Genomic DNA, 144,179 nt, shown 5'->3' with positions numbered 1-144,179 from the left:
TCAGCTGAGGATGCGGATAAGAGGGGCGTGTGGTCAGCCCCCAGCTCTCCCGGTCGTTAAGATGGTTTTCTGTGACCAGAGCCGCTACTATTCGGTCGCGTAGCTCCTCAATTAGCATCACGAGGTTGACTGCACACCGAAAATTGGCAACAGCGCATGGCGGCCCGGATGGTCACCCATCCAAGTTCTGGCTACTCCCGACAGTGCTTAACTTCGGTAATCTGACGGGAACCGGTGTATCCAATGTGGCAAGGCCATTGCCCTATCTCTTGTACATCATCTCATCAGGGAGATCCTCACCTTCATGGAGAACTTCAATTTGCCCTTTTCACCTATTCACTCTCTCCTCTGCATCTAACAGTGGAATTCCAATTCTTTTCTTAATGCTACAATCTTGTTTTTAATTTCACCGAAGTTGTTCTGACTTTGCCAATGGCCTTGCCGCAGTGGTTACACTGGTTCCCGTCAGATCACCGAGGTTAAGCGCTGTCTGCCTGGGTTAACACTTGGATGGGTGACTATCAGGTATGCCGAGCGCTGTTGGCAAGTGGGATGCACTCGGCCCTTGTGAGGCAAACTGAGGAGCTACCTGAATGAGAATTGGAGGATCCGGTCTCGTTAACTGACGTACGGCCGGGAGAGCGATGTGCTGACCACATGCCCCTCCATATCCGCATCCAGTGACGCCTGTGGGCTGGGGATGACACGGCGGCCGGTCGGAACCGTTGGGCCTGCCAACTCAGACAGAGTTTAGTTAGTGTTTTGACTTTTCTGTATCCTGAGTCAGTCCGGTTTCTTCACATCTATCCTTGCAGCCATTTCACTATGGCTGATAGGCACTTCCTATTTATTTCAGTCTAAGCGGTTTATATTTGTGTATACCTGTCCTTCTTTCAACATTTTTGTGTTTCCATCTTCCGTCGAACATTTCATCTGTTACTCAAGGTTTCATCACAGTTGTCTTACTTGTACCTATGTTTGTCTGTCCAACATATTACCATTACAAGAGAAGTCAATTCCCATCTACTGAATGGCCTGCTGTGATATTCCTAATGTAGTAACCAAATCTTCAGCATACGTAAAATGCGTCTCATCATTCCTCAGTACTTCAGTATCCCATTTCCTAAAAAAACGATCATTACGAACGATTCACTTAAACTGGAGACTATTCCTCATAATTACTAAATTACGATCTGAGGCTATATCTGCTTATTGGTACGCCTTACAATCCGATATGTGATTTTGGAATCTCTGTCCAACCTGATGTAATCTTTCCGAGTCTTCCGGCCTTTTCCAAGCATACCTCCTGTTCTTCTGACTCTGGAGAAGAGTATTTCTATTAACATCTGAAATTTATTACGGAACTATTATAGTCTTTCTCCTTTCTCATGCCTACTACCTAGTCCGTATTCTCGGGTAACCCAGTTTTTTATCCCTTTCCTTAAAAGATTTTCATCTTCCTTTACATACTGAATTACCGTTACAGTACCATCATATAGGAGTACCGCCTCTATATCTTCATTTTCTGCGATTGTCGGCGATGGTTTGCTACCGAATCTGACTAGAAGAACCCTATCGGTGGTGCTGTCTTCCAAGCCGACAAGGTCCCATGTGCAGCCAGCTCGCATCGCCCAGGACTGGTTTTGTGAGTCTGTGAGCACGAAAATGGACTGTCGCATTCCTCTGGCCAGCATACTCACTAGATCTCAATACTGTTGAGCCTTTGTGGTGTACTTTGGAGAGAAGGGTGCGTGACCGCTGTCCACCTCCAACATCGTTACCTGACCTTGCTGCTATTGCACAGGAAGTCTGGTATAACACTCCTTTGAAATCCACAGAGGATCTGAATTTGCCCACACCAAGACGACTGAAAGCCGTTTTCAATGCCAGCTGTTTTCCTACACTGATTAGACGCTGTAATATGCTGCGTTTTCGCTGCTTCCGTATTTTGTCCGAACCTTGTACAAACCATGTACAAATTTGATGTAATATGAATGATGACTCAAAGCATTTAAATCGAAACAAGAACATGAGCGGAGTACTAAGCACACGCGTCGTGGACTTCTCTGCAGGTTTGAACTACCATCTAAATTATTTAATTTCGATCACCGTGATTAAATTTGCGGCCTAAGACCTTCTTTAAATACAGGACGAGAAGCGGCATGTGGGGAGGGTGAGAAGATAAAAGCCGAGAACGCTGTCCTGTGTGCTCTTCGTCGCACACCGTACAGAGGTTTGCGATGCGCAGACGTGGAGCAGAGTTGACAATGGCCGAGCTGGGGTGTCGGACGTGGCCGTAGGTTGCCGTGAAGGCTGATCATCCGCCCCAGCCAGGACGGCAGCGATACTCGCGGGAACGCGTTCCAGAAGAAACGGATGGGACGCCTCGCTCCGGCGCAGTTTCCTCCGCCGACGGTTACTGGGCCGGAGCCGCGTAGCCACCGCGTCCAACTCGGGGAGCACAGCGCCGCTCGTCCCAGGGGCGTGACGATAAACTTCCGGCCGCAGGCGCTGGCTGCCGTGTCGTGCACGTGGCGCGCCGCCAAACTAAGGGACACCCGGCTGCCCGGGTCCACTCCCCGAAAAGGGACTCGCAAGCTACGACGTTGTCTAGTGACGCAAGAAAGGGCCAGACAGTATGAGATTACAAGATACGTGGTGAGTACCTGCAATGCGCAAGAACAATTACTTAATCATAGGTAACACTAACAAGGGAAACTCCCGTAGCGGCCCCCTCAGATTTAGTGATAACATGGCCCAGTTGATGGCCCGTTAAAAACTGGACACAGATCAAGCATGAAAACAATAAGAAGGTGTACTGAATTGCGAAAAAAAGAAGCATAGTACAAACAGTGAACGGCCCGTGCTAAAGATGTGCAACATTATGCGAACTGCAAGATCAATGGCGTCGTGGCTGAGTGATAATCCCCTCGTGACCCCCACACTCTTTTTTCCTTTTTGGCAACATTATGAACGTTCCGTCTGCTCACTGACGTGTCTGGTCTACTTCTGTAGTGTTGGCAGTTGTCATACTATACATCGGTTACAGAATATGAGGCATGTCGTAAAAATATACAGGGTGAGTTACCTAACATTACCGATGGATATATTTCGTAAACCACATCAAATACTGACGAATCGATTCCACAGACCGAACGTGAGGAGAGGAGCTAGTGTAATTGGTTACTACAAACCATACAAAAATGCACGAAAGTATGTTTTTTAACACAAACCTACGTTTTTTTTAAATGGAACCCCGTTAGTTTTGTTAGCACATCTGAACATATAAACAAATACGTAATCAGTGCCGTTTGTTTTATTGTAAAATGTTAATTACATCCGGAGATATTGTAACCCAAACTTGACGCTTGTGTACCACTCCTCCGCTGTTCGATCGTATGTATCGGAGAGCACCGAATTACTTAGGGATCCAAAGGGAACGGTGATGGACCTTAGGTACAGAAGAGACTGGGACATCACATTACGTCCACATGTTAACACCTTTTTTATTTGTCTTTTTCACTGACGCACATGTACATTACCATGAGGGGTCAGGTACACGTACACACGTGGTTCCCGTTTTCAATTACGGAGTGGAATAGAGTGTGTCCCGACATGTCAGGCCAATAGATGTTCAATGTGGTGGCCATCATTTGCTGCACACAATTGCAATCTCTGGCGTAATGAATGTCGTACACGCCGCAGTACATCTGGTGTAATGTCGCCGCAGGCTGCCACTATACCTTGTTTCATATCCTCTGGGGTTGTATGCGCATCACGGTACACATTCCCCTTTAACGTACCCCACAGAAAGAAGTCCAGAGGTGTAAGATCAGGAGAACGGGCTGGCCAATTTATGCGTCCTCCACGTCCTATGAAACGCCCGTTGAACATCCTGTCAAGGGTCAGCCTAGTGTTAATTGCGGAATGTGCAGGTGCACCATCATGCTGATACCATATACGTCGACGCGTTTCCAGTGGGACATTTTCGAGCAACGTTGACAGATCATTCTGTAGAAACGTCATGTATGTTGCAGCTGTTTGGGCCCCTACAATGAAGTGAGGACCAATGAGGTGGTCGCCAATGATTCCGCACCATACATTTATAGTCCACGGTCGCTGTCGCTCTACCTGTCTGAGCCAGCGAGGATTGTCCACGGACCAGTAATGCATGTTCCGTAGACTCACTGCCCCGTAGTTTGTGAAACCCGCTTCATCGGTAAACAGGTAGAACTGCAACGCATTCTCTGTTAATGCCCATTGATAGAATTGCACTCGATGATTAAAGTCATCACCATGTAATTGCTAATGTAACGACACATGGAACGGGTGAAAGCAGTGACGATGCAGTATGCGCATGACACTACTTTGACTCAGTCCACCGGCTCTCGCAATGTCCCGTATACTCATGTATGGGTTCATGGCAACAGCAGCTAACACACCAACTGCACCCGCTTCTCCTGTAACGGTCCTGTTACGGACCCGTTTGTGTGCTACGACCATACCTGTTGCATACAGTTGGCGGTAGATGTTTTGTAATGTCCGGCACGTTGGATGCTCTCTGTCCGGGTACCGTTCTGCATACACCCTGCAGGCTTCAGCTGCATTTCGTCGACACTCGCCATAGATAAGTATCATCTCCGCCTTTTCAGAGTTCGAATACACCATGGCCACAGTTCCTACAACATTACACTATCACAGACGTCTGGTAACACGGTGTACTACAGTTGGTCTGCGTGAGGAGACGAATGCAGAATAACAATAGCAGCAAGCGCTACATGCGGACACTGCGACAGCTAGACCAAACCACAACAGTGCACTACAGCCACACTCGTAAACACGGTCGTCATCGTAAACATGTCCCTGCAGATGCTGCTCGCCGACCGTGGCCCGTGTTTGTTACAACACGCAACTGAACGTCGGAGGTTTCAAGCGTCAACTTTAGGTTACAATATCTCCGGATGTAATTAACATTTTACAACGCAACAAACGGCACTGATTACGTATTTGTTTATTTGCTCGGATGTGCTAGTAAAACAAACGTGGTTCCATTTAAAAAAACGTAGGTTGGTGTTAAAAAACATACTTCCGTGCATTTTTGTATGGTTTGTATTAAACAATTACACTAGCCCCTCTCCTCACGTTCGGTCTGTGGAATCGCTTCGTCAGTATTTGATGTGGTTTACGGAATATATCCAGCGGAAACGTTAGGTGACTCACCCTGTATTACCGTCGCAACTAAACGTGGTGAACAGTGACAGCAGGTGACATTCATAGACTTCTCACAGAAATGAAAACAACACACGAACGAGTGAGAACAACAAAGGAATTCAAGAGTCCAAACTGTCAAAACGGAACGGAAGAGTCATAATATGTGATACTTGTGTTTACATGGAGGACCCTTTCTGACACCTCGCCATTACAAACGGATGTTACGCCACGACACGAACACAAATTTGAATATACATCGCACTGACACGTCAATGACGGAACGGACAGTTCATAATTTTGGGGAAAAAAATGTTATGGACCACGAGGGAGAATTGAACACGGATCTCTCTCTTCGCAGTCCAACACAGTGACCACAACCACGACCCCCTGTCTATCAAATTTGGCCTGGTTTTGCACATTTTGAGCTTGGGCCGTTCACCGTTTCTATTTCGTTTCTTTTTTCACAGTGCAATACAGCTTCTTCCTGTCTTCATGCTTGAACCGTGTTCAGCTTTTGACGGGATATCCACTGGGCCACCTTACCATTAAATTGGGAGGTTGCGATGAAGAGTTTCTCTTGTAATATGAGATATGAAATGGGAAGAAAACGTAAAATCTGTTGCAGCGACGCCAGTGGAGGGCTTATGGTGCTGATCCCCTGAAAATATCAGCGGTGGTGGGTGGAAGTGAAAAAAAAAGGCTCTGAGCGCTACAGGACTTAATTTCTGAGGTCATCAGTCGTGTAGAACTTAGAACTACTTAAACCTAACGAACCTAAGGACATCACACACATCCATGGCCGAGGCAGGATTCGAACCTGCGACCGTAGCGGTCGCGCGATGGCCGGCGAGTGGAAGTGACCAACAGCCGTAGCCGCCGATCGCTGCTGCCTGTGTATTTTGATGAAACTGCTCATCCGAGGAGCCAATATTAGCTTGTGTTAAAGAAACATGCACACGAGTTCGCAAATGAATTATAATACCAGTCCAGCTTTTCTGCTGAGAAACAAAAAGTAGGAAGGGAATATTACAGTTATGATAACAAGCTCTACCTCCAGCCGCTTCCAAACTATTCCTACTCTTCTCCTTTGGTTGCGTTCTCTCTAGTAACACGGGCAGCCCATTCAAGGACACAATTTTCTTCTTCTGCCAGTAACTCTTCTTCCTTCTTCTTGCCTCCAGCTCCTCTTCAAATATCCTCTTCTTTCATTTGCTCCATTGGTCACCGTCTATCCTTTTCCTATACCATTGTCTCGGTCTCTGGTCGATGTGTACTTGCTTTTCCAGTTTTCCTTCCCTTCCACCTCAAGTCCAGTTCCGACCAAACCTTCTTGAGTATAACACCCACTTGGTACTTGTCTTCTCTCTTGTTCTAGCCCTTGTTTCTCCAAATTATCCTTTGAAAGTATATTTATAATATAATTGCATTCACTATCGGCGAAACCTTACGTCATCATTAAAGCAGAAATAACATACTACGCACACAGTATTTACCACACCCTGAGGTCACAACGTCGCTCTCAGACTGTTCATTCATCGGTAGAGAGGAAGCAGTTGCGAGTGCGAATTGATAGCACCACGACCATCGCCTACCGAGCAGTACGAACGACAACTGGTCCGTTGCTTCGTTTACAGCTGTAGAATAAACTGTCGCCTGTCAATGCCAGCTACTATCATGGAGATTTATAGCGAAATAGTACCTTTAAATTTATCTCAATGTTTCCTGGAAAGGAAATTACATATCAGACGCTGGTTCCATGAATTGTTTAGCACTGTTCCTGTGGTATCGCCGGCCGGAGTGGCCGTGCGGTTCTAGGCGCTACAGTCTGCAGCCGAGCGACCGCTACGGTCGCAGGTTCGAATCCTACCTCGGGCATGGATGTGTGTGATGTCCTTAGGTTAGTTAGGTTTAACTAGTTCTATGTTCTAGGTGACTGATGACCTCAGAAGTTAAGTCGCATAGTGCTCAGAGCCATGTGAACCATTTTTTGAACCTGTGGTATCGATAGCTACGATCCCACGACGTAGGTGCAACTTCTTAAGTTGGCACTACGACAGACACCGACGACAGCGCCCTCTAGCCGTGCTGTGGAGGTCTACGAGCTCCGCTGTAGATTCTGCCCACTTCATCAAGAGCAGACGGCCGGGACACTTGTAACCATTTATTAACTTGTTTTTGCCTGTAGTAAACATCTGTAAGTGGAAACGCAGTACCGACAAGTTTTACCTCACCTGCTCCTACTCGCTTCCTTCATTCGGCCAACCTCGCAGTTTCCAGGAGCAGACCCACGCGCCGCCTTCCAGGCGGGATACAAAAGTTCCAGGGTTCGAAGTTACTATGAAGTAGGCATGAAAGCAGACATCGATCAAATGAATTGTCGTAATAAGCAGGTATAGCCTTTTTTCAACTGGATGGGGGGAGGGTCAGCTGTATTCTTGCTGGTTTGAAGCGGCCCGCTACTATTTGCCCACCTGCATCAATCTCTCGATCTCAGAAGGGCGCTTACACACTCGTTTCGAATATCTATTTGCACTTTGAATCTCCGCCTTCCTCTACAATTTCTGCCATTTACTACTCGTTCTAGTATCATGGAAGTTTTTCTCTGGCACCTTAATACAATTCCTATCACCCTTTCCCTTTTTTATTTAGTGCTTTACACAAATTCCTTTCCTTCCCAACCTGTAGAGAGCCCATACAAACGCATAACAGAGATGTACAGGGAAATTCCTGACTTAGGCCAAATTTACTTGTTGCACAAAAGAAAGTAATTAGATTTATCTGTGCGGTTCAGATGCCAACCTCTTGTAGGCAACTCTTTAAGCAGCTGGGAATATTAACCAGGGCCTCACAGTGCGTTTATTCATTTATAGACTTAGCTAACAACAATCCATCTTAGTTTGAGAAAACTATAGATATTTACAAGTACTACACTAGCCGGAAAAATGGCTCTGAGCATATGGGACTTAACATCTATGGTCATCAGTCCCCTAGAACTTAGAACTACTTAAACCTAACTAAACTAAGGACATGACACAATACCCAGTCATCACTAAACGGAAAAATGATCTGCATAACCACTTCATGAATCCAACATTGGCATAGAGAGAGGTAAAATAAGCAGCTATAAAAATGTCACTTAGCCATTGAAATAAAATGTCCGACATACAGCGGAACTGTTTCCAAAATATACCAGAGGGCCTCTAATAGTAAGGTAAACTTTATTCTGCCAGGCCAAGTGAGTTCCAGATACATGACAGTTTTTCAGCATAGTCAACAATTATCAACAACTGTAAACAACGGGTGCAACGTATTGCCAATAATTCTAGGAATAGAAATCCGCCCGTTGGACACAGAGACACTCTAGAACTGTTGTGTGAATGTTCTCGCCGTTGGGAAATCTCTCTGCGCCAGATTTTCTCTCATTTTTCTCGTGATCATAGCGATGATGGTTACCAGAGCTAATAACTCCGTCAACAAGAATAGGAGAGTATTTATGCTACAAAAAGCAGATAAGCAGTCGTTAGCATCACACTTTGACAATGAATGGACATCATTTAGCTCCAATATGCCGGACTTAGAGGAAGCAGGGGCAAAGTTTAAACTAACTGAAAAACGCGCTCTCGAGACGTATGTGCCGAGTAAGTGGATTGTGGATGTAAAGGACCCTCCATCATTTAATAATTAAACCCGGTAAATGCTGAGGAAACAGAGATCGTTACACTCCCTGTTCAAAAAGAAACGCAAATGTCGGCAAGCAAAAGTTAGTAGAAATACGTGCGTCCGTAAGAAAATCTAGGTGTGAGGCATACAGGAACTGCGAGGAAATTCTGACCATGTGTAAAATCACTAAGCGAGTCGAAAGTTTCTACCCAGCCACTCGTCAACAGTCTGGGGTGGCAACAGAGGGTAGCAAAAGGAAAGCTGAGTTTTTAAACCTCATGTTCAAGAAATCATTCGCGCAGATGGATCCTACCAACACACTGTCTGTCCTTGGACTGCCGTACAGGCTCTCGCAGGGAGGATATAGAAATAGGCATCCGTGCTGTAGAGAAGCGACTGAAAGAGCTGAAAACAAATAAGTTGCGAGGTCCATTTCACAGAGAGTACTCTAATGCAGGGCCAACGGCCTTGCCGCAGTGGTAACACCGGTTCCCGACAGATGACCGAAGTTAAGCCTGTCGGGCTGAGCTAGCACTTGGATGGATCTGCCGAACGCCTCTGGCAATCAGGGTGCACTCAGCCCTTGTGAGACAGCCTGAGGAGTTGTTTGATTGAGAAGTAGCGGCTGCGGTCTCATAAACTGACAAACGGCCGGTAGCGTGGTGTGCTCACCACATGCCCCTCCATATCCGCATTCGGGGCCGCAGCCTATGGGCTGAGGATGACACGGCGGCTGGTCCCTACCGTTGCGCCTGCCAAGACCTGTCCGGGCGGAGTTTAGTTTTTTGGCAGTGGGTCCTTACTTAGCTTGCATTTACCGTCAATCTCTCACTCAGCGAAAAGTCTGAAGCGAATGGAAAAAGCATAAGTAGCTCCTGTATAGAACAAAGGTAAAGTAAAGGACATGCATAATTAGAAACCTATATCCTTAACATAGGTTTGCTGCAGAATGCTTTACCACCTTCTGAGTTCTAACATAATAAATTTCATTGAGACAAAAAAGGTTCTGTCTGTAAACCAGCGCGAAATTAGAAAACATCGCTTGAGTGAAACTCAGCTTGCCCTTTTGTCATATGAACTGCTACAGACAGTGGATGCAGGGTAAAAGGCGGTTTCGTACTTCTAGATTTCTGGAAAGTATTTTTCGCGATGACCCACTGCCGGCTGTTCAGAAACGACCGAGCATATCGTTTAGGTTTTCAGATATATATGTTTAACTTTGAAATACGTTTCTAATAGCCACACCGTTTCACTCCCACACTACGATACACCTGCTATCCGTACGGTAGCAGACCAGCGTCTGTGTATAACTGGAATATGTAGTCTCTTCTAACAATACGGCACTGTTGTTGGCCTTACTTTGATACGACATGTGTAACTTAGAGTCCATACTTGTGTCGAAGAAGTTTCCCCTAAACAACTCGTAAACCAAAGAGGAATTTGCAATAGAAATGCACACACCAAAAAAAGTTTTACATCACCCAGATCCCAGATCTCCTGAAGATAGACGTTGATTTTGGATATTGTATCACAGACACAGTTCCTTTGAGTGTTATTAAACCCTACCAAACATGTAAACAACCATGCATGAGCAGCGCCTATTAGACGGAGGGGGTCCGACAGCCGATCAGTTCCAGTCATTCCACCAGGAAGGAGGTACACGGTTCGTGTTATCTGTAGTTCAACCATACTTAATCGGTCAGTACCGTTGTTTGATCGCGTCCGCATTGTTACTTTGTGCAAGGAAGGGTTCTCAACAAAGGAAGTGTCCAGGCGTCTCGGAGTGAACCAAAGTGATGTTGTTCGGACATGGAGGTACAGATAGACAGCAACTTTCGACGAAATGCCTCGCTCAGGCCACCCAAGGGCTACTACTGCAGTGGATGACCGCTACCTACTGATTATGGCTCAGAGGAACCCTGACAGCCACGCCACCATGTTGAAACAAAATAGGCTGCACGATGAACAACTTCACTCCCGACGTCCATGGGTAGGTCATCTTGGCAAACACGACACCATGCAGCGCGATACAGATGGGCCCAACAACATGCCGAATGGACCACTCAGGATTGGCATCACGTTCTCTTCACCGATGAGTGTCGTATATGCCTTGAACCAGACAATCGTCGGAGACGTGTTTGAAGGCAACCCGGTCAGGCTGAACGCCTTAGATACATTGTCCAGCGAGTTCAGCAATGTGGAGGTTCTCTGCTGCTTTGGGGTGGCATTATGTGGGGCCGACGTACGCCGCTGGTGGTCATGGAAGGAGCCATAACGGCTTTACGATACGTGAATGCCATCCTACGACCAATAGTGCAACCATATCGACAGCATATTGGCGAGGCATTCATCTTCATGGACGACAATTCGCGCCCCCGTCGTGCACATCTTGTGAATGACTTCCTTCAGAATAACGACATGGCTCAACTAGAGTGGCCAGCATGTTCTCCAGACATGAACCCTATCGAACATGCCTGGGAAACATGGAAAAAGCATGCATCAATGCAAGAGGTATTAAAGGTACCGGTGATGGTGCAACATGCAACGTGTGGTGATCATGAGAAATAAAAAGGGCGGAAATGATGTTTATGTCGATCTCTATTCGGTACAGGTTCTGGAACTGTTGGAACCGAGGGATGCAAAACATCTTTTGATGTGTGTTTATGTAGGTGACTACTTGACTTCGTTTTACTTGGGACAATTTAGAGAGCTCACCCATAAAGGAGTCGGCGTATAGCACTCTAGCCCGATTCATTCTTGAGCATAGTTTCTTGAGTATTATGTTTTGATCAACATGCGAGTATTACGAATTCTTTACAGACGAATGGAAAAACTGGTAGAAGCCGACCTCGGGGAAGATCAGTTTGGATTCCGTAGAAATACTGTAACACGTGAGGCAATACTGACCCTACGACTTATCTTAGAAGCTATATTAAGGAAATGCAAACCTACGTTTCTAACATTTGTAGACTTAGAGAAAGCTTTTGACAACGTTGACTGGCATACTCTCTTTCAAATTCTGAAGGTGGCAGGGGTAAAATACAGGGAGCGAAAGGCTATTTACAAATTGTACAGAAACCAGATGGCAGTTATAATAGTCGAGGGATACGAAAGGGAAGCTTACATCTTAGCGTTCAGAGTCATAGGGTCGACCGAAATGGTTCAAGTGTGCACTTCACATCAGAGACAGCTATACAAGTATCTGTGTGTGCGGTGCACGTAAGAGGTTTTTAGATTAGGTGACTGTATATCCAATCCAGATAACGATAACTGCAAGAAACCCACAGTTATCAGTGTAAGATCCATATAAATGCCTCCTACATGTGGGAGTATTAAAATACTAGTGGTTAACTATCAAAGCATTCGTAACAAAGTGACAGATTTTGAAGGGTTCCTAAAAAGTCCCAATGGTTGGCAAAAAATTATAACAGGGTCCTTCTATCTACCACCAGACTCATCTCTTGATGTAACCGAACACTTTGCAGAAAACCTCAGTTCGCTTGTATATAGGTTCATTAATCATACTGTAATCATTGCAGGAGACGTTAATTATCCTACAATTACTTAGGATAGTTCATGTTTTGTTAGTGGTGAACATCACAAGCCATCCGGTGAAAGGTTACTACACGTCTTCCCTGAAAACTAACTGCAACAGATAGCTCAAAACCCCACTCATGATGGAAATATATTAGCTCTAATGACAGCCAACAGACGTGACGTCTTTGAAGAAGTCCACTCAGAAACTGCTCTCAGTGAATCTGAGCCATATCTACCGACAATGAATACCTAAGGCCAAAGGGAAACTAAAACAAGCAGAAAAAGTTAAATGTGTAGCAAACTAGACAGAAAAGCAGTAGTATCGTATCTCATTGCGGAACTGGAAACTTTTAGCTTAGGATAGGAGAATGTACAGTAACAAAGCCTGCAATTAAAAAAAAAAGTAGTTCACTATGCACTGGATAGATATTTACTCAGTAGGATAGTTCATGTTGGGAAAGATCCTCCATGGTGCGCTTTCATCGTAAAGAAACAGAACCTCTTGCATAATACATACAAAACAAAGCTTAGTGTTACAGATAGAGAGATGCTGATTGAAAGGCGTTTGGCAATCAAGAGAGCAATACGTAAAACCTTCATTGACTACCGTAGAATAATACTGTTGAAAGATCTTACACAAAACCCAAAGAAATTTCTACCTATGTAAAGGCTGTTAGCGACATCCAAGTTTGCGTTCAGTCAGTCGTGTACAAGACAGGATCTGAAAGTAAGAGTAGAAAACGAAGAGCAGAAATGTTTAACTCTGTTTTCAGATATTCCCCATCCTTGAAAAGATGAATGAAATTTATATTAGTGTCACAGGCATTCAGGTGAAATCGTTGAAACTGAGCGAAGCCTCAGTGAGCGATTCCCTGTCAGATGCTACATCCGTTGTCGGCTTCCTTAATCTATCGCGGATCCTCTGACAAAAGCCGTGTGCAGTAGCTGAAATAACAGGTCACACCTGTCTACAAGAAGGACAGCGGAAGTGACCCACAAGTCCAGTATCCTTGACATCCATTTGTTGTAGAATCTTAGAGCATATGCTGAGCTCCAATATAATGAGGTATCTCGAATAGAAACATCTCCTCCAAGCCAACCAGCACAAATTTCGAAAACACAGAGCTTGTGAAGTTCAACTCGCACTTCCCTCTCATGATATCATGACAGCCATGGATCAAGGCAGTCAGGTAGACGCAGTATTTCTCGATATCCGATTAGTATTTGATTAATTACCTACTCTTATCAAAAGTACGATGGTATGGGGTATCAGACGAAATTTGTGATTGGTTCGAGGATTTCTCAGTAGGAAGAACACACCGTGTTATCTTGGCGGACAGATGTAGAGGCAACTTTGTGTTTATACCATGGACGTGTGTTGTGTCCCATGTTGTTCATGTTGTTTACTAATTATCTTGCGGACAATATTAATAGTAATCAAAGACTTTCCGCAAACGATGTAGTTATCTACAACAAAGTACAGCCTAAAGGAAGATGTGTAAATACTCTAGCAGACTTTGATAAGTTTTCAAAATGGTGCAGAGATTGGCAGATTGCATTACATTTTCAGAAATGTAAAATTGTTCACTCTACAAAGCTAAAAAGCATAGTAATCTGTGAATATGGTATCAGTGACTCATTGACTGAGTCTGTAAACTAATCAAATACCTGGGTATAACACATAGTAGGGACATAAAATGAATTGATAAATAGGCTCAGTCATTGGTAAAACAGGTAGCTGACTTAGGTTTATTGGTAGATTGAAAATACCTCTTTAATTATTTTTTTTAAACACTGACCTACAGAATTTTCCCTGACAAAGACAACTCAAACTTTACTTTCTCATTTATTACCCACATTATACAAGCCCAACGCATTCTGAGTGCTATACATTGACAACTTGACTTTCAATAATTAACACAAAGGAATGGCCGTGAATTGCAAGAAATTCTAACAATACTACAAATTCAAAAAATATGAAATTAAATAAATATGAAACTACCTCCATCTCTGTTAATTGCCTCAACTCGTTTCAATCACCAATCTCGATAGTGCAAACCCCATTCTTTTTCATAAGTTACTTACCTCACAGAAAATATTTATAAGAGGAACTACAGTAATTACAGCAAATAGCAACAACAACCACCTAAATAAAAAGATTCTAACTACTGTAGACTCTAACTATTAGGAGGCACATGGTTAGAAAGATTTTGCTGAAGAGCAAACAATTCATTTAGAAAATTTTACCTTATTCATGTGACACCCAGTTCCAAAAATTATATAGTTTTCAATATTTCCACTACCCAAACATTATCAACCGTGCATCTATCCTCATACATTTCCTTGGGTATTTTCTTACAATCACATCATTTTCTCTCTTTACAATGCATGTCCTACCGACACAGAGTCTCCAGTAAGAATATCATGTCCATACACTTCCCTATTCATTCGCTAACTGCTAGTCCGTCTAACCACAGAATCTCTTGCCGAGTGCGCTGAGCGCTGTCAGCGATATTAATACAGTCTATAGCGCTGCCAACATACAAACAGGCTACTTACAAGATTACTACACCAATGCAGTCAGTCTACAAAGGAGATCCCTTATGAGCCACTAGTACCACCCATCCTAAAATACTGCTCAAGTGTTTGGTACCCATACCAAGCAGGGCTAACAGGCGATGTTAAACGTATACAGAGAATGGTCACTGGTTTGTTTCGCCTAAGGGACAGTGTTACAAGAGATGGTGAAACAACTTAATTGGCAGACTTTTGGAGATAGATGGAAACTCCCCCGATGAATTCTATTAACAAAATTTCAAGAACCCTCTTTAAATGATTACTCTAGGAATATACTGCAGCCCTATATATTTCGCTTGGCTCTCATAGGGATCACGAAGACAAGATTAGATTAATTACAGCACGCATAGAGGTATTTAAACAATCATATTTTCTATGCTCCATACGTGAACGGAACGGGGGAAAGCTCTGACTGGTACAGTGAGACGTACCCCCTGCCATGCACTTCACAGTGGTTCACTAGTTATAGACGTAGATATAGATGTACATGTACGTGGATACCAAAGAGCTTGCAAGATGAGGTATTTATTTCAGTGCAAGGAGATTCCTCCAACTTAAATTTGGGCACCCACGTTTTTGCTATTATGGATGTGTTTGAAAACTTTTACGAACTGACTTCCCCTCCTTTAGAATGGTATGCTTTGATGAAAACTAGTAATGTAAGACTGCAATCATTATGGATATAGAACAACTATTATTTGTTGAGCGTGGTGTCGAAGATGATATTCTTAATTGTTCGCATATAAATGCTGTTGCAAACAATACTTTCACGGCTGATTATAATGAAAATACGACGAATACTATAGCATATACCTCAATTTTAATAGTTTATACAGCTGGGTAATGATACAATAGTTATCACATTTAATTATGCTTCACTGTTTGTGGACATTTTTGATGTAATCAGCATACCAGATGATTCGGACCTAAGGTAGTTTTTTAAAAATATATCTTGAGTGTTAAGAAAATTTCTATTAACTTCGCTCTGTTCTACCTCTGTGCCCTGAGAAAACGATCCTAACACCGAGCAAAAACAAGCGAGAGGTTCGAAAGACGTAGATTTTCACATTTCTCGATAAAAAATTACTTGTTCACTCCCAACATTTAAAACTGTACCTGAGAAATAATCTTATTCCAACCAAAATTCGTCAGATGTAATCATTCTATCAAAATCCCTGGATAGCAATATTAATTCTGAAAAACGTATGAATGCAAAAAAGTATCTGAAAAGAATTTTACAAATTAATGAATAACAGTGCTTCTGGCAAAACTATGGAGAATTTGTGAAAAATGAGTTATACGATTCTAGCAACAAATCTGAAAGGTAGATACGCAGCAGTTGCTCTAATTGCACGATCGAATTTCAGGCGCCGTGTCGTATTTAACCCTGTGGTGTGCTGTGTCCATTGCAGCTGACAGCCTTTAATGGTCACTCCTTTGGCGTTTTCCACCAGTCATGAGGCTGCTAATGCAAGCAGTCCACTGCAGTGGGTACACCCCGCTAGTGCTGCCCTGTATGCATTAGCAGCCTCACGACTTGTGGAAAACGCCAAAGGAGTGACCATGGAAAACTATGCACAACAGAGAAAATGGCTCACCTTGCACCACGGGGTTAAAGAAAATTGGGTTGTTGTTTAATTTGGTAGACAACGTTGTGTCTGACAAACATATTTGTAGGAATGTTTGTTTTAAATATTTCTAAGCCTCTGCCCCTTGTAGGCATGGATACATTTAGAAGAAAATTGAGGCAAGAAATGTTGAAAAGTGAACACAGTTAGGGACAGCTTAAAATTTATTATACAACCGCTTCAGATATTAAAGATGTTATTAAAACTAATTCATACAGCTCGAAATTTACCTCGGACGTCAATGCCGGATGCTTTTAACAGTTTCCACAACGAAACCCTGTCTAGAAATCTGGCAGAAATTTCAAAGAGATTCTGATCATATTTAAAATACACTGGCGGCAAGACGCAGTCAGTATCTTCACTGTCCGATGGTAATTTCACTAATGACACTGCTACTAAAGTATAGTTACGAAACACGGTTTTCCGAAACACCTTCACCAAAGATGACGAAGTAAATATTCCAGAATTCGAAACTAGAACGATTGCCAACATTAGTAACTTAGAAGCAGGTATCTTCAGTGTAGCGAATCAGCTTAAATTACTTAATAAAGGCAAGGCCTCCGGCCCAGATTGCATAGCAATCAAATTTATTGCAGAATATGCTCATACAATAATTCCATACTTAACAACCATATACAACCGCTCAGTTTTCGAATGATATGTACCTAAAGACTGGAAAATTGCGCGAGTCACACCAATAGCCACGAAATGAAGTACACTGAATTACAGACTCATATCACTAATTTCGATTTGCAAAAGAATTTTGCAACATATACTGTGTTCTAACATTCTGAATTACCCCGAGGAAAATGGTTTATTGAAAAATACCAAGTATGTAGAAAATTCATTCATGTGAAACACAAGTAGCTCTTTATTCTCACGAAGTAATGAGTGATATCGTCAAGAGATGTCAAATTAATCCCATATTTTTAGATTTCCGGAAGGCTTTTGACACAGTTCCTCACAAGCGTCTTCTAATCAAATTGGGTGCCTGCGGAGAATCGCCTCAGTTGTGCGACTAGATCAATATAGGTGCTATCGTCAAGAGATGTCAAATTAATCCCATATTTTTAGATTTCCAGAAGGCTTTCGACATAGTTCCTCACAAGCGTCTGTAACAACAACGACTCTGTACTATTGTACATACAAGTAATTCTTTTCATCTGACTTATGTGATTGATGTTCTGATTTCATTTCTTTTTGTTTCATGCCATTATATCGAGAAAACTGTAAATAAGTTCCAATGTAAATAGTAATGTTTATATCAAATGTCAAGTAATATTGTAATAGACTGAAATGTAACAACTGTTGAAAATGTTGTAAGATGTTTAAAATTGTAACTGTGTCTGGTCCATACGTAGGCAATGTGTTAGGATATGTAGCATGCAAAACCTCGAGTGACTACCCGGTCTGTCAGGGAGCGGTAAAAAGTGGATGGCAGGCGAGTGCACTGCACGGCACAAGGGGCACAGTAGTAGTTGGAGTTTGGCACTGGTTTGAGCAACAGCTTCTAGAGCTAGGAGGCTCTCCTGGAAGACATAGCTTCACTGAGCCTCGGGTATGCCGTTCCAACGCCCACATAGCATGGCAAAATTCCATAGGCACTAAATGGAAAGGTATTGCGACGCTAAGAAGAATTAAAGTGCCTATACGTCAAGAGCCATAGCTGTGGTTGTATGTGTGCTCTGTGCTCGCCATCTCGACGCCCGCCAACCGCTGCATCGATACTAGCAGGTTGAAACTTTTAGTACTGTATTCGTATTCGTATGGATCAGATAGTGAACTGTGATTGTTCGGTGCAGTAATAGCCTAAATTTTACCAGAACTTTTCCATCATTTAATTATCCTCACAACTAACCTAGACAGGGTCCTTTCCAAACGTTGTGCAATCCGAGTGTCGCGAGATGAAAATTAAAAATTGTGTTAATAATAGTTATTTGCAGAACTAGCTATATTAGAATGGTGTTTAAAGAAATGTTTTGTTAATGAACTTAATGAACCAGTAAAGGATTAATGAAGATCTAACAAAGTCGAATGCTAACTTTAGTATTGATATAGTAATGAAGTTTAGTATTTAGAGACAGATTTAAAGGCATCTAAATGAGCAGTAAATAAGATAAAAAGAGTAGTAACTTATATACTGGAAATCTGGAATGAATTATATATTCAGTAATCATTCTTTTTTTAAATACAGCAATCATAAAAGTTTCTGGGTCCCCCTCCCCCTCATTAATTTGAATTCTGAAGTGTTCTAAATTGATTTGACCACCACAAGTTACAGTCAATATAAAAGTCAAAATTTATCAGTGTTTTATCTTTATCAAAATTGACATTTTGTGTGTGGCATGAAAATACAATTTCTAGGGTAACCTATGTCCGATTTTAATCAGAGTATAAATCAGTATAAAGTATCAGTATAAAGTATCAGTATCAGTATAAACAGTATAAAGTTGTGTAGTAAACATTGTAGTGTAGTGTTATGTATTCATGATATTCCATATCAGTACAGAACGTGAAACTATCAGTTCAATAGATTTTCTGGTTCTAAAATTCTACTATATTATGCAGTGTTACAACTTGTTGTTTCGCATGAATATATACCAACTTGCACGGGGAAGCAACTCAGTTATTGCCTAATTAGGCTTGCGACCGCATTATTGTCACATTGGTAGCATCTTCTGGTTTGCTTTTGATCCCTCCTGACGTGTGACTGCATTTCGAATTTGCTTGACGTATCACTGTTATTACAGAGTGGATGTAAGGCTGATTTGCCAACATTCAGGTACACGCGGTCGATATCTATGCGAAAATCCTTTCTCATAAGGTGAATCCCGCTCACTTACCACAGCACAGACTTTAACAAGTACTGGGTCAGGGATTACACGTCTTCTAATCAAATTGGGTGCCTGCGGAGCATCGCCTCAGTTGTGCGACTAAATTCGTAATTTACTGTCAGAAAGATCACAGTTCGTAGTAACTGACGAGAAGTCATCAAGTGAAACAAAAGTAATATCTGGCTTTCCATGAGGAAGTGTTATAGGCCCTATGCTGTTCCTGATCAACGTAAACGGCCTAGGAGACAATCTGAACAGTCCTCTTAGACTGTTTGCAGACGAGGCTTTCATTTTCCTGCTCGTAAAGACATCACATTATCAAAACCATATCTATGGCGGGAAAATCGCCAATTGAGTCTAAATAATGAAATGAGTGAAGTCATCCAGATAAGTACTAAAAGAAAACCACTAAATTTCAGTTATACGATAAATCACACAAATCTAAAGGCTGTAAATTCAGCTAAATACTTAGGGATTACAGTTACAAAGAATTTAAATTGGAACGATCACATAGATTATGTTGCGGGTAAAGCAAACCAAAGAACACGCTTGTCCTCACTTTTCTGCACAATTGTTGCTCGGTGTGGGATCCGCATCACATAGGACTGACGCAGGATATTGAAAAAGTTCATAGAAGCGCAGCTCGTTTGTACTCGTATTATGGGGAAATCGAGAAAAGGGTACTACGAGCAAGATACTTGAACTGGGATGGTAATCATTAAAAACAAAGGCGTTTTTCGTTGCACTAGGATTTTCTTGTTGTATTTCAGTTACCAACTTTATCATCCGATTTGCGAAAATATTATGATGACGGCCACCTACGTTGGGAGAAATGGTGATCAATATAAAATATGACCTCCCTAGGGAGCACCGCCTTAAAAAAGCATTGTCCGTGCAGGCGCGCAGATCTGCATGCTCCGATGAACCTGGGGGACATGTTGGTGGTAGGGTAGTTGCTGGCAGTGTCTCCCTTGCGAACAGTTACCGGCTGAGGAGGCAGACGAAGTGTGTCCTGAACGACCCGTCATTTCCTTTCCTTTACTTTTACTTTCTTGCCTTGCCTCGCTTTTCTTTTCCTTTCCTTTCCCTATCCACAAGAGCCGATGGGTGAACTAAGTAACTTAGTTAATCCTTTCCAATCTTCACATCAAACGGTGGGAAGAATTTTGAGCTGTGGTGAAGAAAACCCTGATGACAAATCCTGTGTCTCTAGATTGGGGGTTGGGGGTTGTACGATGGGCAAACCACCTACCCATAGAAAAAGAGAGCCGGGTAAAATAACCAGTAACAAGTCTCGGTTTTTTGACTGTTTTAATCAAATTGGACAACGGAAATGAAAATGGACTTGGCATTTTGGCATCTGTAGTGTACAGGACATCCGTAATAAACAATGAGAAGTTCTAATGGATTTAAGACTACTCAACACTGATGTAGTTGCACTTTCCGAAATAAAAAAGAAAGGCACTGATTGTGAATATCTGTCTGAGTTCTCACAGTATTTTAGTGAAGTGGACAAAAGCAGCAAGCCAAGAGCAGGAGTGTCCATCATTCTAAACAAACGGTGATCAAAATATGTAACCTCGCGGGAAGCAGTTAATGAAGGGCTGGTAAATCTCAGTCTTAGAGCTGTAGCCATGAATATAGTGGTTGTGAGAATGTATGTCCCTAGTCAAGACTCGCTGTTGAGAGTAACAGAAGAGATTGAACAGACGCTGATAGAGACTATAGAAGCCGTTCCAAATGGCCTTAACTGATACGGGCAGCAGATTTTAATAGCAGAATGGGGAAAAGAGGAATAGCAAGGCTATTGGGATGTGTGTTAAGAATGAGAATGGGGAAAGTTTCGTGGATTTTTTTGAGCAGTGCGAATTACAATTACAAGCAGAAAATACATTCTTTACTCACAAGAATGTTTATGAATGGTATAACCACAACAAGAGGGTTGACGTCAGTTATTGATTATCTAATCTTGAGGCAAAGAACATTTTATAAATTCAAGGTATCGGAGGTAAGAGAGGGGCAGGTTGTGGAAGTGGCCATCATTTGATGGACTGCACACTTCATCTTCCCTATTCGGCTGGTCCCGGCGGAGGTTCGTGTCTTCCCTCAGGCATAGGTGTGTGTGTTTGTCCTTAGGATAATTTAGGCTAATTGGTGTGTAAGCTTAGGGACTGATGACCTTAGCAGTTAAGTCCCATAAGATTTCACACACATTTGGATATTTTTTCTTCCCTATTATTTCTGGAGTAGTGGAGAACAGAATAGGACGCAACGATGTGACAATTTTGAGATCATAAGGTACAACATGGACAGTTTAAGGGAAGATAGTAATATGTACTTACACCAATATCGACTGGCAAGCTAACTGTTGATTGAAGATTGAAGAGAGAGAAGAAGAGAAGTGGAATATGAACATATAAAGGAGGTCATAGGCGCATCAGCGAAAGAAGACCTTGGAGAATATGAGAAGAAGTGGAACCAGTTTGGTGGGATGCAGAACTATCAGAGATGAGTGAAAGGAAAAGAGGAGCTTTTTTTTGGCATTCCTGAGCATGAATGTCAGTCAAAGGAAGAATATGAAGAGGGGATGATAGGTGGGACTCGAAGGCTAAGGCGTGGAGACAAATCAAGTCAATGCGAGTGTCAACTAGTGACAAATTACATAATAGTAACATAAAACATGGTCAATGCTCAACATATTTCAAAGATTTCTTCTAGAAAATCACCTGAATTTTTATGTAGTTGTGAAGTGAGTATGCAACAGGAGAAGTTATGGCGTTTATATATAAAAGTTCTTCAACAGGTTGTGAAACGCTGAAAGATGAAGAAAGCATCAGGATGTAGATCAATCAGTTCAGAGCTTCTGACATATGGTCCACCGAAATTGTTGGAGATGCTAAGGAGAATGTTTGAAAGAGTATTAAATGGAGAAATGTTCCATCGGAATGGGAAACATGTTGTATAACACCGGTGGAAAATGACCCAAATAATTACAGGGGACTGTTAGTGATCCCTTTCGTTGGAAGACTGTACTCGAAGGTACTGAAAGATCAGGTAGGGAACAAAACAACTCACGAGCAGCGAGAAGAGCAAGCAGGAAGATCGGTAATGGACAACATCTCCGAAATGAAACTAATGTGTGAAAACGCACAGAGGTTGGACTGGAGACACATGTTACACTGATTGACCTACAGAGAGCATATCATAATGTACCTATCAACAAACATTGGGAAAAGTTGAAAGAGACAGAGTTAGATCAAAGATTGCTAAATGTTGTTTTGAAATTACATGAAAATAACACAGGCAGAGTAAGAATTGGGGATAGTTGGACAGAAGAATTCAAGGCGAATAAGGGTCTGCGGCAGGGATGTGGGCTGTCACCGACCCTCTTTAAGCTGAATCTAGGAGCAATCCTGCAGATTTGGAATAGAAACTGCAAGGTTATGGGATTGACAGTAGAGGACAGCAAGATATTTTTCCTGTATTCTGCAGATAACCAGATTGTACTAGCAGAGTATGAAGGCGATCTGAGCTGTATGATAAGAAAATTTAATGAATAATGCAATATCGCTGGGATGAAAATGAATATGAAGAAGTATGACTAATTGATTGTTGGAAAGGAAAAAATAAATAATGTGGAAGTAGATGGAGAAGTAATTACACATGTGGAAAAGGCAAACTGTCTTGGAGTATTATTTCATAAACAGTACATAGGCAATGATTAAATTACAAGTAAGACGAGCTGTAACAAAGGCAATGAATTCTATTCTGTGGAAGAAAAGGATAAGAAGAACGACTGAGAAGTGACTGTATAAGGCTATAGTACAGAGTATATTTTTGTATAGAACATAAGCCTGAGACGTTAGCAAAAGAAATAAGAATACACTGCTTGCTGCTGAGATGGATTACTTATAACGAAACTCAAGCTATACTAGGATGAATAGGATAAGAAATGAAGTAATCCAACTAAGGATTAAATGGATAGGGATATTCGTGACGACATCGAACAAAAGCAGCTAATGTACGTTGGCCATGCGAATAGGATGAATGAAGACAGGATACAAAGGGATGCCATCCCATCGGAAGAAAAGGTGTCACCCACGATTCAACTGGCAAAATGGTAGGGAGGAGGGAGGAGGCAATGGAAGCAAGGAATATGAAGGAGTGTGAACGTCGAGGAAAGACAAGACAGAAGAAGATGGCGTCTGGGAGGGGGGAGCGGGACAGAAAGCTGTATATAATCCGCAAGAAAAAGAAGACAAAGTAAGAGAAATCAGTGGTTGCACAGAAAGATATAAGTGCTCGTTTTTCTCGCCCGCCATTCGAGAGTTAAGCGGTAGAAAATTAGTTTGAAAGTGATTAGGTGAGCCCTCTGCCAGACATTAATTGTGAAATGAGAGTAATCAAGTAGGTGTAGATGTAGGTGATTTGACACTTTGGGCTACTCCGATAATAACTTTTATAACATCCTACACGACAATAACGAAACAATTAGTTTATTGAATGATGACAAGGGAAATTATTACAAAATTTGTAGGACTGAGGGCAGAACTGAATAACAACGTTTATAGCGTGGAGTGAGAGGTGTGAAACACTAATCAGCAAAGGAATTACTCATTGATGGTTACCGAGAATGTGTAGTAAATAACGTTGATAAATTAATCGTTCAGTATATAATATGATCCACGTTACGTGGAGATTCCACTATGAGGCAATCTAAATTTTCAATATTAGCAAAAGTCGATAAACGCTTGATAATCATTCAAAAATTGAGCACTATAGTGTGACTTCATTTATAAGAAGGCGGAGTGTGAGGGATCTATGGGATCTATGATAGGCATACACTCCTGGAAATTGAAATAAGAACACCGTGAATTCATTGTCCCAGGAAGGGGAAACTTTATTGACACATTCCTGGGGTCAGATACATCACATGATCACACTGACAGAACCACAGCCACATAGACACAGGCAACAGAGCATGCACAATGTCGGCACTAGTACAGTGTATATCCACCTTTCGCAGCAATGCAGGCTGCTATTCTCCCATGGAGACGATCGTAGAGATGCTGGATGTAGTCCTGTGGAACGGCTTGCCATGCCATTTCCACCTGGCGCCTCAGTTGGACCAGCGTTCGTGCTGGACGTGCAGACCGCATGAGACGACGCTTCATCCAGTCCCAAACATGCTCAATGGGGGACAGATCCGGAGATCTTGCTGGCCAGGGTAGTTGACTTACACCTTCTAGAGCACGTTGGGTGGCACGGGATACATGAGGACGTGCATTGTACAGTTGGAACAGCAAGTTCCCTTGCCGGTCTAGGAATGGTAGAATGATGGGTTCGATGATGGTTTGTATGTACCGTGCACTATTCAGTGTCCCCTCAACGATCACCAGAGGTGTACGGCCAGTGTAGGAGACCGCTCCCCACACCATGATGCCAGGTGTTGGCCCTGTGTGCCTCGGTCGTATGCAGTCCTGATTGTGGCGCTCACCTGCACGGCGCCAAACACACATACGACCATCATTGGCAACAAGGCAGAAGTGACTCTCATCGCTGAAAACAACACGTCTCCATTCGTCCCTCCATTCACGCCTGTCGCGACACCACTGGAGGCGGGCTGCAAGATGTTGGGGCGTGAGCGGAAGACGGCCTAACGGTGTGCGAGACCGTAGCCCAGCTTCATGGAGACGGTTGTGAATGGTCCTCGCCGATACCCCATGAGCAACAGTTTCCCTAATTTGCTGGGAAGTGGCGGTGCGGTCCCCTACGGCACTGCGTAGGATCCTACGGTCTTGGCGTGCATCTGTGCATCGCTGCGGTCCGGTCCCAGGTCGACGGGCACGTGCACCTTCCGCCGACCACTGGCGACAACATCGATGTACTGTGGAGACCTCACGCCCCACGTGTTGAGCAATTCGGCGGTACGTCCACCCGGCCTCCCGCATGCCCACTATACGCCCTCGCTCAAAGTCCGTCAACTGCACATACGGTTCACGTCCACACTGTCGCGGCATGCTACCAGTGTTAAAGACTGCGATGGAGCTCCGTATGCCACGGCAAACTGGCTGAAACTGACGGCGGCGGTGCACAAATGCTGCGCAGCTAGCGCCATTCGACGGCCAACACCGCGGTTCCTGGCGTGTCCACTGTGCCGTGCGTGTAATCATTGCTTGTACAGCCCTCTCGCAGTGTCCGGAGCAAGTATGGTGGGTCTGACACACCGGTGTCAATGTGTTCTTTTTTCCATTTCCAGGAGTGTATTTTGCTCGAACAGGTCGAGGATAGGCAAAGAATCGATACTCAAGCGCTGAGTGCGATCATCGAGTGATACTGTTGTAAGAGTCTGCAGCATTTTACTAATTCATTTATTTATTTTTGTGCGAGATGAAGTCGCTTAGAAAGATAGAAAGATTGCGGTCATTTTCTGAAAAAGTTTTCTTAAACACTTAAACATTTTTTATTAGATCACAAGTAGCATTTCATGATTTGGTGTTTAGCAATTCACATTTGTTGGCGCGTTTCTAGATTAACTCACCTTTGCATTCGTGTAACCACTGGCAGCACCCGTAGGGTCGGGGAACATGTCACACATTCAAGAGTGGAGTGCAAACTGGGTCCAATAAGTACACAGATGCCTTTTAAAACATTATTACACTACTGGCCATTAAGATTGCTACACCAAGAACAAATGCAGATGATAAACAAATATTCATTGGACAATTATACTAGAACTGACATATGATTGTATTTTCACGCATTTGGGAGCATAGATCCTGAGAAATCACTACCCAGAACAACCACCTCTGGCCGTTTCAACGGCCTTGATATGCATGGGCATTGAGTCAGAGTTTGGATGGCGTGCACAAGTACACCTGCCCATGCAGCTTCACCACAATACCACAGTTAATCAAGAGTAGTGACTGGCGTATTGTGACGAGCCAGTTGCTCGGCCACCACTCACCAGAAGTTTTCAGTTGGTGAGAGATCTGGAGAATGTGCTGGCCAGGGCAGCAGTCGAACATATAGTGTATCCAGAAAGGCCCGGACAGGACCTGTAACATGCAGTCATGCATTATCCTGCTGAAATGTAGGGTTTCGCAGGGATCGAATGAAGGGTAGAGCCACGGGTCATAACACATCTGAAATGTAACGTCCACTGTTCAAAGTTCCGTCAATGCGAACAATAGGTGACCGAGAGACGTGTAACCAATGACACCCCATACCATGACGCCAGGTGATACGCCAGTATGGCGATGACGAATACAGGCTTCCAATGTACGTTCACCGCGATGTCGTCAAACACGGATATGACAATCATGATGCTGTAAACAGAACCTGGATTCATCCGAATAAATGACGTTTTGCCATTCGTGCACCCAGGTTCGTCGTTGAGTACACCATCGCAGACGCTCCTGTCTGTGATGCAGCGTCAAGGGTAACCGCAGCCATGGTCTCTCAGCTGATGGTCCATGCTGCTGCAAACGTCGTCGAACTGTTCGTGCAGATGGTTGTTGTCTTGCAAACGTCTCCATCTGTTGACTCAGGGATCGAGACGTGGCTGCACGATCCGTTACAGCCATGCGGATAAGATACCTGTCATCTCGACTGCTAGTGATACGAGGCCGTTGGGATCCAGCACGACGTTCCCTATTACCCTCCTGAACCCACACATTTTATATGCTGCTAACAGTCATTGGATCTCGACCAACGCGAGCAGCACTGTCGAGATACGACAAACCGCATTCGCGATAGGCTACAAACAGACCTTTATCAAAGTCGGAAACGTGATGGCACGCATTTCTCCTCCTTACACGAGGTATCACAACAACGTTTCACCAGGCAACGCCGGTCAACTGCTGTTTGTGTATGAGAAATCGGTGGGAAACTTTCCCCACGTAAGCACGTTGTAGGTGTCGCCACCGGTGCCAACCTTGTGCGAAAACCTAATCATTTGCAAATCACAGCGTCTTCGTCCTGTCGGTTTAATTTTGGGTCTGTAGCACATCATGTGCGTGGTGTAGCAATTTTAATGGCCAGTAGTGTAATTACCCAAGTAATTAAATAAAAATTTAACACTGAAAAATTAAAGCATTCCTTTGAACCATCAATCAGATATTTAGCACTACAATTAGTGTCCACGTTCACAATACATTACTTCAGTTAATTTTATAATCTTCTCAGGTCAACTAGGTCCACCGTCATACTACAGTCAATGCAAGTGGACGCCATTGTTGTATACAATGCAAAAGTCCACCGACGCTGCCGGTACCAAGCCGAGACGAAATAAAAATGATACCACAACAGGGTGATATGAACGGGAAAATACCCGGTGGTTATAATTAAACTTTCCGTATTTAACAAGTTATAACACGAAAACTAACGACCATACGAGTACCAAACTTGGTAGCATTAATGTGCAGAGTATGGGGGCCATGAGTTTCATGCGTAACAGCGCCACCGTCAACTATGGCCACCATGTGCCGTGATTAGTCATCATGATTGATAGTCTCACATACCTGACCAATAGCAGTGCACTTGTTGACGTGTCACCATGAGCTTGAACAAAAGAATCAGGGCATTATTGATGAAGATCTGTTATGAAAACAACAGTAATGCTGCAGCTGCACTTCGACTATATCGCTGGTTGAAAGGAATACGGATGTTCCTGTTTCCCGACTTGTTGTACGGGGCACCATAATGTGGTTAGAATTAAGTGGAGAACACGGCGTCGCTTCGGGAAGAGGTCGACGGCCGTTTACACCACGGGTGGTTGATGAAATCGCCGTTGCTAGGCAGACAATGCTGCGCGCAATTCCCGATCGTCAGGCAGAGCGCGTTCTGTGTCACAAAGTCACAACAGTTGAACGTCCCGTGATCCGCTGTACGGAAGGTGCTTCGAACCATTCTCAGATGGTATCCGTACAAGATCCATAACATACAGTAGCTTGCACTACAGGATGCACAACGACGTGTATACTTAGCTGTCCACTCTCTTGCAAGTATTGAAGTTGCCAAGGTTCTTGGCGCTTCAGTTAGGAACCACGCGGCTGCTACGATGACAGTTTCGAGTCCTGCCTCGGGCATGGATGTGTGTGATGTCTTTAGGTTAGTTAGGTTTAAGTAGTTCTAATTCTAGGGGACTGAGGACCTCAGAAGTTAAGTCCTATAGTGCTTAGATTCATTTGAATTATTTTTATTAAGTTGACGTTGGCTGGTCCTGAACCATCCTATGGATGGGCAAAAAACCGTATTGTGTGGCTTCACGTCTACGTTCATCAATGGTCGATTCTTTACTCAACAGGTTGGCGTTAAAGGAGCAAAGACGTCCAGTGTAACTGGCCAGAGTTACTGCGACGTGCTTCGCCAGCATGTCATACCATCCCTACGGGAAAGAGACGCATTGAACTCAACACATTTCATTCAAGATGGGGCCCCATTGCACAACGCTCGTGAAGTTCACCTGCTACTGAGAAACACATTTGGGAACGATCGAGTTATCAGCTGATCGTCTCCGCATGCTTGGCTGGCACGATCACCTGATCTCACTCCCTGTTATTTCTGGTTATGGGGATAACTGAAACACAGGGTTTTACCAAAGGAACGTTCACGCATGTGCTGATCTGAAGCGTAGGATATCATGAGAGGTAGCCAGCATACCGACGGACATGCTTCGTTCTGCTGTGCGGAATGCAATCCTGTGCTTTCACACTCTTCTGAACATTGATGGGGACCATATTGAGCCCCTTTTGTAGCAGTAATGGTACTGGTATGGAATGGTATGATGTACCGTATCAGTACATTAAAAGTAATTCAATGAATTGATTCTGCATTATTTCTCTTCACTGTGTCCTTGATATTAATGCTACCAAGTTTGGTACTCGTACGGTAGTTACTTCCCGTGTTATAACCTGTTGAACAGGGAAAGTTTAATTATAACCACCTGGTATATTAAAACCTGACTACAGAAATATTCCATAACAACTCCCTTTGTTAGCAGTTTCAGCACTTTCCCCTTTAAAACTCGTACTTCGCCGTTCAAGATTCTCCGTTTTAGAATAAATGTATAACTGTGTACTTCGGCCACTAAGCCAGGTACCAATGAATTAACCAATAATCTATAACCTAAGCTATACTAACAGTTACAACAATCATCAGATAACACAATTGTAAGGAGAAGTGGCAACGCTAGATTTCGGCTTCTAGGCACAGTTCTCAGTAGCCACTTTCAGCACGGTTGCAAACAGTTTGACAAAAGAACCAGCAAAGTATAAGGTGAACCCATTCAGATATGCTCGCACACTGACTGTGTGCGAGCTTATCTGCATACAAGTGTTTCCACGTGCACACCTACAAGCCGGCAACGCGGCACCAAGAACCACAGCAACAGAACGTGCTAGGCCCAAAAAAATCAGCGTAGCACAAGAACGTACAGGGATTGAAGGACCTACAACAACTCTGACGCACTTCATTTATGTCACCTAGCGCTCATTACAAATTTCGTGCGGCGGCTTTGCATCGATTAGTATATACAGATTGTCTAACAGGACCTGAACTTAGCTTTGTGTTTCGCCTTACAGCAGGTCTTATCATGGAGGAAGTCTCGTCAGAGAGGTCCATCGCATGAGCGTTTAGGGAAGCGATTCCAGTGGTGGTTTCCCGTTGCCTTCAACTGATGATGATGATAATGAGAACAACACAACATCCAGTCCCTGAGCGGAGAAAATCCCGGCCCAGCCGGGAATCGAACCCGGGCCCTTGGCGTGACAGAGCTGGCCCTGAGAAGATACGATAGACGGTAATAATGTTCAACGACGACCTCACATTTATCGTTTCCACTGCGTGTGCAGCCAAACACCTCAGTTATGCAGTATCGGAGCTTTAAACCATTAACATCAGTATATTCATCGGCCAAACAACATCGGATTTCAGCAGTAAATTTCTTGCAATACATGGGACGCACCGCCCGTCACCTAACTGCTTGCGGTACCCTTTTAACAGCCGTTCAGCGTATCACACCAATCGCTGCTGCTCATAGCGCATGCGTTTCTGATAGCTCGCTTCAACTGACTCTCTGCCCGTCCTTCTCTCCAAGCGCCACCGCCTCCCGACCACTTGTGTGGCGTCAGATCACACACACCCCGAATGTGTGCCAATGCTCAAAACTCAAGCAAAGATGTACCAACTGTGGGGCACAGCCGGGAGAGTAGTAAACCTTATTGATTTAGTTATTTCTTCTGATGAGCAGCATTTATTAATCGTGCTTTAAGCTTTGATTTATCCTCTATCAATAATGGGAATTTTATAAAAAGAATTATTAGGCCTATAGTCATTAAGAATGCTTGCGAATAAAGCAACATCTCTAAATTTTTTCAGGCGGACTGTGCTGTTAAAGCTTGTAAAGCACTTCAGAAACGTAGACATAGAGCATTTTCGAGTTTTACTGTAAGGTTTTCATATGTTTTCTCTCATTGTAAATAATTAACCTTAACTGTAATGGAACAAAGATGCATGAACGGGCCGCAAGTGTAGTGGATAAGATCCTTGACTCTGTGTTTATTGTAATCTGTGGAGTGCTTGATCGCCAGTCAGCTGTGCAGCGCTGGGCACTCTTAATAGAGGCATAGTAATGAGCAGTTGAGTTTAGCGAAGGAGATCTGATAGTCGTGAATCTGGAAAACATTATCTGAAATAATTTTTAAGGAAATACTCTTCATTAGTGTAAGTGGTGCAATGCTTAAATTCCAACACTATTCCCATTCTAGCCAGAGGATTAATGATATGAGGCATTAAAAAATCTATGATGGTTATCACTGATGTAACATTGACCTATAAAGTACAGAATTCGGCAAATAGTGTGTGCCCCCTCCCTGCGCAAAGACAATTTTTGCATATAAAACACAAACCACAGTATTTAGTCGTATATTTTGTAACTTGGGGTCATAACACTTAGAATGTTATTCATAATTCTACCTTATTGTATTCACTTGCTAGTAATTTTTTCTTTCATGATCCCTTTCTCCTTGCCTTTACCACAGCTAAGAGAAGCCGAATGATTTTTTATGGGGGGGGGGGAGGAGGGGAGGGGCGGAGGCAGGGGGTAATGAAAGGTTTTCACATGCTTTCTGCCACAGTAAAAAATTCACCTTTACTGTATTGCAACAAAGATGCATGAGCACGCTGCACGAGCAGTGGATAACATGCTTCACTCTGTATTTAATGTAATCTGTGGTGCGCTTGATCGCCAGGGGTTGTGCAGGTCTGGGGCATTCTTACAAGAGGCATAGTAACAAGCAGTCGAATTTTAGAGACGGAGATCTGATAGTTGTCAATCTAGGAAAAATTAACTGCAATACTTTATTATGGAGATGAAAACTTGTTCATGAAGATGTTTCATTGAATGTTTTGATAGATAAGATTTTTTGAACAATATTTCAAGGTAAGCCATGCTCGGTGCAAGAATGAAACGTTTGTTTGTCAGAACAACTGAAGACAGTCTTTGTACCTTAGATAACTGTTAACATTAACATTCATGTGACGTCTTTGTTCTTTGTTTTCATTATGTTGCGCATAAAGCTGTTGGTTGAATTGAGTGTAACTTTTGCGATGAGAAAATTTCGTAAGTCGCACAGTTTTTTTTTTTTTTTTCAATGATCAGAGTTTAATTTTTCATGGACGAATTTCTTTAAAATAAAACTCTCTTCCATCATTCTTAGTAAATATCACAATATTTTGTTATGTGTGTGTGTTATACTTTACGCCACATGCAGTCACGGATTGTTTCTGACAAGCAAAGAAAAATTTAGAGTAGACTGTTTTCCTTTTGCTGATTTCAATTTGCTTTCGAGAATATCAGTACACCAGACACAAAATATCATGCTGAGCAATAAGTAAGTTACATTTCTTTGAAGGGAGATCTCACTTCGCATTTTTGTGAACAAGTAGTACGTCATGTTAAACTACACTCCTGGAAATGGAAAAAAGAACACATTGACACCGGTGTGTCAGACCCACCATACTTGCTCCGGACACTGTGAGAGGGCTGTACAAGCAATGATCACACGCACGGCACAGCGGACACACCAGGAACCGCGGTGTTGGCCGTCGAATGGCGCTAGCTGCGCAGCATTTGTGCACCGCCGCCGTCAGTGTCAGCCAGTTTGCCGTGGCATACGGAGCTCCATCGCAGTCTTTAACACTGGTAGCATGTCGCGACAGCGTGGACGTGAACCGTATGTGCAGTTGACGGACTTTGAGCGAGGGCGTATAGTGGGCATGCGGGAGGCTGGGTGGACGTACCGCCGAATTGCTCAACATGTGGGGCGTGAGGTCCCCACAGTACATCGATGTTGTCGCCAGTGGTCGGCGGAAGGTGTACGTGCCCGTCGACCTGGGACCGGACCGCAGCGACGCACGGATGCACGCCAAGACCGTAGGATCCTACGCAGTGCCGTAGGGGACCGCACCGCCACTTCCCAGCAAATTAGGGACACTGTTGCTCCTGGGGTATCGGCGAGGACCATTCGGAACCGTCTCCATGAAGCTGGGCTACGGTCCCACACACCATTAGGCCGTCTTCCGCTCACGCCCCAACATCGTGCAGCCCGCCTCCAGTGGTGTCGCGACAGGCGTGAATGGAGGGACGAATGGAGACGTGTCGTCTTCAGCGATGAGAGTCGCTTCTGCCTTGATGCCAGTGATGGTCGTATGCGTGTTTGGCGTCGTGCAGGTGAGCGCCACAATCAGGACTGCATACGACCGAGGCACACAGGGCCAACACCCGGCATCATGGTGTGGGGAGCGATCTCCTACACTGGCCGTACACCTCTGGTGATCGTCGAGGGGACACTGAATAGTGCACGGTACATCCAAACCGTCATCGAACCCATCGTTCTACCATTCCTAGACCGGAAAGGGAACTTGCTGTTCCAACAGGACAATGCACGTCCTCATGTATCCCGTGCCACCCAACGTGCTGTAGAAGGTGTAAGTCAACTACCCTGGCCAGCAAGATCTCCGGATCTGTCCCCCATTGAGCATGTTTGGGACTGGATGAAGCGTCGTCTCACGCGGTCTGCACGTCCAGCACGAACGCTGGTCCAACTGAGGCGCCAGGTGGAAATGGCATGGCAAGCCGTTCCACAGGACTACATCCAGCATCTCTACGATTGTCTCCATGGGAGAATAGCAGCCTGCATTGCTGCGAAAGATGGATATACACTGTACTATTGCCGACATTGTGCATGCTCTGTTGCCTGTGTCTATGTGCCTGTGGTTCTGTCAGTGTGATCATGTGATGTATCTGACCCCAGGAATGTGTCAATAAAGTTTCCCCTTCCTGGGACAATGAATTCACGGTGTTCTTATTTCAATTTCCAGGATTGTAGATAGGCAGAACAATTTAGAGTGAACAGTGATGGTAATATTAAACAGTTATTTTCTTCCATGTTGAGTAGTATTTTATTTCTTGGACATTTCATGCCAGACATTATACTTCATGTTACTTAACTTTCATGATGTGCTTCGGTATCGAGTTTTAGTGAACACTTTTCACTGATGACATAATTCCTTTATTTCGGAATTCAGTAGATTCATTTTCATTGTTTCATATTCAGCGTTAGATTAACGTTTAAGTTTTGTTTCACGACAATTTTCACTTGCGCAACACAGGGCCAGTTTTGTAAACGATATCTTACGCACGCATCACAGGAGGAGAAAGATTTTGAAAAAAGAATATTCAGTATTTCACGTATAGATAAATTACAAAGAATGCTTACACTGCGTATTCTTTTTAAGCAGCTGCCAAAATTCTTAATGAAAAGTAATGTGAAAATATCATTCTCGTAACTAGGGCAGGAGAAAGCTACTTTTTGCTTCAATTTCTGATCATGAATGCGTTTCTAAAACCATAGACTTTTTAAAAATCATATAACATTTGTGATGTCGCCTTAAGAAATATAGAGATACATCTAACTTTTTACTTGAATCTGCATTTAGTAAAGGAAGACTTCGGTTATGAATCCAAAGATGCTAAACCGCCGTTCTCAAGTTAACCTACATAAGCCAAATTTTCCAACTAAGCCAATTGTCTGTGGGTGTCAAATTCCAAATTATAAGACTGATTACTAGAGAAATTTTTGTTCCTCAAGCTGCACTTCTTGCACCCTTAGATACCACAAATTCAATCACTAACGTTCCTGTTACAGTACGGAAAACTTAGTAAGGGTGAGACTTTCGGTCCGTTTGAGTTATATGCCTTCAATAACTTTTAACTATTTCACTTTTAATGATGGAATATGCCATCAACAGTATAGTTTGGTCTTAAGAAGCAGTATTTCAGGTACTCTTGCAGATATTTTTCTTAACGATCTCGAGAACATTTTTTTAAATTTTCATACTGATATAACAAGTAACACTTTACCCTATCCCAGGTACGTAAGCGATATTTTGGAAGCTTTATCGGGGTATTGAAGAAGATATTAAGAACTTCGCGTTTTCTCTCAGTCGTGTGCACGATAAAATCTAATTTAAGGTGGAAATGGAAAAATGTTTTGATTTTGAAGAAAACTAGGGAAGGGTAAAGTATGATGCAAGTATGAATATTGACATTCGTAGTAAACCAACTAGTAATGCTTTGTTATCGATATGGATTCGTGTCTCCCCTTCGTTCAATTGACTCGCTGAAATGCAGATTCGCGGAGACGCTGTCGACAAAGAGGTCGACATTATAGTTCAGACTGGACAACATAATGGTTACACTGAAAAATCCATCCATACAATGGACTGCAAAATTTAAAAGTGGCAGCAGCAAAACACCCTATCTGGGGGTGAAAAGATTAAACACGTTTCGCTGTCTTATTTTGGTCACAACTGAGACAGAATAGGTTACGTCTTCAAGAAGGCTAATGTGTTTTACAGTTGTGTCATTGCCTTGACTACAAACCAGATAAATTTTAAAAAACTGGGATATAAAATTTTATTGTGTCTCGTACAGTAGTTTCTACTCAGAGCAAACTGCAACGGATTTTGCGACTAGATTTAGGGAACATAATTAGGAAAATAGTAGTACTCTTGGCTGTCACATAAAAAAATAAAGGCCACACTTTGCCTCCTATAAAAGCGGGCCAGAAAACACTACATACTGAATTTAGCGGACGCTCTACGTGCTGGAAATTTGAGTTCATAGTACTTCTAAAGCTTGTATAGTGATTAGTGAACATACTGGTTCCACTCGCCAACAGTTTATTAGTATTTTCGTTATCTTGTTGATGGCATAGCCTTTGTCTATTCAGAATGATGCGATGACTCGATACGCGTTTCAATTGTTCAGTTCACTTATGCGTTTGGTTATGTTTTTAAGGGTTCGCTTGCCCTCTTAATTTGCAGATTGTGATTTCCTTATCCGTGGCATGTCATCAGCCCTTCTTATCGTCTGAATCTTCCTTTTGTATTCTCCGCGTCTCTCACAATTATTAAAACAAAATAAAGTTTTAAAAGTAAGGTTGTAATAAATGGTATACTGCGCTAAAGACATATGCTACATACCGTTTTTTAATATGTTTATCACTATACTGGCTCACGTTGTATGTAGTTCTGTACAGTCAATGAAAATGGTATTGTTCCATTTCGTATTTTTTCGTTTACCTTATGTCTGTATGACGTCCACTCATTTTAGCTGCAATCTTTTTGTATTTTTTCCATTGTCCATTTATACAGTACTTTGCTTTTAACACTCCCAATGTGGCGCTAATGACTTTTAAAGAGGACTGTTATTCATATACACTACTGGCCATTAAAATTGCTACACCACGAAGATGTGCTACAGACGTGAAATTTAACCGACAGGAAGAAGATGATGTAATATGCAAACGATGAGCATTCCAAACAATTCACACAAGGTTGGCGCGGTGGCAACACCTACAACGTGCTGACATGAGGAACGTTTCCAACCGATTTCTCATACACAAACAGCAGTTGACCGGCGTTGCCTGGTGAAACGTTGTTGTGGTGCCTCGTGTAATGAGGAGAAATGCGCACCATCACGTTTCCGAATTTGATAAAGGTCGGAATGTAGCCTATAGCGATTGCGTTTATCGTGTCGCGACATTGCTGCTCGCGTTGGTCGAGCTCCAATGACTGTTAGCAGAATATGGGATCGGTGGGTTCCGGAGGGTAATACGGAACGCCATGCTGGATCCCAACGGCCTCGTATTACTTGCAGTCCATATGATAGGCATCTTACCCGCATGGCTGTAACGGATCGTGCAGCCACGTCTCGATCCCTGAGTCAACAAATGGAGACGTTTGCAAGACAACAACCACCTGCACGAACAGTTCGACGACGTTTGCAGCAGCATGGCCTATCAGCTTGGAGACCATGGCTGCGGTTACCCTTGACGCTGCATCACAGACAGGAGCGCCTGCGATGTGTACTCAACGACGAACCTGGGTGCACGAATGGCAAAACGTCATTTTTTCGGATGAATCCAGGTTCTGTTTACAGCATCATGATGGTCGCATCCCTGTTTGGCGACATCGCGGTGAACGCACATTGGAAGCGTGTATTCGTCATCGCCCGGCGTCACGGTATGGGGTGCCATTGGTTACACGTGTCGGTCACCTCTTGTTCGCACTGACGGCACTTTGAACAGTGGACGTTACATTTCAAATGTGTTACCACTCGTAGCTCTACCCTTCATTCGATCCCTGCGAAACCCTATATTGGAGCAGGATAATGCTCGACCGCATGTTGCAGGTGCTATACGGGCTTTTCTGGATACAGAAAATGTTCGACTGCTGCCCTGGCCAGCACATTCTCCACATCTCTCGCCAATAGAAAGCGTCTGGTCAATGTTGGCCTAACAAATGGAGCGTCACAGTACGTCGGTCACTACTCTTGATGAACTGTGGTATCGTGTTGAAGCTGCATGGCCAGCTGTACCTGTACACGCCATCCAAGCTCTGTTTGACTCAATGCGCAGGCGTATCAAGGCCGTTGTTACGGCCAGAGGTGGTCGTTCTGGGTATTGATTTCTCAGGTTCTATGCACCCAAATTGCGTGAAAATGTAATAACATGTCATGTCTAGTATAATATATTTGTCCAATGAATACCCGTTTATCATCTGAATTTCTTCTTGGTGTAGCAATTTTAATGGTCGGTAGTGTATATGACATTTTCAACATTATTTTGTGCACCATTACACTTCGTATATCTTTAACCATTATTCTTTTACGTCTAGTTTTAATTATTAGTACACTTCTGTCTTTCGTACCCCCATTTGTCACTCCTAGCGCCGCTTCGCTCATGTGCTCAAGCTATCTGGAGGTCATTTCTGTTAAATTACTTACGTGAAATGCGCTTCACGCTCGGTTGCACTCTACAGCAGTTAACTGACACTTCACAGCGTACTGAGTACGAAGCATTCCATGTCTCTCTTATTTACGTTTATAGGTTTAAAAAAATTTGATATTCGTGATTCAGAAAATCTTTGTTACTCTGTTCACTTATAACTTAAGTAACATTTTGACAGATGTTCTGATGAAGAGTTAATCTCAAACTGCTTGAATAAATGTAAATTACTGAAGACAAAATGATTAACTTTTTTAGCGACCGAATCATCGTCACCACAGTTCATAAACAATATTGTGAGTCCATAGTAGTTGGTGGAATGCCATAGCCGGAGGAGAAAAAGCGTAGCGGCTGAGTGTGTATCTCCATTCGCACCCTGGGAACGTAAGAAATATACCAGATGATGACGAACTGTTTTTACCGGGGAGTGATTATAAATACAGAGTACCGATATTACGCGTTATAGTCTACGGCGCCTGTCAAGAGATAACAGTGACGATAACGTATTATCACAAAAGGGTATTAAGACATTTCAATGCATTTTGACCTGTGTTGTTATTAAACGTGAATATAAATGTATGACAACGGTAGTGACCGTCTCCATCTGTATGTAGCGAAAATATGTAACTTTATAACTGCCTAGGCTTCCACGGCCAGTCAATTCAAATAAAAGTTTTCATACTCAGAAAACAGTACCGCGTCATAATATAAAAGGCTGTACTGGAGAAATCAACGTTACAGTGAGAATTACAGTGGCCTTTTTCTCGGTCTACCGATCAGTAGACCAGAAGTAGGACACTGTAACTGTGGCCGAAACGTTGTTTTATCCAGTATAGTTTTTCATATTGTGGCGCGGTACAACATTCAGAAAATTTGTATAACTTTACGTTGCGCGAACATTTTACAACCTTGATTAATTCAAAACCTCTATTCTTCGAAGTTATCGAGCAGCCATAATCCGATTGAAGCAATTCCCTTAGCAGTCAAAACCGATTATCGCTTATCCGTTAGGTCACGATCACTTAAAACAGAGCTTAGGCTTCTAACTTCTTCGACCGCTAGCGCTACCAAAATTTAATTGGGGGTGTCTGCAGAGCTAGTCAGCAGTTGTGTGAGCAAGAGATGGCGATTTAAAATGGATTTTGTAGTAAAATATTGGATGTAGATGAAAATGAAATTTTAATTAATATAATGTACTGGAAATGTAGCTAACCTAATTGTTGTAGACGAAGAAAAGCTCTATCCTGACACTGAAATTGTTGCCTATATATTGTATATACAGGAAATACTTATGGTAGCAGTAATTTAAATTGTAACCTAGATATTACGGACTGAAATGTAGACTGCCAGTGGCAATAAAACCGTTTCTGAAGAAGTGAAATTTGTTAACATCGAGTATAGATTTCAGTCTCAGAAAGTCTTTCTCAAAGCATTTGTCTTAAGCGTAGCCATGTATGGATGTGAAACATGTACGATGAACGGTTACGCTAAGAACAGAATAGAAGCTTTTGAAATGTGGCGCTACAGAGGAATATTGAAGATAGATGAGTAGACCTTGTAACTAGTGAGGAGATACTGAATAGAATCTGGGAGAAAAAAATCTGTGGCACAACTTAACTAGACCGGTGTGTCAGACCAACCATACTTGCTGCGGACACAGCGAGAGGGCTGTACAAGCAATGATCACACGCACGGCACAGCGGACACACCAGGAACCGCGGTGTTGGCCGTCGAATGGCGCTAGCTGCGTAGCATTTGTGCACCGCCGCCGTCAGTGTCAGCCAGTTTGCCGTGGCATACGGAGCTCCATCGCAGTCTTTAACACTGGTAGCATGCCGCGACAGCGTGGACGTGAACCGTATGTGCAGTTGACGGACTTTAAGCGAGGGCGTATAGTGGGCATGCGGGAGGCCGGGTGGCCGTACCGCCGAATTGCTCAACACGTGGGGCGTGAGGTCTCCACAGTACATCGATGTTGTCGCCAGTGGTCGGCGGAAGGTGCACGTGCCCGTCGACCTGGGACCGGACCGCAGCGACGCACGGATGCACGCCAAGACCGTAGGATCCTACGCAGTGCCGTAGGGGACCGCACCGCCACTTCCCAGCAAATTAGGGACACTGTTTCTCCTGGGGTATCGGCGATGACCATTCGCAACCGTCTCCATGAAGCTGGGCTACGGTCCCGCACACCGTTAGGCCGTCTTCCGCTCACGCCCCAACAGCGATGAGAGTCGCTTCTGCCTTGGTGCCAATGATGGTCGTATGCGTGTTTGGCGCCGTGCAGGTGATCGCCACAATCAGGACTGCATACGACCGAGGCACACAGGGCCAACACCTGGCATCATGGTGTGGGGAGCGATCTCCTACACTGGCCGTACACCTCTGGTGATCGTCGAGGGGACACTGGATAGTGCACGGTACATCCAAACTGTCATCGAACCCATCGTTCTACCATTCCTAGACCGGCAAGGAAACTTGCTGTTCCAACAGGACAATGCACGTCCGCATGTATCCCGTGCCACCCAACGTGCTCTAGAAAGTGTAAGTCAACTACCCTGGCCAGCAAGATCTCCGGATCTGTCCCCCATTGAGCATGTTTGGGACTGGATGAAGCGTCGTCTCACGCGGTCTGCACGTCCAGCACGAACGCTGGTCCAAATGAGGCGCCAGGTGTAAATGGCATGGCAAGCTGTTCCACAGGACTACATCCACCATCTCTACGATCGTCTCCATGGGAGAATAGCAGCCTGCATTGCTGCGAAAGGTGGATATACACTGTACAAGTGCCGACATTGTGCATGCTCTGTTGCCTGTGTCTATGTGCCTGTGCTTCTGTCAGTGTGATCATGTGACGTATCTGACCCCAGGAATGTGTCAATAATGTTTCCCCTTCCTGGTACAATGAATTCACGGTGTTCCTATTTCAATTTCCAGGAGTGTATATAAAGGGTTTGCTAGTTTAGTATTGAACGGAAGTGTGGGGGATAAAAGTCATAGATGGAGACTAAGAGATGAGTAATGTAAGCAGATTCAGATGGATGTAAGTTGCAATAGTTACTCGGAGATGAAGAGGCTTGCTAAGGATAGAGCAGCATGGAGAGCTGCATGAAATCCGTCTTAGGACTGAAGACCACTACGAAAACAACAACATATTATAGACATCTTATGATAAGAAAACGTAACACGTTGTTTGTGTATGTAGTAGGGATACAGTTCATGTATTATGAAAATTGATTGAAAAACACCTAAATAGCTATGTGTTTCTTGTGATCTATATCAGTCATGTGTGACTCTTTAAGCTTTCCCGTCGGATGTGTTGTAAATAGTCTTCACGGGTTTGCCGCCGGACCACGTTGTGCATGTGCTGTGATTTGCCATATTCAAACTCCTTCTGCCGAAAATCGCAGAGCGGCTCTTCCACACTTCATAAATCATATGATGTCCTGTATACAGGCAGTGTTCCGCAATTGCCGACTTTCTCAGTTGACGAAGGCGTTATGATGCTGATGTTCATCGCAGGGTTCTTGTACTGTACGGCATGTCTGGCCTATATACCCTGTCCCACACTGACAAGGAATCTTGTACACACCACACTTCCTCAGTCCAAGGTCATCCTTAACCGAACCCAACAGTTTTATATCAATCATACCTGTTAGCATTTGAGTGCCAAACAGAATATTCCATATTCTTCATGTTGGTGTGCTTTTGGCTAGATTACATTACGCGATAGCTTTCAGAGATTGCATGCGTAAGGATTTGGTAGTATGGTTGTAGCAGAAAAGTAAGACGGCGTGCTGAAAAGTAAGGACTCCGAATTTTTTAATGTACAAACTCTTAAGACTTCTGAAAAACATAAACATTATTTACATTCTACGTCTGTATTCTTAATCCCTACATATTTATTTCTCAACATAGTTTTTGTGGTTGGCAGGAGAGCCAACACCGTGTTACTAGAGGAGGCCGAAAGGCACGCGATTTAGCTCAAGCAGGATGGCGTGAGGTCTGGAACAGGACAAGGAAATTAGAATTTAGAAACGGACGTAGCTGGTGGAATACTTAACTTTAATCCATTAATGATAAACGTCGGTTTTGACGGTACATAGTTCACAAGGTCAATAGTAACTGATAATGGCGCCTTGCTAGGTCGTAGCAAATAACGTAGCGCCGGCCGCGGTGGTCTCGCGGTTCTAGGCGCGCAGTCCTGAACCGTGCGACTGCTACGGTCGCAGGTTCTAATCCTGCCTCGGGCACGGATGTGTGTGATGTCCTTAGGTTAGTTAGGTTTATGTAGTTCTAAGTTCTAGGGGACTGATGACCACAGCAGTTGAGTCCCATAGTGCTCAGAGCGATTTGAACCATTTTTGAAATAACGTAGCTGAAGGCTATGCTAACTATCGTCTCGGCAAATAAGAGCGTATTTAGTCAGTGAACCATCGCTAGCAAAGTCGGCTGTACAAGTGGGGCGAGTGCTAGGAAGTCTCTCTAGACCTGCCCTGTGGCGGCGCTCGTTCTGCAATCACTGATAGTGGCGACACGCGGGTCCGACGTATACTAACGGCCGATTTAAAGGCTACCACCTAGAAAGTGTGGTGTCTGGCAGTGACACCACATTCCTCCCCCGCAAATCGGCGTAAGGTTGTGGCATAAGGCTTCCGCCCGCCGTGGGGAGGACCCCATGTTGACGTATGCGAAGAGGTGGGGAGCCTAACAACAGGCGAGGCTGTGCCACCCGCACATTGCCATTCGGACCGCGGGGAGCTAGGAAACGCCTGAAAACCTACACCAGGGTGCACGCCTACATGCAATGTATGCGCCCGTAGAGAGACAGGAGGGGCCGAAGGGTCGACCTCCATCGGGCCGGGGCACCCGACGGACGAAGACGACATATGGTCCGGAGCGGCCAAGAGTTCCATGTCGGAGGACAGCTGGTCACGTTAAGCAATCGGCGGCGCGTGACCCAGGGGGGCGCCCGGCGGTTGCAGCGACGCGTCCACTGAGGGCGTCGCCGGCGGGAGAACAGGCGGCGGCGGCGGTGGCGGCGACGCGTCGCCATGGGGCAAAATGGAAGGCAGCGTCGGTAACACCTGGGGCTGAGGCGAGCCAGTAGATGGGTCCCCGGGGCGCTGACCGGACGGCACCGTCGCTGAAAGCAGACGGCGAACGGCAGATCCCGTGCGACAACAGAGGCACAGCTGGTTGAGATGCCGACGCACCTCACCAGAGGCCCCCAAAACCAGATACATAGCGCGTCCGAGGCAGCGAAGAATGCGCCCTTCGAGCCAATGCCGTGAACCTCGATAGTGGCTATAGTAGACAACGTCGCCTGGAGCAAAAGCAGGTGTCTGCCGCTGCACAGGAACCTGATGCAGTGGATGTATCAAAGACATCAAGGTTCGATGATGACGACCTTGGAGCAACTCAGCCGGCGAGCGACCATCTCGGGGCTGGGAGCGATACGAGGACAAAAAGAACAATAACTTCAACATCTGTGACTTGACAGTCCTGACCAATCGTTCAGCGGCACCGTTTGACTGTGGCGAAAGCGGCACGGACGTCAGATGTTGAATACCATTGGCCTTGCAGAATGACTGAAATTCTGCGGACATGAATTGTAGGCCATTGTTGGAAACAATAGTCTTTGGAAGACCTTCAATGCAAAAGAAAGCGGATAACGCTTGGATGGTGGCAGATGACGTCGTGGAAGACATCCGGACAACAAAAGGAAAATTATTGAATGAATCTACCACAACCAACCATCGAGCATTCCAGAATGGACCAGCAAAATTGATGTGTAAGCGTTGCCAAGGGAAGTGGCTTTTGGCCATGCAAAGAATTTCCGCGGTGGTGCTGAGTGTTGTTCGGCACACACCATGCAAGAAGAGCACATATTTGTAATCGCGACATCGATTCCGAACCAAGTACAGTGCTGACGAGCAAGTAGTTTCGTTCTCACTATACCCCAATGTCCTTGGTGGAGAAGCTGTAAGACAGAGAACTGTAACGAACGTAATACCACGACCCTGGGCTGATCATTATCAGAACGCAACAGCAAAACACCACGTCGTACAAAAAGTCTCTCCTTGTGAGCAAAAAATTGGCGATCCGTGACTTTGACAAGGGTCATTGCGTAGCAACAAAACGCAGAGCAAGGACAGGGTCGGCAGCTGTGACTGTAGCTACACGACGAAAATCAATCGGAAATGATTCGACCACGTCATCGGTTTCCGCATCAATGAACATGCAAGCAAGTTCGGAGGAATCGAATGCCCTATCCTCAGCAACAGGCAAGCGGGACAACGCATCGGCGTTTCCGTGCTTAGCAGTGGACCGATACAAGATATCGTAGCGGTACTGCGAGAGGAAAATAGACCAGCGAATGAATTTCTGCGCTGTACTTGGAGGTACAGGCTTGGTTGGATGAAAAAGCGATATCAAAGGTTTGTGGTCTCTGATTATGGTAAAGTGACGACCATACAAGAAATCATGAAACTTTGTAACGCCAAATACGAGAGCCAATGCTTCTTTCTCGATGTGTGAATAATTTCTTTGAGCAGACGAGAGCAATTTGGATGCAAAGGCAATAGGGTGATCGTGCGATCCATCTTTGTGCGCAAGCACAGCACCGATCCCGAAATCCGATGCATCCACCATCGACAAGAGGGGCTTCGGGGGATCGAATGGCGTAAGGCAAGTATTGGGAAGCAACGCCGATTTCAACCGGCGAAAGGCGCGGTCGCTTTCCGTCTCCCAGACGAACGGAACACCCTTACGGCGTAAGCGATGAAGCGGAGCTGAAATGGAAGACGGATGCGGCACATAGCGGTGGTAGTAATTTATTTTGCCCAGCACACTCTGTAGCTGCTTCAAATTCTGAAGCGAACGCAAGTCTTGTATGGCACGAAGGTGCGTGGGACTGGGATGTATACCTTGGGCATTGAGTACATGTCCCAAGTATGGCAAATCACGAGCAAAAAACACACTTTTGTCCTTCTGCGGCCGTGCGGTTCTAGGCGCTACAGTCTGGAGCCGAGCGACCGTTACGGTCGCGGGTTCGAATCCTGCCTCGGCCATGGATGTGTATGATGTCCTTAGGTTAGTTAGGTTTAATTAGTTCTAAGTTCTATTCGACTGATGACCTCAGAAGTTAAGTCGCATAGTGCTCAGAGCCATATTTTTTTGTCCTTCTGCAAGCGAAGACCATTTTGTCGCAAGACCTGAAATAATGTTCTGAGATTGGTCATATGTTCTTCTTCCGTCTTTCCAGAGATCACAATATCGTCAAGATAATTTGCTGCAGTAGGGACCGACGCACAAACAGTTTGTAGATATTTGCTGAAACAATGCAGGGGCGGATGCACACCCGAATGGCAGTCGTTTGAATCCATACAAACCAAGATGCGTGTTAACCACCAAAACGAGCTGGGATTCTTCGTCCACCGGTACTTGCAAGTACGCATCTGCTACGTCCAACTTCGAAAAATATTTACCCGGGCACTGTTTGTCAAAAAGTTATTCCGGGCAGGGTAAAGGAAAAGTTGCAATCACTAGTTGTGGATCACTGTTGCCTTGAAATCCACACAAAGTCTCAATTTTCCGGAAGGTTTTGGCAAAATTACTAAGGCTGATGCCCAGAGAGAAGCCTGCACACGTTCTATTACACCTTGTGATTCCAAATCGTGTAATGTTTTGGCGACCTTATTAGGCAATGCGTGGGGAACATTCCGCGCTCTGAAAAATTTCTGTTGCGCGTTCACTTTCAGTTCCAAATGTGCTTTATAGTTCTTAGCGCAACCTAGGCCCGGTGCAAAAATGTCTGCAAATTCTTCACATAGACGAGAAACACTGTCTGAAGGCACCGTCTTGTTCACTGATAGGACCTGATTTACTATAGACAAGTTAAACAACTGAAATAAATCGAAACCAAACAAGTTCACTGCAGAAGAAGAATGAAGGACGTAAAATGACACAAGTTTTGGTTGTCCTTTGCATGTTGCAAGAAGGCTGCACTGTCCTAACACAGGGATCTCTTGACCGGAATAGCTAGTTAACATTTGCGGCACGCAACGGAGGTGTGCCCAGCAGTTTGTACGTGTCTTGATTGAGCAGTGAAACTGCAGCTCCGGTATCGAGCTGGAATGGTATCACTTTGCCGTTAATGTCCAAGTCTACAAAAAGTTTATTGTCCTGCTGACGACAAGAGCGACTGTCTCGTGCAACGTGAACTGACACTGGTACATAGTCACTTGGGACGTGACGGGTGTTCCGGCGATGTCGACGCACACTATTTTTGGGACGAACACAGTCGCTGTTAGAGAGAGTGGCACTGCGCGGAGTGGAATGAACTACATGAATTTCCATGGGCGAAGTTTCGCGAGCCTGAGTATCCTTGGTTCGATTCCGATTCCGGCGCGAAGCAAAGGGCCTGGAACGGTTTTGAGCTTCCGATCTGAGCTTTTTCTGGCAAACACTCTGAACATGTCCTTTTTTATTACAATAAAAGCAAATAACTTGGCGTGACGGGCAATTCTCACGCGAATGTTTAGTAGCATACCGCGGGCATGATTTGATCACTGCATTTGCTTGCCGGCGGGGCACACGTGGCTGATAACCTGGCGGCAGCGGCGCGGCCGGGCGCGAGGGCTGTTTACTGCTCCGTGCAGTTCGCCCGGCGGGCGGTTAACCTGACACACTGCTGGCGAAGTTTCAAATGATTCCTGAGCAAAGTCAGGTGTGTCCTGCCGATCCAATATGTCCATCACTTGTTGAAGGGAGGGATTTACTAGTTTCAAAATATGTTCCCTTACACGAACATCAGAAACGTTCTGTGCAATTGCGTCACGTACCATAGTATCTGAATAAGGGGGTCCACATTGCCACTCAAAAGCACAATCCCTAGTAAGGCCTTGCAAGGTTGCAACCCACTCCCGATTAGTCTGACCTGCCGTACGTTTTGTACGAAAGAAGGTATACCTTTTCGCAACTTCATTGTCTGATTCTTTGAAATATGCATCTAATGCATGAATGGGTGGAGGGCATGGCAGAATCGAGAGGAGCATGGGGCAGGGGAAGGTGGAATGGAAAAGGAGGTTCAAGGCAAAATTTTATCCAGAACAGACATTGCACTCCTGTTGTCCTTGGTCACTAATGGTTTCATTTAATTCCCATGTCAGATTCTTTTTATCTGTGTTTAAGTGCCCGAGAAATTTGTAGGCAAAGCCCTATCTGCCGCACATACCACTTTATAATTGACTTATGAACGTACTTATCGACTTCTCATAATTCTTTCTCACAACTACTGTGGCAAGGTTAAATTTCTTGTTGCAGGCCTCCCTCATTGCATCCTCATGCTTCTATAGCCATTGTAAATGCTCAATTCTTTTCTATTCAATTGCTTTTTCTGTATACTCTACATACTGTACATCTTATAATTTTCATCCTCTCACTTGATTTGCAGCTTTTACAGTATAGTCCTGAACCTTCTATCATTCAGCTTGATTCTTCTGTCTAGAAGATAGTCCTTCTTTGATGTATATTGTAAAACATCTTCCGGCAGTAGACCTACTTCGCACATTTAGATCTGCACTGTGTTTTATAAATTTCTCTGTTTAGTTCACAATCTAAACTCAGTTGCTAAAATATATTCCTTTAAGATTACAATACATTCTCAACAGCGACAGTTATACCCCAGTCGTGCATGAATATTGGTGAATATCACTTTTTAGATAACCAAATTGTCGCAGCCGTTGACAGCCTGACTTCAAACGACGCTCTCCCAACTTATCCACTAATTCCGATGTTTGAAACGTGCCACCTCAAATGATACTCTCCGTAATTTTGAACTCATTCATGTAACACTGATAACGTAAGGTACGAATGCAATAATGAAGTGACAGCATCATCTATCACCTGTGCGATCTCCCTTTTCCCCCGTCTCTCTCCTTCCACGGAAAAATTCCGCATTCAGAGTTTTAGTAACATACGTTTTTTTACGGTATAGTGTGTAGAATTTTACTACGCAAATTTTAAATCTGTTGAACAGTCGATGGTAGGTAACCTTCCTCTGGTAAGTGATCGGTGTTGTATTTATGTGGAGTACCACGCTTTAGTGCAAACGTTTTAATGTATTAAATACTGTGAACGTCATAGCGCTTCGTACGGTACTTCTTAAAGTGTTTTTGGTGACAAAGCGACCTTCATCACTGAACCTCATTCCTCTTGCTGAATGCTCAGTGCAATGACACTGGATATGCGGCACGCGGTTGGTGGCAGCACGTTCTGATCGTAATTTTCTAGCGGGGATCGTCGCCCTAGGACCCGTGGGAGTTATCGGCCCCCGCGGCCGCTACCCAAGGCGCCCCTCTAATGACTATAAAGTCCCTCCAAAGCCCGCAAGTCAAGATTAAAAAAAGAAACTCTCCAGGCTAATGTCTAGAAATTACACTTTACAAGCCTTTAAATTTGCCAACTTTTAATTCTTTTCGTGAGCCCGGTTCACAATCTGGGCTTATATTCGAGAGCTCGTGTAATATAATGGACAATACGGGTACGTCCGAACGCGATATAAAGTTTGCGAAATTATGAGGATCACTAGCGCCACACGGGCAATAGCTTTTGTGTTGCTCCGTCCAGAGTCACGGGCAGGAAAAGTGAAGTAATTTTCCGTCAGCGGCCGCGGTGCATTTTTCATAATTTTGTTGGAAAGAGCTTGCGAGAGAAAGAGAAAAGAAATTTAGTTCAGAAAACAAGATCCGTGGATGTTGAATAAGCAGAATTTTTTACGCGCAATTATTTCTTTGCAGTGTTCAAAGAAATGGAAGAAAAGGAAGCACCTTTACGGTTCAGCAGAAAAAGAATTGCTTCCGTAAATCAAGCACCAAGGAAGTTTTGCATCGCGCGAGGAAAATTCTTTTGTGGAAATGGCACCAATATTTTTCTCAGAGTTCAACACACTCATTTGTTCTGTGGAACGTTTAAGTGCATTTTCATATTTTTCATCCTTATAAAATCGTTTGATAGTTTAAGATTTCATAACGTTAAGGATTACCTTAGAAGAGTATCAACCATTAAAATGGGAGAAAAACATAGAATCAGCTTTACTATTAATATACCGAGCAAGGTAGTGCATTGGTATAGTCCTCAAGAGCACAGCCACGTATCAAACCAGTCACCAATTTCCTAGCTGTCGCAAATGGAAATTTGGACTGATTTCGGCTGGTGACAAGTGATCTAATAAAATAATATTATGACGACGTGGTAATAAAGTTGATCCATTTGAATGAAGCACATGCAACATGGCTACCTTCAGACCCCATAAAATAGGTTTTCACTTTACTTACAGCTCTGCGCAACATTTAGCAACCTAACAAAAAGAAAATACCTTTAATATCAGAGCCATCTCTATTCCAATTGAATAAATCTTCATCTTGAACTCACTTTACCGTCGTCTTTGAGTTATATCTATTTCGTCAAAAAGGGCTTCCAGGAACAAGACAGTTAACATTTTCCCATTTAACCCTTCAGTTGTATTTATATAAATTTGTCACACTTCCCTAATTAAACCTACCATAGCCATTTAGATACACTGAGTGAATCCGATCTCAGAAGGTGCTTCAGAGATATTTTCCGAGTATTGTGCTATAAGGGATTCCTGTTTCCCAGTGATTCGTTACAGAATAATTGCATCTCGTTTGGATTTTTACCTCTGTGTATTTTTGTATCTGTACTGAACATAAATTATCTCAACAGTATAAGTATAGATGGTATCCACTGTGGTTCTTATTTGAACACAAATGTATGCGTTGCACGGCTATTGAGAACAGTTACGCCCACATTACTACTTGCTCTTAATCTTGCATTGAGCACTGCTTGGTTCTGTCCTTTCTCTTGACAGTGGTAGTTCCATGAGAACACACGGCACAATGGATGTTATTAATTATGAAAAATTGATCACTGGATGCAATGAAAGAGCGGAAGAATGACCCAAAATTGAACTGCTTCCCTAGCTACGGCAAACACGTCACAGTACTTTTGCATATGAAGGCTGTTTTATTGTACGCTTCGGTGACTGCATGTTCGATGCTGTGAAGCTATTTTCACAGAAATAAAGGTAATTGTGGTAAAAAATCGAAAGAATCATACCTATTATCTTTCAACGAGTCATCTGAGAGCACGGGTCCCTCATACCCAAATATTGATAAACTTAGCGTGTACGAACTAAGAAAACTGTCTGAACTTCGGATTCATTAAGTACATGTACCAAGTTGTCGTTAGCAAACCTGTACGAGACATCAGTATCTACCTTGTACATCCGAAATGCGAAAGAAAAAAGTTCTGAAATCAAGAAAGTTAGTGATCCCTAATGTCAGTTATCGATTTTACTTGCGTCTGTTAACTTTGTTCACGTAAAACACAAAATAAATCTCCGATAAATTTACTACAATCAGTTACATTACATCAACACGTGACTGTACAGATTTTTTTCAGTCGTACATATTCCTGATTCCTTTTTTAGTATTACAACATAGTAGAAATCCTAGCACAATTAACAATGTTCATCAATTAAACAGATTTTATAGATTTGTAATTAAGAAATACACACTGTCTTTCAGAAACTATTTTCTGCTTTTAAACAGTTTGCGTTTAAATAACTAGATACTTAGATATATTCGCGCAATATTATAAAAAACCGTGTCAGTAAAGGTAAATTAAATGACACGGAGAATATCCTTTAACACCCGCCAGTCTTTCGGATTTAATTTTAGAATGGAATATTCCAGAATTTGAAACACGAACATCTGCTAGCATGAGTTTCTTAGATGTAGATACCTTAGGGGTTGCGAAGCAACTCAAATCGCTTGACACGGGCAAGTCTTCAGGTCCAGATTGTATACCGATTACGTTCCTTTCAGATTTCGCTGATACTATAGCTCCCTACTTAGCACTCATATACAACCGCTCGCTCACCGATAGATCTGTACCTACAGATTGGAAAATTGCGCAGGTCGCACCAGTGTTCAAGAAGGGTAGTAGGAGTAATCCATTTAACTACAGACCTATATCATTGACGTCGGTTTGCAGTAGGGTTTTGGAGCATATACTCTATTCAAACATTATGAATCACCTCGAAGGGAACGATCTATTGACACGTAATCAGCATGGCTTCAGAAAACATCGCTCTTGTGCAACGCAGCTAGTTCTTTATTCGCACGAAGTAATGACCGCTATCGACAGGGGATCTCAAGTTGATTCCGTATTTCTAGATTTCCGGAAAGCTTTTGACACCGTTCCTCATAAGCGACTTCTAATCAAGCTGCGGAGCTATGGGGTATCGTCTCAGTTGTGCGACTGGATTCGTGATTTCCTGTCAGGAAGGTCGCAGTTCGTAGTAATAGACGGAAAATCATCGAGTAAAACTGAAGTGATATCAGGTGTTCCCCAGGGAAGAAGCGTCCTGGGACCTCTACTGTTCCTGATCTATATAAATCACCTGGGTGACAATCTGAGCAGTTCTCTTAGACTGTTCGCAGATGATGCTGTAATTTACCGTCTAGTAAGGTCATCCGAAGACCAGTATCAGTTGCAAAGCGATTTAGAAAAGATTGCTGTATGGTGTGTCAGGTGGCAGTTGACGCTAAATAACGAAAAGTGTGAGATGATCCACATGAGTTCCAAAAGAAATCCGTTGGAATTCGATTACTCGATAAATAGTACAATTCTCAAGGCTGTCAATTCAACTAAGTACCTGGGTGTTAAAATTACGAACAACTTCAGTTGGAAGGACCACATAGATAATATTGTCGGGAAGGCGAGCCAAAGGTTGCGTTTCATTGGCAGGAGACTTAGAAGATGCAACAAGTCCACTAAAGAGACAGCTTACACTACACTCGTTCGTCCTCTGTTAGAATATTACTGCGCAGTGTGGGATCCTTACCAGGTGGGATTGACGGAGGACATCTAAAGGGTGCAAAAAAGGGCAGCTCGTTTCGAATTATCACGTTATAGGGGAGAGAGTGTGGCAGATATGATACACGAGTTGGGATCGAAGTCATTAAAGCATAGACGTTTTTCGTCGCGGCGAGACCTTTTTACGAAATTTCAGTCACCAACTTTCTATTCCGAATGCGAAAATATTTTGTTGAGCCCAACCTACATAGGTAGGAATGATCATCAAAATAAAATAAGAGAAATCAGAGCTCGAACAGAAAGGTTTAGGTGTTCGTTTTTCCCGCTCGCCGTTCGGGAGTGGAATAGTAGAGAGATAGTATGATTGTGGTTCGATGAACCCTCTGCCAAGCACTTAAATGTGAATTGCAGAGTCGTCATGTAGATGTAGATGTAGATGAATGTGTCAGATAAAATGTATGTTTATTAACAAGTCCTCTTTGAAACCACCGCAAATTCCCAACTAATTTTTAGACCACGTATTAATAGATGCTTATCATTCCATCAGTTGCACTTAGTTTCTCTTCCACATTTCGACCACTTGGCAGATGAGAATACTGGCTGAATATTTTAGCAATGATTCTCTTCCATACAGTTTTGCTTTTCCTCTGGAAATTTCTTCGAATTAAATTGTATTATCCCATATTTAACAACAAGCACGCCTTCTTCCTCCTCCTTTGGTATTAAATTATCTCAGCATTTGATTATTCGTATGTATTTATTATTTCACTGTTTCGTTTTCCTCGTGATATAAATGTGGAAATTTCTGTTCTGTACAGTGGCAGCTAAGATCTTATCTTATACATTCAGTACAGAACACGGGGTTCTATTGTACCCAAGCAAACTGATTATAGAGCGATTACCGAACTGTGAAACTGACGATCTCTGCAACTGACTCAAATTTTCTCTTAACGCGGCATCAACTTTTATTAGAGATTCAGCCAGCTCGATGCGAGTTACATCAGTCTACTTACGAATAGTGGTGACGAAATTTAAGTAGCATAGAGATAATAATGAGTACCAATGAAACCTGTATATTCACTTGAATTGCGGCCTTCTGATCTTGTTTCAAGAACGATTCATATGGTCCATATTCTTGCAAGAATACCTTTTCTTGGTTTTGTTTTTCTTTACTCAGACACATACTATCACAGTTTTAGACTCATCATTGGCAGTTTACTTGCATCTTCTTGGATCATATTTTTCAGTTGAAGTTTCAGGCTACTGATTTCACTCGCACTCACATACATATGTCATGCTGTTGTAGCTGTTGTATACGGACTCCGAGACTTGCTTCGACGACTTCTTTTGTATAATCTGCTGGCGGTAGGGCTAAGTCTAGCACATGCCTACAGTGTGGAAAGTACGCCCCATTTAGTGCAAAATGTGGAGAATTCGATAGCCAGGAGCATTAAATATGAAACGTTATCGAAGGAGGCATAAATAGACGATCACTTATGATGACAAAAATATGACAAAACTTGTTTCTTGTAAGACTCTCCGTATTTACGAAATGGTTGAGGCTTTCGTGTCCAGTTGTCGACGTATTCAATGTTGTTTTCTGTCCCACGATCTTCGACCGACGTTTGATGAATGTTTGTTAAGCTTGCGTCGTCGACGTTCCTGAGACAGAAAACAGTGGACAGTCGATCAACGCATGCGCTGTTAGTCATTATTTTCTTGAAGCAGAGGAAGATATCCACGATAGTTGTACCACCTCAGAAAAGTCAGTATTTTTCAGTGTATTGGTGCAGTAACACTCGGCGCAGTATAAGCAGTTCTGACCAAGGTACTGGAAGAAAGTGTAAAGTGTTACGGTAATACAAGACCTCGAGAAAATGTTAGAACATGTGGATCTACGTATATATACAAACGGGCCGTATCCCAGAAATGGGACATTGTCCTACGTAGCAGATATAGCACAGATTATAATATCAGGACATCATTCAGAGACCACGATTGTGGTGGCAGAAACAAACATAACCGTCAAAGAGACAGTAAATATGCGGTGAACACGCGATGGCGATATAAAGAAAGAATAACACGGGAAAATTAAAGAAAACCAGGTTACTTTTCTGTCCGTTCAGGAGACACAGACAGGGAAATTTAATTAGCTGGTCATTATCCATTCTGCTTAGGCAACCTTTACTGATTAATTAGTTGTTTTTTGCTTGAGTGTAATTTCTTTTCATATACAGGGTGTCCCTCCCAAGAGTCGTCAAGCGCGTTTTCTCTTTTGTTTCGGTAGATATTTGTAATTTAGTTTTTGCAGTGTGTCCCTGAAGTCAGCCGAAATGAATACAGCTCATCACGTCTCTCAAACGACGCCTGCTGTCAGTGGCAAGAATCGGCTCGTTTCCCATTACGAACAAAATTGTTTTTTAAGCGGAATTTTATTACGCTACGCTAACGTGGGACTGCTCTCTTGAATAGGCACGTAAAATTCGTCTTTAAAAATCATTTTCTTTGTAACAGGAAACAAACTGACACTTACCGTCGAAATTGTATGAAAGATGTGAGGGGTTGTCGACACGAACTCCATTATTCAGAAAATTACAGTTTTCTGAAAACGAGAAAAACTACATACCTTTGTCCCATAAGTGGCTAGTTTACTTTCGTTTCGTTTAAACACTCTGTAGGCATCAGATATATTACAGAAATAATTGACAGGTACCAAACTGTATTCTCTGGGTGTGGAGAAGGAAAATAGATTGAAGAAGTGAAGTTTTTGCGAAACTGAATAGAAACGCATGTAATAAAATAGTCATATTACAGATATTATAATCAGGCTGAAGTAATATCTTACAATTTTTATTAGTGAAACGATAAAGAGGATGAAAAATGTGATACACGGCATACAATGAGATCTCAAAACATTAATCTTCATATCCGTCATTATTTTCAACATCGTCTGTTTCACTGTCACGACTGGACTGTAGGTGAATCAGCTGATGCAGCTGTGCAAATAGTCTTGAGTAGCACACTTTGCCTGCAGAATTTTCTAGGTATTCGGCAAGATTTAATACGGTCTTAGCCTTCAGATATTTCATTCCAGGAGGGGATGTAAAAGTTCCTGGTAAGTTGGCTGTGTCGGGGGTTTTGAACTTCGGAACTGTGGTGATGTGACGGCTGCAAGTACCGTGGTACGCCTGTCACAAACATACAGCTTTATTTCTGAATTCCAACTGCATAGACCGAACAATACAAAGCCTGAATGCTGGCCTTGGGGTTTGTAAAAACAAACTGACCGTTGGTTTTTTTTAAATCCTTGAAATCATGGGGGCTGAATATCTCTAAAACAAAAGGTGATGGACGTATCCGAAACTTCAGAATCCTTTCACTCCAGTTTTCGGTAAATTTCGGCCATGGTAGCCTTTCCACGTTAAGCACAATTAAATGAAAAGTCCTGGCCGTTTGGTAGGTATCTGTGACAACGAACAGGAAAACCACGGCTTTACTTTTCTTCTGCCTAGACAAATTTCACTTACTAAAGACAGCTTATGCGTTAACTCTGTGAGATGCTGTTTAAAAAAGGTAGCAGCATTGGCATAATCTCGTTGGGACCCTTCTTTCCCTCATTTTCCAAATATACATTTTGACCTTTCCTACTCTCAAATCGTGCATCCAGAGACATGATACCACAACTGAGGCTTTTAGTACACACTGCCCTGTGGTAAATGAGGAAGAGATAAATTCTGCATAAAATTAAACGAGATGCAGTTAACTTTCCCCTGTCTGGCTTTCAGAATGAACTCTGCTTCTTCAGCCAAGAACGCCTCCACTTTTGTGAGGTGAACGGCTAGCAGTAACTTAGAAGCTTTGCGGTCCGTATCTTCTTTAGCTGTATGTGTTTTTCACTGAATCGAATAGTGTTCTTCGTAAGTGTCAGATCTGGGTTGTCCGAAATGGATGTTGATGGTTTTGGAAATTTACCAGTAAAGTTTGTAGGGCACATTTATTAGGTAAGCGTTCATGAAATCGCCATGCCTGTCTTTGATAGTGAGGTCTTCTGGAAAACAACACCTACTGGGATCATCTATGGGAGAGTAATGGGATTTTTGGGTAGGCAATGACTTGATACGGGCCTCAATAAACTCTACAAACTGTTCTAGGGCTTGGCTTGGTCCTTTGGAACGCTTACCACGATTGTATGTTCGAGAGCTCCCACAGTGAACCAAGATATTTTGCAGTCTTCTTTGTCTGTAGCATCTAACTTCAACCAAAATTTAAACAAGGTATCTTCTCCTGTTACTCACACTCTGTAGATGAATGTTACAGTCTGAGTATTCCAATTGTCTTCATCAACCGTTCGTGATAGAAAGTTAGTGATAGCATACATGCGTATCAAATCACTGAGATGAACATCATGACCGTCGTTCGACATCATTTTGTTTAAGTCTGCAATGATCTCTGGCTCGGCTTCTTCTCCTACTTTATCAAAATAGCACAGCCTCGAACACCTAGCCAAAGACGGACTGAAAAAAAAAGGCTCTGAGCACTATGGGACTTAACACCTTAGGTCATCAGTCTCCTAGAACTTAGAACTACTTAAACCTAACTAAACTAAGGACATCACACACATCCATGCCCGAGGCAGGATTCGAACCCGCGACCGTAGCAGTCCCGCGGTTCCGGACTGCAGCCCTAGAATCGCACGGCCACTGCGGCCGGCACGGACTGAAAAAACTGTTTATGTTTCAAAGACAAATTGATTAGGGACTGCATTTTTCTTAAATGTGAGAGGTATACCACAACCAAAAAAAGTAATAGGAAGTAATAATGAGAACGATTATAATTAAAGTAGCCATTTGTGCTGGCTTTACCAATACAGTAATAGTTATTTTGCCATATTATGGCTATTTTCTAAACAAATCCAATATGGATGTGAAGCAAATAAAAGTAGGAGGCATATAAACATCAAAAATACATTTTGTTTTGCAAATTTACTTTTGAAGTATAAACAAAATAAGTTCATTTTACGCCATTCATTCTGTTAAATACAAAAGAAAGATAAGGACAAACAGACAAAAAACTGGCGTCTGAGCTATGTACTTGTTTTAGATTTTTTAAAATGGCACCTGTGACAATGAATGCGATACCAGTGACTAATGGCTGGACTATAAGTATATAATGCTACGAACCTCCAGGTTCCTCCATTCATCCGAGATGGTACCAGTTTCCCGACTGGATTAACATGTTCATCACCACTCACTTTAGCGTCACGAATATTCTTCTTCTTTTACGTCTTTCTTGTTCTCTTTAGCGGGCATTCTGGGCTATTTGGGTCCAAAACTTTGAGAACAGGGGGATAGCCTAGAAGAACGTGGGTAGTTGTAAACAAAGTGTTCAAATGGCTCTAAGCACTATGGGACTTATCATCTGAGGTCATCAGTCCCTTAGACTTAGAACTACTTAAACGTAACTAACTTAAGGACATCACACACAGCCATACCCGAGACAGGGTTCGAACCTGTGACCGTAGCAGCAGCGCGGTTCCGGACTGAAGCGCCTAGAACCGCGGCTGACAAAGTGTAGTGTATCAGTGGTTTATCTGGAGTTGAGCAGAACGCCAGAGCGGCTAGTGCCTGAAGTACCACTGACTTGTGGTGTTCTTGCTAGCGACAGTCCAGAGTTGTGGGCTTTTCGCAGAATCTGCATGTTTTTAGGGGTTTGTATAGTAAGACATGACGTGTTCTTGATAGAATCGGTTGTGTTGTCACTTTCGTAGTGCTGAACACTACTTTTTTTCCTCATATGTCGTGCAGTAATAGTTTGGATTGACTGCAGCAGTGACAAATGCAAAAAGGAAATTGCAAACATTTGCCTGATATTGATGGGAGCGACACCCGGTCTATTGACCAGTTTTTGTTAACACAGATGTGATTAATTTATGATTCTGTTTTGTCAGGTGAAAGTTTTCTACATCTACATCTACATGACTACTCTGCAATTCACATTTAAGTGCTTGGCAGAGGGTTCATCGAACCACAATCATACTGTCTCTCTACTATTCCACTCCCTAACAGCGCGCGGGAAAAACGAACACCTAAACCTTTCTGTTCGAGCTCTAATTTCTCTTATTTTATTTTGATGATCATGCCTACCTATGTAGGTTGGGTTCAACAAAATATTTTCGCATTCGCAAGAGAAAGTTGGTGACTGAAATTTCGTAATGCTGTAATGACTTCCGTCCCAATTCGCGTATCATATCTGCCACACTCTCTCCCCTATTACGTGATTATACAAAACGAGCTGCCCTTTTTTGCACCCTTTCGATGTCCTCTGTCAATCCCACCTGGTAAGGATCTCACTCCGCACAGCAATATTCTAACAGAGGACGAACGAGTGTAGTGTAAGCTGTCTTTTTAGTGGACTTGTTGCATCTTCTAAGTGTCCTGCCAATGAAACGGAACCGTTGGCTCGCCTTCCCCACAATATTATCTATGTGGTCCTTCAATCTGAAGTTGTTCGTAATTTTAACACCCAGGTACTTAGTTGAATGGACAGCCTTGAGAATTGTACTATTTATCGTGTAATCCAATTTCAACGGATTTCTTTTGGAACTCATGTGGATCATTTCACACTTTTCGTTATTTAGCGTCAACTGCCACCTGACACACCATACAGCAATCTTTTCTAAATCGCTTTGCAACTGATACTGGTCTTCTGATGACCTTACTAGACGGTAAATTACAGCATCATTTGCCAACAACCTAAGAGAACTGCTCAGATTGTCACCCAGGTCATTTATATAGATCAGGAACAGCAGAGGTCCCAGGACGCTTCCCTGGCGAACACCTGATACCAATTCAGTTTTACTCGATGATTTGCACTCTATTACTACGAACTGCGACCTTCCCGACAGGAAATCACGAATCCAGTCGCACAACTGAGACGATACCCCTTAGGCCCGCAGCTTGATTAGAAGTCGCTTGTGAGGAACAGTGTCAAAAGCTTTCCGGAAATCTAGAAATACGGAATCAACTTGAGATCCCCTGTCGATAGCGGCCATTACTTCGTGCGAATAAAGTGCTAGCTGCGTTGCACAAGAGCGATGTTTTCTGAAACCATGCTGATTACGTATCAATAGGTCGTTTCCTTCGAGGTAATTCATAATTTTTGAATACAGTATTTGCTCCAAAACCCTACTGCAAACCGACGTCAATGATATATGTCTGTAGTTAGATGGATTACTCCTACTACCCTTCTTAAACACTGGTGCGACCTGCGCAATTTTCCAGTCTGTAGGTACAGATCTATCGGTGAGCGAGCGGTTGTATATGAGTGCTAAGTAGGGAGCTATTGTATCAGCGTAATCTGAAAGGAACCTAATCGGTATACAATCTGGACCTGAAGACTTGCCCTTATCAAGCGATTAGAGTAGCTTCGCAACCCCTAAGGTATCTACTTCTAAGAAACTCATGCTAGCAGCTGTTCGCGTTTCAAATTCTGGAATATTCCTTTCGTCTTCCTTGGTGAAGGAATTTCGGAAAACTGCGTTCAATAATTCCTCTTTAGCGGCACAGTCGTCGGTAACAATACCATCGGCACTGCGCAGCGAAGGTATTGACTGCGTTTTGTCGGTTGTGTACTTTACATACGACCAAAATTTCTTCGGATTTTCTACCAAATTTCGAGACAATGTTTCGTTGTGGAACCTATTAAAGGCATCTCGCATTGAAGTCCGTGCCAAATTTCGCGCATCTGTAAATTTTAGCCAATCTTCGGGATTTCGCGTTCTTCTGAACTTCGCTTGCTTTCTCCGTTGCTTCTGCAACAGCGTTCGGATCTGTTTTGTGTACCACGGGAGATCCGTTCCATCTCTTACCAATTTATAAGGTAAGAATCTCTGAATTGCTGTTGCTAGTATATCTTTGAATTTGAGCCACATCTCGTCTACATTTGCATAGTCAGTTCGGAAGGAATGGAGATTGTCTCTTAGGAAGGCTTCTAGTGACACTTTATCCGCTTTTTTAAATAAAATTATTTTGTGTTTGTTTCTGGTGGATTTGGAACAAACGGTATTGAGCCTAGCTACAACGACCTTGTGATCACTAATCCCTGTATCAGTCATGATGCTCTCTATCAGCTCTGGATTGTTTGTGGCTAAGAGGTCAAGTATGTTTTGGCAACCATTTACAATTCGCGTAGGTTCGTGGACTAACTGCTCGAAATAATTTTCGGAGAAAAAAAGTTACAATTATGGAAATTTAATAATGTAATAAGTACTGTAAATTAATTTTTACGTGTATGTCCTATTGTGATGAAATGTAGTCTGTGTGGTAAAACGAAAGAAAGAGACAGTTAAGAATAAAGGGCAATCTGGAACGAAAGTACTCTATAAAAATCTGTAAGGAAGGACGGGTAATATAAAATTTGTACATAAGCGAAGAGGGAATAAAAAGAAGTGTAGTCTTTCGCCCCCTACTGTTCAGGCTATACATCGAAGAAGTAATGATGAAAATAAAAGGAAGATTCATGAGAGAAATTAAATTTCTAGGTGAAAGGATATCAATGATAACATTCGTTGATGATATTGCTGTCGTCAATGAAAGTGAAGAAGAATTGCAAGACCTGCTGAATGGAATGAATAGCCTAATGAATACCGAATAAGGACAGAGAGTAAATCAGAAAAAAGACGAACGAACTGTGAAGGAGCAGAAATGCTAACTTCGAGAAACTCATCAGGACTGGTGGTCACGAAGTAGATGAAGTTAAGGAATTCCGCTACCTAGGAATCAAAACAACCCATAACGGACGGAGCAAGGAGAACATCAGAGCAGACTAGCACCGGTAAAAAAAACGCGTACCTAGCCACGGGAAAACTAATAGAACATAGGCCTTGATTTGAGGAAGAAATTTCTGAGCATGTACGTTTGAAACACAGCATTGTACGGTAGTGAAACAAGAACTGCAGGGAAGCCGAAACAGAAGAGAATAGAAGATTTGAGATATGATGCTAAAGACGAATGTTGAGAATTAGGTAGACTGATAAGGTAAGGAATGAGGAGATTCAGCGCAGAATCGAAGAGGAAAGGAATGTATGGATAACAATGACAAGAAGAAGGAGCAGGATCATAGGACACCGTTAAGAAATTAGGGAGTAACTTTCATGGTACTAGAGGGAGCTGTACAGAATAAGAATGTGTAGAGAAAGACAGATGTTGGAATACGTCCGGCAAACAAATGAGGATGTATGTTGCAACTGCTACCCTGAAATGAAGAAGAATTCGTGGCGGGCCGATTGAAATCAGTCATAAGCCTGATCACTCAAACAAACAAAAAAGTGCATTTACGTGAAATTCTAAAAGCATGACAGCTGATGGGCATTTAGCTTGTAGCAAGCCGTACGAGTGGGGGAAGTGTGAAGAAATTGTTACTATGAAACATCAGTAATAGTGTCATGGAAAGAACATTGTGTCTAATGAGAAGCGTAGTCAAAAGAACAAAACATTAAGTGCACGTAAGTGTTTTAAGACATAAATAAAGCTGTTGTCTGTAAGGACATAGCAAGAACGTTCAGTGAAGCGAATTTATCTACAAAATCGTAAGATTTAATACAGGGCTGAGAAGGTAGAGCAAAAGGGAATTAATAATTTTCTATATTTTATTATATCCACGCCCAGAAAAGTCGAAAACAGCGGCATTACTTGGTCGACACGACAGACACATACTCTTAGCAATGAGACTTTTGGCATAGCAGAGAAACTGATGAAAGATGCTTTCATGATTCTCTGTAAAAGAAAGAGAGATTCGAGTTTAGTGTTCCTTCGCTACACAACTTGGCCTTTATATGACGTCTGCTTATCCCCGTACATCAAATATCAACAATATCATGGATATTATGCATGAGAACTCCAAACTCAGTGACCGTATGCAAAGTGAAAGGTCTATAACGAACTTAAAAATAGTGTCCATATTTCAAATGCTTCGGAATAACAGCGAGAGAAAGTTACTTAGACGCTATCATCTCTGCTTGGAACAATCTTCTCACGTACAACATACACAGTGCGAACTGGGTACTTTTAAAGGCGAAGTTTTAAAGACAGAATTCGAGGTTCGATCATTGCAACGAAGCATATTTGATATTGATGTCGATGTTATAGAGTTGGCGCGAGCACTGCAAACGGCTCAAGAAAAAATGATTCTAAATTTGTTAGTAAGTTAAAAAGGAGCTAAAATTCGCTAACGTCACACCATAAAGTCGCTAAGATACAAAGCTATACAAGACAGAATATTCTACTTGAGGTCTACAGCTGAAATACAGCGACAGAAGGTTGAATCTCTGTCGAACAGAAAACAGCAATATAAGCAGGAGTAGAAAAGTGGGTGGAATACGTTAGAGACAAAGTCACCAGACGCTACAACGATGGAAGGCACAGAATATCACCAGCTTCATTGCACAGTGGGAGCAATTCAGTAGAGCAGTAACATGTGCCTTCTGGAATCCGGACGAGCATCTATCAGCATGCTACAGGCCCAAAAGGTAGTATATAGACTCTTTTTCCCTTAACGTGGGCCGTCCGGAGTGGCTGAGCGGTTCCAGGTGCTACAGTCTGGAACCGCGCGACCGCTACGGTCGCAGGTTCGAATCCTGCCTCGGGCTTGGATGTGTGTCATGTACTTAGGTTAGTTAGGTTTAAGTAGTTCTAAGTTCTAGGGGACTGACGTCAGAAGTTAAGTCCCATAGTGCTCACAGCCATTTTTGAACCTTGACGTGGAATAACTTTTCTTCTGTCTTTAATTTTCACTCTCACTCGTTTTCTCTATCTATTTGACTTTCTTTCATCAAACATTATAATTCTGAGATACTCTAATACACTACAGTTCATCTATAAAGACAAATATGTAAATGTTCGATTGTTTAAAACCGTATATCTCCGAAAGGTTGTTCCCGATTGCTTTGAAATTTTGACACAATGTTGCGATCGAATACGAGCGTGCTTGTACATACCTACTGGAGCTTCACATTGTATATAAATATAAATAAATAAACTTCGTGTGCCTAGGGTCTCCCATCGGGTAGACCGTTCGCCGGGTGCAAGTCTTTCGATCTGACGCCACGTTGGCGACTCGAGCGTCGATGGGGATGAAATGATGATGAATGGCACAACACAACACCCAGTCCCTGAGAGGGGAATATCTCCGACCCAGCTGGGAATCGAACCCTGGCCCTTAGGATTACAGTCTGTCGTGCTGACCACTCAGCTACCGGGGGCGCACTATATAAATATACATACACACAGGGTGTAAGGAGTATAGCTGCAGACGCCGAGCCGAGCGGACGCACCAACAGCTGTAGCAGCAGAACAATTGTCTAACACAGTAATTTAGTTGTTTTTTCTCCTTTTTTCACGTGCATTTGCAAATAAGTGAACTATACCTGTGTATTTTGCTGTGTAAGCCAGTGGTTAGGAAATCACTCTAAGGTTTGTTTTTGCGTAAATCTCGGTCCATATCTCTGCGTAAGGCGGCTACCTAGTGTAATTTCCCCGCCGCTAGAAGCTCCACGCCCCGGCACTAAGTTTAAATCTCGTGCTGGAACATAGCATATAGATTAGGTCATTGTATTCTACACTCATGCTCATAAATTAAGGATAATGCTGACACGTGGTGAAACAACGCTTTGGTGGGCGGTTTGCGGGTTTAAATCACCTCGGGGTATGAGCATGCAGTGCATTTGATCTGAGGTCGTCGCACGGTGGCGCTGGCAGCAGTCCACATAGGCACAGGTGTGTTGGTGCGTGTCACAGTAAAGTGCATCGAGTAAGTATTCAGACTTTTTCAGACGTGCTCATGGTGACTGTGTGTTGAAAACAGCTCAAAGAACACAAATTGATGACGTTGTGAAGAGTAAAATACTAAGGCGACTGGAGGCTGGTCAAACACAGCAGGTCGTAGCACGGGCCCTCCGTGTGCTAGAAAGTGTGATCTCAAGATTATGGCAGCGATTCCAGCAGGCAGGAAACGTATCCAGGTGTTACAGTACGGAACGTCCACAGTATACAACAACACAAGAAGACTGATATCTCACCATCAGTGTCCGCAGACGGCCACGGACTACTGCAGGTAGCCTTGCTCGGGACCTTAACGCATCCACTGGAACAGTAGTCTCCAGAAACACAGTCTACAGACACGGTTTATTCGCCCGGAGACCTACTAGGTGCATTCCACTGACCCCTTGTCACAGGAGAGACTACAAAGCCTGGTGTCAAGAACACGGTACATGATCATTGGAACAGTGGACCCAGGTTATGTTCATGGTCAAGTCCAAGTATAATCTGCCGCGCGGGACTAGACGAGCGGTCTAAGGCGCTGTAGTCATGGACTGTGCGGCTGGTCTCACCGGAGGTTCGAGTCCTCCCTCGGACATGGGTGTGTGTGTGTTTGTTCTTAGGATAATTTAGGTTAAGTAGTGTGTAAGCTCAGGCACTGATGACCTTAGCAGTTAAGTCCCATAAGATTTCACACACAGTTTCAAGTATAATCTGAACAGCGATTCTCGCCGGGTTTTCATCTGGCGTGAACTAGGAACCAGATACCACCCCTTAATGTCCTTGAAATGGACTTGTATGGAGGTCGTGGTTTGACGGTGTGGGGTGGGATTATGATTTGTGCACGAACACCCCTGTATGTTTTTGACTGAGGAACTGTAACAGGACATGTGTATCGGGATGACACTTTGCACCAATATGTCCGCGGTGCCAGGGGTGCAGTGGGTCCCACCTTCCTCCTGAAGGATCGTAACGCACGGCCCCACCGAGCTTCCATCACTTCAGGAGCTCCGACTGGCACTGGTGCAAGAATGGGAGGCTATATCCCAGCAGCTGCTCGCCCATCTGATCCAGAGTATGCCAACCCGTTGTGCGGCCTGTGTACGTGTGCAAAGTGATCAGATCCCATATTGAAGTCGGGGTACATGGGTTTTCTAGCACATGTGTTTCGGGACGGTTTTCTCAACTTATGGCCAATGCCCTGGACTTACAGAGTCGTGTCGTGTGTATTCCCTGTGTGCCTATGCTATTAGAGCCAGTTTTTTTAGTGCCACGTTGTTCTGCACCACATTATGCAATTATCCCTAATTTATGAGCATGAGTGCAGTTTCCGTACTTACCTCGTGCAGCAGCTTTTGGGTGAGCAGGTAATCGTAGATACATCCACTTCAGTAGAGAAATTTGTCTCTGTTTAAGATTTTAGTGTTTCTTTATTCTCCTCGTTATATTTTGCCTATATTCCAAATCACCATCAGCTATATGAGATGTTGTATCTATTTTTTACTCACTGCCATATGGTTAGAGCCGCTGCTTGTTGCGAGCGGATACAAGGAGAGTTGGCTGCTGTCCGTAAACGGCTGGAAGTTGCGTTGCATACCGTCGAGGTGCTTCTAGCTAATGCTCAAAGTTGCGGTGACATCGGGGCGCTGCCGACGTAACCTGTGACACCATTGGTGCTTTTGGAATCCCCTGGTGACCCGGTTGGCGCTGTATCTTCTGATCCGCAACATCTGAACGGTCCGTCTTCTTTCCAGACTGGGTGACAGAGAGTGGTGGGTTCGAGAGTCACTGGGTGGAAGGTGAAAGAGGGAGCAGCTCGCGCGGCTGGCTCCCTACGTACAGTTACGAGGTGGTACCCAGTGTTGATAATAACTCTGATCCAGAGTGGGATGGTCTCCTGTTCGGTCAGCGGCCCATTTTCCAGTCCGGTCCGGACAAGTGCAGAGGATGGGTATGATTGTAATTGGGAGCTCCAGTGTTAGGCGTGTCATGGAGCCCCGATGTCGCCGCAACATTGAGAATTAGCTAGAAGCATCTAGATGGTATGCAACGCAACTTCCAGCCGTTTACGGACAGCAGCCAACTCTCCTTGTATCCGCTCGCAACAAGCAGAGGCCCTAACCATATGGCAATGTGTAATAAATAGATACAACATCTCATATAGCTGATGCTGATTTGGAATATAGGCAAAATACACTCCTGGAAATTGAAATAAGAACACCGTGAATTCATTGTCCCAGGAAGGGGAAACTTTATTGACACATTCCTGGGATCAGATACATCACATCATTACACTGACAGAACCACAGGCACATACACACAGGCAACAGAGCATGCACAATGTCGGCACTAGTACAGTGTATATCCACCTTTCGCAGCAATGCAGGCTGCTATTCTCCCATGGAGACGATCGTAGAGATGCTGGATGCAGTCCTGTGGAACAGCTTGCCATGCCATTTCCACCTGGCGCCTCCTTTGGACCAGCGTTCGTGCTGGACGTGCAGACCGCGTGAGACGACGCTTCATCCAGTCCCAAACATGCTCAATGGGGGACAGATCCGGAGATCTTGCTGGCCAGGGTAGTTGACTTACACCTTCTAGAGCACGTTGGGTGGCACGGGATACATGCGGACGTGCATTGTCCTGTTGGAACAGCAAGTTCCCTTGCCGGTCTAGGAATGGTAGAACGATGGGTTCGATGACGGTTTGGATGTACCGTGCACTATTCAGTGTCCCCTTGACGAACACTAGAGGTGTACGGCCAGTGTAGGAGATCGCTCCCCACACCATGATGCCGGGTGTTGGCCCTGTGTGCCTCGGTCGTATGCAGTCCTGATTGTGGCGCTCACCTGCACGGCGCCAAACACGCATACGACCATCATTGGCACCAAGGCAGAAGCGACTCTCATCGCTGAAGACGACACGTCTCCATTCGTCCCTCCATTCACGCCTGTCGCGACACCACTGGAGGCAGGCTGCACGATGTTGGGGCGTGAGCGGAAGACGGCCTAACGGTGTGCGGGACCATAGCCCAGCTTCATGGAGACGGTTGCGAATGGTCCTCGCCGATACCCCAGGAGCAACAGTGTCCCTAATTTGCTGGGAAGTGGCGGTGCGGTCCCCTACGGCACTGCGTAGGATCCTATGGTCTTGGCGTGCATCCGTGCGTCGCTGCGATCCGGTCCCAGGTCGACGGGCACGTGCACCTTCCGCCGACCACTGGCGACAACATCGATGTACTGTGGAGACCTCACGCCCCACGTGTTGAGCAGTTCGGCGGTACGTCCACCCGGCCTCCCGCATGCCCACTATACGCCCTCGCTCGAAGTCCGTCAACTGCACACACGGTTCATGTCCACGCTGTCGTGGCATGCTACCAGTGTTAAATACTGCGATGGAGCTCCGTATGCCACGGCAAACTGGCTGACACTGACGGCGGCGGTGCACAAATGCTGCGCAGCTAGCGCCATTCGCCGGCAACACCGCGGTTCCTGGTGTGTCCGTTGTGCCGTGCGTGTGATCATTGCTTGTACAGCCCTCTCGCAGTGTCCGGAGCAAGTATGGTGGGTCTGACACACCGGTGTCAATGTGTTCTTTTTTCCATTTCCAGGAGTGTATAACGAGGAGAATAAAAAGAACACTAAAATCTTAAACAGAAACAAATTTCTCTACTGAAGTGGATGTATCTACGATAACCTGCTCACCAAAAAGCTGCTGCACGAGGTAAGTAAGGAAACTGCACTCGTACTCATAAATTAAGGATAATTGAAGAATGTGGTGCAGAACAACGTGCCACTAACAAAACTAGCATAGGCACACAGGGAATGCACTCGGTATGTTTGCCGGGGGGGGGGGGGGGGGGGGGGGGTTCGTCCGTGATGTGGAAGAGACCCTGCCGGCGGCTATCGAGCGCACTGGGTGCAACCAGCCGTATATAGAGAGAGGCACTTTTCGGCACGAATGGTTCCTGCCACTTGGGATCTCAGTGCATTCTCGGTCCCTTTCAGCGGCTGGTTGATTTGATGAAGGCAACTAGTATCGCAAACAGGGTGTAGGCTAAGTTGTCTATTTGTAGCATCGTACCCAGGGTTGATCGCGGTCCTCTGGTTTGGAGCATACCATTAGGTACACGCCGTTTAGTATTTCACTGTCATTAAGGTCGATAAGTGAGGAGGAGGTTACAAATGGAAGGTCTACACGAGAGGCTCAAACGACTCTGCGATGGTATCGGATGCAATTTTCTAGACCACCGCTATCGGTTGCAGAATTGTAGGGTTTCCCTTAATAGGTCAGGCGTACACTACACGCGGGAAGCCGCTACTAGGGCAAAATAATATATGTGGCGCGCACATGGGCCTCTTTTATATTAGAGAAATCCTCCCTTGGGATCAAAGAGGACTTGCCTGATAAATTAATTACAATGTCCTCTTCGCAGATCAGAGGTAGAAAAGGTTAATATGATTTTAGTAAACTGCAGGAGCATCCAAGGAAATGTCCCAGAATTAGTATCGCTTACTGAAGGTTATGATACACAGACAGTATTAAAGACAGAAATTTGGTTCAAACCGGACGTTAATTACAACGAAATCCTAAGTTCAGATTGGAAAATTTATTTTAAAGACAGGTTAGTCGCTATTGGTGGCGGCCTTTTTATTGCAGTAAAAATTCGATAAAATCTAGCGATGTTATCACGGGTTCCGATTGTGAGTTTATCTGGGTGAAATTAAGTATCAAGGACCGGTCAAAAATGGTAATCGGGTGCTACTATAGACCGCCTGGTTCAGGAGCTCTAGTGGTAGAGCGCATCATACAGAACTTGTATAATATCGTTAGTAATTTTCCTTATCATGCCGTTGTAGCACGGCACCAATGATGTGTGCCGCTATGGATCGGAGGAAATCCTCTCTGGCTCCCGGAGGCTGTCTGATTTGGTGAAGACTGCCAGTCTCGCTAGCGGGATGACATCAGAGCTCACCATCTGCAGCATCGTCGACAGGACTGACTGCGGACCTTTGGTACAGAGCCGAGTGGAGGGTCTGAATCAGAGGCTGAGACGGTTCTGCGACCGTGTGAGCTGCACATTCCTCGACTTGCGCCATAGGGTGGTGGGGTTTTGGGTTCCGCTGGATAGCTCAGGAGCCCACTAGACGCAGCAATCGGCTACACGGGTATCAGGGGTTGTGTGGCGTGGACTGGGCAGTTATTTAGGTTAGACGGCCTCGGGCAAGTACAGAAAGGGCAACAGTCTCAAAGGGTGCGAGGCAAAATCAGGACATGCGGGGACCAAGCAGCAATCGGTATTGTAATTGTAAACTGCCGAAGGTGCATTGGTAAAGTACCGGAACTTCAAGCGCTGATATAAAGCACTAAAGCTGAAATCGTTATAGGTACGGAAAGCTGGCTGAAGCCAGAGATAAATTCTGCTGAAATTTTTACAAAGGCACAGATGGTGTTTAGAAAGAATAGATTGCATGCAACCGGTGTTGGCGTGTTTGTCGCTGTTAGTAGTAGTTTATCCTGTAGTGAAGTAGAAGTAGATAGTTCCTGTGAATTATTATGGGTGGGGGTTACACTCAACAACCGAGCTAGGTTAATAATGGGCTCCTTTTACCGACCTCCCGGCTCAGCAGCATTAGTGGCAGAACAACTGAGAGAAAATCTGGAATACATTTCACATAAATTTTCTCAGCATGTTATAGTCTTAGGTGGGGATTTCAATTCACCAGATATAGACTGGGACACTCAGATGTTTAGGACGGGTGGTACGGACAGAGCACCGAGTGACAGTATAACGAGTACACTATCCGAAAATTACTTCGAGCAATTAAACAGAGCCGTCCACGGTGGCCGAGCGGTTCTAGGCGCTACAGTCTGCAACAGCGCTACCGCTCCGGTTGCAGGTTCGAATCCTGCCTCGGGGCATGGATGTGTGTGATGTCCTTACGTTAGATAGGTTTAAGTTGTTCTAAGTTATAGGGGACTAATGACCTTAGAAGTTACGTCCCATAGTGCTCAGAGCCATTTGAATTAAACAGAGAACCGACTCTTGGAGATAACATCTTGGACCTGCTGATAACAAACAGACCTGAACTTTTTGACTCTCTATGCGCAGAATAGGGAATCAGTGATATAAGGCCGTTGCAGCATCCCTGAATATGGAAGTAAATAGGAATATAAAAAAAAGGGAGGAAGGTTTATCTGTTCAGCAAGAGTAATACAAGGCAGATTTCAGACTACCTAACAGATCAAAAGGACATTTCTGTTCCGACACTTACAATGTTGATTATTTATTGGAAAAGTCCAAGGCAATCGTAAAATGCGTTTTAGACAGGTCCGTGCCGAGTAAAATTGTGAGGGACGGTTAAATCCCCACCGTGGTTCAACAACAAAGTTAGGAAACTACTGCGAAAACAAAGAGAGGTTCACTGCAAGTTTAAACGCAGCCAAAACCTTTCAGACAAACAGAAGCTAAACGATGTCAAAGGAGGGCTATGCGTGAAGCGTTCAGTGAATTCTATGTACCGACTTGACAGAAAATCCTAGGAAGTTCTGGTATTACGTTAAATCAGTAAGTGGCTCGAAAAAGCATATCCAGACACTCCGGGATGATGATGGCATTGAAACAGAGGGTGACACGCGTAAAGCTGAAATACTAAACACCTTTTACCAAAGCTGTTCCACAGAGGAAGATCGCACTGGACTTCCTTCTCTAAATCCTCGCACAAACGAAAAGTGGCTGACATCGAAATAAGTGTCCAAGTAATCGAAAAGCAACTGGAATCACTCAACAGAGGTAAGTCCACTGGACCTGACGGGATACCAGTTCGATCCTACACAGAGTACGCGAAAGAACTTGCCCCCCTTCTAACAGCCGTGTACCGCAAGTCTCTAGAGGAACGGAAGGTTCCAAATGATTGGAAAAGAGCACAGGTAGCCCCACTCTTCAAGAATTGTCGTCGAGCAGATGCGTAAAACTATAGACCGATATCTCTGACGTCGATCTGTTGTAGAATTTTAGAACATGTTTTTTGCTCGAGTATCATGTCGTTTTTGGAAACCCAGAATCTACTCTGTAGGAATCAACATGGATTCCGGAAACAGCGATCGTGTGAGACCCAACTCGCTTTATTTGTTCACTAGAACCAATAAATATTAGATACAGGCTCCCAGGTAGATGCTATTTTCCTTGACTTCCGGAAGGCGTTCGATACAGTTACGCACTGTCGCCTGATAAACAAAGTAAGAGCCTACGGAATATCAGACCAGCTGTGTGGCTGCACTGAAGAGTTTTTAGCAAACAGAACACAGCATGTTGTTCTCAATGGAGAGACGTCTACAGACGTTAAAGTAACCTCTGGCGTGCCATAGGGGAGTGTTACGGGACCATTGCTTTTCACAATAAAAATGACATAGTAGATAGTGTCGGAAGTTCCAGGTGGCTTCACGCAGCTGATGCTGTAGTATACAGAGAAGTTGCAGCATTAGAAAATTGCAGCGAAATGCAGGAAGATCTGCGGCGGATAGGCACTTGGTGCAGGGAGTGGCAACTGACCCTTAGCATAGAGAAATGTAATGTATTCCGAATACATAGAAAGAAGGATTCTTTATTGTATGATAGCGGAACAAACACTGGTAGCAGTTACTTCTGTAAAATATCTGGAAGTATGCGTGCGGAACGTTTTGAGGTGGAATGATCATATAAAATTAATTGTTGGTAAGGCGGATACCAGGTTGAGATTCATTGGGAAAGTCCTTAGAAAATGTAGTCCATCAACAAAGGAGGTGGCTTACAAAACACTCGTTCGACCTATACTTGAGTATTGCTCATCAGTGTGGGATCCGTACCAGATCGGGTTGACGGAGGAGATAGAGAAGATCCAAAGAAGAGCGGCGCGTTTCGTCACAGGGTCATTTGGTAAGCGTGATGGCGTTACGGAAATGTTTAAGTGGCAGACTCTGCAAGAGAGGCGCTCTGCATCGCGGTGTAGCTTGCTGTCCAGGTTTCGAGAGGGTGCGTTTCTGGATGAGGTATCGAATCTATTGCTTCCCCTACTTATACCTCCCGAGGTGATCACGAATTTAAAATTAGAGAGATTCGAGCGCTCACGGAGTCTTTCCGGTAGTCGTTCTTCCCGCGAACCATATCCGACTGGACCAGGAAATATAAGTAATGACAGTGGCACGTAGGAGTATAAATGTAGATGTAGATGTAGATAGAACTTCAACTTCCCAGGTATAGATTTAGTGTCATGCAATGAAAAACTGGTCTCTATGACAGGGATTAATGTGACATTGTTCAGGATGTCTTGTGCAACAATAACTGTGAGCACATAGTTTGAGAACCAATTCGTGAGGGTAACGTCTTAGACCTCCTGGCAACAAACAGACGTGAACTTATCGAATCAGTTAACTAGGAGGAAGCTATCAGTGATAATAAGGCTGTGATAGGGTCTATGATAACCGGTCTTACAAAGAATGTTGAGAAAGAGAGGAAGATATTTTTGCTTAGCAAAAGTGACAGGATACAAATTTTAGAGTATCTGAGCAGTCAGTATCAAATATTCTGTTATGAAGACGAAGACGTGGAGAACAAATGGAAAAAATTTAAAGTCATCGTGTACATATGTTCCAAGTAAGGCCTTAGGAAATGGAAAAGATCCACCACGGTTTAATAGCCATGTTAGAAAACTGCTACTTCATCTCAGATTCAAGAGAAGTACAAAACCTAGCTGACAAACAAAATCTGAACGAAGCGACAATGCGCTTATGGAGAGCAATGAGAGACGAAGTAAAACTTTTTCAGTCGAGCTGAGTAAAACCCCCAAGAAGTTTTGGTCGTATGGAAACTCAGCAAATGGGTCAAAATCATCTATTCATTCACTCAGAGATCACACTGCCATCAAAATGGAAGGTAACAGAGAGAAGGCAGGAATATGAATTCGGTCTTCCGAAATTGTTTCACCGCGAAAACTCGTAAAAGTGTCCCTCTTTTCAACCGTTGTGGAATTTCGCAATGGCAGATATTGAGATAATCGATCGTGGAATAAAAAAAATAACTACAATCGCTTAATAGTGGGAAGGCGTCAGGGCTTGATGTATGAAGACTGTATAAAGATTATGCGAAAGAACTTACTCCCTTTCTAACAGTAATTTATCACAGATAAATTGAGCAACGTGGGATACATACCGACTGGAAGAAAGCACAAGTCATTTGCGAATCCGTCAACGAAATTAAAACTTTATAGAGCAACGGTACAACCTTCCCTGCTGTACGGCTCGACGTCTTGGGGAACAACATGTGACTCCAATATATGCAGTTGGCAACCACTACAAAATAGGTGTTTGAAGTGGAGCCTAGACGCCCAAAGGTGAGCCAGGACGAGAGAAATACACGAGCTGACTGGTGAAAAATTCGTCACTGAGAAGATAAAAGACCAGGCAACTCGTCTTTCTCACAAATTAGGAGAGTATCGGGGAAATGTCGGCCAACTTGCGAATGTATGCCAAAGGCGATCACTCTTTGGACACAACATGACAAAAAAATTATCTTTCGCGTTTTGAAGAAGATTTGTAAGACAGATGCACACAATTATAGACTTATATCGTTGACGTCAATCTGCTGTCGAATTATGAAAGATGTTTTACGTTCAAAAATTATGACGTTTTTGGAGAATGAAAATCTGCTCTATAAAAATCAACATGCATTCCGCAAACAGAGATCCTGTGAAACTCAGCTCTCTCTGTTCCTCCATGAGATCCACAGCGCCACAGACGACAACTTGGCGCTCAAGCTGATGCCCTGTTCCTTGATTTCAGGAAGGCATTTGACACCGTCACGCATTGCCGTTTAGTGAAAATAATACGAGCTTATCCAGTATCGGAGCGGGTTTGCGACTGGAGTCAAGATTTCCTTACAGATAGAGCTCAACATGCCGCACTTAACGGGACAAAATCGACAGATGTAAAGGTTGTTTCCGGAGCACCCCAAGGAACTGTGATAGGACCATTATTTAAAATACACATAAACGATCTGGTAGATAGCGTCACATACTCTTTAAGGCTCTTTGAAGATTGTGCCGTTGTCTGTAACACAGTAGCAAAGCCAGAAGGTGGCAGTGATTTGCAGAATGACTTCCAGAGATCTGATGATTAGTGCCGGCTCTGACAGATGACCCTGAACTTAAACAAATGTAACATATTGCGCATGCATAGGAAAAGAAATCCACAACTGTACAACTCCACTACAGATGGGAAATCAATAGAAACAGTATCTACCGTAAAATAATCTAGGACCAATTATCCAGAGCGACATTAAGTGAAAGGACCACATAAGGGGAATAGTGGAAAAGCAGATGCCAGATTCACAGGAAGATTCGTAAGGAAATGCAACTCGTCCACAAAAGGAAGTGGCATAGAAGACGCCTGAATATTGTTTATCTGTCTGGGATCCCTATCTGGTAGGACTGATAGAAGAGATAGAGAAGACCCAATGAAGAGCGGTGCGTTTCGTCAGGGGATCGTTTAGTCGGCTCGAGAGCATTATGGAGATGCTCAAAAAACTCCATTGGCAGACATTACAAGAGAGGCGTCGTGCATCACGGAGAGATTTATTCCTGAAATTTGGAGAGCACTTTCCGGAAAGAGTCGGACAACATATTACTTCTCCCCACATACGTCTCGCGTAATGACCGCCAGGAGAAAATTCGAGATACTAGAGCCAATACAGAGGCTTACCGACAATCATTCATCTCACGCGCCATTAGCTAGTGGAACGGGGTTGGAGAGCTTAGCTAGTGGTACAAAAGTACGCTCCGCGACACGCCATTAGGTGGCTTGCGGCGTGTTACGTAGATGTAGATTATTATATGTGGTACCATAACATGTACACACATCAGCGTGTTGGTGGTTTTTTCTCTGCGTCGAACAGTCTTCCAACATACACGTCACTAACTTCACGACCTCATGTTTTCAGCACGTTCGTAACTACACCACTAAGTGCAGTACGCCTGTCAGTGTAGACTAACCGTTTTACTTCCAAGTGTACGTATTACAACGCCTGACTGATACCCAGTGGGAAACAACCATTAATGTCTTATTCTCACCACATATACTTGGAGACATTCTTTTTGTGTCATCAGTCTTCTGACTCGTTCGATGTGGTCCGCCACGAGTTCCTCTCCTGTGCCAACCTTCTTTCATCACAGAGCAGCCTACGATCTCAATTATTTGCTGGATGTATTCCAATCTTCCTCTACAGGTTTTACCCTGTAACAGCCACCCTCTATTACCATGGAAGTTGCTTCTTGATGTCTTAACAGATGTCCTCTCCCCTGTTCCTTCTTATTTTCACTGCTTTCTATAAATAACTTCCTTCGCCGATTCTCTGTAGAAACTCTTCATTCCGTATCTTATTGGTCCACCTAATTTTCAACATTCTTTTGCAGCACCACAGCTCAAATGCTTCGGTTCTCTTCGGTTTCGGTTTTATCACAGTTCGTATTCCTCTACGATACAATACTGTGCTCCAATCGAACAGTAGCAGAAATTTCTTCCTCAAATCAAGGCCTCTGTTTGATAGTACTTGACTTCTCTTGGTCAGGAATGCCCTTCTTGCCAGTGCTAGTCTGCTTTTTACGTCTTCCTTGCTCTGTCCATCACGAATTTTTTCGCTGCCCAGGGAGAAGGATTCCTTAACTTCGTCTACTTCATGATCCCCAATTCTGATGCTAAGTTCCTCTCTGTTATAATTTCTGCTAACCCTCATTACTTTCCTCTTTCTTCGATCTACTCTCAGCCCATATTTGGTACTCACTAGACTGTTCGTTCCACTCACCAAATCCTGTAATTTTTCTTCACTTGCACTGAGGAGTCTTCTCATTGATATCCTTTCACCTTGTATTCTGATCCCATTCCTAAAAGTCTTTTATAGCTGTCACGTCTTATTTGATGTACAGATTGCGCAGTAGTGGCGAAAGACTACATCCCTGTTTACAACCTTTTAAATCAGATCATTTCGTTCTTAGTCTTCCAGTGTCTTAGTTCTTTCACACATTGTACGTTACCTGTCTTTCCTAATAGCTTACCCCCATTTTTCTCAAAATTCCAAACATCTGTGCCCGCATCTCGTGGTCGTGCGGTAGCGTTCTCGCTTCCCGCGCCCGGGTTCCCGGGTTCGATTCCCGGCGGGGTCAGGAATTTTCTCTGCCTAGTGATGGCTGGGTGTTGTGTGTTGTCCTTAGGTTAGTTAGGTTTAAGTAGTTCTAAGTTCTAGGGGACTGATGACCATAGATGTTAAGACCCATAGTGCTCAGAGCCATTTGAACCATTTTGAACCAAACATCTGCCACCATTTTACACTGTCGAACTCATTTTACAGGTTGACAAACCCAATGAACGTGCTGTGATTTTTCTTCAATATTGCTTCCATTACCAACCGCAACGTCAGAACTACCTCTCTGGTGCCTTTACCTTTCCTTAAGCCGAATCGATAGTCTTCTAACAGAACATCTATTTTCTTTTCGATGCTTTTGTATATTGTTCTTGTCAGCATGTTATCTACATTAGCGGTTACGCTAATTGTGTGATAATTCTCGCACTTTTCGGGTCTTCTTATCTTCGGAATTGCGTAGATGATGTTTTCTCGATAGTCGGATGCTGTATCGACAGTCTCATACGTTCTACACACAAACGTGAATAGACGTTTTGTTGCCATTTCCACCAATCATTATGGAAGTTCCGATGGAACGTTATCTATCCCTTTGCTTTATTTGATCTTGAATCGCCCAAACATCTAATACCGAATACCTTATCTTCTGTATCTCGAGGCACTAAACAACATAAAAACTTACCACTCCGATCAGCAAATGACGTAAATACTAATATGATGTTGTTCAGTTCCTCAACCTCGGTCACCAGTAGAAATATCTTCCCTTATACGCTTTACTCCCTTTATAAATGTTATACATCATAAATAAAATGGAGTATGTATAGTCCATGTATTAATACACGATGTGGCACTTCCATAGGGGTATGCGCCTGTATGCGAATGCTACTTTGTATCAAAATTTCAAAGGAACCAGTGAAGAACTTATAATGCGCTGATGTGGAACTTCCTGGCAGATTAAAACTATGTGCCGGACCGAGACTCGAACTCGAGGTCTTTGCCTTCCGTGGGCAACTGCTCTACCGACTGAGCCACCCAGTCACGACTCATACCAAGTCCTCACAGCTTTAATTCCACCGGTACCTCGTCTCCTACTCTCCAAATTTCACAGAAGCTATCCTGCGGAAAGGCCAAGGCAAAGGTCCCGAGTTCGAGTCTCGGTCCGGCACACAGTTTTAATTTGCCAGGAAGTTTCAGATGTTCGTTTGTTCAAAATATTAAAACTCCTAAAGTTCTTCGCCGATTGGTTCGAAATTTTGACTCAGTGTTACAGGCGAGTATGTGCGCTTTTTCTAATATACGTAAATAAAAATGTAATACATAAAGGTAAACGCTTTTGCCAAAGATCCCAAAAAGCTCTTGACCGATTTACTTCAGATTTTCACAGAGTACCAGAATGCACATTCGGATGGACATATTCTATATTTTCATATATCTGGTAAATAAACCTATATGTAATATGTACTCTGTAACAAATAGTTTCAAAAAGTACTCGTCGATTTTCTTCAAATTTTTGCTTGTTACTACAATAAAGGTGTGGACAAATACGCGTTATATATAAACTACTGGAAATGGAAAAAAGAACACATTGACACCGGTGTGTCAGACCCACCATACTTGCTCCGGACACTGCGAGAGGGCTGTACAAGCAGTGATCACACGCACGGCACAGCGGACACACCAGGAACCGCAGTGTTGGCCGTCGAATTGCACTAGCTGCGCAGCATTTGTGCACCGCCGCCGTCAGTGTCAGCCAGTTTGCCGTGGCATACGGAGCTCCATCGCAGTCTTTAACACTGGTAGCATGCCGCGACAGCGTGGACGTGAACCGTATGTGCAGTTGACGGACTTTGAGCGAGGGCGTATAGTGGGCATGCGGGAGGCCGGGTGGACGTACCGCCGAATTGCTCAATACGTGGGGCGTGAGGTCTCCACGGTACATCGATGTTGTCGCCAGTGGTCGGCGGAAGGTGCACGTGCCCGTCGACCTGGGACCGGACCGCAGCGACGCACGGATGCACGCCAAGACCGTAGGATCCTACGCAGTGCCGTAGGGGACCGCACCGCCACTTCCCAGCAAATTAGGGACACTGTTGCTCCTGGGGTATCGGCGAGGACCATTCGGAACCGTCTCCATGAAGCTGGGCTACGGTCCCGCACACCGTTAGGCCGTCTTCCGCTCACGCCCCAACATCGTGCAACCCGCCTCCAGTGGTGTCGCGACAGGCGTGAATGGAGGGACGAATGGAGACGTGTCGTCTTCAGCGATGAGAGTCGCTTCTGCCTTGGTGCCAATGATGGTAGTATGCGTGTTTGGCGCCATGCAGGTGAGCGCCACAATCAGGACTGCATACGACCGAGGCACACAGGGCCAACACCCGGCATCATGGTGTGGGGAACGATCTCCTACACTGGCCGTACACCTCTGGTGATCGTCGAGGGGACACTGAATAGTGCACGGTACATCCAAACCGTCATCGAACCCATCGTTCTACCATTCCTAGACCGGCAAGGGAACTTGCTGTTCCAACAGGACAATGCACGTCCGCATGTATCCCGTGCCACCCAACGTGCTCTAGAAGGTGTAACTCAACTACCCTGGCCAGCATGATCTCCGGATCTGTCCCCCATTGAGCATGTTTGGGACTGGATGAAGCGTCGTCTCACGCGGTCTGCACGTCCAGCACAAACGCTGGTCCAACTGAGGCGCCAGGTGGAAATGGCATGGCAAGCCGTTCCACAGGACTACATCCAGCATCACTACGATCGTCTCCATGGGAGAATAGCAGCCTGCATTGCTGCGAAAGGTGGATATACACTGTACTAGTGCCGACATTGTGCATGCTCTGTTGCCTGTGTCTATGTGCCTGTGGTTCTGTCAGTGTTATCATGTGATGTATCTGACCCCAGGAATGTGTCAATAAAGTTTCCCCTTCCTGGGACAATGAATTCACGGTGTTCTTATTTCAATTTCCAGGAGTGTATTTAAGGTATTTCATTTGTAAATAGAGACATAAAACATATAATAGTGAAACGTTATTAACAAGCATGAAAGTTTTCTTTATGACTTATTTACTTATGGTTAGCATACAACTGAGATGTAGTCGATTTACTTTAAGGCTTAGAATCACTGTATGTTGTGCTTCAACTACGTTACTCTACTCAAATTACTTACTTCACTTAATCCCAAGCACAACGAAATTGCTAAATCTGAAGAGAAAATACATAAATAGCAACACAGAATTGCTCAGGAAAGGACCACAGAAATAAACACTCTCTCGGTGGTGTGAGGTGCTTAAACAGACCACACAGAGAAAACGAACTTTGAATTCAAAAATTTATTATATAAACCACTTAAAAAACTGATTAAATATGGAAACTCATGAAATTAAATCATTACCACTCTGCAGTCAACCATATGGAAGCAACCAGCTATAGGCCCTTACTGAACGTCAACACTGACCACTTCAGATAAGCTTCATACAACATGGAATTCTCAGACACACATAAAGTAAAACAATTACCACTCACGAAATATTTCAATAAACTGGTGAGTTCATATAAAACACCCTTTAAAAGAAACTAACGAAAGGATAAATAATTAACATCACTTACCTGTGATAAAACTCATAGACTACCCAAACATGCAGAGCGAAAATTTTAAATAGCTGAAAAAACTGTTAGCCGCTCTGTTCTCAAAAAAATGTACGAATAGGTACACTTGTGAATTCAATGAGCCAGAATACGATTTAAATTAATAACAGACATACAAAGCTGCTCGCAGATTTTCACTGTTACTTTGCGATTTCAAGAGAAACAATAGAATTTTTGAAAACCAGCAAAACACAGCGGCGTAACAGTACACGCAAGCCGATTCCTAACAGCTCAGTACATTTAAAGCTTAAAAATACTGAAGGCATAACGGAAAAGCACCACTTTCAACCGGTTGTCTCACATCAAAGGCTGGTCCATGCTCACTGTTTTCAAAACAAAACGCTGTACCCTCCGCAAATAAATCTCATGGGCTAGTTATCCGTCCATTGTGAGTGCTCGATACCAGTGCAGACGGGATTTAGCAGACGCTCCATTTATTCAAAATCAATCCACCAAACTCCTTTTACTTAGTACAGTGAACCCCACCACACAGTTCCGCTATTCCGGCCGGCCCACCTGAAGTTCAATGTGGCAAAGGATACATAGCATAATGCGCCACAGTACAGACCCCACACCACAACGGGCTTGGTATGACATTATCAACCCATAACAAAATCATTCAAAATTGTCTAACACTTCAACTAAGGCACAAGGCTGAGTACGTTGGCAGACTGTGTTTGAGGCAGTCTACGTACCATTTTTAACTGTCAATGGCACAGCTTGGACGCCTCTTAGGGGCAGCGATACCATCCATACATAAGGTGGAAGCAAATTTGTGAGATCGACTGCGGACCAGCTCAACAACTAGGAAATCAGAATTTGCAATAACAGTAAAAAAGGCTCTAGGTCAGAGAGATAGGTGAATAGGTGCTAGACAGAGGGGTGGGAGGAAACTGACGTAGTGTAACGGGACATCCTCTTCTAATTTTGTACAGGTCAGTATTATCTCAGTTGCCTTTCTGAAAATTTTCATATAATTTTATACATAGTATGTTATATTTCAAGCTATAATCTACAAAAATGAATTACTTTGTAAAACATTTTAGTCTCGGTGTTATAATCGATAGTTATTAGTTCTGAATGTACAGTTAAAATTATTTTTTTAGAAACATTTGAAATTACGAAACATTAGCACCCTTAAAATTTCTGTTATTAATCACGCAATACTGTGATGGTCACTATTTTTATTTCGGGATTCATTTATGGAATAATAATCGAAAGTAATACTGTAACAGAAACCAGTAGAAATTCATTTGTTAAGAAAAATTATTAACCCTTTGGAATATGGTTATTTCCGCCGAGTGTGAGAGTCACAAGCAAGCCACTGATGTGAACGGACGTATGTTTGTATTTCCTGCGAACAATTTGTTTGCGTCTTTGTTAATGTGAAAAATCAAAAGACTATATGACATACTAAAATGTGAGAAAATATATTAACGTAAAAATAGAAATTCTGAATCAACAATCGTCAAATTTATTTAGATCAATTCAACCGTGAGGACATAAAATGTGACATTTTAAGCTTCAAGCATCAGACCCCTAGGCAAGAAGAACCGGAGACAGCTCTAAGTGAACTAGAAAGTTTATCGTAATAGTGATAAAAGACTAATGTGGACAATAGATGGAATTAGGAAGGAGGGGGAGTTTACAAGAGGAAGTGGAAAGCACAGAATAAAAAGAGAGAGGAGGCAGGAAAAGACAGAGAGGATGGCGGAGAAGATGACAAAGAAAAGGGGGAGGAGATCATGGACAGAGAGAAGGAGCGAGAGTTGGAGAAAGAGGGAAAGGAGGAGATGGATAAAGAGAGGGGGAGGAGGTGATGGACACATAGAGGGGGAGACAGGGGAGCAGGAGGCAGTGAAGAGAGAGGGGAAGTGAAAGATGGACAGAGAGAAGGGGAGCAGTTGATGGTCAGAGAAAGAGGGAAAGACGAGGAGGTGGACAAAGATGGGAGAGGAGGAGATGAACATGGATAAGGAGGAGGAGAATATTATGATGTACATCCCATTCCCATACGTATAGAGATACGCGCTTTTGGGAGATTTAGTCCACCATTAGTTACACAAACCCCTGGTGAGTAGAGAAAATGTTAATGGACTAGCTGAATTAAGCTACAGGGTGATTTTTTCCACCGTGTAAAAACTAGGGATTGATCAATGAGACGATACGGAACACAAAAGGTCTAATGAACTTATTCCGGAAAAGCATGGTTTCCATGCTACAGACTATTTATTCATATACTGTTACAGAGACTACGGTCTAACATGCGCCGTACCATGCAGCCACAGTTATAGTACATGTTGAAAATTGTTTCCATGTCCCTCAACGCATGCCTGTACGCGCCGCTTCAGGTTCTGTCTTACACGTTCACATTGACAGGCTGCATCCGTACAGAGCCAAAGGCAGCATGAATACACTGCTCCAGTGTCTCCACATATGGAATGGGCTCTAATTAGGCGACACTTCTGAGATGTCCCCACAACCAGAAATCGCACGGGTTGAGATCCGGTGAAGGAGCAGGCCATGCAACCGGAGCCCCTCGTCCTATCCATCGACCAGAGAAGACACGACTGAGATGCGTCCTGACGTTTACGACACCGTGGGCTGGACCACCCTTATGTAACAGCCATGAGCCCTTCAAATCATCAATGGCATTTCTTCTAGCCGGGGAGGCAAAGTCGCCCGCAAGACATCTACATCTACATCTACATCTACATGACTACTCTGCAATTCACATTTAAGTGCTTGGCAGAGGGTTCATCGCACCACAATCATACTATCTCTCTACTATTCCACTCCCGAACAGCGAGCGGGAAAAACGAACACTAAACCTTTCTGTTCGAGCTCTGATTTCTCTTATTTTATTTTGATGATCATTCCTACCTATGTAGGTTGGGCTCAACAAAATATTTTCGCATTCGGAAGAGAAAGTTGGTGACTGCAATTTCGTAAAAAGGTCTCGCCGCGACGAAAAACTGCTGTAATGACTTCCATCCCAACTCGTGTATCATATCTGCCACACTCTCTCCCCTATAACGTGATAATACAAAACGAGCGGCCCTTTTTTGCACCCTTTCGATGTCCTCCGTCAATCCCACCTGGTAAGAATCCCACACCGCGCAGCAATATTCTAACAGAGGACGAACGAGTGTAGTGTAAGCTGTCTCTTTAGTGGACTTGTTGCATCTTCTAAGTGTCCTGCCAATAAAACGAAACCTTTGGCTCGCCTTCCCGACAATATTATCTATGTGGTCCTTCCAACTGAAGTTGTTCGTAATTTTAACACCCAGGTACTTAGTTGAATGGACAGCCTTGAGAATTGTACTATTTATCGAGTAATCGAATTCCTACGGAATTCTTTTGGAACTCATGTGGATCATCTCACACTTTTCGTTATTTAGCGTCAACTGCCACCTGACACACCATACAGCAATCTTTTCTAAATCGCTTTGCAACTGATACTGGTCTTCGGATGACCTTACTAGACGGTAAATTACAGCATCATCTGCGAACAGTCTAAGAGAACTGCTCAGATTGTCACCCAGGTCATTTATATAGATCAGGAACAGTAGAGGTCCCAGGACGCTTCCCTGGGGAACACCTGATATCACTTCAGTTTTACTCGATGATTTGCCGTCTATTACTACGAACTGCGACCTTCCTGACAGGAAATCACGAATCCAGTCGCACAACTGAGACGATACCCCATAGCTCCGCAGCTTGGTTAGAAGTCGCTTATGAGGAACGGTGTCAAAAGCTTTACGGAAATCTAGAAATACGGAATCAACTTGAGATCCCCTGTCGATAGCGGCCATTACTTCATGCGAATAAAGAGATAGCTGCGTTGCACAAGAGCGATGTTTTCTGAAGCCATGCTGATTACGTGTCAATAGATCGTTCCCTTCGAGGTGATTCATAATGTTTGAATACAGTATATTCTCCAAAACCCTACTGCAAACCGACGTCATTGATATAGGTCTGTAGTTAAATGGATTACTCCTACTACCCTTCTTGAACACTGGTGCGACCTGCGCAATTTTCCAATCTGTAGGTACAGATCTATCGGTGAGCGAGCGGTTGTATATGAGTGCTAAGTAGGGAGCTATAGTATCAGCGTAATCTGAAAGGAACCTAATCGGTATACAATCTGGACCTGAAGACTTGCCCGTATCAAGCGATTTGAGTTGCTTCGCAACCCCTAAGGTACCTACTTCTAAGAAACTCATGCTAGCAGATGTTCGTGTTTCAAATTCTGGAATATTCCATTCGTCTTCTCTGGTGAAGGAATTTCGGAAAACTGCGTTCAATAACTCCGCTTTAGCGGCACAGTCGTCGATAACAGTACCATCGGCACTGCGCAGCGAAGGTATTGACTGCGTCTTGCCGCTTGTGTACTTTACATACGACCAGAATTTCTTCGGATTTTCTACCAAATTTCGAGACAATGTTTCGTTGTGGAACCTATTAAAGGCATCTCGCATCGAAGCACGTGCCAAATTTCGCGCGTCTGTAAATTTTAGCCCATCTTCGTGATTTCGCGTTCTTCTGAACTTCGCATGCTTTTTCAGTTGCCTCTGCAACAGCGTTCGGACCTTTTTTGTGTACCACGGGGGATCCGTTCCATCTCTTACCAATTTATGAGGTATGAATATCTCAATTGCTGTTGCTACTATATCTTTGAATTTGAGCCACATCTCGTCTACATTCGCATAGTCAGTTAGGAAGGAATGGAAGTTGTCTTTTAGGAAGGCTTCTAGTGACACTTTATCCGCTTTTTTAAATAAAATTATTTTGCGTTTGTTTCTGATGGATTTGGAAGAAATGGTATTGAGCCTAGGTACAATGACCTTGTGATCACTAATCCCTGTATCAGTCATGATGCTCTCTATCAGCTCTGGATTGTTTGTGGCTAAGAGGTCAAGTGTGTTTTCGCAATCATTTACGCCGATAGTTAAGAGCCTGTTAGGCGACGCGAAATGAAAACTGGTCCCAAAATACGGTCGCCAATTATCACGGCTCACACATTCAGGCTGCACCGATGCTGGTGATTCGCAGTCACCATACCATGAGTTTCTGCAAATTATCCGACAGATGACTGTACGAAAGCTGAAGATAGTAATCTGCGTAAAGATGGCCATTGAATAAATAGTTTTTATTACGGAAATCGTGCACTTCCGGGCATAAGTTCATTAGACCTTTTTTGTTCCGTGCCCTCACATCGATCAATCCCTACGATTTGTACACGGTTGAAAAAATATCCTTGTATACACAGTCGTGCTAACAATTCATCGTTGCCCAGAGCGCATTGTTGTAATGGTATCCTGTGGATACCTATTATGACTTCCTGCCCCAGAATTTACCTTTTCCGCCGGCCACTGTGGCCGAGCGGTTCTACGATCTTCAGTCCGGAACCGCGCTGCTGCTACGGTGACAGGTTCGAATCCTGCCTCGGTCGTCGATGTGCGTGATGTCCTTAGGTTAGGTAGATTTAAGTAGTTCTAAGTCTAGGGGACTGATGACCTGAGATGTTAAGTCGCACAGTGCTCAGAACCATTACCTCTGCCACAGAAAAACACCCTTCAGATACCTACTGAGGTCTACGCGCAAGAATAACGCTAGCTAGGGATGGCAATTCCCAGTAAGTAACCGTGCACTCACACCATTATAGATAATCAATGAAAAATATAGTAAACCCATTAAAAATAATGAAATAAAGGTTTCATACTACTGACATCAAACAATGAGTGAGAAACTCTGCATGTAACAAACATCACAAACAATCATTCGCAAAAAATGATTGCAAACGTATCCCCTTACTTCCCATGAATGGAAAATTCGGAAATGAGCGTATGATATAGTTGATCGGGAGGCCCCATGCGGGGAAGTTGGGCCACCAAGTTCAAGTCCTGTTTCAATCGACGCCACATTGGGCGACTTGCGCGCCGGTGGTGAGGATGAAATGATGTGGACAACACAACACTCAGTCCGCGAGAAAATCTCCATCCCGGCTGGGAATCGAATCCTGGCCCGCTTGCCTAGGAGGCGCGCACGTTACCACCCAGCTAAGCAGTCAGACCCATGGATGGAAGTTTTGGATAACACAGTCTGACTGTAAATAGCATTCAGAAGATGCCTGTGATGGTGAATCAACAAAATGGTCTGGTAATAGCCGTCATTTCAACTTACAACTGGTGGAAATAAGTTCTCCACAGACAATGAACTAACACTCGACTTTCCGTATCTCCAAATGGCCATTCTTGAAAGACGCAGCGGTCTGCCGTAAACGGTGCTGCGGCAAACACCTGTTGTTTATCTGTCTGCACAGCGCCGGCGGCTACCCTTGCTCGATGTGCCCCTGCCTCTATCTGTGTGTCCTGCTTGGACAGGTATCTGCAGCCCTCGGTGTCCCGCGCACGTCCTGCATCTGCCTCTGCAAACCGTTTCTCTAGCGCACGTCTCCATCAGGAAGACTCCAAATAGGCTCCCAGCAAATCAGAGTGACCCCGTGCTTTTTCAGCGCCAGTTGAATCATCTTGTAACAACTCGTCTATGCAACGGTCAGCCAAACAGACCTTTTCAGCCAGAAACAAGAGACCTCTGTGATCGCTTCTGACGTCATCAACCGCACAGCCAATCAAACTGAGTTTCAATGTTATCAGAGAGAAACTCTTCAGAAAATCTGGGGCCGCTCTGTCGTGGGAGACAGCGCTCCGCCCTCAACGCTGTGGCGTTTTCTCCCCGGTCAACGCTCTGCACCGCCTCACAGAAAAATAAGCAGTGCCGCCTCTGAAGTGACGAATACACGCTTCCAGAGGCTCGCCACCTCTGAAAAGTGCGTCACCAGTCTGTTATGCAAGAGGCGAGCCTGCTGTGCAGCATTACCTCCGTAAATGAAATTCTCCGAAAAGCCTCCTGTCCCTGTGCCTTTGTGACGGGTCGCCGCCCGCTAGTGAACTTAAAGCCAGCCTCAACTCAGAGCAGGCAGAAATTATACCTGGCCAGAAATTTAACTCGTGCAGATATACAGCTTAATGTTCACTAACCACAGTCAACGTGTTACCAAAATGCATTATTATTATTATCCTTCTGTGAGGACATATCGACTGGTTAATAACTGCAAAGAAAAAATAGCGCAAATAAAGTCTGGGAAGTGAAATGGAGGTTGTTGGAAAGAACAGGTACCTTTCACTTTCTCTTTTCGTTATTTTTCGTTTGAGATATCTGAATGGTGCGAAAAATGGCAGTTGACCCTAAATAACGAAAAGTATGAGGTCAGCCACATGAGTGCTAAACTTCGCTTACACGATAAATCAGTCTAATGTAAAAGCCGCAAATTCAACTAAATACCTAGGTATTACAATTACGAACAATTTAAACTTTAAGGAACACATAGAAAATGTTGTGGGTAAGGCTAACCACAGACTGCGTTTTACTGGCAGGACACTTAGAAAATGCATCAGATCTACTAAGGAGACTACATACACCAGGCTTGTCCGTCCTCTTTTAGAATACTGCTGCGCTGTGTGGGATGCTTACCAGATAGGACTGACGGAGTACATCGAAAAATTTTAAAGATCGGCAGCACGTTCTGTATTAACGCGAAATATGGGAGAAAGTGTCATAGAAATGATACAGGATTTGGGCTGGACATCATTAAAACAAAAGCGTTTTTCCTTGCGGAGGAATCTTCTCACGAAATTCCAATCACCAACTTTCTCCTCCAAATGCGAAAATATTTTGTTGAGACCGACCTACATAGGGAGAAACTATCACCACGATAAAATAAGGGAAGTCGGAGCTCGTACGGAAAGATATAGGTTTTCATTCTTACCTGGCGCTATACGAGCTTGGAATAATAGAGAATTATGAAGGTGGTTCGTTGGACCCTCTGCGAGGCACTTGAATGTGATTTGCAGAGTATCCATGTAGATGTACAAGAGCGGATTAAGATGAAAATACTCTTAATGACGTGCGTTTTGGTGCATAGTTTGTTGGCATGACGTTTCGGGAAAGGAGTGCCATCCATATCAGTGCATTAGCCAGTCAACATTAACGTCACATAGGCTATAGTTCTAACTTCACGTCACGTGACTAGGTGGCCTCCACGTGAATTAGGCCCGCGGTTCAGCAAAGGTTAAGCACTCCTGATTTACGCTAGAAGAACAACTGACACTAATTCTAATGAGACCGATGACCTATCTGTTTGATCTGTTCCACCAAATCTACCAATCAATCAACTAATTCTATCTGGTGGAAAGGTTGAATTAGACCATCCTTCGCTTATGTTCGTTCTTTTCGCGCGCTGTACGAGATTGGAATAACAGAGAATTGTGAAGGTGATTCGATGAACCCACTTCCAGGCACTTAAATGTGATTTACAGAGTATCCATGTAGATGTGGATGTAGAACCAGGCAGACCCACAGCAAATTGCGACCCTAGACAACTAGCATGGTAATATATTAAGTGCTACTCCAATATATAAAATGTTACGTGCAACAACTGGTTAGCTTTAGAATCTACAGTTTTGGCTATTGAAGTTGCAGCTCCCATATTATAACAAATAACGTGTACGTCTGCAGTACAGCAGGAAGAACACATCATTAAATCTGTGCTACCTCAGGCAGAAATGATGGCTCTGTCCCCATTTGGGATCGAGACTAAATGACCTTGGATAAGAGATATAAGCATGTTATTCCACGCTGCTTCGTTGGTCCATTAACTCAGTTCTTTTTATTATTATTATTACAGAGGAGAGCTTACCCACTGACCGAACACGCTGAGCTACCGTGCCGGCCACTCAGCTAAGCGGGCGGATTGCTTCGACTATATGCAGCAATCATAAAATGTAGTCTGTATCGAGGTAGGTCAGGAGATACGGAGAACATGCAGTTTTGCTTTACTTTCTCGAAAGGTAAATCATTCAGAACTCGATGATAAGAGACAGTCATCATTCTTAACCGATCAGAAATATAACGGTTGCTATTCAAATAACCACTCATGAGAACGAAGCGTACACTGAAGCGCCAAAGAAACTGGTATAGGCCTCCATATTAGAATACAGAGATAGGTGAACAGGTAGAATGCGGCGCTGCAGCCGCAACGCCTATATAAGACAACAAGTGTCTGGTGCATTTGATACGTCGGTTACTGCTGCTACAATGGCAAGTTATCAAGATTTAAGAGACTTTCAGCGTGGCGTTATAGTCGGCGCACGAGCGATGGGACACAGCATCTCCGAGGTTGCGATGGAGTGGGGATTTTCACATACGACCATTTCACGATTGTGCCGTCAATATCAGGAATCCGGTAAAACGTGAAATCTCCGACATCGTTGTGGCCGGTAAAGATCCTGCAAAATCTGAACAAATGACTACTGAAGAGAATCGTTTAACGTGACAGAAGTGCAGCCCTTCCACAAACTGCTGCAGATTTCAATGCAGTGCAATCAACAAGTTTTAGCGTGCAAACCATTCAACGAAATATCATCGATATGGGATTCGGAGCCGAAGGCTCACTCGTGTACCCGTGATGACTGCACGACAAAAATTTTTAGGTCTCGCCAGGGCCCGTCAATACCGACATTGAACTGTTGACTGGAAATACATTGCCTCGTCGGACGACTCTCGTCTGAAATTGTATTGAGTGGCTGGACGTGGATGTGTATGGAGAAAACTTCATTAATTCATGGACCCTGAATATCAACAGGGGATTGCTCAAGCTGGTGGAGGTTCTGTAATGGTGAGGGACGTATGCAGTTGGAGTGATGTGGGACCTCTGATACGACTACATACGACACTGACAGGTGACACGTACGTAAGCATACTGTCTGATCACCTGCATCCATTCATGTCCATTGTGCATCCGGACGGACTTGGGCAATTCCGGCATGACGCCACACACGCCCAAAATTGCTACAGAGTGGCTCCAGAAACATCTTCTGAGTTTAAACACTTCTGCTGGCACCAAACTCCCAAGACTAGAACATTACTCACCATATCTGGAGTGTAACGTGTTGTCCAGAAGAGATCTCCACCCTTTCGCACTCTTACAAATTTACTGACAGCCTTGCAGGATTCAGCCTGTCAATTCCCTCCCGCACTACATCAGACATTAGGTGAATGAATGCCCCTGTGACGATAGCAAAAGCAATCGTTTCCCTCGTTTGTTTCTCGCCAGTACATCCATCGTGATACTCTGCGAAGAACCTGGACTCACCTGAAAAGATGACGTGATGCCTCTCCTGTGACCAGTGTTAACACTGTCGGCGCGCGTCTCTTTGCGTCCATGGTGACCAAGATATTATCACACAGTACGAGTGGATACTTGCCTCAATGCGAACAAGTCCTTCCCCAACAGAAGGTACCCAAGTGGATGTACAACCGTGTACGTCAGAGCGTACAACACATTTGCCTTCTTGAGAGGTAGTCGATAGGCGCTACTCAGATCTTTCATGACGTTGAATGTGAAGCTCCTAAACCCATCTATTCCACATTCGTTTATCATTTGTGTAATCCCGGCAAACGAGTGTAGCAATGCTGCGACATGACAAATCTGTCTCGATAGGGTATGATCCTCAATCACTTGAATTCCCACATGTGCTGCCAGACCCTGTTATTTCTTATATGAGGCATAACACCATTTTCTCATAATCAGAGACGACTTAATCTTGCTCATGTTCACCACTACACAGACACTAATGTTAATGATTACTGATTAATGAAAAGTACCTCAGCCGTATTATTGTACATTTATTGTCTTATGGCCGGTTTCGTTCGTCGTAGTTCCTCAACATGACCAATGTTCTTTCCTGTCTAAGTGACCAGGCAAAAGGAGCAGCCCTTGCAGATCAACGGACAAGACATTGGCTGGCATCCTGAAAATGTTCAGCCAATGAAACCGGTCGTAATACAATAAATAAATAATAACACAGTTGAGGTGTTTTTATTAATCATTAAAACCATCATTTCAATAGGTTATGTGAGTGAATATAAACATAACATATATGGTTACTTCGTGCAATTGCACTGAAATGCAAACATCTAGGATATGTGATTCTAGTGTGGCGTTTTTTGCATGCTGCCGTCATGGCGTTGCAATTTTAATGACCAGCAGTGTATTCTGGAGCTACTGGTAGAACACCGATACAAATAATCACAATACAAAGTAGGACAATTGCTTTTTATTTCACGAGGAGAACACGGGCAGTATCAAACGCGATTTCCCAGAAACTTTGATCGGTGGAAAAGGGGTCAAAAAAAGCGAACACGTGTCTCTGCTTGTCAGTAGATACCACACCCTTTCTGAGAAAACGACGATCAGTGATTTTGATGTTATTTAGAAGCCTTTTAGTGCACGGTGTTAGCATCTGGAAAGGTAGCGAAGTGAGTACCGTCCCAATCTGTCAGTTTTGCGCCCCATGTTTGAAACCCGATTATTGTTTTTATTTGTTTTATTTCATTCTTTTCATTTATGTATCCACGTCCATAGACGGTTACTACACGAATGTTACGGGATACAAGGGCGTTATATTAACTGAAAAATTACAACTGGGTTCTACAGTAAGTGTCATTCATTTGTTATACAATATGTGTGTATGGTGTTTTCAAGGATTACAATCTTTTATATTCTGAAACTCTTGTATTTCAATCTCATATGAATTCTTACATTGTTTCTTGTATGTTATTTTTATCTTTACTCTTCACGAAGATTTGGTGCATTCCCTTAGACGAAACCGATAATAGAAAGATTCAAGGCATAGGAATTCTGAACACCATGAGTATCGTGTCAAGGCAGGTTTGCCACTGTGACATTCCTTCGTATGGATCTCACTCGGGAAAGAAATCCATTAATATTTCTGATTATTTGACACGTTGCTAATAGCTTCGTGATAATCCTTGCATAATGGATCATTTATCGAAATCTGGCGCTTGCAATTGATTATGAATCATGATACGCGACGTGAATTTCACCGTAAACAATTCCAAACAATTTACTCATTAATTTATGATACGTGTTCCTGTTTCTTAATATAATTAGTAGACGATTGAGAACAACATTATTTCAACGCACAGTGGAAAATATTCCTGTAGTAATCTTCTAAGGATACGGGTAGATAAATGAAAAACAAAAATAAAAATAATAGTCGGATTTCGAACACGGGACACGAAACTGAAAGACCGCTACGCTAATCACTGTTCACCATTTCAAGTGAACTTACGTCGCGCTAAAAGGCATATAAAGTACGTAAAAAACTTTGACCCTCGTTTTCTTAGAAAGGATTGAGTGTCTACGGATAAGCCAGAACACGTATTCTTTTAATTTGAAATTCTTCCACTCAGCAAAGTTTCTGGCCAATCGGGTACTGACAGTTAGCGTGTTCTCCTTCTCAGTTTACTGAAATGAGTGCAAGAAATTCGCAAAATTCGAAAATTACATGAAAACGAAAGAAATTAACTTACATCGTCGATTCGTAATATTCTTCGAAATGATGCCCATAGTGTGTATAACAAAAGTCGAGTCTTTGCAGACAGTATTTCTGAAGATAGTTCATTACTCAAAAGAAACTATAGTTCCAAAGGCCTTGTCAAGTCTCAAACATCTATATATGTAACAGATAAATATGCAGACTGGAAGTGAAGAACGAAAATTTGTAACATGGCGAGGATTCGAACCTGAGTCTCCTGCTTACTAGGCAGATGCGCCAACCACTTTTTTTCTTAAATCTCATTTTGTTCGTTTTAGTTCGTAGCATCTGCTTGGGGCGGACATCACAAAACACCCGTTTCAGTCCGTCGTTGATCCATTAATTCAGTTATTTTATTAGAGAGGGTAGCTAACCCTCTTTTTCTTCTTCTTCTTCTTCTTCTTCTTCTTCTCCCAAGAACGCTTGCAACTTCTGTTAAGTATAAGAGACGGGAAAAGTTTTTGCTCAGTTGTCTCTCACTGCAGCTTGATGAGGTTAGTGATACAGTTATGAGAGTCTCGCTGCTTATTCTGCGGCTGTTGGCAATAATTGTCAATCAACTGTCTTCATCATCATCAATGACCACTAAATCCTGGAGGTACCACTGAGGGAGGTGGAGTAGTGATAATACATTGGTATGGATTTGGACGTATTTTCGTCCAGCCATCCAAATTTACGTTTTATGTAATTTCTCTAAATCGTTTTAAAAAAACGTCGTAATGGTTGCTTTGAGGGTGACCGGCCGATTTCCATCCTCATTCGTCCAAAATTCAAGCTTGAACTCCAAAACAAAAAAACAAAAAAATGCTTAAAATGGCTCTGGGCACTATGGGACTTAACATCTGAACTAGAACTTAAAACTATTTAAACCTAACTAACTTAAAGACATAAAACACATCCATGCCCGAGGCAGGATTCGAACCTGCGACCGTAGCGGTCGTGCGGTTACAGACTGAAGCGCCTAGAACCACTCGGCCACACCGGTCGGCTTGCACTCCAATTACCTCGTCGTTGACAGGCTGGTAAACCATAACCTTCTGTATTTCCTTCCGTCCTTCCTGGAGGTAGCTCATATGCACCTTATTATCTCAATCATCTGCCCAACGAACACTTTTTTTGCTGTTGCTTCTCCTCTTCCATCTACAAAGCCATAGGTGGTACTGTTTTAATCAAGAGATGTTCTTTTATTCGAAAGGCCCTCGTCCTGCTTCTATAGTATGTCCTTTGTTTTCAGCGATACGCGTTTCGATTGACAGATTTTATGACAGAGTATAGTGGCGCCACGGACACAAGTGTTCCAGAGCAGTTGAGTACACGTTGTTGAACAAGGAGCTCCGCAGCACACGAACACTACATGTTATCATGCTAGCCCAACAACATCGACCAAACTTACCAGAGTGAGTAAGGATCATGGAGACTGGGCCGTAGTTCAACGGAAATGCATCATTTGCTCGGAGGAATCACGTTTCTTGATATACCACGTAGTTGGCCGTGTTCTGGTATGCCTTCGCATTTGGGCTGAAGAAAACTCTCATCCTACACATACCCGAGGAATACAGATCGTGTACGGAAACAGTATCGATGGGTTTTGGTCCTCCCACATCGATTTATGCTATCTGTTGCTTTTTTTTCTTCTGTGCCAACCTCTTCAATCTCAGACTAGCACTAGCACCCTTCGACCTCAGTTATTTGTTAGAAGTATTCCTCTGCAGATTTTACACCTTAGAGCTCCGTGTAATACCATAGACCTCATTTTCTTGAGTATTTCTTCCATTAACAAGGGCTACGTCTGGACTGCCTCTTTGGTGCCAAACTGATCGTCATCTAACAGCTCCAAAATTTTCTGATTCATTCCTCTGCATATTATCATTGTCATCATTAGGGTGAACGAGTTTTTAATCTTGATGTGGTATAGATCTCGCACTTATCTGCCCAGCTATCTCCTCAACAGTGTGAATGATACATTTCTGAATGTCTGATAGTCTCATAGATTCTACAAACCAACTTGACCGTAATTTGGTTCTCACTTCTCCAATAATTATAGAAATTCTTAATGAATGTTATCCATTGCTCATGCACTATTTCATCGCAAGTCTTTCAAAGGTCTATTAAAATGTGTCTCTAATACCGGATCCCCTTCGTGTTCTATATCGACCCACATTTCGTTTCCTGTGTTGTCGTCAGACAAGTGTTCCACCTCATACGAACATTCGACGTAATCTACCCACCTACCTGATCTCTCATATACATATAAGGGTGGAATTACCATTGTGCTTTTAGTGTTAACGGCCTTGCTTTTAATTTCACCGAAGGTTGCTTTCGACTATTCCAACTTCTGCATTTCAGAGAAGCACCTACACCCTACATCCTCAATTATTTGCTGTTGTTTTCCAGACTCTGTCTTTCTCCATTGTTTTACCCTCTACTAGTACCGTGGATGTTATTCCCTGATGCCTTAACGCACTTCGTATCATACTGTCCCATTGTTTGTAATGTTTGTTATATGTTTCGCCCTTCGCCGATTCTGCAGAGAATCTTCTCGTTTCTCGTCTTTCCAGTCCATCTGATTTTCAACATTCTTCTGTAGCACCGCATCTCAAACACTTTGATCCTCTTCTTTTCTGGTTTTCCCGCTGTGCATGAGCACTACCATACAATGTTGTGCACCAAGCGTACATTCTCCGATTGCCTTCTTAAAACTAAGGCCTATGTTTATATCAGTGTACGTCTCTTGGCCAGGAATGCTTTTTTCCCTGTGCTAGACTCATTTTTATGTCTCCTCCTTGCTTCGTCCGTCAGGGGCTATATTGCTTCGTAGGTAGCAGAAGATCTTAACTTCGCCTGCTTCATGACCACCAATTTGATGTTACATTTTTCGTTATAAGTCCTACTTTCTGCTACTTCTCATTACTTTCGTCTTTCTTATATTTATTATTGGTTCATATTCTGTACACGTTAGACTCTTCATTCCATTCAAAAGATACTGTAATTCTTTCACAGATGACAGCGATGTTACCAGTGAATACTATTATCGATATCCTTTCGCGCTGAATTTTAACATAACTTTTGAACCTTTCTTTTATTTCTGGCCGGCCGCTGTGGCCGAGCGGATCTAGACGCTTCAGTCCGGAACCGCGCGACCGCTACGGCCGCAGGTCCGAACCCTGCCTCGGGCATGGATATGTGTGATGTCCTTAGGTTAGTTAGGTTTAAGTAGCTCTAAGTTCTAGGGGACAGATGACCTCGGATGTTAGGTCCCATATAGCTCAGAGCCATTTCAACCATTTCTTTTTATTTCTCTCACTGCATATTCGATGTCTAGATTGAACATTAGAGGTGAAAGACTGTATCGCTGTCTCGCATACTTTCAGTCACGGCACTTTCGTTCTATGTCTTCCAATGTTATTGTTCCTTTTTGGCCCCTCTACATACTGTATATCACTCGTTTTCTCCAGTAGGTTACTAAAATTTTTCTCAGAATTTCAAACATACTGCACCACTTCACACTGCCTAACCCTTTTCCTAGATCGACAAAACCTACGAGTGTATCTTGATTTATCTTCAGCCTTGCTTCCATTATCAAGTGCAAAATCAGAACTGCCTGTCTGGTTCCTTTACGGTTCCTAAATCCAAAGTGACGGTTATGTAACAGATCTTCAGTTTTCCTTCCCATTCTTCTATACATTATTCTTGTTAAGTTTGTTGTCCCGTACTTTTTGCACCTATCTGCTCTTGCTATCTTCTGAATTGTGTGAATAATATACATCCGGAAGTCTGGTACGTCTCCAGTCACACAGATTTGACACACCACTTTGAATAGTCGTTTTGTTGCCAGCTAGCCCAATGATTTTAGAAATCCTCATTGAATGTTATATGTCCCTTCTGCTTTACTTGATCTAAAGTCTTCCAGAGCTCCTTTAAATCCTGAATGTAATACTGGATTCTAATGTCTTCCTTATTCGACTCCTGTTTCTCCTTATATCAAGTCATCAGACAAGTAGTACCCTCATATTGGCCTTCAGTGTACTCTTTCCATTTATCCGCTCTCTCCTCTGCATTTAATGTTACGGCTGAGAAGGTTGTTTTGCCTTTCCTATGCGCCGAGTCAGTCTTTCCGAAGATTTTTCGATTTATTCACACTTCTCCTGCAGTCATTTCGTCTTGGCTGCCCTGAACTTCCTACTTCTTTTACTCTGAAGTGTTTTATGTTGCTGTATTCCTGGCTTTCCCGAAACATTTTCGTACTTCCTGCTTTCGTCGAGCAATTGAAGTATTTCTTCTCTTACCCAAGGTTCCTTCGGAGTTACCTTTCTTATACCTGTCTCTGATCGTCCAATATCTGTGGTGGCCGTTCTTAGAGACGTCCACTCCTCTTCAGGAAACCTGTCTACTGTGTAATTCTTTATCGCAGTATCGGCATCCTTAGCGACCTTCTACCACCTCTCGTTATTCCTTAGTACTTCAGTACCCCATTTATTTCTAAACTGATCCTTCTGTGCTAAAATAGCCTGTGAACTAGGTGTTTGTGGAAGTGTTAGGGTTAGGCCGTCAACTAAACAGCTTTTGCTAAATAACAGTTTTATTAAAATCAACCAGCAGAGTGTTCATTAAATATCAAAATAGCAAATGATTGCCGAAACTTCGCAATGCAATTATAAATGGCAGCAGGTGTTCAGTTAACTTCCTTTTTATGATCAACCGAGTGTGAGCATGATTAAAACGTGACACCAGTTCACAGTACGGGACACGCCGTTCTATAGCACGCTGGCCAAATAGCGCGGTCACTGGTACCTCTGAAATATATAAATAGAGTACATTTAACAAAAGCACAATAACCATTTCTCAAAACTGGGCGGCATTTCAAAGTTTTACAAGGTTACACATTGCATTGCTGTGGCCAGAAATAAATTTAAAATAATCTTTACAATGCTGATAAATAATCTGAACCTTACAAATGTTGTTGTTGTCTTCAGTCCTGAGACTGGTTTGATGCAGCTCTCCATGCTACTCTATCCTGTGCAATCTGCTTCATCTCCCAGTACCTACTGCAACCTACATCCTTCTGAATCTGCTTACTGTATTCATCTCTTGGTCTCCCTCTACGATTTTTACCCTCCACACTGCCCTCCAATGCTAAATTTGTGATCCCTTGATGCCTCAAAACATGTCCTACCAACCGATCCCTTCTTCTAGTCAAGTTGTGCCACAAACTTCTCTTCTCCCCAATCCTATTCAATACCTCCTCATTAGTTACGTGATCTACCCATCTAATCTTCAGCATTCTTCTGTAGCACCACATTTCGAAAGCTTCTATTCTCTTCTTGTCCAAACTAGTTATCGTCCATGTTTCACTTCCATACATGGCTACACTCCAAACAAATACTTTCATAAACGACTTCCTGATACATAAATCTATATTCGATGTTAACAAATTTCTCTTCTTGAGAAACGCTTTCCTTGCCATTGCCAGTCTACATTTTATATCCTCTCTACTTCGACCATCATCAGTTATTTTACTTCCTAAATAGCAAAACTCCTTTACTACTTTAAGTGTCTCATTTCCTAATCTAATTCCCTCAGCATCACCCGATTTAATTTGACTACATTCCATTATCCTCGTTTTGCTTTTGTTGATGTTCATCTTATATCCTCCTTTCAAGACACTGTCCATTCCGTTCAACTGCTCTTCCAAGTCCTTTGCCGTCTCTGACAGAATTACAATGTCATCGGCGAACCTCAAAGTTTTTATTTCTTCTCCATGAATTTTAATACCTACTCCAAATTTTTCTTTTGTTTCCTTTACTGCTTGCTCAATATACAGATTGAATAACAGCGGGGAGAGGCTACAACCCTGTCTCACTCCTTTCCCAACCACTGCTTCCCTTTCATGCCCCTCGACTCTTATGACTGCCATCTGGTTTCTGTACAAATTGTAAATAGCCTTTCGCTCCCTGTATTTTACCCCTGCCACCTTCAGAATTTGAAAGACAGTATTCCAGTCAACATTGTCAAAAGCTTTCTCTAAGTCTACAAATGCTAGAAACGTAGGTTTGCCTTTTCTTAATCTTTCTTCTAAGATAAGTCGTAAGGTCAGTATTGCCTCACGTGTTCCAACATTTCGACGGAACCCAAACTGATCCTCCCCGAGGTCCGCATCTACCAGTTTTTCCATTCGTCTGTAAAGAATTCGCGTTAGTATTTTGCAGCTGTGACTTATTAAACTGATAGTTCGGTAATTTTCACATCTGTCAGCACCTGCTTTCTTTGGGATTGAAATTATTATATTCTTCTTGAAGTCTGAGGGTATTTCACCTGTCTCATACATCTTGCTCACCAAATGGTAGAGTTTTGTCATGACTGGCTCTCCCAAGGCCGTCAGTAGTTCTAATGGAATGTTGTCTACTCCGGGGGCCTTGTTTCGACTCAGGTCTTTCAGTGCTCTGTCAAACTCTTCACGCAGTATCGTATCTCCCATTTCGTCTTCATCTACATCCTCTTCCATTTCCATAATATTGTCCTCAAGTACATCGCCCTTGTATAAACCTTCTATATACTCCTTCCACCTTTCTGCCTTCCCTTCTTTGCTTAGAACTGGATTGCCATCTGAGCTCTTGATATTCATACACGTGGTTCTCTTCTCTCCAAAGGTCTCATTAATTTTCCTGTAGGCAGTATCTATCTTACCCCTAGTGAGATGAGCTTCTACATCCTTACATTTGTCCTCTAGCCATCCCTGCTTAGCCATTTTGCACTTCCTGTCGATCTCATTTTTGAGATGTTTGTATTGCTTTTTGCCTGCTTCATTTACTGCATTTTTATATTTTCTCCTTTCATCAATTAAATTCAATATTTCTACTGATACCCAAGGATTTCTATTAGCCCTCGTCTTTTACCTTACAAATAAGAATCAGAATAAGTTAAGACAATTCTGCTTGTATCTAACACCCGATCTAACACCCGTGGCTATTTACCCTTGAATAATAAATAAACAACAACGAGTTCTGGAGACCGTAGTATATTTAGGCTGAAATTTGAAACAAACAGTGCCGATAATAGAAGCGTAATCGAATACAGCTAAGCAAAAGATGCATCATCGACTAGGACAACTTACAAGTTATATATAACAAAAATCTTAAAACTTTACGCCCCTACTGAGCAAGTTCATACCAGCAGAACCACTCAAATTTATTCTCCCCGTACATCCCAGTACTCAGACGAAAAAATGGCCAGTTTTAACCTAGGACAAATAGCATGTAATTCTGATCCATGACTACAGGAAAAAACTAACAGGTACAAATCTGTTAGTGCTAATAGCAAACATCAAGCACGGAATGGAATGCAGACCAGCAGGGAGTGTGTTGCGGCAAATAGTCCTAAACCAAACTCGACTGTATGTAATAGTTAACACCATGGCACAAGCGCTTAGCAACAGGAAGTGTTCTGAAATGTGCTCACCAAGTTCAGCTATTATTGGTTCAGCAGGATCCGTTCCTTGTGGCAACTCGTACACCGAACTTACTCGGTCGGGTCCCACGACCGGACGATTCCATCACCCGATGTACAGCCAACCACTTCGTTACCTGTCTGCACGCTTTCACAGGCACTGTCCCTGCGACGTGCTCTCGGCCACAGGTTTCTCTTGAGACACCCAGACAGCTTGTCTGCTCGGAATGGACTCCACACTCCTGTCACCAGCTCCAATGTCAGTCAGAGACCTCCTCCATGACTCCAGTAAGCCCATAAGCGGCTCATATGTGACTGCGTACACCCTCTCCGATGCTGGGTAACAGCCAACGAGCGTAATTACGCACAGCTCAATCCCTCCTTCTTAAATTAAAGCACTGCATGGTTGGGGTTTACGAAATGTTATATACCAGGACCAGTCTTAACATGGGTTAGGCGTACTTTATGTTCAGTCTTACAACAATCTCCCACAAAATGGGTAACAACTAATTGGAGATTTTCTTATCGTCCTTCCCCTGGGCACTGAAATTCTTAATGAAAACTACGTGTCCCATACTCAGTTTCGAGAGGCACCTTCTTCAGTTGTATCGCTCCATCTCCATCGGATGTGCATGGTCATCACTACTCTTTGACCACCTCCAGCGAGCCCCTGAATGGCTTCAGGAAGTCACCCGCTCCAGCAGGTGGTCACTGACCAAAGATAAGAGAAGGGAGAATTGACAGAATATGCAAACATTACAGGTGCCGGGATCGTCTAATTGGTCTTGTAAGTAGCTGTGCTAAATGCTAGGTTCAGCCAAGTAATAGGCTTGTCCCATCTTGTCTCAACTCGAGAATGGAAAATTATTAGAGCAGACTTCAGGTTACAATTCATCCTCTCTGCGAAACTAGGCCGAGGGTAACACATAATGGACGTAACACGAGATAAACCACTCTGACAGAAAAATCCTGTAAATTCTCTCGAAACATAAGCAGGTGCATTGTTATTCACTATAAAGTTAGAGGACCCAACTATGGACAGTATTTAGTAAGAATCCTAACTGTTAGTCCAGTTGTTACTCCTCCACTAGGTGTCAACCATAAGAAAAGTGAAAAGCTATCATTGAGATCGAGTATATACTTAACATCCTCTTGGGTACGAGACAGTGACCCTGCATAAACAATACACACAGTTTCCATTAGTCGCTCAGCCTGTAGGCATAAATAAAACAATAGCATGTATTGGAACTAGGATTGGCATACTTACAAGCTGAACACAGATCCACCAACCTTCTCATGTCTTTGTTTAGGGATGACCAAGTGAGATATTTCTTAAATTTTTGAATGGCCGTGTGTAATCTCAGGTGCCCGCCGTGCACGGCTCGTGAAAATAATTGAATATTGCTGACATTAACTTTCGTGGAAGACTCATTCTGAACCTGTTATCCCCAAGAGTAAGATAGCAGAGCAAGTCCTTTCGTTAGCGGTAACTGTGCACTTTCTCACATGCGACAGTTGTCTGTGTTACCTCCTGAAGTCTAGGGTCTTGTTCGTGTCTTTCTTTGAGATCTATACATAAGGAAGGTGTCTCAAATTCTTGAGTTGGGTAAAAGGTAGCGGCAACACTGTTATTACTCATAAAAACTAAAAGCTAAACTCCGCCCGAATAGGCCATGAAGGCCCAACGGTACCAACCTGCCGCCTTGCCATACCCAGCCCACAGGCGTCACTGGATGCGGATATAAAGGGGCATGTGGTCAGTACACCGCTCTCCTCCGGCCTTACGTGAGTTTACGAGACCGAAGCCGCTACTTCTCATGCAAGTAGCTCCTCAGCTTGCCTCACAAGGACTGTTACTACTCATACCAGATAGATAGATGCTGTCATAAACTGTTTAATGACGTCTTCTTTAGTGTTGTCACGCTTGCCATGACCAACGTCCTTCATTTTGGCAAACAGGTCATAATCGCACGGACTCATACTTGGTGAACAGGGTGTATGTTCCAATAGCTCCCCCCCCCCCTTTCCCAAGGACCCCCCTACAGCACTAACGACGTCTTCTCTTGTTGTGTTGTAGCGCTTGCACACACACACCACCCCACAACCAATCAGGAACTCCTGCACGGGATTCGCCACGTAGTATCGTGCACTGTCAAGAGGGGTGATGGAATACGATACCAGAGAGTGTCGTAGCTTTCTTCTCAGTGCGGGATAAAGTCAATGCCACAAGAAATTGCAGTAGTAGGATGCAATGACCCTCTGTTTGGTGGTTAAGCTGCCCTCCAGTATTTTCAGACAGTACACACTGCAACTGACTGTCAAAAAACTGCAACGTCTCCTGAATTGGAGGCATAAGTCAGGACTATGAATGGGCAATCGAAATACGAGATGGCCAGAAAAGGGGCTTTGCTTAAGACGTATTTTATTGCATGAGATGGCAGCTGCTGGCTATTAGGCCAGCGAAACGTCTCCACATTCTTACATTTCTGGTTCAAAAGTACAGAGAACTGGGCAAATTTAGGTGCGAACTATCAAAACAGGTACACCATCCCTGCCAAGCGGGCGATCCCCTTCTTATTTTTAGGTGATAAATACTTCGGGACTGCTTTAGTTCGCTCTTGATGTACTTTAACCCCATTTTCCGGCATTAAATACCCCAACCGGGCATTTCCTCACGGGCCAGATTACCCTTATATAGTTTTACCGCGGAACAAGCGCTACGTAAACATGCCGATACTTGGTGGCCATGCTCGACGTGCTCAGAAAGTGTGCTGCTATACACGGTGTCCCAGATATGCAACGAAAAACTTCAAGAGGAAGTGAAGTACATCATAAGGATTGAGAATGGCATAGCAACCCATGGCGGCGAACATCGTTGTATGCTGCTTTGTGGTGCTGTACACGAGACTAGCGGACTGGAACGCCGCTAAGTGATGTTGTACGCAAGAATACTGCAGGGTGAGGTGAGGATTTCCTCTTTCGAGCGCTCACCAGCAGGCGCGGAGAAGGTACGGTATACGAAAGGCAAGCTTGCAGACATGCACCTAGTGTATAGAATAGATGAGTGCAACGGACGAGCCACTGGACGCGTTTATCGAGAGTGCTTTCCAGGCAGACATCAGCCTCGCTGCAATTTGTTTGCAAGCCTGCATCGAAATTTGTGTGAGGACAGGTCATTAATAAGTGGCAGCACTAGTGAAGGCAGGACACGATAGGCGCGTTCGGTCGTTAGGGAAGAAAGTGTGTTGGATGGCGCGGAGGCTAATCCAAGCACCAGCACATAAGCCGTTGTCCCGGACTTGTGTCTCCTAGCAGTTGCAGCATGTTTACACACTTATGGTCTCCAAAGAATGTAGTTATTGCACCCCGATCACCATCCTGCAGTCGTGCGAATCGTGCAGTGGTTTCTACAACAAAGTTACCGAGATGTACAATTTCCAACTTATATGTCGTTTACTGACCAGACCACCTTCACTAGGGATGGCATATTCAATCTCCACAATGATCATTTGTGGGGACTGGAAAACCCCATGGTGTGCGGCAACACGCGACTCAACATCGCTTCATAGTTAATGTGTCAGCGACTGCTTAGTCGTGCCTTACCCTTTACCATCCCGTTTGACCGCCGCGGATGAACAGACCTTTCTGGACGGCATTCTTCTCGGCTTGCTTGAAGATATTCCAGCTAATGGAGGCGCACCATATGGTTCCAATATGTTCTCTTTTTTGTGGGGGGGGGGGGGGGAGCTGTTCATTTGGGACTGGCTGTTATTAAGTATTTGAACCAGTCATCCTTGCATCGATTGATTGGGCATGATGGACTGGTTCCCTGCTACCCACGATCACCCAATTTATCGAGCCTTGATTTCTTCACGTGGGGGAGCATGAAATCTCTCACGCATCGTGATCCTGCGAAATCTGAAATGTATATCTTGTAAGAACCGTCTGTACAGAAGCTACAGTCAAAGGAAAACCCGGTGTGTTCGAGCGTCTGGCACGAGTGGCATCTGATGGTGCAAACTTCAAGAATGTCTTACAACATTAGAGCTGTATTATCTCCGTACACCGTGTGTACTCATTATGTCCAATAAGAGCTTCAAATGAATCTATCTCTCGTTTCTTTTCCGGACTTCGACCTCTGCTACCAGTTACCCCTGACGTTTGTGGTCATGGACTGCTACGCAACTCTCAATTATTATGGTGTGTCACACCTCCCCCAGACATTTGTCGCAACATTTTTTGGACATCCTGTGCATCAAATGTCTTCGAGATAATTACAAACAAATTTAAATTTCAGATCGCCCTAAACAAATTCCAAGATCCTTGAAAGTACAGCCACTCCGGTACATAAATCAAAGGGAACACGAATAAATTCATGTAAGTTCCTGTTGGTGCAGAAGTCTGTAACACTCTTTGAATTCTTAATTAAAGGAATTAACTAAAGGAAGCTTAGTTAAAGTCTATAACGATAAAATACCTCGTCTCGGCGAACGAAAACAGCGGTTGTGGAGATCGGGCAAGGGATCCCGTTCCAAAATGACCCTTTGATTTAGGGTCCTGTAATCCACAATTGGCTTGCATCCCGGACAAGAAGCCCTGAGACCCAGTAACATTAGCGATGCATAAACATGCACAACAGCGGTTGTGGAGATCTGGCAAGGGATCCCATTCCAAAATGACCCTTTGATTTAGGGTCCTGTAATCCACAATTGGCTTGCATCCCGGACAAGAAGCCTTGGGACCCAGGAACATTAGCGATCCATAAGACTAGGCCGATTGCCTGTCATCCCGTCTCGTAACATCTGTTTCATGAGCTGGCGCAGGACTTTTATTTTCAGTGGATACCTTATCTGACAACTGAACCCGATTCGTTATTTTGTTCGTTAACCCCAGTTTATCAGAAAAACATCAGAAAACTCCCTAAACACCTTCACTAATACGGCCAAGTTCAAATTCAGTAGATTCACTGCACACGTTATAGACAACTTGAACTCCACTGTGTTCATGCAATTTAGGGTAGATGGGGCTAAAAGTATGCGTAGAGCTTGAGTACACATTAAACTTTCAGGTCCCTAAAGTAGAGGAAGTTCACCATTCTCCAAACAGGCAGTGCATAAGTCATCTCCTCAGTTCTGTTCTATAACCTCATGGCAGCCGGGCACTTACAGCTGGAGGAAATGCAGTAAGTCACTTTTGTACATTTTCGATTTAAAATTTGTATATGTTTGATTGAGTGTTAGGTGAACTTAGATCTTTTAGCAAAATTTGGTAAAATTTGTAGGAGAACTGGTGGCTTTAAGTTTTCAATATCCTCCTTGCTTTTCAAGACTTTACTTGTATCTGTTATCTGTAAATTGCTGCAAAAGAAAATAGCGGAATGGGGTGTACGCAGGTCCATCAGGATAGAAATTCGCAGGGCAGACATTTTCCCCTTTAAGAAACCATTTGCGAACTTTTACCATAACCGGTATTTTGACTTGGGTTGTCTCTCACAGTGCATTCAAGCATTTTTCGTTGGTGTTTATTTACCTTTGATGCCTCATTATTCACTTAGATAACTTGAATTAACTTTTCTTTGTTGTAATTTTTCGCTCATTGTGTAGTCATTTTTTTAATACATACGTAGCTCTCAAATTCGCTTCGAATATAATCACTTTTTCCATACCGGCATTTTCTCCAGAAGCCTACCGAGAACATAAACGCGCCATCTTTTAACAGAACCGCTTAAATACTTCTCAAAATCTTTGCCTTACTGAAAATAGGAGCTCAATGGGGCAAGCATCAAAAGCTACCTCGTTTTCAGACGCCGCTTTAAGAAAATGTCTTAAAACCAGCAAAGGTTGTGAACAACTCGGACAATTCACAAAATCTTTTTCATTGGAAGAAGAACAAGAGATAGTGCATCACTGTACTTCCCTCGATAAACATGTTCGGCCTTACTCTTAGCTAATTACATTTGCTTTTTGCCATTGCTTGACGGAAAAATACATCCACTGTAGAGGCAAGCGACCATTCAGGTTTGGCACACCTGTGAAATATAGAAAGGTCTTGACTGTACAACTCTTTATTAAGCGTACGCGTTCCAAAGTTGCAGCATCAAACTGAGGCTATGAAATAATGAGTACAAGAAAATTACCGACAGCGAATATGTACATAATAACATAACGATGCATTAGTATTCTTACATAGAAATTTCAATTAGTATCGTACTTACATTTAAATCAAACTTTAGCACGAAACTCGCGAGTAGCGCATTACAATAGACGAATATATAATAAATGGCATATAATATAATTATTTACGTGAGCCTAAATTAACGGCAACAACTTGAAATTAAAGAAACTATTATACAGTAAAAGCCATTGTTTGTAATTTTTTTAAAACCTTAATGACATAACATTAGATCATATAACAGTCATAAAACGAAATGTTACATGAATACGAGAAATAATAGATGATATACAACCATTAGGCAAGCCTGCATGAATGGCAACAATCTGAAATGAAATATAAGTTGATATTGCAATTTTTTGTTTATTCTATATTTAAAAAAAGTAAAGGTACAGTATCAGAATGTACAACAGCCAAGTTTGAACAGGATGCACGAAGACTTTCAAAAAAACATCTCAGCATGTTGTGGTTGAGGGTGTAGAGTTAGGATCATTAGCTGACAAAAACTGCTGCCAAGGAAGTCGTCATAATGAAATAGTGGTCATACTATCTGGGAATTAATGGATTCCATTTGGTCGTGTAGTTATACGCAATGCAAACGGAAGTGTATAACAGTATGGAAATGTACACCTGTGTGTAACAAAATAAGCTCTTTGAAATGGCAGCGAAACGTAAACGTTCAACTTTCCTACGGTTAAGCGCAATATGCACTGAAGCGGCAAAGAAACTGGTATAGGCTTAAGTATTCAAATACAGAGATATGTGCATAGTCAAAACAGGGCGCTGCGATCTGCAACCCTACATACAGTATCACAACAAGTGTCTAGTAGATTGGTTACTGCTGCTACAATGGCAGCTTATAAAGCTTTAAGTAAGCTTCAACGTGGTGTTATAGTGGGAGCACGAGCGATTGGTCACTGCATCTTCGAGGTAGCGATGAAGTTGGGATTCCCGTAAGACCATTTCACGAGTGTACCGTGAATATTAGGAAACGGGTAAAACATGAAAACTCCGACGTCGCTGCGACCGGAAAAAGGGCCTGCAAGAACGGGACAACTCGTGTGCCCTTGATGACTGCACGACAAAAAGCTTTACGTCTTGTTTGGGCGCGTCAACATCGACACTGGACTGTTGATGACTGGAAATGTGTTTCCTGGTCGGACGAGTCTCGTTTCAAACTGTATCGAGCGGAAAGACGTGTACGAGTACGGAGACAACCTCGTGAATCCATGGACTCTGCATGTCAGCAGGAGGCTGTTCAAGACGGTGGAGGCTCTGTAATGGTGTGGGGCGTGTGCATTTGGAGTGATATGGGATCCCTGATACGTCTAGATGTGACTCTGAAAGATGATATGTATGTAAGCATCCTGTCTGATCATCTGCATCCGTTCATGTCCATTGTGCATTCCGAAGGACTTGGGCAATTCCAGCAAGACAATGAGACACTCCACGCGTCCAGAATTGGTACAGAGTGGCTCCAGAAACACTCTTCTGACTTAAAATACTTCCGCTGGCCACCAAACTCCCCATACACGAACATTATTGAACATATCTGGAATGCCTTGCAACATGCTGTTCAGAAGAGATCAGTCCCTCGTACTCTTCAGGATTCATTTTGTAAATTCCCTCCAACACTACTTCAGACATTAGTCGAGTCCACATCTGCAAGCTCTCTGGGGCCCTACACGATATTGGTCAGGTGGATCAGTTTCTTTGGCTCTTCAGTGTAGTAAATATGTAATGTAACTATAGTTAATTACTGCGGCCGTAATGTGGAACAAATGGCGAGGATGAATGCGCGTTTTGTGATAAAATTGTAAAGTAAGTCAGGTGAATAGCGTGAAGTAGTAACGTTGGCGAAATGCAGAGTGCCTGTGCTCTACGCATTGCCTGTAATTAAAGGAGCTAGGCAGCTACGTAGGTACGGCGAGACAACCACATCAGATCGGTCAAATGAAAATGGTGGCATAATCCAATAGGGTGAAAGATACTAACGTACAATCAGTTATAATTGTTGCGTACCGTATAGCGCACGAATTCAGATGATGATTATTATTCTCAGGAATCTTATATGAATTCTTCGAAAAAGAGAGATTTCTTAATTTTTTTCTTGGTATTTATTTGCAACCCTTTTTATTTCATTCATCTCAGCCTAAAACTAAGCACAGTTCGCAGATTCCCCAGGCCCGCATACTATCACCACTGGAAGCCCCCGACATGTGGTAAGAGTATGTATAAATAGTTTTGAGCAAAACTTTTGGTATTTCTCTACTAACAATTGGATGACAATAAAACTCTTACACGATGATACCAATAGGTCAAACTAGGTGTTTCATCTGCAAGTTATATAATATTGCTGCAAGTTTTGTAAACATTTAAAAAACAAAAAATGTCTACCTTTAACCGCACAAAAACTATACAGTTTCTTGGACCGGAAATTAAAACAGAACTGAGGACCACCACAATTTAAAACCGGTCCAGTACCCCGAATAAAACCATAGCCCAATAATAGATCTCTATTTAAGTCCCTACCCGTAAATAGCCTCATTGTTCACGACAAGCCCTCAAAGCTACAATAGGACAACTAATATCGAACCATTCATCGTGCGACAATCCTGACTCATCGGTTGCAATGAAGAAAACACTTATATGTCTCCATTTCTCAAATACCAGGTATTATCGAGAATAGAGACGCTGCTCCCAGAATCTAGTAAGGCCAGACAGGTTCTTGGTTGAGTAGCGCACACACAAAGGGAAATCTACGTCCTATCTCTGCCTCAATCCTATTACAATCACTTGGTAGGACTTCAGATGGACAACGCCACATTTTCTCCGTTCGTCGGCTATCCGCCAAATTCTTTTGTCCTGAACAGTATCCATGTGCAAAATGCCCGTACCTACCACAGCAGTAGCGAACTCGTCATTAGGTTTACATGTACTTTGTGTCATTTGCTCAAGCAGAATCCTTACGATCACGCCTTTCATCAGCAAATCTGATGCTGTCTACGGGGGCAACTACCCTATCCAAATCAGCAAAGGCTACAGGTTTCTCAGAAAATAGTATTTGTGAATGGTCATCTGGTCATATCCCTTCTAAGATGTAGTGTGTAGCCTCGCCATCCGTGAACTGAACGTTTAGTCATTCGAATTTGCCGTATATACTCTAACAAAGTCTCACGGCGTACTAGCACACGAAATAAATGTTGACTAATTAAGTCATTCCTAAGCCTAGTTGATATAGTTGGTAGTCTCACCTGTACAATCCTTTCCGATAATTCTCCCGATATCCAAAATCATACACGGCGTATTAAACATTCGGATGAATCAATCATGAGTCAAGGAATATTAAATTTAAAAAATACTGAATGCTCGATATCATAATAGAGGTTTGATTTTCCGAGGTAACAAAAAATCGCACATATCTGTCTATTTCTTGAACATTCTCGATTGAGAGATTATCAGCATCACGGAACATTAGTAATACTGTGTTGAGTAATTGTCAAATCGTTGCCCTTTACACTCGCTAACACTCGCTTTCGTCCCACTGTTAGGTTTACCTGCTCTCATGAGATAGAGAGACCTCTTTCTTATAGCCAGATGAAGTGGTGCTCCATTCTAATGCATTCTACTTAATTTGTAGTTCCTCAACGCAATTCATTAATCCTGGTATACTTTTCCTGATTAGTACTAACTACTTTCAGGTCTTGAACCACGTTATATCAATGGTTATTTTCCACTTTTACTCCATGTATCTATGCATGGAATGAATTACTACAATTCAAGACATTAATACGTTTCCAGAATGAGATTTTCACTCTGCAGCGGTGTGTGCGCTGATATGAAACTTCCTGGCAGATTAAATCTGTGTGGCGGACCGAGACTCGAACTCGGGACCTTTGTCTCTCGCGGGCAAGTGCTCTACCAACTGAGTTATCCAAGCACAACTCACGCCACATTCTCACAGCTTCACTTCTGCCAGTACCTCGTCTCCTACCATCCAGATTTCACAGAAGCTCTCCTACGAATCTTGCAGAACTAGCACTCCTGGAAGAAAGGATATTGCGGATTGTAAGTAGCTTTCGCTCCCTGTATTTTATATCTGCCTCCTTCAGAATTTGAAAGAGTATTCCAGTCAACATTGTCAAAAGCTTTCTCTTAGTTGTAGACTTAGGAAAGGAAAGGCAAACCTACGTTTATAGCATTTGTAGAATGCTATAAACGTAGGTTTGCCTTTCCTTAACCTATCTTCTAAGATAAGTCGTAGAGTCAGTGTTGCCTCAATTGTTCCTACATTTCTACGGAATCCAAACAGATCTTCCCTGAGTTCGTTGTCTACCAGTTTTTCCACTCGCCTGTAAAGAAATCATCGTAGTATTTTGCAGCCGTGGCTTATTATACTGTTAGACCGAGCGAGATGACGCAGAGGTTAGCACGCTGTACTCGCATTTGGGAAAATGACGGTTCAGTCCCGCTTCCGCCCATCCTGATTTAGGTTTTCCGTGATTTCCCTAGATCACTCCAGGCAAATGCCGGGATGGTTCCTTTGAAGGGCACCGGCGATTTCGTTTCGCATCCTTCCCTAATCCGAGCTAGCGCTCCGTCTGTAACGACCTAGTTGTCGACGGGACGTTAAACACTAACTTCCTCCTCCTTTAAACTGTTACTTAGATAGTTTTCACACCTGTCAGCACCAGCTTTCTTTGTAATTGGAGTTATTATATTCTTCTTGAAGTTTGAGGGTGTTTCCTCTGCTCATACATCTTGCTCATCAGGTGGAAGAGTGTTGTCATGGCTGGCTCTCCCAAGGCTATCAATAGTTCTAACGGAATGTTGTCCACTCCCGGGGCTCTGTTTCGACTTACGTCTTTCAGTACTCTGTCAAATTCTTCGTGCAGTATCATATCTTCCGTCTCATCTTTATCGACATGCACCTCATTTCCACAATATTACCCTTGTATAGACCCTCAATATACGCCTTAACCTTTCTGCTTTCCCTTCTTTGCTTAGCACTTGTTTTGCATCTGAGTTCTTGATATTCATACAAGTGGTTCTCTTTTCCCCAGAGGTATCTTTAATTTTGCTATAGGTGGCATTTGTCTAATCCTTAGTGATACATGTTTCTACATACTTACATTTGTCCTTCAGTCATGCCGGCTTAGCCATTCTGAACTTCCTGTAGATCACATTTTTGAGACGTTTGTATTCCTTTTCGTCTGCTTCATTTACTGCATTTTTATATTTTGTCCTTTCAGCGATTAAATTTAATATCTCTTGTGTTATTCAAGGAATTCTATTAGCCGTCGTCTTTTTACCTACTTCATTCTCTGCTGCATTCCCTATGGTAGGAACAGGCCATCAAATAAAAAAATTATTTGCACAATGACAATTTTATTAAAACAATCCAGCACTGCACTCGTGAAGTAACAACATACAAATAGTTGACAAAACTTTTCATTGCAGTTATAAATGCCAGAAAGTTCCAGCTGGCTTCGTTTTGAAATCCGTAAAGCGTGGTCAGGGCTCAAACCTAGTACCAGTTCACAGTACAGGACGCGCTGTTCTTCAGCACGTTGTTCTATAGTTCGCTTGCCAAATCGCACAGTAACTATTGCTTCTAAAACATATAAAAAGAATTTAACAGACGTACAATAACCAGTTCACAAAAGTGTGTGGTTCTTCAGAGTTTCATAGGATTACATGTTGTGTTGCCCACTCCCAGAAATGTATTTAAAATAAACTTTCGGAATACCAAAAAAAAATTAAACCCTTCAAGTAAGAATTAGAATAAGTTAAAACAATGCCGCTTGTACGTAACGGAAGTAGCTACGTATTAACTCTTGAGCCAGCCAATGTGTCCAAGCGGTTCTTGGCGCTTCAGTCTGGAACCGCGTGACTGCTACGGTAGCAGGTTCGATTCCTGCCTCGGGAATTGATGTGGGTGATGTCCTTAGGTTAGTTAGGTTTATGTAGTTCTAAGTTCTAGGGGACTGATGACCTCATACGTTAAGTCTCATAGTGCTCAGAGCCATTTGAACCATAGTAACTCTTGAACAATAATGTAACAACATCGAGTCGAGCAAATCCTGGTACAAGCGCAATTCAGCTAGGTTGAACTCGCAAAAAACAGTGGTGATGATAGAAGCTTAATGGAACTGAATTAAGCAAAAGGTATCGCATCAAATAGGAAAAGTTGCAGTACTCCCAAAAGAATGTAAAAACAGAATTTAATTCCGACATATGATAACAACAACAAATTAAGGGGTGGAAGCGACCGGACACCAATCAGCAAAAAATGATCCCTTCTCAAGTCTGTCAGCGCGCGTACTATAGACCACGTAGCAAACCGTCTTCAGACAAGGAGGCAGTAAAGTTCCGGCAACGGGAAAAGTTCTGGTATGTCCTCAGAAAATTGATATCTTTTTGGTTGAATTTGAGTTATTCCAAGCAATAACTGATACACCAATCTTCCTTTGGTTGCGCCCCACGATCTGACGATTCCTTCGCCCGATGTACAGCCACCCACTATGCTTCCTGTTCTCACTCCCGCATAGGCTTCGCAGCGGCGTCGTTCAATCGCCACATACTGCCCCAGCAGCACTCAGACAGCTTGTCTGCTCGGACTGGACTCGACGCTCCCGTCGCCAGTTGGAACGTTCCTTCTTATTCGACAGACAGAGACTCCGCTCACGAGCCCGATGCGCCTGTAAAAGACTCAGAAGACGCCGTCCGTGTCTCTTGGGAACCGCATGAGAAGCTGTTGCTAGGTAATAGCTCAGAGCCTAATCTCGCAAAATATCGATAGGAGCTCGCACAGCCCACGTAAATTTTCTTAAACTTCAATCTGCTCTTCGCCACTAGTAAATTATAACAGATCTTACAGTCCAGTATCTAATCTCACGATCTCTGTGTTAGCACGATTAATTTACGCAGGAATCTTCCAGTGACCCTACATCTTTTCGAGTATACCGCCTCCTTGTGTCATTCTCTAACAGTGTTCGCTACTACCATCAGAAATTGATTTCAGAACTCAGTTACCGTATTTTACGACTATAACACGCTACGGACTACAAGACACATCAATTTTTAAGCATTTTCCATAACATTTTTTCCATTTTTATTATTAGATTACAAAGACAGAATAAAAGAAATTCTTAGTTTATAAAACCGAAATGACCCTTAAAATCCCTGAAAACTGTCATCGTCTAGTTTTAGCCATTTTGCATTCAGTCCTCTATTGGCATATTTAGTCTTTCTCATTTTTTTTCAGTTCTTCCTTACTAGCCCGCCAGCAGCGAATTGTTTTTTCTGTTAGTGGAGGGCCGAAATGTCCTTCAGCTGACCTTTTTCCACTTTCTTCTGCATATGCTATTACTTGCAGTTTATATCCCGCATAATATGAATACCTTTTACTTTTTCCACTACGAAACTAGCTACTAACAAAAATATTGTACTGTTACCCATAACACAAATCACTTTCAGTTCGAGCTCACTGGCACCGTCGACTACAATGAGACATGATATGCGACACAGCGTTCTGGATTTGTGTTGGCGGGCAGGAGGGAGACAGTCTTAGCAAACTTGTAAATCGCCGCAACTCGTGTTCGTCGCATCGGAGCACTGCTGCTACCATCTGAATCCACTGTTGCCAGACAGGGATAGGTTTCCCGTGGCATCGAATATATGGCCATGCTTAAGACTGATGGGAATTTTAAATCAAACATAGGAATTTTTTATATTAATTTCGAGTATAAGACGTACTTGAATACTGGAGGCGACTTTTCGTAGAAAAAGTGCATCTTATAGTCCGTAAAATACAGTAATCTTTCTCCTCTCTCATTCGTACTGCCTAGCCTGTATTCTCTCGTAAGCCTTTCTTCTATTTCCTCCCCTACAAAATTAGTTTTTCATCTTAGCTTACATAGTGAACTACCCGGTCACTTTCCTCATATAATTTTTCTGTCTCTTCATCTTCTGTTTGCGATATCGACATGTATACCTAATCTATTGTGGTCGGCGTTGGTTTGCTATCGAATCTGATGAGAATAACCCTATCAGTGAACCGTTCACCGTAGCTCATTCTCTGCTCTCCTTTCCTATTCATAGCGAATCCTACACCTTTTATACAGTTTTCTGCTGCTGTTGATATTCTACATTCTAACCAGAAATCCTTATCTTCGGCCCATTTCACTCCACTGACTCCCCTATATCTAAAATTGAGCCTTTTCTTTTCACTTTTCAGATTTCCTAGCTTTCCTACAACATTAACAGTTCTGATATTTTACGTCCTAATGTGCCGAATGGTATGCTTTCTTCGGTTATTCGTTCTTTTTCTCTTAGTTGATAGGCACATCTTCCACCTCAGAGAGGCTTTCAATGTCCGCTCTCTCTTCTGTTCGCAAAGGATGGCGTCTGGATGGCGTATGGATAACTGTACATCCCTTAAGGCCTGGATTGTGTTACAGTGGTTTGAAGAGTCTGATAGCGAACTGAAGCTGTTGTCTTGCTCACCAAATTCAATTGATCTGAACCCAGTAGCACATAACAGAGACAGTATCTGGTTCCATCTCGGCGTCCTCGAACTAAGGCCAGTAATTTACGGAAATTGCTTGACCTGACCTGGTGCCATACACCTCCGGTAATCAAGGAATTGTGAAATGCATGACACGTAGAGTCGTTGCTGTATTGTTTTGCAAAAGTGGATCAGCAAGCTAGTAAGCAAATGGTTGTATTTTTAACGGTAGAGATCCAGGTGGTGGAGTTTTAAGGTCTGTAAATATACTTTCAACGTCAATTTATTTATTTTACATAATCAGTGCCATATAAGCCTATTTAGTAGCTTTTAACAGAATCTTCACAAAGGAGAACTAAGAACACTGAAAGATTAGTTAGAGATCAATGAAAGTTAAAATTATAATAAAATTATAATAAGAAAACTGTTCAAAATATTCTTAAAATTTGAGTTCAGCAGTACCAGAATATTGGAACACATGGAATGAACAACCTTGAATTAACAGAACATATAACAAAATAATCGTCTTCCAAAAGGCAAACACAAATTACAGTAGTTACAAGTGACCTGCATCAAAATTCAAGTGCCTAAGGCAAGTCAGATTTCAAAAGGTGAATTCCAACAGCCAACTGCTTACAGCCACCATTTTCGAAGCGACACGGCTTTCATGTATCCACTTTTACGAGGGTCACTCCAAAAGAAATGCACACTATTTTTGTAAAAATGCAGTTTTCATTCTGCATGTGTAAAAGTTTTACAGTGTGTAGATACATCCTTCCCGCTTGTTTTCAAACATAGTTCAACCTGTTCCCGTGAGTGGCGCCGTCACAGCATGTCTTCTAGATGGCTGCTACACTTGACGTTCGTCAGAAGCAACGTGCTGTCATAGAATTCCTGTGCTGTGAAAACGAGACAGTGGGAAACATCCACAAGAGGTTTGAAAATGTGTATGGAGATGCTGCTGTCGATCGCAGTACAATTAGTCGTTGGGCAAGCAGGTTACGTGATGAAAGCTGGCACGGCAATATTGAGGATTGTCCTCGCAGCGGCAGGCTTCGTACTGCACACACTCCAGACAATGTGCAGAGAGTTAACGAATTGGTGACTGCTGACAGAGGCATCACGGCGAACGATTTGTCACGCTACGTTGGTATAGGGGAAGGAAGTGTTTGCAGAATACTGAAAGGGTTGGCGTTAAAACAGGTTTGTGCCAGATTGGTTTCCAGGATGTTGACAGTGGCTCACAAAGAAACAAGAAAAACGGTATGCAGCGAACTGTTGGAGCAGTACGAGAATTGTGGAGATGAATTTCTTGGAAGAATTGTGACAGTTGATGAAACATGGCACCATCATTTTCCATCAGAGACGAAGAGTCAATAAATGGAGTAGCATCGTGCAAATTCGCCCAAGAAAAAAAATTCAAAACCACACCTTCTGCTGGAAAACTTATGGCTACGTTGTTTTTGGATTCCGAAGGACTCTTGCTTGTAGAACCACTATAGATTCCACTATAAATTCTGATGCATATGTAACGACACTGAAGAAACTTCAAGCTCGACTGAGTCGTGTTCGCCCACATCGGCAAGAGCAGGATGTTTTGCTGTTGCACGAGAATGCACGGCCACATGACAGTCAAAAAACCACGGAAGCGATCACAAAACTCGGATGGACAACACTGAAACACCCGCCTTACAGTCCTGACCTGGCTCCATGTGACTATCATCTCTTTGGGAAACTGAAAGACTCTCTTCGTGGAACAAGGTTTGAAGATGATGACTCCCTTGTGCACGCTGCCAGGTTCGTCCAGAATTTTACCGTGCGGGTATACAGGCGCTGGTTCCAAGATGGCGTAAGGCAGTTGAGAGGGATGGAAATTATGTGGAGAAATGAAAATATTGTTCCTAAAGGATGTACCTACACACTGTAAGACTATTAGACATGTAGAATAAAAGATGGATTTAAAAAAAAATAGTGGGCATTTGTTTTGGTGTGACCCTCGTAATTGCAACCATTCTAATGTACAGTACGACAAACCTGCCTGCATCACGCCAAAATCTTTAAAGACAACAGCAATACGTACTAGATATATTAAATAGAACTAAGACTAAGTGATGTTATCATTCAACGGTTTGAAAACTGTACTCCATTCGGCCAATATTTGAAGTGGCCAACAGAATCATTCCAAGATAATTAAACAACTTACACATCAGTCTAAATAAAAATACATTTGCACTTATAGCAACCAGAACATAATTTATGGAGTTGTTAGCTTACTCAGGCACTACGATTTGACAGAAGTTACTAAGTTTACAAACCAACCCTTTGTGTGAACTTGTTTGCGTGGTAACAGTGAGCATGGGTAAGCAAGAAACTACTCCCTCACATTATTTGAACACAGCATACTCAGAAAGTGCACGCGGATTATGAAGATTTCGAGGAACAGTCTAATTTACTGAGAACCAGACTGGCGGAACCTGACGGTACACTACAAGAGTCAAAGCCTTCACTAGCACGGAATAATTGGACCATCGGGTTCAGAACAGCGGGCTCCCTCCAGTACAAGCAACAAGCAACGGCTCCTACAAAAGGGCAGTAACCACACCGGAAGCAAAAACGTCCGCAATACACTAAGAAGCGAAACCTCTCGGTGGAGCAATTCTTGGGCCGTAACGCAGAACCACAATGCTCCCCGCGGTCCACCAAAAGCCATACTGCCTCATTGCACCGCAAGGCACTTCCGCCAACGAAGTCAAGCAAACATCCTCTCTACGGAGAGCAGACTCACTCCTTTATACAACCGACTCGCACGACGCTGTTCCCTGGCGAGACACCGACGCGCCAAACAGCTGACAGCCGGTACAAAACCGTATAACCTCGAAGAGACAGGAATCGATCGTACCTACGCTACGGCTCGCTAATGTTTTGGCTCACATACGAATAATATCGTCGACAGCCCTATAGGACGACTTTAATAAACGAAACTGCTGATGGGTGCTGCAGTAATGAGATTTAGAATCCCATTCGGTATCGCCTTTATGTGAATGACACCTTCACCGTGAATCATATTCTACACGTACTACTGATATATTTAAGGTTGTTCTTGCCTAAATTTTTGCATAAAATGATGTTGTACTTGTTATTAATTTTGCTTGTCGACTTTGCGTGTTTTCTTTTCAAAAAATGGTTCAAATGGCTCTGAGTGCTATGGAACTTAACATCTGTGGTCATCAGTCCCCTAGAATTTAGAACTACTTAAACCTAACTAACCTAAGGACAACACACACATCCATGCCCGAGGCAGAATTCGAACTTGCGACCGTAGCGGTCACGCGGTTCCAGACTGAAGCGCCTAGAACCGCCAGCCACACCGGCCGGCATTTCTTTTCATGTATTCGCATGTTGTTAAGTCGCAACTGAACATCACCTGCAACAATTTCAGCATAATCATATCGCAGTACTTCTTCCTTCAAACCTTCTCCTGTGTGCATTGTGTGTTTGAGACAGTTTTCTAGTGGTCTGGCTACCAGTCAACACGACAACCGGTTAACAATATTGGAAATTCGCCTATAATCTTATTGTTGTGGAGGAATTTTAGTTTCATCATGAGTTTGTGTAATAGACGAGATATCAGACTAAACTTCATTTCCCGAAAGATTTCTACTGAAAGGAAGCAGTTGCAGAACAAACGAGATTCGAACCAGTGATCTATCAGTTATAAATAAATTGAAATTACGTAAAATAAAACGGTAGCAGCCTAATTAAGCAAATTTGCAGCAAGTTCTAACAGAGTTAATTAAAAAGTTAATTGTTGGATCTGACTTAACTTGATTCTGTTATCTCTTTTGCAGATATGGTACGAGTCAGTAGCACACTCCAGCAACAAGTATAGCAGTGGTCTGGTGTAAAAAAAAAAAAAAAAAAAAAAAAAAAAAAAAAAATTTAAACGTTTTCACAGCTACTAGCTTTCAGTAATACTTAATACGTGTACATTAAAGAAGAAAGTTAATGATCATTACAGGTATATGATCACAGATGATGGACCACTGCTGACTTGGACATGAGTATCGTTAAATATTTTATGAAGTTATCTACTGGTAAATGCTGTCACTGAAATGGTGTTCAAATATTCGCTCAGCTTACTATTCGTTTCAGAAGGCAGCATTTATTACTGTGTACTAGATAGAGAATACACAAGCTACGTGGTCCCTGTATCTGTAGTAGTTTTAATAATGGTAGCCAGTTATTTACTACAGGACACAAATGTTTTAAAATTGGTTGTTGCACTTCATTAGTACAGTAACTTTAATTTGGAATACAAAGCTGGCTCAACAATTTGTATGGGGGAGCTAGAAACTAATCCATCAATGACAAAGCTCAAGGTTGACTAGTTTTGTTAGAACACTGTATTAAAAACGTTATTGACTGCAAACAGATCGAATGTACATAATACTACAGACATGTACATTAATAATACCTTAACCTGGCCCTTCATGTTTACTGGACAGTAACTATTCTGGCTGATCACACTTTTATTCTGGTGACTTTGACACAGTGCTGACATTTCAATAAGAACGACATTTATACAAAACACTTTAAATCGTTTTATGACATTTGTACTTTGGCGAAACTTTAACCGTTCTTTTACTGAAAACACGTCGAGTGTTTCAGAAACAAGGCCCACTGATTAATTATGAAATTTACTAGTCCACAAAATTTGTTAAATGTAGGTAAATAAAGCCAATATTTTTCAATTCAGTAAAATAGGATACTCAGAAACACTGCACCGCTTGGTAAATGACACTAGTTCGGTAAATCACAAGGGATTAAAAATAGGTCTTCGCCGCAAAGTTTAAACAATACAGCATTATTATTTGCATGAGAAACCAAATAAATGTTCCACGCAAGTATATAGTATTCAGCTGATTATGTGAAACGAAGGTGGTGGCTGTGGCGATTTCCTGTGGCTGCTCAAAAAGGTGGCAGAAGTACCCATGGCACTTGCTGTGTAACAAGCTCTGAAAATTCTCTTCTTAGTGTCGGGGTTTCGTCGTACAGAGCTAATCAATATATGTCATGAATAAAAAGCCAAACTGCTGCAATATCTGAGATTTTATTATGTAATCTTGCTGTTCTCTTTTTCTAGTTCAGCACACAAGATGGGCACACCTTGCATGCTAACCACCAACTAACTCTTACCATGAAGAAGTGTTTCAGATCGACCGCCAAGTCCGCCTTTCCTCTATGTTTTACGTAAGCCGCTATGCATGAACCAGTGTTACACGTACAGTTTTAACGTGTCCATTTATTTACGCAACAATGCTTTTTAAATTATACCCTAGATGAATTACATTGTCATAAAAGGCCATAAATAATGAATAAAAAATTTACGTAGATGTTACATCAAAGAGCATGTTTGCCGGCCGCGGTGGTCTCGCGGTTCTAGGCGCGCAGTCCGGAAGCGCGCGACTGCTACGGTCGCAGGTTCGAATCCTGCCTCGGGCATGGATGTGTGTGATGTCCTTAGGTTAGTTAGGTTTAAGTAGTTCTAAGTTCTAGGGGACTGATGACCACAGCTGTTAAGTCCCATAGTGCTCAGAGCCATTTGAACCATTTTTTGAAAGAGCATGTTTATACAAATATCACACTAAGTAAAAGCAGACAAAAAATTTATATAAGTATGGAGAATACCGACACAGCTGTTACATGTTCCTTTGTGTGACTTAAAAATTGAAGAAAATGAACAATTCCGAGACGCCTATTCCGAAAATACTCATAAGGGTAGTGCATTTGCTACATTCGACCACCACTTGGTGAGAAAACACGAAAATCGTCAAAAACTTTTAAAACATTGTGCTCTGCCTTATGCCAAGTATTGTCACGGGGGAAGCCTCGTCGGAGAGGTCCACCGCATGAGCGTCTATGGAAGTGATTCCAGTGGTGGTTTCCCGTTGCCTTCCACTGACTATGACGAAATGGTAATGAGGCCAACACAACACCCAGTCCATGAGCAGAGAAAATATCCGACACAGCCAGGAATCGAATTCGGACCCCTTGGCGTGATAGACAGCCCAGCTGACCACTTTTTTTTTTTACCATTCAGCTATCGGGACGGACAACAATATCGACAGCACACGGAAAGTAATTGTATCATATCATTGTGTAAATATCAGAATGTGAATGATTTAAAATCTATGTGTAGAATCATACATGCCAAATACTCATCGTACTCCAGGTATTTCTGACCGAGTGCATACAAAAATATGTAGTAATGAATTTAACGGATATCATTTCGAGCAGGTTCCATAACAGTCAACAATGTAAGAGATTTCAGTATTAGCTCAAAAATAAATCATTCGTTTTGAAACACCCTGTGTATCTCTTCCGCCAGTCATTTTTACCATATTCCACGACCTGAAGCACAGCCATCTTGGTTACGTGTATACAATCGTAGAAGAAATTCCCATAAACTCTGGTCGTAACACTTATCTGCTCACAGCTGCATAATCACTCTTTCCCATCAGAGAAAAATCGTCTCCGTCCAGATTTTGGAATGGTCTCCTTAACAGTATCACAGAAATAAATTACATCTGCAACGTCATAAAGTTACTGATGACCTATCTTCTAAAATGAAAATAATACTACCTTGATTTTTAACATACTTCTTAGCTCGTTATGACTGATTTCCCAACTTTTCCACGAGGTCATCTCTGATATGTCTGCCGTAGGAGGCACAGGAAAAATACGATCGCACAAAATGAGTATGAAGTTTGTCGTAATACACATAAACCACTTTCTCCGATGCAAGTTTTTTGGAACTCATTAATTGAAAACAAGGCAGTTTTTGAATATTGAACCATTACTTCTCGGCTCCTAAGCCTTTACCATATTCATATTATTATTTTTTCAGTTACTACTCTTGTGATTATTATGTGTGGTTGGTGTTGTTGTTGGCTTGATATCGACATTCTTAGTCAGTATCGCCTTTATCTATGGCTTTAATCACACGATGTATTATTAGAACTATTTCTGCCTTAGATACAAGCAAAGTTGGTTCAAATGACCCTTGAACTACTCTTACTACATTTTTATCTGTTCTGGCCTGCTGTGGACTACTAGAAAAAAATTCGGTTACTGGTTAGTCTTTTTTTTCTCCTCCTAGAATCCCTTGATTCTTTCGCTGAGGTTCCTTCTTCTCTCGTCTGTCCAGATAATCTGGTCCTTGTACTTTGCTTTCCCGAAACCACTTGCATTTGTCAACCTTCATTCGTAATACCTCTTTATTCCACATTTGTTTCTGATTCCTTCTTGTCCTTTCTTATCTCCTCTACCCTTTTGTGGAAGCCTTTAGTTTGGAGATGTAGTTGAACATATTCTTTGCCGATCTGCATTGTGCCATTCTGAAGAGGTGCACATAAAACTGCAGTTCTCTCTTGCGTACAGTCTCTGTGATCTTCTCCATCCGTTTATACAGGTCTTCATTTTCCCCCTTCTTTAATCCATCTTTTTTTTCAGATCTTTTTCTCCGGTCCTCTCATTTCTCCTCTCATATTCAGTATCAGCCATTCTAAACTGTAAAGTTTGGTTCTTAATCATTGACTAGTAGAAGACTGTTCTTTTGTTATATCTGTTCTCTAATAACCTGTAAGCTACTTCCATCTTTTTGGATTGTCCTTTCTTTAACAAACCTATTCGGCTAGATCCATTCATCAAGATATTTTATTACATCTATTCTCCAAACACTGTTTCTCCGTCATGTTTACATTCCATTTATTCTGTTTTCTTCTAGCAGACGGTGAGTCCTGTTTTTTATTCATTATCAGTAATGTAGTATTTACCAATAATTATTAAAAACGTAGTGTAGTTATTTTGTTTGGAAAATATTATACTAACCGAAATAATCACAATAATATTAACGTGGAATTTTCGATTTTAGGCGACACCGGCGACTGCAGATCTTGTAAGTGCCGTTGTTCAAGGAAATTACGTAGTCCCGTACAATAAATTATTTTTTAAGCAAGTTAGCTGAACATTCACAAGCGTCTCCAGTACGATTGAAATGAAGCTGTTTCCATCCAAGTATTTTCTTCGCGTAAATCCTTGAGCCAATATAGGATATGGTCAGAAGGCCCCAATTTCACCACGTTAAGTATTTTAAGAAGAAAACTAAATCGTCCCTCGCAGATGGGTTAACTTCCCTAAGAATTTACCACTTAACGAGATTGTTCAATAACGCCTTACAAATTGCACCCTTAACAGTTGCCACTAAATCATGTTTACAGTTATATTAATACACTCCTGGAAATGGAAAAAAGAACACATTGACACCGGTGTGTCAGACCCACCATACTTGCTCCGGACACTGCGAGAGGGCTGTACAAGCAAATGATCACACGCACAGCACAGCGGACACACCAGGAACCGCGGTGTTGGCCGTCGAATGGCGCTAGCTGCGCAGCATTTGTGCACCGCCGCCGTCAGTGTCAGCCAGTTTGCCGTGGCATACGGAGCTCCATCGCAGTCTTTAACACTGGTAGCATGCCGCGACAGCGTGGACGTGAACCGTATGTGCAGTTGACGGACTTTGAGCGAGGGCGTATAGTGGCCATGCGGGAGGCCGGGTGGACGTACCGCCGAATTGCTCAACACGTGGGGCGTGAGGTCTCCACATTACATCGGTGTTGTCGCCAGTGGTCGGCGGAAGGTGCACGTGCCCGTCGACCTGGGACCGGACCGCAGCGACGCACGGATGCACGCCAAGACCGTAGGATCCTACGCAGTGCCGTAGGGGACCGCACCGCCACTTCCCAGCAAATTAGGGACACTGTTGCTCCTGGGGTATCGGCCAGGACCATTCGCAACCGTCTCCATGAAGCTGGGCTACGGTCCCGCACACCGTTAGGCCGTCTTCCGCTCACGCCCCAACATCGTGCAGCCAGCCTCCAGTGGTGTCGCGACAGGCGTGAATGGAGGGACGAATGGAGACGTGTCGTCTTCAGCGATGAGAGTCGCTTCTGCCTTGGTGCCACTGATGGTCGTATGCGTGTTTGGCGCCGTGCATGTGAGTGCCACAATCAGGACTGCATACGACCGAGGCACACAGGGCCAACACCCGGCATCATGGTGTGGGGAGCGATCTCCTACACTGGCCGTACACCTCTGGTGATCGTCGAGGGGAGACTGAATAGTGCACGGTACATCCAAACCGTCATCGAACCCATCGTTCTACCATTCCTAGACCGGCAAGGGGACTTGCTGCTTCAACAGGACAATGCACGTCCTCCTGTATCCCGTGCCACCCAACATGCTCTAGAAGGTATAAGGCAACTACCCTGGCCAGCAAGATCTCCGGATCTGTCCCCAATTGAGCATGTTTGGGACTGGATGAAGCGTCGTCTCACGCGGTCTGCACGTCCAGCACGAACGTTGGTCCAACTGAGGCGCCAGGTGGAAATGGCATGGCAAGCCGTTCCACAGGACTACATCCAGCATCTCTACGATCGTCTCCATGGGAGAATAGCAGCCTGCATTGCTGCGAAAGGTGGATATACGCTGTACTAGTGCCGACATTGTGTATGCTCTGTTGCCTGTGTCTATGTGCCTGTGGTTCTGTCAGTGTGATCATGCGATGTATCTGACCCCAGCAATGTGTCAATAAAGTTTCCCCTTCCTGGGACAATGAATTCACGGTGTTCTTATTTCAATTTCCAGGAGTGTATATTTAAGTTCTGTGCCGTAGGTGCAACCACAACAGAGGGTTATCTCTTGAGAGGCCAGACAAACGTGTGGTTCCTGAAGAGTGGCAGCAGCCTTTTCAGTAGTTGCAGGGGCAACAGTCTGGATGATTGACTGATCTGGCCTTGTAACATTAACCAAAACGGCTTTGCTGTGGTGGTACTGCGAACGGCTGAAAGCAAGGGGAAACTACAGACGTAATTTTTCCCAGGGCATGCAGCTTTACTGTATGATTAAATGATGATGGCATCCTCTTGGGTAAAATATTCCGGAGGTAAAATAGTTCCCCATTCGGATCTCCGGGCGGGGACTACTCAGGAGGACGGCGTTATCAGTAAAAAGAAAACTGGCGTTGTGTGCATCGGAGCGTAGAATGTCAGATCCCTTAATCGTGCAGGTAGGTTAGAAAACTTAAAAAGGGAAATGGATAGGTTAAAGTTACATATAGTGGGAATTAGTGATGTTCGGTTGCAGAAGGAACAAGACTTTTGGTTAGGTGAATACAGGTTATAAATACGAAATCAAATAGGGGTAATGCAGGAGTAGCTTTAATAATGAATAGGAAAATAGGAGTGCGGGTAAGCTACTACAAACAGCATAGTGAACGCATTATTATGGCCAAGATAGACACGAATCCCACATCTACTACAATAGTGCAAGTTTATATGCCAACTAGCTCTGCAGATGATGAAGAAATTGATGCAATGTATGATGAGATAAAAGAAATTATTCAGGTAGTCAAGGGAGACGAAAATTTAATAGTCATGGGTGACTAGAATTCGAGAGTAGGAAAACGGAGAGAAGGAAACATAGTAGGTGAATATGTATTGGGGGAAAGAAATGAAAGAGGAAGCCGTCTGGTAGAATTTTGCACAGAGCATAACTTAATCATAGCTAACACTTGGTTAAAGAATCATAAAAGAAGGTTGTACACAAGGAAGAGTCCTGGAAATACTAGAAGGTATCAGATAGATTATATAATGGTAAGACAGAGATTTAGGAACTAGGTTTTAAATTGTAAGACATTTCCAGGGGCAGATGTGGACTCTGACCACAATCTATTAGTTATAAGCTGTAGATTAAAACTGAAGAAACTGCAAAAAGGTGGGAATTTAAGGAGATGGAATCTGGACAAACTGATGAAACCAGAGGTTGTACAGAGTTTCAGGAAGAGCATAAGGGAACAATTGTCACAAATGAGGGAACGAAATACAGTAGAAGAAGAATGGGTAGCTCTGAGGGATGAAGTAATGAAGGCAGCAGAGGATCAAGTAGGTACAAAGACGAGACCTACTAGAAATCCTTGGGTAACAGAAGAAATATTGGATTTAATTGATGAAAGGAGAAAATATAAAAACGCAGTAAATGAAACAGTCAAAAAGGAATACAAGCGTCTCAAAAATGAGATGGACACGAAGTGCAAAAGGGGCTGAGCAGGGATGGATAGAGGACAAATGTAAGGATGTAGAGGCTTATCTCACTAGGGGTAAGATAGATACTGCCTACAGGAAAATTAAAGAGATCTTTGGAGAAAAGAGAGCCACTTGTATGAATATCAAGAGCTCAGACGGAAACCCAGTTCTAAGCAAAGAAGGGAAAGCAGAAAAGTGGAAGGAGTATATAGGGTCTATACAAGGGCGACATACTTGAGGACAATATTATGGAAATGGAAGAGAATGTAGATGAAGACGAAATGGGAGATACGATACTGCGTGAAGAGTTTGACAGGGCACTGAAAGACCTGAGTCGAAACAAGGCCCCGGGAGTAGACAACATTCCATTTGAACTACTGACAGCCTTGGGAGAGCCAGTCCTGACAGAACTCTACCATCTGGTGAGCAAGATGTAAGAGACAGGCGAAATACCATCAGAATTCAAGAAGAATATAATAATTCCAATCCCAAAGAAAGCAGGTGTTGACAAATGTAAAAATTACCGAACAATCAGTTTGATAAGCCACAGCTGCAAAATACTAACACGAATTCTTTACAGACGAATGAAAAAACTGGTAGAAACCGAAGATCAGTTTGGATTCCGCAGAAATGTTGGAACACGTGAGGCAATACTGACCTTAGGACGTATCTTAGAAGAAAGATTGAGGAAAGGCAAACCTGCGTTTCTAGCATTTGTAGACTTAAAGAAAGCTTTCGACAATGTTGACTGGAATACTCTCTTTCAAATTCTAAAGGTGGCAGGGGTAAAATACACGGAGCGAAAGGCTATTTACAACTTGTATAGAAACCAGATGGCAGTTATAAGAGTCGAGGGACATAAAAGGGAAGCAGCGGTTGGGAAGGGAGTGAGACAGGTTTGTAGCCTCTCCCCGATGTTATTCAATCTGCATATTGAGCAAGCAGTAAAGGAAACAAAAGAAAAATTCGGAGTAGGCATTAAAATCCATGGAAAAGAAATAAAAACTTTGAGGTTCGCTGATGACATTGTAATTCTGTCAGAGACAGCAAAGGACTTCGAACAGCAGTTGAGTGGAATGGACAGTGTCTTGAAACGAGGATACAAGATGAACATCAACAAAAGCAAAACGAGGATAATGGAATGTAGTCGAATTAAGTCTGGTGATGCTGAGGGAATTAGATTAGGAAATGAGACACTTAAAGTAGTAAAGGAGTTTTGCTATTTGGGGAGCAAAATAACTGATGATGGTCGAAGTAGACAGGATATAAAATGTGGACTGGCAATGGCAAGAAAAGCGTTTCTGAAGAAGAGAAATTTGTTAACATCGAATATAGATTTAAGTGTCAGGAAGACGTTTCTGAAAGTATCTGTATGGAGTGTAGCCATGTATGGAAGTGAAACATGGACGATAAATAGTTTAGACAAGAAGAGAATAGAAGCTTTCGAAATGTGGTGATACAGAAGAATGCTGAAGATTAGATGGGTAGATCACATAAATAATGAGGAGGTATTGAATATAATTGGGGAGAAGAAGAGTTTGTGGCACAACTTGACAAGAAAAAGGGACCGGTTGGTAGGACATGTTCTGAGGCATCAAGGGATCACAAATTTAGCATTGGACGGCAGTGTGGAGGGTAAAAATCATAGAGGGAGACCAAGAGACGAATACACTAAGCAGATTCAGAAAGACGTAGGTTGCAGTAAGTTCTGGGAGATTAGCGTGGAGAGCTGCATCAAACCAGTCTCAGGACTGAAGACCACAACAACAACAAGGAAAAGAATACTGAGTGTCAACTTCAAAATTCGTTTACGTCAATCTACTAAAATGCCGACATTGGTAATGGGTATGAAGCGTCAGTGTTTAAGGAAAAAATATAGGGAAAAATAACCCAAGGCTCGAAGGGAAACTATTAATAAAATATCTATGGATTTGTAATCGATGAAGGTACCACACAGTTTATAGACAACGAAGAACTAGAAGTTGTATAAATATGGCAACTTTGTTAAAACACTGAAGAAGTGACGACTGTGCAGGGCTAGTCATATTTAGGAGTTTCGTATGCTAAACTACTTAATATAGCATTCTATAGAAATAAACAATGGGGCTAAAGATGAGGTGAACCGCAGAAGTAGACGACAGTATAAAATCGAGGATGATGTAACAAGGATAATTATCAATATCAGATGACCAATGCATAAGACACGTGTTAATCGATGAAGCTTGTGGGGCCGACATGTGACCTATGAAAGAAAATAAAAAAGAGAAACGGAGCTACTACGTCCCATCGAAAGCATTCTCCATGAGAACTCATATTTTTACGTGCACTCTTAAGAGCGGGCACAACGGTGAACTGCTATGTTAGAACGTTTGTTGTTTAATTTATATCGGATTTCAGCTGGTCTGCAGTCCATCCCAAAGATCTGATTCCGCCTTGTGGATGCATGGTATCGCTGCCTACCAGCAAGCGAGTGAATCGCGCTATTGATAGTTGAATTTCGCACTGAGACCGGTTCGGAGAGAATCGGCATGCCCTGCCTTGTATCTTGACTGAGGTGTTAGCCTCTTTTGAATGCTTTCGTTTTGTGCCGATGAAGTAGTACAAAGCCGCTTGTGGTGTGAAACCTCTACCGGGTGTTGTGTATCCATTGCCAGACTGAACTTCAGATAAGACCGGTCGATATAGCGGCTGTGTTAGCTGGCATTCAGGGCTAAGAGTAAAAGGAGTTTGATGGATTCAGTTTTGGTAAATGGAATGGTCTTGTAAGTCCTGTTTTCACGGTTGCCGAGCACTCACAGTGAATGGACAACTTATAACACTACCGTCTGCTATACCATAACCTTAAAGTTGGAGGCAGTTCGTATAGTGAAATTATTTTTATTCAAGGAATTATGGTATAAAGCAACAGATCAGTGTTACCCTCTGATAGAAATTTCTTTATGTTGACCGTGTTGTGCCTAACGGAGGTGGCTTATCGGAAGTGAAATTCAGAATTACGTAAATATTTAAACAGTAACAAACAAAATTTTACCTACCTTCACTGTTCAAAGAATAAAGAAAACGGTCGCCAGCCTAATTAGGCAAGAAAATGATTGACATTTTTGTTCAAAAAAATACGTATGAGTAATTTTAACGGACAAACACAACCTATACTTTGCCACACGCGAGTGCAATGAACTCTGGCACCTAAATATAGTATGTTCACGTTAAGGTTGGAGCTACTAGATCAGAACAAACTATCTGCATAAATATAACAGATAACAGAACACACTATTCCCTTGAGGACTTAGTCAAACTGAATGGTGTCAATAATGATACTAATTATATTCACTGTAGAATCGTAAATTGGGACGTAGATTCAATATTACTTTTCAACCAAATTCCTATCAGACATGAAATATGGATATGGTCCACAGAAAATTTAATTATTGTACATAGATTAAGTCTTTCACCACTAAACACCTTTCTAGTTAGAATGAAAATTAAATGGAATTCACTAACAGGTTACTTCTCACTGTCTTTTGAATAAAGAGATTATTGTTTTCATAAATAGTGGTCTTTCTATTAATCTTTATCTAGCATGAGCACAATAGACAGACTGTTGATCCTGTTACACCGTTAATATGCAGTTTAAATACACAAGAGAAACCCAATATAGTACAGAATTTCACTTGAACATCAAGAGTAATTGAAACTTTTTATATTTAAGTAACTTTGAGCATTTTAACTACTTGACCACTGTAGCAGAGCAAACTAAACACTTTCAATACACTAAAGAAACAAGTGCTTAGCAAGCATGAGTATATAACTTTCCACAATTGCAGTTTTCAGCTTTTACTACAGTGAGACACAAAATTGACATATTTGTGAGATACTGACTCACCTTTTGCGGTTTACAACAGGCAACAATGTGATCATTTACCAAGCAAAACTTTATAACCCTCAGTTTTAAGAACTTTTAATTTTGAGTTTGGCTGAAACATATTAATAAGCAGTTTTAATAGAAAAATTATTTTCAGCAAGCATCATGTACTTTAGCTCACTCTCTTGCCCCATTAACGTTCACTTTCTTTTTATTATGTTCAAGAGGAAGTAATTAGTAAAACATTAGGCTTTAATGTTCTTTCAGTGAGGACACTCGATAATCACTTTAGCATGGGAAGAACCCTATGTGGAAATGTGACAGACGGATAAAAAAGCAAGGTAAGTATAAGAGTTGGAGTATCAGTTACTTTATATTTGCATACACTAAAATATCCAATGAGCTGATCCTTCACTATACATTTCTACTATTCCTTGGTTCCTTTTTAGTGATTGCGCAATGTGTTGGCGATTGCATGTTGGTAGGCGGATTTGCAGGTAGAATTGCTGGACTCTGTCATTTCTTGGTGGCGATGATAGATATTAATTCCAGAATAGTTCCAGCTCTTTATCCATCCATCCGAGGCATTGGAAATCGGCATGGAAAGCCTCTCTCGGCACCAGCACAATATACAACTTTTACATAGGCAGTTGACAGTTTGGTAGCTCGTCCCCGAGTGCCTCTTGAGTCCACCTTTTTATCCGCGCCAACCACATTTTGCGCTCGCTACACAGTTCCGTTCCCGAAGTGGACCACAACTTTTACATACAAAATAAATAAGAAACCTAAGTGAAGGTCAGCACTTTACATAACAGTAACCGAATATATTAAATGAAATAGAACATTTGCACATATTGACATTTCTACAAAAAATTATTCACCCAAATTCCAAATATATACAATAAGTTTTGTCTCCCTCCAAATGAGACAAAGAATTTAAATGATAACTACACTACATTACATAGAATCAAACCATGACATCAAAGTTTTTACAAAGGAAATGCAATCAAACTATATTTACAATATCTTAATGATAGAAGGTAGAACAGACAAAACAGAAAAATTTATGTCATTAGATCTATGGAGCTCTGGTGTTACAAACTGGCACATGGAAGCTACTTGTGAAGGCTGCACCGGTGTATTTTGAAAACAGTTTCCACGTAAATAATTTCGTGCCTTCGCTGTGAAATGGCTGGTTGAAAGCGGTGTTCTCCCTTAACGTCGTCAGCTTTGCGCTTTCATTGTAATGAACTGTTAGGTACCTGCCTGCGTGTAATGTTATGGCACCCTGTCGTCCTGCTTGTGCAGCGTCACTGGTTCTGAAAAAAAATTCTGTTCCTTTTGAAATCGTAAAGTAGTAATGCCAAGCCGTCCGCAGCTTCACTTGTCTGTTATTAATTTAAAGCATATTCTGGCTCATTTAACCCACAATTGTGTCTACTAAAAAGTTAGTTGTGAACAGAGCGACCATCAACTAGTGTATCGAATTAAAATTTTAGATCTGAGCAGTTAATTTTAATTGTTGTTCTCGCCAGATTGGTTTAAAGTTTAATTTGTATCATAGATTTTTTTTGGCTCGTGCAAATCTCTGATTGTTTGGGCAGTCTGTGTGTTTTATCAGGTTTAAATGATGTTAATTATTTATCCATTTGTTGGTTAAGTGTCACATGTAGTCTCGAGCTCGGGTGGGATTTCTTTCAAAGGGTGTTTTATATTAACTCAGTCGTTTATTGGAGTATTTCAGTCATGGTAACTGTTTTCTTTTACGTATTTTAGAAATTCATGTGCGTACTGTTGTAAATTGTCGTGTGAAGCAGAGGCGGCCGTTACTGGAGTTCAGTGAGGGCCTGTAGGTGGTTGCTCCCGCTACTGGAATCATTTTTTGAATGCAGTGTTGTAATGATTTAATTTCATGAATTTCCATTTTCAATTAATTTTGTTAACGTTTCACGTAACAAACGTTTCGAATTCAAAGCTTGCTTCTTGGTCTTGGTCTGTTTATGTACGTTACATTGCTGAGTTCTTTCTGTTCGCATTAAGTAATTTTGTTTTTGCTTGTGGTTAACTGGGGTAAGTAAGTAATTTGAGTAATGGAATCAAAGCGCGATGTAAGGTGATTCTAAGGCTTAAAGTAAATCGACCACAGCTCAGGATTAACTGTGAGTTTTAACCAGATTCAATCAAACCGCTGAGTAAGGACGTAACTTCTAAATGGAAGGATCTGACGTGACATATAGTGCTATGATGTGAGAAGGGGAAGCAAAGTAACCACGACTGCAGAGTCCAGACAAAGTGCTTTCACTCACACAGGGAAGGGAACGGGCACTCGGGGCCAGATGGGCAGCTGACGCAACACGCCGTAACTGGATCCCGGGCAATCCATCACGCTATTGGCCAGAGCGGAACTCGGGGTTAAAGTGTCGGCGCCTGACGCACGACCACTGCGGGAGGCTCTCTCGTCTGCCCGCCGATCAGCAGACGCAAGACCACAAAAGTGCCCACACTGTTCGTCAAATCCAAATTATCCTCCGAAATAAGTCATTTTAGATCAATTACACTCCTGGAAATTGAAAGAAGAACACCGTGAATTCATTGTCCCAGGAAGGGGAAACTTTATTGACACATTCCTGGGGTCAGATACATCACATGATCACACTGACAGAACCACAGGCACGTAGACACAGGCAACAGAGCATGCACAATGTCGGCACTAGTACAGTGTATATCCACCTTTCGCAGCAATGCAGGCTGCTATTCTCCCATGGAGACGATCGTAGAGATGCTGGATGTAGTCCTGTGGAACGGCTTGCCATGCCATTTCCACCTAGCGCCTCAGTCTGACCAGCGTTCGTGCTGGACGTGCAGACCGCGTGAGACGAAGCTTCATCCAGTCCCAAACATGCTCAATGGGGGACAGATCCAGAGATCGTGCTGGCCAGGGTAATTGACTTACACCTTCTAGAGCACGTTGGGTGGCACGGGATACATGCGGACGTGCATTGTCCTGTTGGAACAGCAAGTTCCCTTGCCGGTCTAGGAATGGTAGAACGATGGGTTCGATGACGGTTTGGATGTACCGTGTACTATTCAGTCTCCCCTCGACGATCACCAGAGGTGTACGGCCAGTGTAGGAGATCGCTCCCCACACCATGATGCCGGGTGTTGGCCCTGTGTGCCTCGGTCGTATGCAGTCCTGATTGTGGCGCTCACCTGCACGGCGCCAAACACGCATACGACCATCATTGGCACCAAGGCAGAAGCGACTCTCATCGCTGAAGACGACACGTCTCCATTCGTCCCTCCATTCACGCCTGTCGCGACACCACTGGAGGCGGGCTGCACGATGTTGGGGCGTGAGCGGAAGACGGCCCAACGGTGTGCGGGACCGTAGCCCAGCTTCATGGAGACGGTTGCGAATGGTCCTCGCCGATACCCCAGGAGCAACAGTGTCCCTAATTTGCTGGGAAGTGGCGGTGCGGTCCCCTACGGCACTGCGTAGGATCCTACGGTCTTGGCGTGCATCCGTGCGTCGCTGCGGTCCGGTCCCAGGTCGACGGGCACGTGCACCTTCCGCCGACCACTGGCGACAACATCGATGTACTGTGGAGACCTCACGCCCCACATGTTGAGCAGTTCGGCGGTACGTTCACCCGGCCTCCCGCATGCCCACTATACGCCCTCGCCTTAAAGTCCGTCAACTGCACATACGGTTCACGTCCACGCTGTCGCGGCATGCTACCAGTGTTAAAGACTGCGATGGAGCTCCGTATGCCACGGCAAACTGGCTGACACTGACGGCGGCGGTGCACAAATGCTGCGCAGCTAGCGCCATTCGACGGCCAACACCGCGGTTCCTGGTGTGTCCGCGGTGCCGTGCGTGTGATCATTGCTTGTACAGCCCTCTCGCAGTGTCCGGAGCAAGTATGGTGGGTCTGACACACCGGTGTCAATGTGTTCTTTTTTCCATTTCCAGGAGTGTAGTTCGCATGGTGGACAGGTGGATTCTGAAGTATTTAGTGCAACTCGTGAGTACGAGCTGCAAGCCAACATTGCCGTTAATGTCCCCATAAAAATTAGAAAACCAAGCTTCCACTTTAATTTCTTCATTTACCTTGAAGACCGTGCCCTTACGTTCGTGTGCTAGAGTCCCAATGATTTTCCCGTTGTTGTAAACAGCACTGTAAGTCTGCTTACTGAATCGTGTTCAAAATTAGTAGATATTCCGCTTGAATCCCTTCTGTGACGCTGAGACGCGACACTTTCTACTTCAGTTTCGTTTTCGGGAAGAGGAAGAAATCACAAGGAGCTAGATCAGGCTATTAGGACTAGTGGTGGATAGTTGTCATGTGGGTTTTGCCAGGAATTCCCGCACAAGTGGCGAGGTGTGTGCAGGAGTATCGACGGGTTGCAGCAACCAGTCTGTTCTCCCATCACTCAGGCCAATTGCGTCTAACATGTTTCCTCTATCTCTTCAGTACATCGCAGCTCACTTCCCTGTGACTTTATGGCAACTTGAAAAAAAATCGTTATGGACAATTTCATTCTACGATTCCGCTGGGACTATTCGTACCTAAACATTTCCTGCGGTATAAAACATAGTAAAAGTACATTTGTCCGATGAAATTGCATATTTACAGTGATCGGTGTTCCAGTTTTTGTGATCCTTGCATTACTGCGAAAACTGTATTTTCTTTATTTACTCGATGTAACAACCGCTCTAGCGCGATTGTTTATCATCGCGGTCCATGTTTCGCATAAACCCACTCTACATATTGCTTAATCGGCAGTGTGGAACCCGATTACAACGACAGACATAGATGAAGAATGTTAGTACATTTCACTATTGACTGCAGACTACAAGATCCAGTTTTGTCAAATAGAATGGGAAAATGTTAATAGTGACGAGTGTGCAACGTGTTTCGCAAATATTTGGAGCCTGCAATTTAAACAAAATACTGAGTCGACTTCCTTAAGGTGTTCAAATGGTTCAAATGGCTCTGAGCACTATGGGACTCAACTTCTAAGGTCATCAGTCCCCTAGAACTTAGAACTATTTATTTATTTATTTATTTAAACGTCAAGTTCCGTAGGACCAAATTGAGGAGAAAATCTCCAAGGTCATGGAACGTGTCAGTACATGAACTTACAACACAAAAAGTAATAACAGATAAAAATAAATGTTCATGAACCTGAAAGAAAATCAGTCCATAACTTTAAGCAAACGCTATCAGCAATACAATGAGAATCATCTTAATTTTTCAATAGGAGAATAGAAGGAGTGACCCATGAGGAAACTCTTCAATTTAGATTTGAAAGCGCGTGGATTACTGCTAAGATTTTTGAATTCGCGTGGCAGCTTATTGAAAATGGATGCAGCAGTATACTGCACACTTTTTTGCACAAGAGTTAAGCAAGTCCGATCCAAATGGAGGTTTTATTTCTGCCGAGTATTAACCGAGTGAAAGCTGCTTATTCTTGGAAATAAACTAATATTGGTAACAAGAAGCGACAAAATGTCAAAATACCCAGACTCGTGAAAAGAGGTCGACAAGAGGTTCGTGAACTCACACCACTTATTTCCCGAACCGCCCGTTTCTGAGCCAAAAATATCCTTCTAGAATGGGAAGAGTTATCCCAAAACATAATACCATACGACATAAGTGAATGAAAATAGGCAAAATAGATTAATTGACGTGTCGAAATATCACTCACTTTCGATAGCGTTCGAATATTGAAAATGGCAGTATTAAGTCTTTGAACAAGATCCCGAACGTCAGCTTTTCACGACAGCTTACTATCTATCTGGACACCTAGGAATTTGAACTATTCAGTTTAACTAATCATATGCCCGTTCTGTGAGATTAAAACGTCAGGTTTTGTTGAATTGTGTGTTAGGGACTGTAAAAACTGAGTCTTACTGTGATTTAACGTTAGTTTATTTTCTACAAGCCATAAACTGAGGTCATGTACTGCTCTGCTTGAAACCGAGTCAATGTTGCACACAACATCCTTTACTACCAAGCTTGTGTCATCAGCAAACAGAAATATTTTAGAGTTACCCATAATACTATAGAGCATATGATTTATATAAATAAGGAACAGGAGCGGCTCCAACACTGATCCCTGGGGCACCCCCCACTTGACAGTAGCCCACTCAGATCCCACATCACAGCCGTTATCAACATTGTGAATAATGACCTTTTGCTGCCTGTTGCTAAAGTAAGAGGTGAACCAATTGTGAGCTACTCCCCTTATTCCGTAATGGTCCAACTTCTGGAGCAATATTGTGTGATCAACACAGTCAAATGCCTTTGTTAAATCAAAAAATGCGCCAAGCGTTCGAAACTCTTTGTTTAGCCCATCCAGTACCTCACAGAGAAAAGAGAGTATAGCATTTTCAGTTGTCAAACGACTTCTAAAGCCGAACTGTACATTTGATAGCTGATCGTGTGATATAAAATGATCAATTAACCTTACATACACAGCCTTTTCGATAACTTTTACAAACACTGATGGCATAGAAATAGGTCTAAAATTATCTACATTATCTGTTTCCCAATTTTTATAAAGCGCCTTTACAACTGAGTACTTTGATCGCTCAGGAAACTGACCATTCCTAAAGGAAAAATTACAAATATGGCTAAATACGGGGCTAACATGTGCAGCACAGTACTTCAATATTCTACTAGACACTCCATCATAACCAAGAGAGTCCTTAGTCTTCAGTGATTTGAATATTGTCTCAATCTCCCTCTTGTCTGTATCACAGAGGAGTATTTCAGACGCCAATCTCGGAAAGGCATTTGCTAAGAAATTTATATGATTTCCTGTAGATACTAAATTTTTATGTAATTCACCAGCAATGCTCAGAAAATGGTTGTTAAATACTGTACATATATCTGTTTTATCAGTAACAGAAATATTGTTTCTGCAAACTGACTTTATATCGTCAACCTTGTGCTGCTCACCAGACACTTCCTTCACAACTGACCATATGGCTTTAATTTTATTGATTGTGACTACTTCTAACATTTGATATAATTTCCGCTTTGTTCTACATGATATCCTTATTCCACTAGTCAGCCAACCGGGCTGTCCATTACTGCTAGTACCCCATTTAGAATGTTCTAATGGAAAGCAACTCTCAAAGAGCATGAGAAATATGTTATGTAAAGCATTGTATTTATTATCTATATTATCGGCACTATAAACATCTTGCCAACTTTGTTCCTTGACAAGTTTTGAAAAACTCTCTATTGCTGTTGGATTAACTTTCCTACATAATTTGTAATTAAATGCGACATTGGTTAGAGTACAAAAACCTTTTAGTGTCAAAATTTGTGCATCATGGTCTGAAAGGCCATTCACCCTATTACCAACAGAATGCCCATCTAGTAATGAAGAATGAATAAAAATATTGTCTATGACTGTGCTACTATTCCCCTGCACCCTAGTTGGAAAAAACACAGTTTGCATCAGATCATATGAATTTAGGAGATCTACCAACATCCTTTTTCTTGCACAATCATGTACAAAATTAATATTGATGTCACCGCATAGAACTGCTTTCTGGTACTTCCTACAAAGTGAATCAAGAACCCTCTCTAGCTTAAGCAAAAATGCTCTGAAGTCGGAGTTAGGGGACCTATAAACAATAGCAATTAGAAGCTTAGTTTCACTAAATTCAACTAATTCTGCACAACTTTCAAATATCTGTTCAGTGCAGTGTCGTGATATTTCTTTGGTCTCAAATGAAATACTGTTTTTAACGTACAGAGCCACTCCCCCACCCCACAAGGAACTCCTTGAGAAACAGCCCGCTAATCTGTAGCCTGGTAAAGGAATCCTCTGAATTATCAAATTATTTAAGTGGTGCTCTGATATACCAATAATTTCAGGGCTAGCATCTATTAGCAGTTCACTAACTTTATCTCTAATACCTCTTATATTTTGATTAAATATGCTAATTCCTTCACTTGGAAACATTACATCCTCTGGAGGTGAGCCCTTAGTTAAAGGCACTTCCTTTAACCAGGTATACCTATCAGCTGACTTCAGTCTAAAAAAGTTCAGCTGTAACACCAACTGCTATAGGAATTTTTCCATGAGTGGTACCACTACCACCACCGCCATCCACTACACTGCCACCTATAAGCTTAGCCAGCCTCCCCTTCCCATATCTATTGAGGTGCAGGCCATGCCTAGTGATACCCCATCTACTGATAGGCCCAACTGGCACCACTGAGATGTGATCCATGCCCTCCGCCATCAGCGCCCTCCCCAGCCCCACATTAACGCGACTAACAGCCGCATTAAGGTGAGGCCGATCATGACGCTGAAACAGTTGCACGAAATGCACATTAGTGCCACCAGTTTGAGTGGCTATCTTAACCAGGCCACCACTGACATCATATTCCCCGTCCCTATCGAGACTGTTCCCTACTCCACCCACTATCACTACCTGATTCTCTTTCGTAAAATTCTTACATAACTCCCCTGTGCTTTCTGTCACCTGAGCCAACCCTGCACTAGGCTTCACAATGCTGGTGACCTGGTACTCACTCCCCAACACTTCCTGCAACTGCTGTCCCACACCTCTACCGTGGGAACTGCCTAGCAGCAGAACCTTCTTTCTGCTAGACTTTGCAACTAACCTAGGCCTCCTAATTGCTGAGGACTGCTGCACGTTACCTACATCTACGGCTACACGTGGCTCCTCTCCACTCAACTCTGACAGTTGGTCGTATCTATTGCCTGTGTGCAAAGTAAAACTGTCTGAGTACTACTTAAACCTAACTAACCTAAGGACATCACACACATCAATGGCCGAGGCAGGATTCGAACCTGCGACCGTAGCGGTCGCGCGGTTCCAGACTGTAGCGCCCAGAACCGCTCGGCCAACCTGGCCGGCCTTAACGTGTTCACTTTCGTACATGACAAGGTGCGTTTACGTACATCCACCCAATGCGACCAAGCTCTTCCTAAGCGGCATGAACACGTGTTGTAGCATCCTGCACATATCTCGTTTTGTTGGGCTATCATTACCTTGTTTCGTTCTAAAAAGCATAACTAACCATCGATTCGTGTCCAATCAAGAGATGAAAGATGTCATCTAGGGCAATATGTGGCATACTGTTCAATCGTAATCCTTTCTTAGGGAATCGGAAAGTTCGAGCAGTGAAGAACCTAGTGCAATGAAGATCAGGACGAATAAACCGATAAATGTATTTATACATATTGTATATTAAGTCTCAGGTATCGCCCATGTGTCAAATATTGCCCATATCTATTATGAAAGCAATACGTACGCCATCTTTGAACACATGCCATCAGCCTCGAGTTTTGAGTTTCCACTAGGCATGTTACAAACAATGAGCTTCACATCGCTGATAGAAAAGACAGCGACGAAAATTTTCCAGCATATATTTCATCTCCTTTCTGTCTAGGGTGCAGTGAAGTAAATGTGATCCAGTCCAGCTGCTGTTGATTACATTAAAAAATGAATGGAAAACCCAAAGGCATAATTAAAAAAATGGTTCAAATGGCTCTGAACACTATGGGACTCAACTGCTGTGGTCATCAGTCCCCTAGAACTTAGAACTACTTAAGCCTAACTAACCTAAGGACATCACACACACATCCATGCCCGAGGCAGGATTCGAACCTGCGACCCTAGCAGTCGCACGGTTCCGGACTACGCGCCTAGAACCGCGAGACCACCGCGGCCGGCAAAAGTCATAATATTTTGCAAAAAAAAAAATACTCCCTTTTGGAGCTCTATTTTTTTGTGATTACATTAACTGACCTGTATGGTTAATATCGCTCACCAACACATGCTTATAAGCGATATAAGAAACATTCCTCTCGTAGACTATGTGCTTAGTAACACTTCAGTTTTGCAGTTCTGATATCTAAACTCCATCAGTTGAGGACACTGACATTTATTATTTCAATAAGTACATTTTCTATGATGACACATGATAAGAAGGAAAGATAGACATGACCCACATGAAATCTATACGACGCATGTCATGCTGTTCGGAATAAGAAAATGGTTAACGCTGAAAAAACGTTTGGATCAAACGTTGAAGACTACACTACAGAAAATTAAGAAGGAGAAAACGAACTAATTGTAACAGAAAGAAAGAAGCTACAGAAGAAATCAGTGCTGACTATAGAGGTAGGACCAAAGCTTGTTAATTACAACACTGATAAGATTTTTTCCTTTTTTTCACGTTAATCGTAATCCCACAGAGCATATAACTTGCCAGCTAGTAATAAGAAAATATCTTGCCGATATGTATCCGGCTGTTGGCCTGTAATAAGTGATCTCATTTTTGAACAGGAATCCAACCATAATTAAAATAATTATCCATATAATCAATGGTAGGCTTGTAATTGAAATCTAACATGATACTATGTGCAGTTGTCCTTCAATACTGTCGCAGAAAAAGCTGAGTAGCACCGAGGTGTTATGGTTATGATACTAAACTGTTGTATGGAGGGTCGTGAGTTTAACAGCGAAGTCATCGGGTGAGAGAAGGATGGGGAAGGAAGTCGTCCGTGCTCTTCCATAGGGACCGTCCTGGCAAAGTAGTGTGGAAGACTAGATTAATCGCATTGTACACTGTACAAGCATTGCATTCATTACTTTGAATCGTATCCCGTAGAACTAATCAACCAATAAAAGCATTTTATCAAATATGTTTAAGTTCGAAAATTAAATTCAGATCAATAATTATCTTGTACCACACACTTTCTAAACTAGCCTGTTATCTCACCGAAATCGATGAGGCAGGTTAGTCGTGTGGCAGATTTTCGCGCATCTCAGTGTTTATGACGTCATGTATCCTGAACTATGTGTTGTACATTGATATACTTTTGCAAGTACATTCGATAGTGTATGCGAATATTGTCGGTAAAATGTGTCGCAAATACAGTTAGTAGTAGAGGTATAAAAAATTAAATCATGGCCCATGCGAAAATAAACAGCGAAATTGCAGTTAGCGAGAAGAGGTTTCGTAAAGTTTTGAAATTATATAAATAGTTTGTTGGAAGTCACTAACTGCTCTCATTCTCAGATACTGGATTAATGAAATCTGGATATTGGCGGGTCGTAGTGTACGCTTCTTTCCCAACCCAAATTCCCCCCATTTGATAGGTAGATTGTTCTTACGCCCACAGCGACTGTTTCCAGACAGCAGGTGATAGGTGTACCAAGTTGTTGAATTCGGTACAGTGGTTTCAGAGCAAATACGAAGGATACGTACACACATAAATACACACATTTTGATTATATATATATATATATATATATATATATATATATATATATATATATATATGTGTGTGTGTGTGTGTGTGTGTGTGTGTGTGTGTGTGTGTGTGTACTTTGACTCTTGCGAACAAAGGCCTGCTTTACTCTCCTGAATTAAAAAATGTTAGCAGTAAGCCTCGCACTTTCAGGTCTGAAATGGAAAATTTCCTCATGGCTCATTCCTGGTCTGTTACGGAGTTGATGGAAAAAAACTAATTGACTTCCTGTGTATATGCTAACGTATACACAACTGCTTGCTATCCGCATAGGCTTCTGGGGCCATTGTTACAGTCAAAAAATCCTTCTTGGTATGTGACTTCAGTCAATGAGTTAAATTCTCAGTTGTTTGGGCCATTGTTGCAAATGGCCTTCCTCAGGGTGTTTGTGCTAACTGAATGAGATATCCCACAATAGGAATGAACTGGCAGCGGATAAGAATCGCTTTCAACCAATGGGTACATGAACTGTATTTAAAAGATGGTTGAAATATATAAAAAGTTAACAATAACAGATGATTTTATAAAAAACACATTGGATGACGATATTTACTATTATTACATAAAAACAAATGACAAGATTTCGAGGTTTTAGTAAAATACACATTGATGGAGGATACTGATGAGTTTTAAAACTCATTTAAGGATTTATATATGCTGTAGAATTGCAGGTAGCGACTAGAAGTCAGCAAGGTGGATAAAGGAGGAAGTAAAAGACGGAAAGATGGTATGAGGTGGAGCGTTGTGATTAGGTTTGGAAAGAGATGTATGTCTTGGTACGGTGTTAATTGTTGGGGAAATTAAATGAGATTTTTTCGCTATTGTTATTTCATCCCCCTTCAAACATGTGATCGGGGCAGGGTGGGGTGGGGGTGGAGGTTCTAAGAACCGAAAAATTAACCCGCTCTTAAGCCGCTAGACAGTGTTCACTAACGTAGATACTTAACACATAAAAGGAAACAAATTTACCACGAATTTGACAATTTTAAAAGGTGATGCCAATTGGAGAACGTAAGAAATAATGCTCTCTCAAAAAAGTAATAGTTGAAAAACAGTGATAAAAATGTGGACAGATACCACAGTTAAAAACGCTTGACGAACACTAAACGCCGGCCGGGGTGGCCGGGCGGTTCTAGGTGCTACAGTCTGGAACTGCACGACCGCTGCTGTCGCAGGTTCGAATCCTGCATCGGGCATGGATGTGTGTGATATCCTTAGGTTAGTTAGGTTTAAGTAGTTCTAATAGTTCTAAGTTCTAGGGGTCTGATGACCTCAGAAGTTAAGTCCCGTAGTGGTCAGAGCCATTGGCACCATTTGAACACTAAACACATGAGAAAACACTTTGAAAATACTGAACACGGCAGAAGAGACACTGACTGTTAAAGTAGGAAAACTGTACACTTCCACCAAAACATGAAAAGTACCTGCCCTTGGATGGTACATTGTTAATGAAAAGATAGGTGGGTGTGGAGGGAGGAGAGAGGAGAGAGATGGTTGATGCAGACTAAGGACTGGTAAGAGGTGATGATGAGATGGGATGTGGGGACAAGGAGGGAGGGATGTTTTATGCCATGTTATGTTATGTTGCGTTAACTGTGGACCTAGAAACAATGGAGAGGCTCCGTCCCCGCCGCAGCCACTGTGGTCCGCAACCCCACGCCGACTACCGCAGTCCACTTCACCCCTTCGCCGCTCCACACCGAACCCAGGGTTACTGTGCGGTTCGGCTCCCGGTGGACCCCCCCAGGGAACGTCTCACACCAGACGCGTGTAACCCCTATGTTTGTGTGGTAGAGTAATGGTGGTGTACACATACGTGGAGAACTTGATTGCGCAACAATCGCCGACATAGTGTAGCTGAGGCTGAATAAGGGCTACAAGCCCGCATTTGCCGAGGCAGATGGAAAACCACCTAAAAACCATCCACAGACCGGCCAGCTCACCGGACCTCGACACAAATCCGCCGGGGGGATTGGTGCCGGGAACCGGCCCTCCTTGCCGCCCAGAAAGCTGTGCGTTACACCGCACGGCCAACCGGGCGGGCCTAGGGAGGGATAGATGGTACTGGAATCTATAAACTTGAAAGAAAAATGGGGTGGGGAGCGACAGGGAAGGGGCAAAGGAGAAAGTGAGGCATAGGAATTACAGGGGGGAGGGGGTAGGAGGGGATGGATTCAGAGTTGGTAAGATGGTTATTTGTAAAGGCGCTGTTTGCGGTCCAGGAGAGAGAGAGACAGTAGAAATTTCTTTGGGAGGGGACATAGAAAGTGTTCAGGTAAACGGTTGGTGGGATGTGTAGGTAGAGGCACAGCAGCACACTAAGATTAGAACCGAGAGCGGACACACGAGGATTGCTGGCGACCAATTTGCTGACGGTGTAGGTTTTTCGGAGGAGTTTGTCAGTGTGTGTGAGAAGAGGTGGTAGTGTGCTAGATTGATAAAGGCTCCTTGTGGGGAAGGTCACTCCTGTACAGCTGTAGCAGTAAATTATCAAAAAAAAATGTAGATACTATTTTACATATTGTGAATAGTTATTTCCGCAGGAAGTCAGCCGGTCGGCTTTAAAAACTACTCAACCCATCCCTCTCTTTCTCTGTAATGACGCTGCCACACGAGTCAGATTCCTCCCTCATTGGGTTAAAAATCGTTAAGGGCGCCATTATTGCGCCGGTCCGGTGTGGCCCGCTGGACAGCACTCGGCTCTCTGCGAAATTAGAATCCCGCGGTGCCAGGTAACGGCCGTGTATTACCCGGAGGTGGCTCCATCACTGGTCGTAGTCGGACGCCACATGCCGGCGATTGTCCGCCGGCAGCGGCAGAGTACTTTCAAAACACAGTTAAAACGCCCTCAATTATTAACACGCGCAGTCGCCGCCGGCTGGCAATCAATGGAAACGCAAACGTGGAGGGTCCGGAATGTTGTAGCCCCTATCTGCCTACGTGTCCCACCACTGGGATTCTTTGATAGACACGTGTAGATTTAGAGAAAGCGCTTGACAATGGTGATTGCATTGCACTCTTTCAAATTCCGAAGATAGCAGGGGAAAAATACACTGCGCGGAAAGTGATCTACAACTTCTGCAGAAACCAGACAGCAGTTACAAGTGTCGGTGGACGTACGAGAGACGTTCATTAACTAACGCCACACTTTTTTCCTCGGCCAGTTTCGACTGATAAAACGTTGAATTTAATGTGGGACATCGTAGATTACTTACGCTCCAATGCCTACAGTTTTACGAAGTTCCGATAGCTGGCTGCCAGCACTATACGTGGCCTTCAAAATGGCGTCTGCAACGGAGGTGCGCACCAAGCAAAAAGCTGCCATTGGCGTGAAAACACAGCATGGCAGACAGTCACAGGCGTTTGCAGAATGTCTAATGAGACCTAGCACTGAACAAAAGCACGATGAGTCGTTGGGAGAGGCGTCTGTCATCATCGCTACAAGTTCACGCAAACCTGCGTGATCTCCTGCAATGCAATATGTTCTTCGCCAGAAAAATGCAAACGTACTACTTCTCTATGACAATGGAAGGCTTCACGCAAGACTGTGTGCGTCCGAGAGAATCTCGTAAAATTGCATTGGAGTGTTCTTCCTCATCTGCCCTACACCCCGGATCTCGAACCTTCTGATTTCCACCTGTTTGGCACAATGAAGGATTCACTCTGCGGTGAGTAACCCTTGGACGATGGTGAGACTATTGAAGGAACAAGACGTTGGCTTCGACGTCGACCAGTAGACTAGTACCATGCGAGCATAGGAGCCGTTCGAGTAAGGTGGCGTTAGGCCTTTGCTTCAACGGAGATTATGTTGAAAAGTACGGTTTTGCAGCCAAAAGACTGGGGAATAATATGGTGTATTGGAATCCTGAATAAAACTACGGTTTTGCAGCCAAAAGACGGGGGAATAATATGGTGCATTGGAATCCTGAATAAAACGAACA

The sequence above is a fragment of the Schistocerca gregaria genome, chromosome 2 (genome assembly GCF_023897955.1).
Source record: "Schistocerca gregaria isolate iqSchGreg1 chromosome 2, iqSchGreg1.2, whole genome shotgun sequence".
NCBI lineage: Eukaryota > Metazoa > Arthropoda > Insecta > Orthoptera > Acrididae > Schistocerca > Schistocerca gregaria.
Note: the sequence above shows the minus strand (reverse complement) of the source record.